Source organism: Cinclus cinclus, chromosome 17, assembly GCF_963662255.1.
Source record: "Cinclus cinclus chromosome 17, bCinCin1.1, whole genome shotgun sequence".
Taxonomy (NCBI): domain Eukaryota; kingdom Metazoa; phylum Chordata; class Aves; order Passeriformes; family Cinclidae; genus Cinclus; species Cinclus cinclus.
In genome coordinates, this window is record NC_085062.1 from 8158533 (window position 1) to 8302711 (window position 144179).

Consider the following 144179-nt stretch of genomic DNA (forward strand, 5'->3'; position numbering starts at 1 on the left):
AGATTTTTTTGTAACAAGTGGAACTTGTTTTGACTCCATTTAAACACAGAGAAAAGTAAATTACCAATAGTGAGATGTACTGAAAGAAAAGGCAGGGTTTTAGAAAACACAGGGAAAGTCGTCAGTGCAACTTATAATGTATAGGGAAAAGACAGAGGGGTTACAGAACAGTTCTCACATCCAACGCCCAAGATCAGGCTGCACACAAAGAGCACGTGAGCAGGGCTGCCTTTCTAACAGGGGTGTGAATACCTCTGACACCAGGGTGATGTTTGCAGACTCACTCAAGTTGCCTTTGGAAGCAGAGGCGCATCTCTAAAACTCCTTCTGAAGCTACCTGGGTTTGTGTGGTGAGAACATCAGAGCAAAGTAACCACCACCAGACACGGCATACATTGATGTGGTGATGTTTTTGAGTCTTCTACATGCATCAAGTGGTTTTAATTTTTTAAGTTCTTCAGTGTTACATATATGCAATTTAGTAGAAAGAATAACTGAAGATGAAACATGCACAACACAGAATTATCTTTGGTCTGCAAAGTCCTGGGTCAGAGTTCTACACAGGTTGCTGCCATCAGACCTACATTAATTTCATGCCAATAAACACGGCACAAAAGCAGCTCCTTGCCAGCCTTCCTGAGTACGAGAGCAGCACCTGCCCAGCACCTGAGGGTGCTCACTGGAAGCACCAGCCCCACCCTGACCCACATACCCGACAACTCAGCAGTGCCCACTAGAACTGAAGCTTACAGATGGAGAGCTTACAGCCAGTTCTGGTGAAACTTAGGATATCTGTGGGGTATTTCAAACTAATCCCACTGAAACAAGGATCACAACATTAAGTCCATCAGTTGCTTGTCAGAGCCTTCCTGGAGCCAAGCAGCTGTGTGGTTGTACCTTGAAGTCCCTCCCTGAAGTGCATGCTATGGTGAGCACACCTTCTGCCAGGGGAACAGCTACAGCCAAAAAATAAAGTAAGAACACACAGAAACACAGCAAAAATTAAATTTTGTATTATTCTTGGGGGAAAAAAAAAAATCTGTAGTCTGCAGTGAAAGCCAAGGAGGGGAATGAGATATGAATTTTTACAAGCCAATTCTTAGAGCTGTTACACACCTGTCAGTTATGGTTAAGCTTTCTTTACTTTCAGGTCACATTTTTTTGCCTTTTCATATTAATTGGAGAAGTTTTTAGCTGCCATTATCCAGCTACACCTTTTAAGAGTTCAGTTTGAAGAATTAAAAGTCCATGACAGTGATATGAACCTACTTGCACTGCTCCCAGAAATCCCACATTTCAAACCCCTGGTCAGAGAAGAACCTTTTTGTACTGAAATGGAAACATTTGGCCTCTAAGGATTACACAAGTAATAATTTTCAAGATTTTGTGGGGACAGTGCAATATGAAGATCCACATAAACAGTGCCCAAAAAGCCCATGAACCATCAGATACACTGCAATTGATTTGCATCACTCAGCAGTTCAAGATTTCATAATTTTCTCACACCAAAGATAAAACATTTCTGCCTGTCTATAAAGAAAGCTCATCCGTGATTTTTTTTTTGATGGCTTCCCTAATTTAATTCCAAGCTGGTACAGTTCCACAGGAGGACACACACCTTGAGCAGTTACAGCTCTTGCCTGCAGGCTGCTCCCCGTGCACTTCCAAGGAGGGGCAGTTTTGGATCAGCCAGTGGAGCAGCCCAGGACAAAGCAAAGTCCCAGTTGTTCTAGATATGCACGGAACTATGCTGGTTTGGTAATACAGGGACACGATTTAATGATTTTCTTTGCATTTGTTTTTACAAGATTCAGATGCCAAAAACAAAACAGAACATTAAGTTACCTGATTTAAAAAAGAAAATCACAAACGTTTACAACATCAAAAGAATAAGACGAAATATAAACCTTTGCTACTTACAGTTGATCTATACAGATTAACCAAATCACAAATCTGTCACAATATAAATGTTTAATTGTTACAATGAATAAGAACATACAGAAAATGATTTATTTATTTTTTATAAAATCTTCCTTTGCTTTTTTATTTTAAACTTACCATTAACTAAATTAGCTATGCAGGACTTGTGGGGTACATGACTAAGAAGGCACCAACAGTACAAAGCAAAGACAAAGCAGTTTGAGTATTTTAAGAGTGCTCTACACTGATACAACACGAGAAAAGGCAACAATAGTAAGTAAACCAGCTGCAATCTTTAGAAATTTGTTCTAGATTTACACATGTAGTCCAACTTTCACATTTCTGCTGATGTGTCACTTGGTTTGATCACAGCACATGCTACAAAAACCACTGTAAGCTTCACTTTACTAATGTGCACTTTTCACTAATTTAGTGTCTTGATTTCAATTGTTAACTAAACCATTTTGAACCACAAATGTATTTAAAACTTAGTAAAAGGATTGTTTGGACTTTTTTGCTTAAACCACTGCATTTACAAAAATATTTCCCCTAAAATCTGGGATTGCTTGAAGACATTGCTGTACAAATATAAAAGTACTATGCAAGGGACCAAATTTGTAAGTATATGGTGTGTATGTATAGACCTATATTTATACCATATCACTGTGCTGTAACAACACAATAAATTTATCAATAACCAAGGACTATATAAACTACACTAACATAAGCAAATATATATTAATAAAGTTTAAATCTATAGTACAGTTGCTCAGCAAACAACTTCGACATGGTATAAATATATCGTAGCATATTACAGTGGGCAGCAACAACAGGTTTTTCTTTCTCTCATTCTGCAAGGAAAGCCCTGCTCAGCTCCTCGGGTTTTGTTTGGCCAGCGCCGAGCTGCGTCCCCGCTGCCGCTGGCGGAAGCTCCCGGCGCACGCGGCCCAGCTCTGGTGCCACAGGGCTGAGGAAGAGTCTGGCCACGGGCACGACAGCAGAGTCAGATGCTTGTTTGCCAAAGCATCCGTGAGAATTCTGCGTTTGCATATTTTTCTTCAGCTGTAAGGTTGGAATGTTTTTGACAGTGAACTGTTTACATTCCTTATTCCCAAAGCATCTTTACCATGAAATATGCATGCTACTTCAATTAATAAGAGTTGCTGTTCTCCGCTCTAAAATATAAAAGCTGCATAAAGAAAATAACCCGATGTAAAATGGTGAAATAACTGACCTAACACAGTGTTGTTAGAGGCACCTTCTTTAAACTATTTTCAAAATCTGACAAAAAAAGAAAAATCGATCGTGCTTCAGCATTTGACGCATCAACAAATTTAACCCAACAATGTTTACTGAGTTCAGTTAAAGACTGATAAATGTGGTTATGGATCCTGATGGATGCCAAATGGATTCAGCAAAAGTAGCTAAGGAAGAAAGCCCAAAAGCACCAGACATTAGGTAAAGCAAACCCTCAGCTTCTCACTCAGAGAGACAGGATGCAAGGGTAAGTCTACACCTCCCCAAGCATCCTAAATTAAAGTAAGTATTAAAAAAAGAATTGGAAAAGAAAAGGGTGAAGTAAGCTGCCAAAGTTCTTCCTTAATAAATTAAAACTGAGGTGTTCCAAACTAATTTCAGTAACAGTCATCTTTCCAACCGTGCCAAAAATTATTCCTGTTGTAATGATGATCATGCAAGTAGCAGAGATTCTAGAAATATTTCAACTTTTCAAAACTGAGTGAGAAAAGCATTTTGGTAAAGATGTGTAGAAAGGTCGAGAGAAATTTCTACACTGGTATCAACAGTCAAGTGCATATTTCTTCTATAGAAATGTTTTTAGCATAGGTTCCATACCACGATCCCATGATCACTTGTGCAGCGTCCTGACAATGCTCCAAATTTGTTCCCCACAACAGAGATTTATGTACCACAGGAACTTCCTAATAGAAAATGCCCTTTAATGATGAACCCTTGCTTATTAAAAATTAGTTTTGGCAGACTAACACTTAAACTATAGGAAAAAGAAAATTTTGAAATGGAATCTTGTAAGCACCCTTATCTACTGGAATCTAAGTTAATGGCTTTCTATATTTCTCTGAAGAGCAGACTAAATGGTATGAGGAAGCCTGGAGTTATTAACCAGCCAGCATCCTTATGTACTACAGTAGCAATTGAACCTGATTTCCATTCAAAGACATTACCCAAGAGGAAACCAAAAACTAAATCTTAATGTTAATGTGAAGATATAAGATTTAAATTTATTTCCAGGAATTACAAGTGCATTTTGTTCATATTAGCAAGCAGTCTTTATACAATCCATTCTTCACTGCTGCCAAAATAAAATGAGAAAAAGACAGCAGAGATATGAAAAGCTAAAAATAGAACTATTTTTCCTAAGTTATTTGTTGAATAGCATTTCAGTTGAACACAACTCAGAGGTAACAATAGATTATTTTTTTTCTCAATCATAGGCATGTGGCACTTAGACAATCATCTTTGCACAGAAAGCTTTAACAGTCATGCGAGGGCACAGTAATTATTTTAAACAAGGCAAATTTCTCACCACAGAGAGCAGTGGGGAAAGAAAAGGAGGCACTGCACTGGAACATAACACCTAGTAAACTCCACATTATACAATTTCAGTAACAAATACTTGAAAAGATCATTAAAAGGTATACAATTTTAAACGGTATTTAGTGCTAGCTTTGTTTGGTTGTCCTAACTCAGCATTATCAGAAAAGTTTGATAGTACTTGACAACAGAACAGTACTTCATGTCACGAGCTCATGGAGGCTTGATTACAAATCACCATAGTGTAGGTTGCAAGAAATGAACTTGAGATGCTGACATGCTGTAGGAGCAAAAGTAAAATCAAACTTTCTCATTTGAAGATGCAGTGTTCCTCTCTGCAAGAATCTGAATGTCAGTGATTAGATTCAAATGTCAAAACTATCAATCCTCATTTGAAGCATTTCATTGCTATGCAGGATGTAGACTGAGTCAATTAACATCGTATTTTGGTTTCTTGCTTGCCACCAGATACGGCTGCCTTGCCCAGGAAAAGCACTGGCCGTGGGGTCATGGTGCCATCGTGGTCTGTGTTAACCCTTCCAGCACCCAGGAGCAAAGAGCAGCTGCAGCTGCCACCTTGCCTTTGCACAGGCCATACAAACACTACTGCATGGTAGGAACTTGGGGAGTACTATGCCTCCAACGTGGGTAAACTTTAAATGTTCTCTCTTAGAAAAAGCAGGGAGAAAAAGGTACAAATTTTGTCAATACATGGAAAAATGTTTCTTAGATGAATTCAGTTAAGTTGGGCTCCTATGTGGCTCTTACACTGGATAGAATACCTGTATGTACAGCACAGGACACCCAAACAAGTGCATAAGCAAGATTAACATAAACACAACTTATGCTGCAATCCATAGCATAATGGTACACTCTGCTGGATGCTAACCAACCATTTCTATTTAGAAAGGACGTGCAAAAAAAATCTGGGATGTCACTGACTTAAAGTGCCCTGAATAGTAGCTTTTCTAAAAAAAAAAAAAACAAAACAAAATATGCCAGCGACTTCAGTAAAGTCAGAAAACCATAGTTCATGGTGTAAACGTCTTACAGGTTAATGAATTATCTTCTTGGATATTGATCCAGGAGTGAAAGGAACCACTGCATCTTTCAAACCAGAAAGCAAGCAGTTAAAACACGGGCAGCAGTAGGTGCACGTACAGTACAGTACTGCAACAGGTCAACAATGGGCATTATGCTTAGGAGTGTCAATTACAATTCTTCAGGCTTAAGAGATTCATTGAAAGCATGAAAAGCCAAAACTACCAGGAACCGCCCTCCTGAATGGCTCAAAGGAGTTAGTGGATAAGCTGAGAGAGGCCACAAGACATGACCAACAATAAAGAACTGGGAAGAGGAACAGCAACGTTTGAGCATGCCCAGTCCTTTAAGTCCTTGTCCTACAAAAGAGAGCAGAGACATAATTCAGTGAAGGAAGTTTAACATCACCTTTTAAAACAAGCCCTTTCCTACTTCTGTGCTCTGTGCACACTGTGTTTATCATGAGCCAGAGCCAACAGGATCTACAGAAGTTTAAAAAGAATTTGGAGACGGGGTATCAGGGCATTCCATTTTAAACTATTAATTCTTCAAAAGATTAGGAAGATTAAACATAACTAATCAATGAAGTACATTGTTTGTCTGAACCAAAAATCTGTTATTTTCATATTGCTTTTCAATTCCAAAACCCACAGCCCAGGAGACACTTTGAATCTCAAGCAACAGCCCAGTGAGAAGAGCTGGCTGATAAACACAGGAGGAGCGTGCAGGGGAACAGGAATGCACAGCAGGACACTGCTACTGTGCATTTGAAGCCAGCTCCTGGGGACTGGCCCTCACTAGGCTGTCAAGCAGCCATGTTTAAACTGTTGTGCTGTGGCACTACTGGCAATCCTAAACCAATCCCAAAACCACAAATTACCAGCACATTATCAAGCTAAGTACAATAGTTAAATTTCAGTACTGTGCCAGCCAAATCAACTCTGCATAATAGCATTTGAAGGTAACATTTTTATCAAACCAGAAATTTCTGCTAGCAGTGGATCACTGATATCTTTGTCCTTAATCCTTTTATCCCTTAATCCCTAATACAACCTAGCTAAGTATGGGCTGGGAAGAGAGGCAAGCAACAAATCATGAACTATGATTTACCAGAGCAGTAACCACTCACTGTCCTTCCTCCAGACTACAGCCTATAGGAACAGGCTTCATCTTGCTCCTAAAAATCTATGTAACTTTCTTCCACCATGTGTACATGCACAGCTGTGCTCTCACACAGAAAACATGGGTGGGACATTAACACCAGTCAGTTACTGTGCCCCAGGTCTGCTCTATTAACAATGCCAACTAATTGAACCAAGTGTGTGAACCTTTTACTTATTACAACAGTTCCAATATCACCTAGCAATCTTAAATAAACAAAATGCAGTATTTGTAAAAATTGAAATTCATTCATTTGTGAGCTTCTACACGTCTAAATATTCAAGCCAGTGGCAAGAGCAGTTACCCTATTAAAGTAAAAACTGTCTTTTTAAACGTTCCCCCCACTTTTTTTCTTTTTCTTTCCTATTCATTCATCATTAAATGAAAACCTGGGTATATATGCAATGCAGAAACTGAAATCCCATTTTTAGTGCAGAAGAATTATTGCTTATAGCAAAGGCACAAAGCTCCCAGAGCCACGGATTCCTGGCAGCAAGGAAGGGCCCTGGCTCAAAACTTCACCTTCCTGCTGGAGCTGCCCACACAAAGCAGTGACTGCAGAATGCTGAGCCTGAGAGCACAAACCAGGCAAACCCAGGGCAGCCTGTTGCCTTTGGCTTGTTTCTCCTTTCCACTCATGAAACTTTGATACTTTCCCCTATTAGTATCACAGAAGTTTCACAGGTACTCCAGTCAAGTCAGTGTTTGACCAGTTTGATATAAAACTCTTGAGACTTGCAGGCCTTGTGGTACAGGAAGATCAGTTAAGTTCATTGATTAAAAAAAATAAAAATGTCAGTGAATATCAGTACATTTAATTTTAAATTAAATTTTTAGACCATCAAAATACTAGGAAATCAGTTATAAATAATTACATACACTATTTGTGAGCTATCTAAAACTAAAGATAATTCATACTAAAGTTTAATATCTGTTTTTTTTTTTTTCCTTTAAAATAATTTAAGAGATTTCTCCTCTGTACATTACATTTGGGAGGAGGTTTTTTAAAAGTGTTTGAAGCCATATGACAAAATTATGCGTCTGTAATACATGAAGAACATTGCCCCTTAAAATGTTTTTTTAACAAAATTTGCATTTTAAAGCATTACCATTGCTTTTATTCCAAGCAGCACTACTGAAATGCAATTCTTATTCCCTAAATATAACCTACAAACAAGGTAAACACCTCAGACAGTTGCCTGGATTCCACGTGGACACTTCAGCGCTGTGGGCCAACAGAAACTTTCTTCAAAAACAAGACAGGACTGAGGTCAGGTCCTTGGACAGGAAATTACTGGGCACTGGGAAAGGCAAGTCCTACATTTCACCAGCAGCACCAAAGTCCCAAACTTTCCCCCTGCCTGAGTATCCCCTATTGCTGTGACTTTACCTATTCACGATTTAAGATCGGTATCCTGGTTGGAATCTTGCAGTTTCCTCAAAAATCAATTCTTTCAGCTTCTCCTTTGGCAAGTCATCCAACTCCATATCAAACTTGAAGGGTGCTTCAGCTACAGGCTTAACAATGCAAAAAAAAATGATTATTTTAATGTCACTGTGCTGTTGCAGTCCTATGCGTGCTTTACATATTAATTTACCAGATTTTACACCAACCACAGTAAGTAGCTAATCAAATCCAAACCACAAGTTGAAATATTTATTCAAGGCTCATAACTCAGTATCTACTTGATGAAAATAATTATCTTGCACATTTTTATTTCTTGCAATAAACATATCTGGCCCTTAAGAAAAATGAGCTTATTTCCTCCTTCCCTATTTCTTCACAAAAAGGAGTCAGAAATCTCAGAACTGCACATAAACTACAGCCAGTTCTGATTCAGGGTTTTAAAAGCATAACCTGATGGCAAACTCAGTCATTTTCCTCCTTTACCTCAGACATTATGAAACCAGACCACACGAGCTGAAAATCTCCATTTTCTGGAGAGGGAGGGCACCTTAGTATCTGTTAATTGTGTGTCATCTCCTAAGTATTGTAATAAAATGAGGAATACAAATTTTGGTAAATTGATACAATTTTTTCTTCAATTCCTTTAGTGTAGTAGAAATATTACCCTTAAACTAAAGTAGAAAATAATCAGCTGGATCATTTTATCAATGTTTACATTTTAACAACGTCTTTACCTCATCACTTGGATCATAATACTGCTCCAGATATGGATGGGCTAAAGCTTGCTCCACTTCAATCCGCTTATGAGGATTAAAGGTCAACATTTTATCCAACAAATCAAGTGCTAAGAGGAAAAAAAGTGAGCAAGGGTTGAATACACACTCCACAAAAGTGTTACAAACCCTGACCTCACCCAGACAATACCCACTACCCAAAGCCTGTGCTAATGGCAGTGCAACCCTGGAGCTCCCCTGCTGTAGCTGGGACCTGTAATGGGCACAGAGGCTGTGCCTGCCCCTCCCTCAGCATTCCTGGGCTACAGCTGCCCTGGGCACCACCTGCTCCAGCAGAGGTGCTACCCTGCCAAAGCCCTTCAGCCCCAGAAGGGATGGCAAGGCAAGAAACACACGGAATCCTATGGTACAATCTGCTTTGAACTACAACAGAAATTAAAGAGATGAGACTTTCTTCTCTCAGAAAAATGCTTTGGATTTTTGTGCCAAAATACAAACTAAGATGGAGCTTTTCTGAAATAATTATGAGTATGTTCTTATTCTGAAAAGAAAACCTGGCTGTTTATGGATGAAAATATCATCCAGAAATCATTAGGAGTTCTAGATCACAGTGAAATATTCTGGCACCACCAGCAGCACAGAAGATCTCTCCAGAGAAGATGCAAATACATTTATATTCATGAGATTCAGGCAAAATCTGTTGAAGACGACTTAAAGAATCCATAAAGAACCTGAAGATCCAGTAGGACAGAGAGTGAGGTCTGATGAAACTCTGGATAGACATCAGAAATCAGTGCTACTGCAGTAGGTCTGCTACTTTGCCTGTAACATATTTCCTTTTTCCAAGATGGGAAAACACTGACTATAGGAGCAAAAAGCCCTAGGATATCTGCAGTATCCTAAATTCCATCCCATTTCATCTCCTCACCACATAATTTATGAACCAAAACTTTAACAGAGGCTTCTTGATGCAGTGCAGCAGCTGCAGCTTTGCCCCAGGCTGAGGAGCACACCTGTGACCTCAGGTCACAGCGCAGCCTGGGGAGGGAGGGTGCACCATCACCATCACCATCACCCCACCAGTGCAACGAGCTCCTCTGGGACCCTGCTGCACGCAGCACTGCACAGGAGACCCAGGTGCATTCGAGGGCAGCTCCAAAAGCCTCAGACCTGCCCCGGAGCCACAGCTGGGTTCTGCCGGCGCGGGGCACAGCGCTGCTCCCCAAAGCTGCCCTGGCACAGCTGCTCTGGGCTGCCACTGCCAAGGTGCTGCAGCAAACAGCACATTCCTCTCAGCTGAGGCACCAGCACTGCTGCCATCTGAGCTGTCAAAGCCCACGGGGAGGATTCTCACACTGATCAGCACTGGTATAAAAGCAGAATAAATCACTGCTGTTTTCTTCAATGAGAGGGATAATCAGCTCAGTTCCATCTGCAGAAATCAGCTTTTATATGGCAATTCAGTACCTGATCGTATCCACTACAAGTAAATTATCCTATCAGTTAAGAAGTAAGTGATTTACAAATTATGCTAGAGCAGGTAAAAGAGCACTGTACTGTGAACACCACCACCCTTAAACTGTGTGAACTTGAGTACAAAAGGTAAATTAATAGCTATCTAGCAAAACAAAATCATATTTACCCTTTACTAAAGCCTTTTTAAGAAAGGTTAACAATTATTATATTCGTTGCTTTTATAACTTTTGCTCCACATATCCTACCTGAATATTTTAACCCATGAAATTTTAAGCTCTCATGGTACCTAAGGAGCTCTCGTGGTACCTAAGGATCCCACTCACTGACAAGACCCTGCTTGATCTACAACTGATGCACAAACTCTACCTGGAGCAGCAGCAAGCAGCTGCCTCCTATCTGATGTTAGAAACAAAGTTCAAGACTTGTTTGCTGCCAGTGCTGAAATCCAGTGCTGATGTTCAGCACTTGAATAATGTACTGTGCTTCCAAGGACAGCGACAAGAGTTTGGATTTCACATGCAAGTTAAAGACTGAACTCCACAACAGGTAATCTTAGAGTTACTAAAAACTGCATTGAAAAGATAAACTAGTGTGAGGGCTTTGTGCTGGTTTATAATTTTATATTAAATTTACAGTGCTATTTTAAGGCACCTGCATGTTCTATAAAGATAAATTCTTAGGTTATAAAACCTCTCATCTTGCCATTACTTTGATACAATGTAATAGAGTATAAAATACCTTTGGGGTCAGCATTTGGAAACAGCCTGTTCCATGGTACCTTATTTTTGTGTGGTAGGGAAAGCAAGTAGTTTCTGGCCTTTAAATTTATTATACAATTCAAATCTTCTTGGGAAGGGGATCCAAGTATACCTAAAAAATATGAATACAAACAACAGTGCATTCTATGAAAAGCACATTAATACAGCTGTATCAAATCTCCTAAAATTCAATATTAAAACTGCTGGGAAGGAGATGTCAGACCATATGTTTTAAGGGTAACAAATACCTGAGGAGATTTTAGAAACTTTTAGTAAAAAACATTTTAAAAATAAATAAATGGATCTGAGTTTTCTAATGATCTGCAATCTCTTAAAAAGATCCCAGTAAGTGGTGTACCTATAGAAATTTTTAAAAATTTGGCCTGGATTTAATAATACATGACTTAATAATACATGGGCTTTAATTTTTTTTTAATTGTGTTTTAAAAATATATCTGCTGATGAAGTAAATAAATTGGTAAGTATTTTCTAGTTGTCCCCAAAACAATGATTACCTATAGCAATTGCTGCAAAAATAAGTAGAGGGGACAGCAGACACATCTGCAGATCCACACCTTAGACAGTGACCCACTGGGGAAAGACCAGCCCAGATGGCAGAAATGATGGAGAGACACAGATGGATGTGGAAATGCTGCTTTCCCATAAAGCTTACCGAGGATATGGTTAAGTTGGTCAAGGTAGTGTTTTCCTGGGAAGATGGGTCTGTTGGAGAGCATCTCTGCCAGAATGCAGCCCACTGACCAGATGTCAATAGACTTGGTGTAACCCTGCAAGTGAAGCAGAAACACGTTTTTGTGTAATAGCAGCAACATGGTACTTTACTAAACTATGGAAGTGCACACAAATATTTCTTTTTTTCAGATTAATCATGCTTGTTCATGCTGTTTGGTTTTTCTGTACAAATGAAATAATTAAGAACCATATATCAAAACACTACTTTGAAGGGGTAGCAAGAACTGAAGTCTCCAAGATATGATTTTCCAAAAGGATTCTTAAAGTTTAGCTAAATCTGTTACCAACTGCAAATTGTTGCGATATCCTAATTTTGTAACAAATTTAAACTAAAGCATTTTGGAAACCAGATATTTTGAATTGCACAGCCCCTGACAGAGTGCTGAAGGTGTGTGAAGGCAGCTGTCCTTCCTGAGGGGGTCTAAGCAGCACTCCAGGACGAGGCCTTCGACAAAGGGGGAAATGGCCAAATCAGTGGCTGCTGGTTGGCTGCTCTGTACAGCACGACAGGCAGGAAGAGGTAAAGATGCTGGGAGGAGGCCACAGCAGTCACTGGGATATAATGGGAATGGAACAAACAGTGGGAAATCCACATGTATGGATAACCTGTGCCATCCACAGGAAAAGACACAGCAGTGACAGAGCCCCACTGTGCCCAACTGCTGCTACTGCCCCTCCCTTGGGAAGGTTCTGTCCCCACAGCCCCTGGGCACCAGCTCTTCAGGATGTCATCCCTTCACCATTTGTGTTCAAGGTGCCAGAATTATAAAAGGAATCACGCATTAAGCCAGGAACTTTCAAGCTGACCACCTCTTATCAACACAAAATATTTTTTGTCAAAGTCTTTGATAAGTAGATGTGGATAGCCCAATGCTGTCAGTGAGAATTTAAAATAGAAGATGTGAGTTTAAAATACAAGAAATTGGGGGGGGGGGGGAAACGACGACCCCCCCCCCCCCCCCCCCAAATAGTCTGATGTCTATTTTCTTAAAGTGCCTTGGACATGCTATTGCCACAACAAAACAAACCCAGCAACTGGAAAAGCAGTAAATCCTACAGGAACAGCCATCCCAGAATATAAAACACAACTCTAGGGGTCACCCGGGTGTTTTATTAACAAGTGTCTGGCTGTGGGAGTGAACACAGGGGTTGTGAAGGACACCCACAACCCACACAGGGTCTGGATGCACCTTGAAACAGCCACAGAACACAACAGTAATTCCAAATTCAAAAACCAAAGGAATGATTTCATGAAGACTATGTGAATGCAATTAAGAATGACACATAAGAAAGATGACATGCCTTCATTCAGAATCAGATTCACCCTCATTATACATTCTAAACCTAAATTAAGATGTCAAGATAACATTAAGGCAGTATTTGCAGCCTTGATGGAGGCAGCAGTAGAATGTTCATTCCCACCACTCCGGTCCTGCTCAGTGGCACAGCAGGTGATGGAAGCAGTCTCATGACTGGCAAGGAACTGGAGGTGTGGGAAGTTAAGCACGTGATTACTCAGTTCTAGTACCCAGTATCTGACTCTGGAATCACAATTTATTGAAAGCCAGTAGCTCTATACTGGAAACCCATGCCCACTTCTCCCCAAGACTGTGTGTGCATTCTGATCCTAAAAACATAGGAGGGGGAAGCACAGCTGGAACTCACAAGGGAATGAGCAGCAACAGCAGCACCCCAGCACTCACTGTGGCCCTTACCTTAGAATTCAGCATGATTTCAGGAGCCCTGTACCAACGTGTGGCCACATACTCTGTCAGGAATCCTGTGTGATCATGATCAGGATCTGCAACGCGAGCCAATCCGAAGTCACAAATCTGGTTTTAGAGAAGTAAATAGGAAAAAAAGGCACATTAGACACACATTTCCAATACTGTAACATTACTAATTCACCATTCCCCAGTCAATGACTGTGGCTGTGGGTAACACCCGCAAATGCAGTGATGGCAATCTATGTTTTTAGAAACAAATAACTGCACAAAGGTGAAGAAAAATGTTTTAGATCAATTACAAAGAATATCCAACTGCCATTCAGAGGCCAGAAAGAATAAACAGTTCACAATTTATGTTCCCACTCTGGGCTTACTTACAGCACCTTTGTCAAACAGCGAAGATACATTGCTCCAACCTCTCAGAAACTCACCAGAAAACTCAAAGAAAAACAATTAAGACTTCCAGAAAACGTAATTAGCAACCAACACATTTGTAACCAAGTTCAACACCCTATTTTACAAAAGCTATCATCATAACTGCTTCTTTGCATGTGAAACAACCTATCCAATCATGAGATAATGGTAGACTGGAGAGATTATGAGCTGTTGAAGGAAGCATAAGCCTAAAAGACAAAAAAAAAATCCCCAAAAGCAAACACAAATAAGAAAATATTTCTCAACCCCTCATAAGGAAAATGGCTTTATATAAGTATGAAAAGAAAAACAAACACCGATTTGTACCAGTGAGTTCAGCAAAAAGAAAAAGGTGGTTTTAGGTATACTCTGGTAAGGAGGCTTCATGGCTTTCAGAGCTATTTAGTGTCTAGAGAGAAATAAGGAAAATTGAAAATGTGAAGACAGACTGCTGTAGAACAGAGCAGCTGCTCCTTTCTTACCATCCCAAAAGTCAATGGCAAAGCTGTTCAGTGGCACATTAAACATATTCACAAGCTTCTGCTGTCCCCCCAAAAATACCAGGTTATGATTGTCACACAAAGTGTACTTCCATGGAAGAATACATACTCTCAGGAAAAGCAGGCATCAAACACAGGAGTGCCAAACAGTAGGAGGTTCCTCTGCTACATCTGTTTTATAATATTTATTCTTAGACAGTCAATGGTGTACAGTGATTATATGGAAAATGTGAAGTGAAAATAGGCTGTAGTCAATAAAGTCAGTAATGGAAAATCCTACCAAAACCACAGAAACCTCACTTTGCCCTGGCAGATATTTCTTAATTTTCCTGTAGGGACTGGCTGTCAGTGAAATAACTGATAGATCAGCTAGGGAAGAAATACTTCAGCTGACTAAAAGCTACATCTGAAAGACAAGATTCAGCAGCTGACTGTTACACAGAGGGTCTGAAGAAAAGGCAATAATGAATGCCATAAGCCAAGCTGCATGCCATTACTTTAGCTACACATAAAAAGAATAAACCCAGCTCCCCAAATCCTTAGAAAACAACTCCAAAATGAACCTTTTTTAAGCATGGCAAGGTTTTCCCAGGCTACAGGAAGAGAGCAGCTGCCTTGTGTGCAATTAGCAGCTTCCACAGAGATTCAGTACAAATAATCAGAAGAGCCTCCTCTAAAGACAGAAACGAAGAAATTGTAGAGGACAGCTTAGAGACTTTAGAAAATAATTATGCAGCAGGCAAAATTGTTGTAATCTCTTCCTCCTAACCTTGGAAAAAGCTAGATAAGATTACAGGCAAGGAGACTTGAACAGAATTTCAGTATTACACGAAAGCTAAGAGCTAGGGTTTGTTACTATTAAAACAAAAGAAGAAAGATACTCTCTGGTCCACAGTGAAAAGCAAGAACTGAATTACAGAAGATGTCCCTGAATCTCTCAACTCAAGTAGAAAAATGCTCCTGGGATAGAAAGGAAGAGTAATGACAAAGAGAGCTCATTAAAATGACAAAAAGCCCCTGCTGACTGGAGCAGAAACAGGCTAAGCAGAAAAGCAGAAACAGCATTATTGAGAAAGACTTCAAGGTTGGAGCTGCAAGGAAGGGGTTTTGGCTGCAGAGCTGACAGGAGTGATAACACAGAGTGGAAGGGAGATCCAGGGCTCTGCGAGGGACGGGCACAGTTCTGGCTGTAGCTGGGGAGGGCAGACACTTCTCACCCTGTGCCAACAGGACACACTGACAGCAGCTGCCCTGCTGGAGGGGGCTGTGGGGCCACTGTGCCCCTACAAATGATGATGCACAACAGGCAAAGCACCAGGAGCTGGCTTTTAGGCTTCTCCACGTGAATGAAAACAACAACAACAAGAAATCATCTGAGAGCAATATAATAACAGGCAAACTTGCTTGGCATTTTTACTAAGTCATGGCAGAGAATAAAAAACTGCATAATGAAAGATCCAGGTATGTCAGTCAGTGCTTCATGATTTGGAGGGACAGAACAGATGCTACTGAGACAGAAGAAATTACTTCCCAGCTAAATAAATAAATAAATAAATAAATAAATAAATAAATAAATAAATAAATAACAGCATCCTATTTATATATTTAGCTTCCACTTCTTGAAAACAAATGTTCTTGCAATCAGTATCAGGCCTTTTTAAAACAGAGATGGCTTAAACTTGGATGAAGCTATAAAGCAGATGGGAAGATTTAGGAGGATCATGTACACACGACCGTTTACCAAGCAAATGAACTGACACCATCAGTACCACTAACATACTGAAATATTTGCAGCTGCACTGTTGAGCAGCCTGTGCCTCTGTGTATTTGTATAAAAGGAAACAGAGACATTAAGTTTGTTCCTGATAAGATGGTGGTTCAAATAGTTGCATCTCCAGAATAATTGGTAAAATCCTGAAACAAACACGAACTTGTAGTTTTCATTTAAAAAAATCCCTCCCTCATCACCTTCTTGTCATGCCTGTTGCAGTAGATAACACTTCTTCATTGTTTTAATAATTGTGAGCTTTCATTATGTAGACAGAACTGATCATGTAGCCAGTCTTTAGAAGGGACCAGTGGGACAGCAAGGAATTGTGTGACACTCCTGGAATTGTGACAAACCTGTACAGCCCACAGCTGGTTCACATTTTGTTTTGTGGTTTATTCATTGAGAAAGTTAGAGCTACACTAAAAAACAATGGGTAATTAGGAGCAACACAGCATTCAACACAGTTATACCACCTTAGATCAAGCACTGTAAACTCTGCAATTCCATTCTATCACTGGCCAGCAACAAATATATGATGTACAGTGTAAAAGGGAACATATTCCAACACCTCTCTCTCTCATCTTCAATGGATCTGCCACTGTGGGACTCTAAACCACAGGGAGCACTCAATAAGGGGTACTTTCTGCTGACATGCTTGGTGGTTTTTCAAAAACTGCAATATCTATAGTGCTCTGTGATACCAAATTCCACAGCTTAACAATGGTGCAAGCAAACTTCACCTGCTCCTTTCCTCCCCCCAGCCTTCTCCATAGGCAAGGACAGTGAGCACAGCTGCTCCCTATTCACCATCCTTATGCCACTGCCAATGTTATCAATGCTATCAAATTCTATTGGATTCCTCTGCTCCTCATGCAGTATCTTCCAGCAGAGGAGATGCAAGCTAAATAGCTCTTTGTGATATGGAGAGCAGTACTTTGAAATCCTGCTCTCCTCATATCACAGGGAGAAGTGTGATAACTATGATCACACTGAAGACTCAAAACCAACTGAAAGGTACAGAATGGCATGTTTTCTGTTTTATTCTCTATTTGTTCTAATTCTTCACACTTGGTTTGCTTTTCTGAATACCACTAAGCATTGAGCTGACATTTTCCAAAAATCGTAACATCTCTAAGCTCATCCTTCTGTAGTCTTAACAAGTACAGAGCCCATCACTGGAAATGCAAATTAGGAACATTCCTTCTGTAAGTAATTGCTGTGTAAGTAATCAGCACTGAATCTCACATGCTGCTTTAGCTGCCCACTAATACAAAGTCCTCTTGCAACAACAAAACATTAACAGTGTAAACAGAGAAACCAAAGCTTGAAACACACAGTTCTGAGTTTACTTTTGAGGCAAACATGATGCTGCTTCAGATCAGTATTTTCACCCAGCTTTCAAAGAAGCTGTTTCCAAGTCAGCCTCCAGATGGAAACAGTGATGCACTCATTACAGCAGCCTAACAGATTCTTAGTCACTCAAATCCTGATAATTATTTTATCAAATGAAATAACGTTTTGGCAATCTTTCCAGGACAAAAAATCACATTAACACTCAGTAAAAACCCCATATTCATGGTTACAGCAGTTCATTTGTGAAGACCATGGCACTAAAATCTGTAAGAAAAGTTCAACTCACCTTGAGATCACACGTGGTGTTAAGCAGCAGATTTGAAGGTTTGAGGTCACGGTGAAGCACGTTGGCTGAATGGATATATTTTAACCCTCTCAGAATCTGGTAAAGGAAGTAACAAATGTGGTCGTTGCTGAGGTGTTGAGTCTTTAAGAGCTTGTAAAGATCTGTCTCCATAAGATCTTGAACAATGTATCTGTGAGGCAATAGATGTAAGGCAGCAAAAAAAACTTCGTGTCATGGCAGACAGCAACATAGAGTACCCAAGGAAACTTCTATATTTTTTCTATCTTATTTGTCTTTTGATGACAATTATGAAACCACGTAGTTGATTCTGGCCTTAGAAGTTTGGAATCCAATCAATCCTGTTAAGTGATGCAGGCCTTTATAGAATAAAGAGGCACCAGCATGTGATCCTCTCAAATTAATCATCATAAACCTCTATTTCTTCATAGTAGAGCTTGACTTTTATTTCAATCTTAATTTCATCTGATTCCTATCCTGCTTGCCAAAAAACAAAGGGTGGTTTTTTGGTTAATGAGTAATAAGCTTCCAAGACACTTGTTTGCAGTTGCATAAAATCAGGAAAGTAGAAGACTCATCATTGCTGATCACTTCTCTCTACCATCTCTCTATTTAAAAAAATTCAGCTATTCTTCTCTACTACATATATTTATTATGCTATACTGAACACAACAGTCCTCTTATCACAATTAAATCCCAATATACTCAGATGATTTTTTTTTTTAAATAAGATTGCAATGGAAGTTAAAAGCAGGGATTTTTTTGTTTGTTTTGACAGGAATGAGTTCAGTAAAATTTTCTTCCCCTTTAATTAAAAAAAATCTGAGACAATTATAGAGTTTGGCCATTTTACTTTCTCCTCAAAGCAATCAGTTCTAACAGCAGCTTGGCTAAGAGCAAACATAGTTTTAGTGACTAAACCAAATCTTCTCTACAATGTTAAGTTATTTGCTCAGGAAGACAAAAATCAACATCTTTCTCTTTTCCTGGAAAAGGAAGAACAGAACTATTGCTCATCTACATCAAATCTATAAATTGATCAAATACTATTAACTTCCCTTTTGCTTTACAGTAATAGATGCCAATTTCTACTAATATTTAGGAAGGAAGAGCATGAAGGGAAAGAAACAATCAAAAGAGAGGAGGCAACCATTACTAATGATGCCAAATAACACTTTGAAAGGATACACATCTTTCATCTGTTCAATAGTTGGAGCTCTGATAATGTCATTTATTCCAATAATATTCTCATGCCTGAAGCGCAGTAGGATCTTGATCTCTCTCAGAGTTCTCTGGCAGTATGTCTGATGCTCAAAAGGACTGATTTTCTTTATAGCAACTCGAACTTTGTTGACGTTATCATAAGCAGAACTAGAAGAGAATAACACCAATTACAAGAAACATTAAATTCATTCAATTCACAACAAAAGAATGTGAATTCAATTAATGTAAGGGTGGTGCCTTTTGTACACATTTACTTTCATCAAACGGGGAGAGGTGACAGTGACATCTTTCAGCTTGGTGAACTGACAAAACACTGTTGTTCTTTCACCAGCCTGTTTGGGTCTCTACAAGCATTGGCTTTCCCAGCTGACTTGGAGTCTCTGATTCGTGGGTACTGCACAACGGGAAAGGGATTTGTCCTCTTTATCAGCCTGGGCAACAACCAAGTCTGACATTTTTTCTAAATGCCACAAACATCCGAAGTTTCAGACAGTTCATCTTGAGTTAACCCATTCACTCTGGGGTGCAGAAAAACCTCCAGAAATCATCTTTTAAGCAGCAGAATTCCACATCCTGCATCCAGCTCCAACGAGTAATACCAGTTACCAGTAATACAGTCTTTCATGCTTCCATCAGTCTACCTGTCAGCACCTCCATAACAGACATGGAAGAACAAAAGGGAGAATTTGTGACAACAACTTTCCAAATTCAATTGCAAACATAACAAGAGTTTGAGGAAAGAAAGCTGTATCCAGGTACACACGTGGAGAGGAAGAAGGCAGCAGCACCACAATAAGGATCACAGTGACTGTGACCCACAGTAAGGAACTCTCTGCCTCCTACATTTACACAACTCTTCCCAGGAGCTCAGAACTCCATTCCCAGCTACACCAGTAATCCAGCTCAAGAAACAGTGTTTCTGTTTAACCTGCCTACACATTCATGAAGAATAACACAGCCTGAGTCTAATTAAAAGTCTCAGTAAAACATACCTAATTTTCTAAAATCTGGACTATGAATCCTAACAAGTTTTAGTACGTTTTCTATGGTCTTGCTTATATGAATGACAAAGCATCTAATTATCATCATTTCTAATGTATTAGAAATATATTGTATTTTAATTAATTAGAATTCAGATGTGTTTATATTATTCTTGTCCCTACTCAAGCTCACTACTGCATTATTAGGAAATTAAAAAATAATCAAGCCTACATTTCATAAATTTCTGTTAGCCTCAATTATTTCATATAAAAATATAATCATACTAGCCAAGGAGGCTTTACATCCCACTAATTTTCTATAATTGAGTCCCAGATCTTTCTTTGATACTTTTTTAATTGGCCTTACTCTGTTGAGATGTCCAGGTACCTGGTGACCAGGTAAAGCAGAATAAAATGCAAAAACCCAGTTAGAAAAGGAGACCTCAGAGGAATTCAAATGCCTGACCACATCAAGACTCTTCTACAACTAAGCAGAGATAAGGTGCAACAAGATGTTTTTGAGATGGTACTGTCACCACTGGATGCAAAACTGTTTAAAATTTCTCACTTTCATCATTAAAATGGACATATAATTAAGCCAATTAGGGTCATCAGCAAGATCTTCATGCAGCATATGCATATGTAATGACATGCTTTTTGCAGTTTTCCCACACAATCCCTTTGACCTGCCTGCATCCCCAACCCTGGCCTGTACCCACAGACAGCACCATTTATCTGCCTCTAGAAACACTGAACTCAAATGCTCCACGGTGAGCTTTGAAATGCCACATGCTGAGCAAGTATTCATTACAACGACTACTGCATATGTATAGATAACACATTAGCAGTTCCTCGTCCCAAAATAGATAATAACTGAGTGCCTAAGTGGAACTTGGCATCGCCTCCAAGAGCACTTGGGCTCCAGTAGTTTTCTTAGCTCATCACCTGTGGTGTTTACAATAGACTGGTGAGGTCAGACAAGCAGAAAACAAAACCAGAAATAACTCTGAAGCATGAACAACCTGGATTTGGGAAAGAAATGAAAGAACCCCATGGGCCATTTCATTATTATAAACAAACCTCCTGGCTCCTCCTTTGGTACTGACCTGAGCATTTTTTTCTGCCACAATGCAGAATCTTACTTCCTTCCAAAAGACTGGACAGCAGCAGCTATGTATGCAGAGTACAAAAAGGCAAAATGCCAGTATTTACCCATTGTTGCTGCTTAAGTTAAAGCCCCCAGTCCCTTAAAATCTTTGATAAATCAGTTATTGCTTCTCAGGCAAAGGTTGCTTATTGACGGAAAATATGTTATCTTTCATTGTACAGATTAAATGAATTCATCAATTAAATACACCAAGATTTCCTCTCTTGTAGCTGTTTCACCTACAATCTGTCAAGCATTTTCTTAGCAAAAGGTTTATGCTGTTATTTAGAAAAGGATGGCTAATTTTGCTTTCTGATGGTTCAACTATAATACACATGGATTCGCTGAGGAGAAAAGCTGTATAAGTGAAATAAAGATGCAATCAGTTTTCTCCCCAGGGTACCTTCCCTACACAGTCATCTTTCTGTTTGTTTCAGATTTCCCCACACTAACACAGCTAGGCTTTCATTGACTCAGTTGAGGGGAGCAAAACTGAAATATTGCTTAGTTGAAACATTAAAAGGGACACTGGATTTATTTCTGATGCCCCACTTTTTGAAAGATGGGCCTTTCTGTAACATGATTAAACATCCAAGGTATTATCTCAGCTTTGATGAGCAAGAAGCTAATCATACAAGCAGTCAGGTACACTTGGTGGTGCATAATATTTTAAATGTCATGCATAATGCAGGTACATGGAGAATCTCTATTATCTAGTTAACAGCTTTTCACATTCTCAACCACAGCCCTTAAAGCACATATTACTTCAAGTAAACTCTGTGACCCTTTAAAAATGCTTCCTTGATTTGACACAGACTATAGACAAGTGTAAAAGCTACACATCAGACTGAACTTCAGTGGAACTGAAGAGTCAGGCTACAACCAGACCCCTCTCTGGCCTATGAAGCCCTATGGAAATAACAGACTGACTATGCAGGAAACACCATAAACTCACAAAACTGGGTCCTTTGTAAGGCACACTGAAGAACTTCCCAAGCTTTCCTCCTTTCCCTGCCACCAGCAGCAGATTCACACACTCCTCCCCAGAGCCCTGCTGAAGAAACGTTCTGCTCACAGTGTGCGTTCCAGTTTGCAAACAAAACCACTCTGAAGGTGTGAATGCAGGCACCCTGCAGCCCAGCACGTCCCTGCGGTTCCAGCCGCAGCTGCAATTACTGATCTCATTTTGCAACTCCTGATCACCCGTGCTCCCCCTGCAGTCCGACCAGGATCAGCTCCACAGCACATCCCATCCGCCTCCCAGCACATCCTAAATTTAGATTGCTTGAATTCTGGCAATGCTGTCCCGGTGTGCACAATGTAACCTATTTGTCTGCTGTCAGCGTCTATTAAACCTCACAACAACTGGTTATATTTGCAATCAAGCAGTTAACTGGGACATCTTCTGAATTCAGGAACATTCTATTATCTTGACTTTTTTCCAGAGAAGATAAAAATCTGTAAAGTGGGAATAACAGTTCCCACTTATTATTAAGACACTTTATTAACAACTCTTAGAGTGCCAGTTTATAGCTTTTGGTTTCTTATCGTTAAGTGCATATACTGATCATGACCCACAGAACTGTCCCATTACGATCAATCTAGTCATCAACATTTTAAATATTCAGAAGGAAGGATTTATTTCCACCCCAGTCGTGTGCAGCCTCACAAGCTGAAGCCACCATTCAGCTGTGAGTGCTATTTATCTGTAATGTGAAAAATTTAAATACAGATTTTGCAACTGCCCACCTGTTGCATCCACAACATTATTCTTCTTTCAAGCTGTGGTTACTAACCTGCGACAACTTGCAATAGCACCGTTATTTAGATACTTTTGCAACATTGTGTGGAAATCAATACAAGTCCCAGCAGTGGAGTTTATCATTCCCAATTTTAAGTATCTTGATAACAAAGTTTTGACTAAGTAAAATATCAGGTACAGCTGTAAAAAATAAACAGAGGAGCATTTATAACCCAAGAAGTTGCATCACATAACTTTTCGAGCCGGTTTTTATCCTTCTACTCTCTGGTACCCAGTTCCTTTTTAAGCAGAAGTCCAGGGCAGGGCAGGTTCCAAGAGCAGTGACCAGAAAGGCACCGCAGCTCGGAGCGCTGCCTGCCCAGGCAGCCTCGGGCACGAGCCCCTCTGCCACGAACTGCGCGGCGGCAGGGGAAGTTTTCACCGAGAGAAAGCTCAGCCCCTTCTGCCCACAGTGCCTGCTGCACGTTCTTCCACCCATCCCTGTTCCTCGCGTTGCTTCACTGGGGCAGAACTGGAACAAGTGAGAGCACGCTGCGGCTGGCGGCAGGAAGGGAGCCAGAGCCAGCTCCTGCAGTCCCTGCATCCCACAGAGGGCTGGCCCTTCACCCTGAAACACAACTTCCTGCAGGCTTCCCCCACCACGGGATGCTCTTCCAACATTTCGAGGATTATTCACCTCGTGGTTGTTTTACAGGCTGCTCTCAGCACACACGCAAAATACACGATGCTACCGGCAAACATCCTAATTACAGCTGGAAATAATAGACTGATTTGAAGTTTAAAAGGGGTATTTTTTTATCAGTAGTTTTGAGTTGCTGTGGAAACAGGTTTCCAAGGGCACATCCAAAGATAAGAATCTTTCTGAAATATCGGATAATTCTGCTTACACTCAGAATAGGAAAGGCAAAAAAAAAAAAAAATTCCAAGCAAGCAAGCTGATCTACGGAGATCTTTCATCTTTTCATTCAGTCTACATTTAGCTCAATCATGGACATTTTCACAACACACTGACATTTATCAAGTTACAATGCAAATAGCTTAAACTTATTTTTAAGACTGCTCTAAATAAAATAATGTAATAATATGACACAGTAACAACCACCCTAACAGACTGTTTGCTACAACTTTTGGGGGTGGGGGAAGGTGGTTGCAGAAGTGCAGATTTACAGAGGGTTTGGGGGTATTTTTTTAATAATCAGATATTAACTCTTCCAGATTCTTCAGAATAATTCATTTCTTCTTCTACATGATTAAACCACAGAGAGCAGCAACAGTATATGGCTTTTTTAATAAAGAGAAAAGACTGGAAAAAGGATAAAAATAGTCAAAGACTATTCGAGGACACTGAGTAATAGATCATTTTTACACTGATGAATGTATTTTTTGAGGCCAACTGTAAACACCTACGTTTACTAGAAAAATTTGTTACTTTCCTACATTTATTCATAATATTTTGAGGTGTATTATTCATTAAACTTTTTTATTAGCACTAATTTACAAAATCCACACCTGGTTTTAGAAGGAACAAGTGCCTACTCATATTGGGAGACATTTGCCATGTTTCAAGAAACCTCAGTTTATGAAATGACAACCCAAGTCACACTCGGTTTCATTTTGATTTCTCAGCTTTCTCTAGAAGAGGTTCTCAGTAACAAAGCATTTCTCAGGTTTGTCAACTGAGAATTCAGAAAACAAACTACAGAAACAGGGGCATCTTAATACACTTCTACTTTTCTCTGTTAGAGATTTAGTTTTACAGACTAACTCCTACCATGCAGGAAAGTCAGCAATCCATGAAAACGGGGAGTTACTTCACCATTAGGCTCTTTAAAAAATAACAAACAAAAAAACAACAAGGAAGAAAAGAAGCATAATTTCTAAATCAATGTCCTTTATTTTACCACAAGTCCATAGCAAGGTGCCCATGTGACCCCTGCAGACTCCACTGTGCTTTTAGTTAACCTCTGAGGTTTACTGGGTCAAACTGGAACAGCACTGCCTTCACCTCTACCACCTACTGTTTCAGTCATCTTCCTCTTAACAATCCAAATCAATCCTGATAGGAAAGCTTCCTGCTACAATTACACCAACTCCTTCCTCCCATGACAAAGGTGAATAATTACTGTGAAGTGATGTTACTCAGATCTGATCTACTACAGGTTATTGCCCTTCACACCACAAATTCTTAAGGCACTTTAAAAACTTCCTAAGGAGATTTGCTTTCATTTCACTTCATTGTATCTGCTCAAATAATTCTAATTAATTCTGGTGAGACACTGGCACAGACTCTGTGAGAGAGCAGCTCTGGATGCCTCATCCCTGGAGGTGTTCCAGACCAGGCTGGAGAGGGCTTGGAGCAACCTGGTCCAGTGAAAGGTGTCCCTGCAGGGGCTTGGCTCTACTTGATCCTTAAGGTCCCTTCCAACTCAAATCATTCTAGACTCTAATAGGTTACAAAGACACAATTTTATTTTTCACAATTTGAAAAGTAGTGTTTCATGGATGCTTGCAAAAAATTCAATTTGAAGCTAGTTACTATGCACATAATAATTACTTAATTGTATAATTCCTTAGATCACTCCTAGTATTTTGAAAACGAATAGCTAGTCATGCAAAATGGAGTCTGTTAAATTAATTACTTTTGCCAGAAGCTCAGTCAATTCATAATCCTGGGTGTGGCAGACCAGATGATTTGTGTTTTGTTAGCACCTACTAAACAGAACTATGAAGACCAGCAGTTTTAGAACTGCACCTTAATACTGGCATTAGAAAAATACTGGATATTTCACCCAAGGTTCTGTACGGTTTGGCAAAAGATGTTATTTAATTTTACGGTGCTTTGATTAATCTTAGTTCTTTGAAAAGGACTGAAAAAAAAACCCCAAACCAATTCTCTCAGTCTTTTCTGATATGTGTTTTTCTTTCCACACCTTTAGCTGTAGAACACTGACTTCAAACCACCATGTATGCCTACCCTGTTTTATGCCACTTCAAGTCAGTCTTTAGAAAATAGAAAACTCTTACGTCTCACTTTATCTACTTCTTCCCTTCCTACTTCCCTGCCCTATTTTAGAGGTTTACTGGTTCTCCACTGCCAGTATTTCCTTTGATAGCATTTATGCCAAATTTAACATACTTCACCATGTTTAAAGGCCCTTTGGCATCTGTGAAATAAATTCTTTCCAAAGGCATCCATCTCTTGATAAAATATTATGTTATTAAATATCACTGTATTTTTCCTCTGTATATAAATTCCTGTGGGAATGAATTTTGGGCTAAAATTTTAAGAGCTCAACAACATGAGACAACCTAAGGCCTCAGTGAGTTCAAAGGAGTGACTGTGGTTCACTCTCCCTTTTATGCCTCACATCCCTGCCCTTTCTCACTTTTTTGGTTGGAGCAGTGCCTTTTTTGTGTCAGTTCAGAGAACTACAGCAGCTCCAAGCTGAAGCAGGAACAATAAAGAAGCCTTTACCTGCTTAGTCCTATTCCTTTCCTGTGTCAGCACCGGCACTCACAGGGCTTTGAGTCCATCATTTCAACTTCTCACCTTTCAATTTTATTTTTTTATGCAGTCACTCTTCAGCTAAACCAGCCTTCCAGCACAGCAAATGTTCCAGCTGTGCAGGCCCCAGCACAAGAGAGGAGGAAGGAATGACAGAGCAGAGGTGTGGAGGGAAAAGTGCCCCTGGAGCAGCAGCATAGCCCGAGATCAGCACAGGTCAGCCTGCAAGGCTCAGCCCTGCAAAGCTCAGCTCAGGTGCCTGGGCCTCCCAGGACAGCTCAGCCTCCACACAGCCCATGAGGTGCCCCCCTCTTCCCCCTGTGCTTAAGGCTCCTCAAGGGGCAACAAAAAGCCACTAGGACAGCAAAGGACAGGTCAGTAACATCACCACTGTTACCCCAGAGCCTGGAAAACAACCACCACATCCCCAGGCAGCAAAGCAGGAATCACAGATGTGTGCAGGAAACATTTCCCCTTTCCTAGAGAGAAGGAAGAGCACTACCAGAGAGCTGTGAGCAGTGATGGGATTAACAAATCCTCCAGTGTGGTTTTAGTCTTTTGTCTGCTAGCATTCTAATTTGACTTATATCCCAGATACTCCTCCTAAAATCAGCTTCTTTAATTGATTCCACACCATATAAATAGCTTATTTAATTGATTCCACACCACATAAATCTTCAGAAGAGATAGTTCACAGTATTTCATTCCAACAGAAAATAAAACAAAATCATCCATGTACACTCGAAAGCAAAGATTTTCCTAATCCCGATGTAGAAACATCAGTGCAAAATGAAAACTATCCCAGAGCACTGATGAAAACAAGGTCATTGCTACTGTCCACTTTGCCATAGTTAGTTCAGTATTTCCCTTGCAAACCAAAACACAACAAAACAACCAAACCACTAGCACTGACTGTGCATCTCACCACTATCAGAAGTTATTTCCCTTTGTATCAGAATACAAGGCATTTTCCACATGTTTTTTCCACGTTTCTACCAAGACGTGCCAACAGTAAATCCTCAGCACATTCACAGCTTGGTGTTCTGTTCAGAGGAGGTATCAGCATTAAGACATGTTGGCTACAGTAGCTGAAAGGAAGCTATTTCATAATTATGAAACACTCAAAAAAAATCCAATATAAAAGTCAACTTGAATGTCATTTGGGATACTTTGCAACATCCAAATCCCAATAAAATTGAGCACATTCTGGACTGAAGCATTTTGGGGAGTATTGATTTGTCGTGCTCTAATGACCTGAAATTTTACTCAGGACACATCAGCAATATTTGGTGGAGCAATCTGCCTTCCTTACAAAGAAGCAAGAGGTAAGGTACTGCAGTGGCAGCTGCTAATTTTAAGAGAAACTGCAAAATGAAGTAATTGCACATTATAAACTGTAAGCCTAATTGTGAGCTGTTCATACTTAAAACATACCCACAATACAGACAAATTACTTTCCACCATGTAACAAAAACTCTCATTTGCATCCTAATCACCACAGAGTATTTCAGTATTTTATGAAAATTCTCTTAAAATACAAAAGAAGAACTTCCAAGAGAAAAGATTTCCTCTTAGGGGAACTTAGGCTGCTGTGATTTTGGGTACTGCAAACAGATGGACAGCAACAGCGTGTGCACAACTCTGCTAAAACTGGACTGTCGAGAAGATTCTGCCCAAATCTAACAGAAAAATATTTCTATTACAGCCTTTGTACAAGGCAATCCACAAACCAGTATTTAATCCACCAGTAAGAGGTCACTGGGCTGGAGGGGCACAGCACAAGCCCAGGCAGGGTGGAGACATTCAGGGCGCCAGGAAGGTGCAGAAGGGGCTGAGGGGGACCCGAGGCCGTCCCTGCGTGGCCGTCCCTGCGCTGGCTCTCCTCAGAGGAAATGGGTGGAGACAGGAATGCTTGTGAAACACAAAACAACTCCTGCACCCGATGGAGCACGGGAAACCCTGCCAAAGGACCTACCAATAGCTCATCAAGTAACCCCATCTGAATCAGGGACATTCACTATGAGCTGGATCTTACTGATCTACCTGCTCAAAGCTGACAATGAGCTGTGTGTGGCTTTTTGTGCACCTTGCAAAAGGATGAGTTTGAGAATAGCTTCTTCAACAAAAGATGCACTAAAGCAAAGGAAAACAAGCTCTCTTCTGAAAAGGAGATTCATCCACGAGCAAAGCAGCACCTTTAATAACTGTCCTGCCAATTAACAGAACATAGATTCCACAAGATAAATCACCTGAAATGAACTATACTGCTGAATTTCACATTATTACACTATTATTTTCATCTACCTTACAACACAATAATGTAAGTTATATTTTGAATACATTTATAGCTCCATACCCTTCAACTGAGTGATCTGGAAATCAAAATCAAATGCAATTGAAATCACTTAATAAAATGTTTCTGGGTTTGGGATTCTTTTCCAGATATTAAAGTTCCTAAAATACTTCACTTTAAGTGAAAGCCTTCTCCAAATTACCAGAACAACATCCAACTTCATCCAACAGCAGTGCCAGCTCCCAGCAATGAAGGCTGACCAAGGACTGGGCTGTGTTATGCACACAGCCAGCAGGTCAAGGGAACTGATTCCTGCTGGGAGGGCACATCTGGAATTCTGCATCCAGTTTTTCTCCCTCCCAGTACTGGACCAAATCCAGCAGGAAACTATTAGGATGCATAGGGAGCTAAAGGATGTGACATGAAAGAAATAAATTGAAGATACTGGGTTTGTATAGGCTAGGAGGGAAAAAAGGGGTGTTGGTGGAAAACATTCAACTGCTCTTTCAAGTTATATAAAGGGGAATCACTGAGAAAAGTGATCCAGATTATTCTCACAAACAAAGAGTACAAAGGACAAGAGGGGATGGTCCTGAGTGGCAGCAAGGCAAACTCTCATGTTTTTAAGGGGAAACATATCACTGGACAATTGGTTTAATACTAAAACCAGAAGCTGCCCATAGATGTTGTAGAATCTCCATCCCTGGAGATTTTGGAAATATTGAGTGGACACACTGAGCAACTTGGTCTAATTTTGACATCAGCCCTACTTTGAGTAGGAGGGTGGACTCCATGACCTCTGAAAGTCCCTTTCAACCTACATTATGCTGTGAAATATTCCATAGCAAGATGTTATTAAATATTTTCATTAAATACCAAATAAATCAGTTATTTTCATTTCTAGATCACAGCTGAAAACTAACAAAGCATCGACAGAAAAAGCATTAAAAAAACTATGTTGGTGAAGTACTAGTTTTCAACACAAGCTGAGCTCTACACCTACTCAGTTGGTAAAGCACCAACTCTTCTGTGGGCTGTAGATCCCCAGCCCTGAACAAGAAGCCGCTGAACTAACAGAGCCTGGTGTCCTACAAATACACATTTCTAGTCTCAGGAGTACCAATAAATCCATCTGTGAAACTGGGGCATGTCATGTCTCCTCGGGGAGTCTGATTGCTCACATGTGACCTGATACAATCTCTTCCCCAGTGGAGCAGCATACAAGATCTCTTTACTCAAGCAAAATATCTATTTTTGCAAAACCTGCAGAGTAACTCTCTGTCTTTAACTATCTCCAACTTTTACCATCTGTCAGATTTGATGGAAGGCAGGCAACAGGTACTAGAAACATACACAAGGGTATGGGAGATGGACTGATGCAGCCACCTACACAGGCTGTGAACATATAAGCCTTATTTCCTTAATGAAGCATGCTTCAAAGAAAACCCATACATTACCTCTCTCTGTTTCTATGGGACGGATCATGCTGTGCTACTAAACTATGTATTTATTTATAAAATCCAGGTGTCCACGAGCTGCACTCTTCAGCTAAGCCAGTACCCCATTGCTCTGGGCTGACAGCCGAAGCTGCTGCCTCTCATCCTCCTTAAACCTGGAAGACAGCTCTGACATGGAGAGAGTGGCTGCTGCCCCTCTGCTGCACAGCTTGTGAGGGGCCACCTGTCCATCATTGGGGAGAGCAGGAAAAGCAGCTCTAATTTCTCCTTTGGGTTCCCACGCCAGGTTAGGCAAGTGCTAGAAGCTTGAGTGACTGAATGGAAGTGCTTACATTTGCCTTCTCCCCAGAGGGAAGAAGCTGATAACTAGCCACCAATTACACTCCCTAATTCCCTCCTCTGATCCTTGCACTGGGGCGGGTTGGCCAAGCTGTATCAGCTCCCTGTTCTCCTTATCACACAGACAGAACATGTTAATTAGCAGCTATCACCCATACCCAACCTGTGCTCCCTAAAAGCACACGCAAACAAGGGCACGGATCCCTTCGCTGGCTCCATCATTAAAGGGCTCCCTGTCTCTCTGGATCAAGGCAAGAGTTAACAGAACAAACGTGACAGGCTCTTTCTGATCACTGCCGCTCAGCAGCCCACCCAGCCACCAGGCTGACCCCCACTGAGGATGCAAAAACCACCTTTTTATGTAACTCGAAAGGAACTATTATGCAACCATCAACTCCATTCAAGTTTTCATGTTTCAATATGAGTATCTATGCCTTGCAGATCATTCTATTCCTAATTTCTTTATCAATATGCTTCTCTCAATTTTAAATTACTGTTGCTCTAAAAGTGGGGCTGTTCCATGAGTCAGGAGAGAAAAGTATAACTTTAAAGAATCTACTGACAAAAGTTTTAAGCATTCTTTTTAGTATTACTCTAACATTTATCTATTGACTACATAAACTTCTACTCTTCCACAGCACACCCGTAACACAAAGCTCTCTTTGTAACATGGCAAATTCAGAGCAAGAAATCCAATATTTGAGCTTGCAGATTGTTTTCTTCCAACTGCACTCATCTGCATCCAACTGCTTATTTATAAGCAATTATTTGCAGCATTGATATTACTTCACATTCATATAAGTTTGATGACAAAAAAAAGCTTCCAAAACCTAGGATAAAAATGGGAACATCCCTATCACATTCAATTCACCATTTCTTTAAAAAATGATTATTTGTTTTTTACTGTCGAATTATCATCCTTACCAAATTACCACTGACCAATGGGACGAAGAACAAGTCACGCTGGAAATTTAAAGCTCAACTCTATCATGGTTTTATTGCTGTTCCAGTGTGTTTGAAGTGTGGCTTGTTAATAGGCTGCTTCAAAAAAAACCTGCTACTACTACTACTACTACAACAACCAAGGCCACATAAGGGGAGAAAGAAACAACCTCAACAACCTTTCCCAATTTGTTGTGTCTGAAAGGTATTTCTGAAACTCTCAGACCTGGTCTAAAAGTGGGTTCCATCTGACTCTGATGTTGATAACTCCCTATCACTAAATGAAAGGGAAAGCCACTTACAGAACTTTACACCAACGCCCCTCAAAACAACTGATAATTCTTGAGTGAAAGCAGAGGGAAAGAAGACAACACAACATTTACATATATTTGGATAAATTAAGTCAGAGTAACAAACATGACTGTATGACTAAGTAATTGCTCACAGAATGTCCTGCAGTCCTAGGAATTGTTGAGGATTTTGGCTCAAACTTTGCTCTGTGCTCAGCCCTTAGTTTCACATGCAGAATGACTGAAATAAAAACGGGCTGGAAAGGGGCTCTGACCTTAGCACACCACCACCTCAGCCTCTGCAACAAGAGTAATGCACAGCCTGCATCACAGGCTGAACGTTTCTGGCAGAGTTGAACTGGAGGACATTAGGATGGGGTTTGGCCTGATAACGTGCCTTTTCTGCTTACGAAGCTGAGAAAGTGCAACCACAACACAGCAGTAAATATACTGCTCTGCTGAGTTTATTTTTACTCAAAACCCGATTATGTAAAAAAATGACTGCACTAGGGAAAATAGTTAGATGCCTTTAAGGGTTTTCAAATCCAGATGAGAGAACATTCACGTACAGTCTCTTCAGCCAACATCTTCCTCTGTTTCCTGTACTGGTATTTTATGTTGTGATCAATTATTTCTCAAACATTATTCTCTCTGCTGCAAAATCAAAATGGAAGACTGACTGTAACAGCACTATCCTAAGAATACTTCATTTGCCCTTTTACTCTTATAATTGAAAGCATTTTATTGTTTTCAAATCCCTAATCCAATAATCTAGAAACAAAAGAATTAGGATAAAAATGAGAAAGAGAGTGAGGGATTTTAAGAGTCAAAAGACACTCGTTTGCCATGTAACAAGCCTTATGGCTTACACTTGTAAATAACCATCATCTCCGTGGTCCACATTAGCTGTGGGTCTAAAACAAAACCATTAGGGCCTGCTTTGCTTTCCTTTATTGAAGTGTACAAATTTAAATGGATTTTGCAGTTGCAGGAAACATCTCCATCTGCACACTCACAACTTGCCCTCTACCCCGCCCCCCGAGGGAGAAGCTTCTGCGGATCCTCACTGCATTAGAAACCAGAGCAAGCACGGAACAGAGAGCAGCGAACTGCACAACCTGCACGGCTGGCATTGATGGGTAATCGCATTTCATCGCAGCCACTACAGCACAGCACAGCTGCTATGGCATTAGCTACAAGTGTATCCAACACTCTCCCGACCAAGTACATGCTATAAACTAAGACTTTGTTCCCTGTCATTTCACACCCAAGGCACAAGAGCAATAATCAAGAGCACAAAATACATAACGTGGCATTTTACGTTAATAATTTTATATTAGAAAACACAGGAGCCAAGTGCATATTTCAATGGAACTGGAGATTTGGAATTTTTATAGTAATTTTGTACATCATTCACAGCAGACACAAAGTATCAGAGGAAGTTTTCAAATAAAAAATAACCTTTTGGATTTGGAGGGGAAACAGCTTCAGTGTAGAAGTTTACCACACACCATTTGGAGGGGTAGAAGTGGCCCCGTTTCCCCTGTATCTGATCACTGGCACAGAGATGCCAAAAAAGGGCATCAACTGCCATCCTGCTGCTTCTTGCAGTCCCTGAGCTGTGGTGAAATATTTCAGCTTTTCACTTTGTTTGTGAAACAGTTTTTAACACCCCACTGATGTGAACTAGACTGTCCCCAGCACATATTCCCTAGGACCTTCAAAAACCCGACTGAGTGCAAACCAGTGCAGCCACTACTGAGATTATCTGCACCCATTTCCTTGCCCTGTTCAGATGATAAAATAACCATAATAAAATACACCCTGTACCAGAAGCTACATCAACAAGTCTTGGACTGGATATACTGCTGCAATTTCTAACACTGAAACAATGACAAGGATATTTTTACACTGTAAACAAGAGAGAGGTTCATCTCCCAGCTAAACTCAGGCCTAGATGAAAGCTCCCTCCCTGAAACACACAATGACTTCATCCTGACAGGCCAGCACAGTTCAGAGACTATGTGCAAAAACATACAGCTATAAAAATCTGTAACACACAGCTGAAGGCTGTAAGGTGCCCTCGATGAGAAATGCATATGCTTTACAAAGGATTCCTCATCAGAGAAAGAAATTAATGCTGATAAAGCTTTCATAAAATCACAGCCCATAAGTTGCTTTTAGTACCTCTGGTGAAAAACCATACCGAAGAAATAGAGGCAACATTGCAAAAAAGTTGATAAAACAGCAACAAAAAAGAGTTTTTCATCTGCATCCCTTAAGTTACTTCATTACTTCAGGACTACGTTTTGGGTTGTTTTGTTTTTTTTTTTTTTTTTAACTAATGGAAAGGGTTTTACGAATGGAAGACAAAAAATGAAATCCTAAGTAAGGCTACTGAGCATGCCAGGTTAATAACCCAGTCATTAGATGCACAGATCACACAGCATCACCCCAGCTCATTGAAACTGCTAAAAAAAAAAAAATCCATCTCACACTCTTAATCCAGTTAGTTCACGTTTTTTGTAGTTCGCTCACCTCGCTCCTTAAGACCAATGTTACCCACAGGAAACATACACGACCACTTTTTAGTGAGACTCAGCCTAAGTCTTTATAATGCAATATAATTTAGAGCTAGGGTAGCTGAAGAGAACTTTCGCCTGCACACGTTAACGCAGGCACTAATCCGGCCGGCTGTGCAGCACAGACAGCACGTCCTGAGCAAAGCCAGGCACCGGCAGCAGCTCCCATGCTCAGATTCACCTTTTTTATCCCCCATGACCTCGGGCTGCTGCAGCCAGGTGAGCCCTCGCAGGGCAGTGGGAGGGACGCGGGGCTGGCCAGCAGGATTTACCACCTTCCCCCCTTCCTGAACGTCTGCAATCGCACTACGGAGACGGAGGAAATAACGAGAGCGACCAACTCCAGAGGCAGAAGACATTAAAGAAAATAAACGCAGGAGCGAAACAAAACGAGACGCTCGGCTGCACCCACCGACGGAGGGATGGGGGGTGCAGGGAGGGAGAGGAAAGAAGGGTGATGCCGGAGAGACAACCTCGGGAACACGGAGGGAGAGGCAGAGCTGAGGAGATCGAGGCAGAGCTGCTCCCCCTCCCCGAGGGCAAGGGCGGGCCGGGCCCGCGGCCGGGCAGGGCGGCGGGAGGGAGGGCGGGAGGGAGGAGGGAGTTGTCCGGGGCAAGGGCGCTGCCCCGGCGGCCGCACTCACCACACCATGCCGTAGGCCCCCTCGCCGATGTAGGAGAGGTTGGTGTAGCGCGGCCCCACGTCGAACACTTGTCCCCGCACCATCTCCGGGCCGCCGGCGCTGGCGGAGCCGCCCGCAGCCCCTGCCCCCGACACCGCCGCCATGTTGTCCGTGCCGGGAACCGCGGTGCCTGCGTGAGGGGGGGCGGAGGCGGGCGAGGAGGGGGGCGAGGAGGAGGATGCGGGAAGGAGGAGAGAGGAGGAGGAGGAGGAGAAGAAGGAGGAGGAAGGAAGAGGCGCCGCCCGCTCCGGCCGCTCCGCCGCTCCCGGCCCGTCGGCCCCGTCAGCGCCGAACCCGCCGCGGCCGCTCTGAGGAGGCGCCGCCGGCCGCGCGCGCGCACCGCCCGGCCCGGGAGCTGGAGGGGGGAGAGTCGGGGGGGGGGGGAGGGGGGGGGCGCGAGGGCGCGCGCGCAGGGAGCGGCGGGGGGCGGGGCCTCGCGCGACGAGGGGCGGGGAGGGGGGCGGGGCCTGGGACTGCGGTAACCGCAGCCGCTGGGGAGGGGGCGCGGCGGCCGCGGGTCACGTGGGGCGCGGGGCGGGTCACGTGGGCGCGCTGCCGCGAGGCGCCATTAGAGGCGTCAGGTGAGGGGCGGGAAATGGAGCCGGGTCCGGCCGGCCCCCGGTGCTCGGCCCGGCCCAGGAGCTCTGCCGCCGACTCCGGCGCGCAGCTTTGCAACCTCTTCTCAGCGTGTTGTTTTTGCATGTAGTTACTTTTTTCTTTTTGCTGCTTCCCATATAATTGTAAATAAACTTTGCAGGGAAGGTGAAATCTCAGTTGAAAGTTTGTCATGGTTTGATCGCTGCTTGCAACAGTGTCGTACCTTTTCTGTTTTTCTGCAAGGCAGTTTTCCTAGAATAGCTTTTCCTTGTTTGCAGGAGTTAATGTACAAGGATCTTAACTCGGCTTCTGCCTTTTTTTGTGCAATTCCCTAATGACCCTGACAGTACTAACCCCTGGTTACTGCTGACATTCTCACTACTGACACATCTCTGCTGCTTCTCATCTGTTCCTGACAATGTCCTGCTTCTCCCAAGTCCCCGAGGTCATTTCTGGCATCCCACCTTCTTCAGGCCCTTCCTGCTCCGAACCAGCTTCCTTCGCCATCGGCCACACGGCCTTTGTTTTCCCATCTCGGTTTTCCGTAGCTGTCCCAGCTGTGCCGTCCCCTGGTCCCCCGGCTCCCCTCCCCGGGGCTCCGGGCCAGCTTTGCCCAGGCCGGGAGGGCAGTCCTGGCTCTGGCCGCTCCCCCGGCCGTGCCCAAAGCCTCTCCCTTGTGCCACCCAGCCTAGGCTGATGGAGGGAAAGCTGGCAGGGGCGAGCACCAAAATCTGATAAACTCCTCTCCGTATTGAACAGGCATTCAGCTCTACGGCTCGTGTTTTTGTGTATTTGAGTGGGATAATGCTTATGATGTATTAATTTTTATGCGTGTATAATGCTTTTTGTTTCATGATGTTCTGCACTTCAGAAACACAGCGTTATTTTTCTCAGGAATTTTAGACAGCAGTAAATGCGAGTGTTTAAGTTTTCTGAAACCAAGTAAAATATTATTTTTAAGGCTCTCGTAACTCTAAAACTGAAAAATTGCTTACAGTTCTGATTACATACATAAATAAATCTGTCATCACCAAATGCAAAACAAATTATTATGGAGAATGCATCTTAAACACAGCCTGTCATACCAAATTTAATTAAAAACTGGTGTGTATCTAGATTATTTTCTACCTTCACTGGGATATGTCTGATCAAAAAGGAAACCAACCAGGCAGGCCAGGAAATCGTGGAAGGACTGTCAGCTCCTTCGAGTGCTGTGTTCAAATATATGTCTAATCCAATTAAGCCCGAGTAAGTGGTCAGAGGCTATGGCATGCTCTCCCAACAACTCCTCCCGTGACAGAACTCGGTGCAGTATTTCAGTGAAGCTCTGCAGCTGCTGAGATAGGCAGAGCAGATGGGAGTGGTGGCAGTAGGTTTTCAGCCTACTTAAATAAGCTGCCATTACCTGCACTTACTGTTGGGTCTTTTGCCTTAACAAGGTGACATTAAAGCCTCGATTTTGTTAAGCACATAAACATGTTTTAAGAAGATTATGAGTTCCATGATCAAAATAAAGGGCTGTGTTTGGGCAGAAGAGGTGTTACTTACTAAAAAATGATAGCAGATACTGAGAAGAAGGAGGAAAAAACCTTTTTATTTCAAACAAAAAATCAAAGCACTGCTGAGAAGAGTTTGTGTAAGCAGAAACAGGAATATTAAGAAAAATATAAGCCATAAGCTAAGTCTGTGTAAAAATGCCATGGTTTGGACTGTCTCCATCTTCAGCCAAGGTCAGGAGTCACATGAATGAATTCATCCTACAACCAGGATCTAGAAATTCCCTGCACTGTTACTCGTTTCTGCTTTAACTGTTAATTCTTGTTCTGTAAATAGGTCTCTTGAAAAGGGAACATTGTACCACAAGGGCCCCAAGCCTTGGGATCAGCAGTGCTGGGTCAGGCCAAGGACAAACACCATGGAGCTGCCCTACAGTGCCCCGCTGTAGTGGGGGTGGGAGGCATCTCAGATCTTTGTGCTAACTTAAAACTGAATCCCCATCTCCTAAAATCATCATAATTATACTGGTTGTGTGATTTACGTGGGACATTGCAGCCGTGGCTTTCTTGGCAGCATGCTGAGTATGTCAGCATGATCCTGAACCTCCCCATCATCCCAACAAAACACAGGCATTAAATACATACAATTTTACCAGAATTATTTAAAAAGACCTTGAGTCTTTGTGTGGGGGTGATGAGAGAGAGAAATAAGACACATTAAAATGTTTTATAAAGATATATTTTAACTTCTAAGACACTCAGGAACCATGGTGATAGTTCTTGAAATTCCTTAGATATGAGTTCTGATCCACAAGGGAACTATTCTAAGATTCAGAAAGAGCATCAGCTGCTAATAACTTCTAGTCAGTGCCTACCTGGGCTTGGCTGAACGGGTGACACAGCAGAAATCCCTTGAGACTGATCTTCATGTGAATGTCGACCACTGCTTTGGCAGCGTAAAGCGACCTCAAGAAAAATGAGGCTCTTGCTGTAACCTTGCACTGCTGGGGGGTTAAAAACAGCCTCTCATCCAAATTGCTGGGCACTTGGTGCCAGAACAAATTGGCTTTCCCCCCCAGTATTTCCTTTTTTCTGCATTCAGCATTCTGATGGACTTTGCATGGAGCTTACTGTGGCTTAGACACCATGGAGCTAAGATGAGTAAACAGATTGCTGTGGTTGTTCTGTGCATGCCAAGGGGAGCACAAAAGATTATTAATTGCAGAATGATTCTGTCAGTAACAGCCTTGATCCTGCACTGGGTATCATTCTGTCACTGTCAGAACCTGTCACCGTTATAGGAGATGTCTTGTATTATCCATCATGTTCTGGTTAGATTTGCTGTTCACAAATACGGCTTGAAAACACAGTTGCAATTTCAAGTCATTTTTATGTTCCTTAGTTTTGAACAAGGAGCTTATAAGCGTACTCTAACTATTTTTTAAGGGATCCATTTTACAGCAACCTTAAAAGCTCATCATACAAATCTAGCTATTTTAATTAATATACTGACATTTTGTTGCTCTCTATATAAAATTAAGTTGATTTTATTTTTCAGCTGCAGTAGTAGCAGTATCCAGGCAGTGTCCTGCAGTTCAGTAATGGAAATTTCCCAGCCTCAAAGCACACTCTGTCTCAGTCAGCTGCAATAAAACTCTGAGTGATTTCAATATTGTTGTGTGCCTTACTTGTCCTCAGTTATCTGGAGCTTGTATCTTTTGAAAACCAGCTACTCTTCATGAGCTTGCTTCATCTTGCCCAAGACTTAAAATTCAGTAAACAAGCTGGGGGTGATAACAGAATTGAATCACCAGATAAAAAGTTATTTTACAGGACTGACAAAACAAAACATATGTGTATTCAGTATTTACACAGCATATTACAGTGACTTGTGAGTTCACTGAGGTCCTGCTATATGACCCCTGTTTTCTGCTGCTGAAGCTTTATACACTGGAAGGCTATTAAGTTTTTACAATAAGATTTAGCTAGCACCTAATATCAGTCTATTGATCTCTGCATTTCTGGTATCATTATTTGCTTAGAAGAAAAAAAAAAAGATAAAATTATTACATAATCTCAGAAGTCTAATAATTTACAGATACTAGAACATGCAGTGTGTTTCCCCCACACTTATTCTTGGTTCAGCTGTAGGCAGGACAAGTGATGCTTCCAGCAAAGGCAGAAGTCAAAGCATGTAGAAACAGGATTATTAGGATTTTTTTGCTGTCCAAATATTGCATTTTAATGCTTTTTACTCACAGCTAAAAATGTAGAGAACTTTCGTAATGAAGAAGTTGGCTGATATGAGGACAGAAGAAGAAAGGTGTGATGCAAGAACAAATAAAAGAGAATATGGGGGGAAGAATGTAAATTAAAAGTAAAATGACCAGGTAGTGGGACTGAGCTGTGGGAATAGAAGGGTCCTCGTTGAAGGGGTGATATCCAGACCCCACTGCATCTGGCTGTGTGCAAGTGAAGCCCTTGGCAAACACACAAGTGTATTCATGGAGAACCAGTTTGGGGAATGATGCCAGGCCTTCTAAAAAGAGCTCACCAGGACTTGCTTTGCCTGACGTCGGCGTCTGCTGGGGTGACGTTCATCACAAATGCGTGTGGCTGATGACTGATGGCACAAGTACACGTCCTACTTGTCTGCTGTTATTAGATGTAATTTAAACCATGGGCAGTGGCTGAACAGAAACAAGTGATAGGGAACAGTACACTAATGGCATTCTGAGATTTTCATCAGGGTTGAACATTCAGCCAGCATTAGTGGCTGTACAGCCCATGACAAGTGCATGGCAGCCTTTAGGAGCAAGCTGGAGGATGTTAGCACAGCAATTCTGGATGAAGCTTCCACGTACAAACTGTTACACCGAGCTTTCCTGGGCACGTGACAAGGAAACAGGATTCCCTCTTCTCTGCTGGGCAGGTCCTGACCTTGCTGACGTGGAACTGCAGAAGAGGCAGCTCCAGGTTTATGACTGCAGGGAAATCTGCCTCTTTGCTGTGTGTACCTATGCTGCTGCAGGGAGGGCAGGTATCAGTCTCCTTTCCTTGCTCTTTGTTCAATCCACTGATCTGACAGCCCAAAGGGTCTTTTACTGCTTAGTTGTAGTAGATTCTCTAGGAGTTACAGACATCAGTGTCTACAGTCAAAAACTGATGATTCATCATTTTTAAAAACAAGTATTTCTTTTGCAGTTTTGCATATCTATAGGAGATAAAAGCTGTGAACAGAAGAGAGACTTCCTAAAGAAAGCGGTATCACTGTATTTTGAGAAAAAGAGCCAAGCTGTTGGAATCTGTGTTGCATTATAGGGTAATGCAATACCTCTGAGCACTTCCTGTTTATCATGAGAGATATAGTCTTCACCACACCATAAAACATGCAAGCATTTGTTAATAAACACTCCTAGAGAAAAAATAATATCCAAATATACAACCCCTGTGGCATTTGTCATAAACAAAAGAAGGTTTTTATTATATATACTGGAGGACAATCTGTGTGAAAGCAGCAGATTTTGAGGGTTCCATCCAGCTCTTGTTGAAGGCCGTGTTGCAGCTCTCATTAGGTCATTGCACACCAGCACATGATTCTTCTTATATGTAAACAGCAAGAAGTTTGAATGAGCAAGTGTAATTTTTACTATCATCATTCCTCATTTTTTTAAACAATGTGGGGATACAGAGAACAAACATCTGCAGAATTGCAGCAGAGTCTTGTATGAAAACAGCAAAAGAAAGATTTCCTTTTAACAACAATCTGCCACTGCTGAGGTACCTAATCAAATACACAAATTGTGCACATGTTCAGAGTGGTGCTGTCTTGCTGTGTGGCCTAACTTGTCAGCTTTGTTCCCTCAATTCATTCTTCTGGATAAATTATCCTAGCTGGGAAAGGAAGAGCTGGGGAGAAGAAGGGGGCAGATTTTTCAACACCAGAAACCTTGATGACACAATATGCACCCCCAGCAGATAAAATCTTTGGCAAGGAAATGCAAATTATTGTGACTGATTCAGGATGTTCTTGTGATCTGGCTGGGACTTGGTCTGCAGCTGACAGACACACGGGGTGGGGGGTGGGGAGGGAATTCAGGGTTTCTGCTAGTTCCATGGGGAATAAGCATTTTGAAAGGTAACTGTACAACCACAACACTGTACAGTCAGACACAAGACAGGCTGGTGCCTCATACAGCTTCACCACTGTTAAATTCACTAAGTTCAAAGCAAAGTACAGAGTTTATCTTTTTGTTCAAGATGGGAACATCTAAACTGCAGTTTCATGTGGTAAAATCCTACTGCATAGAAATGCAAGATGGGCAATTACTGTGTACAATTCTTACTTCTTTAAATGGCTATAGCATTTAAAACTCTGCCACACAGACTGTTATCAGTTAGACGAGAGGAAAGACTGAACTTCAGAAAGATGTTCCCTCCAGCTACCAGCACTAGATGTAGCAAAATTGAATTAATAATTAAGACATTTGTAGCTTTTTGGATTTTGAAAGTTTTAACAATGGGAAAATGATCTGGCTCACATTATCTTTGTCTTACCTGACATATGGTGGTTATTATTGCAGATATGAAGAGCCTCATGTTAAGAGATGCCTTCTATAAGTGCAATACATCCACTGTAATCAGGCACTACATTTATCTTACTGCATTACCAAGTCTCTGGGTTTTGTACAAGTGACAAAATTGTGGTGAGGATATATCAGTGTCCTGAATCTCAGCTAACTTTTCAATATGATGTCTCATTTCCAGCTGGCATTAACAGCCCACCTGAATCCCTGTCCTAGAAATCCTCAGAGAAAGACAATAAAGGCTGCTTAAAAAAAAAACCAAAACATAAAACAACAACAACAAAAACCAAGAAAGAACATGATTCTTTCAGAAAAATATGGCAAAATATCTGCAGGATGATGCCCTGCATCCAATTTTCCATGTACCATTAAAGGCGGCAGGATAAGGTTAAGTGATCACGCTCTGCCAAGCAGCACGTGTGGGGGAGCAGACAGCAGATGTGCAGCCACTTAGCCTATGCCTTGTGCACCAGACCGTGGTATGGAAATGCAGGTGGATATTTAATTGCTATTCAACTACAAGTTGCTTGGATTTACGAGTCTGGGAAGTGCAGATGCTGCAGTGAGGAATGAGTGTTTATTAGCACATTAGCTGTGCCGGCCTTTCCTGCAGAGAGGCAAAGTGTCCCCGTCTAGAGAAAATGGATTAAAAGGGGGCAGTGCACCACTCTCATGTCCTATTTACCTTTGTGCAGTGCAGCTGGAAAAATGCCAATATATGGAAACATTTCCATCATGAACTCTAAACAGATTTTACTGCTGCTTATCACAGATAATAAAAATGCAGCAGCTGTTCTCTTATCAAAACCCATTTTAGAGAAATGTATGGCTAAATAAGGGACGTAAGCACCTTCAGGGGCAGCTAGACAAACACACGAGAATAAACCCTTTAAGAGCTAGATTAGGGAGATGGGACCATTGCCCTATACCCAAGCATTTTTCCAGTGCTCGTTGCAGTAACCTCCTGTGGTTACTCTGTGTGTGTCCCCTTTCCTTCTTGGTTCCTTTTGCACTACACTCTTCTCCACACCAACATCCTGCTGGGCTGCTACAGTCCCATTCAGTCCTCTCTCTGCCCCAGGAGCTGGTGCTGCTGGGTGACCTTCCTTCACCTCTCCAGTCAGCCTCCCTGCTCAGGCACATTCATCCTGTGCCCTTTTGAGGGAAGCCCCACCTAGGAGGTGAAGTAGAAGGTTAAGCATCAACTAGGAGCAAGGCACCCCCCAAAACACCCCAAATGTGCAGCAAAATTCTGATGTTCATACTTCTCCCACTCATTGCAGTCTTCATTCTTACAGTGTCCAATTCTTCTCCTTTCCTGGGCTGGTATATTTTTTACAGAATTCATTTTCTTGCAGTTTACAGAGCTGCATGAGTTCATTAAAGAGTCAGGCAAGCACCAGACTCATACGAAGAAAACAGCAGGACTGGAAGCAGAAGCATCATTTTGATACCAGCAGTCCTTTAGATTTGGCTCAGCTGCCAGGTGATATCACTCCCAAAGACTAGTTTCAGCTGTAAAATCAGGAGGTTTGACTGCACTGCTGAGAAGCCTTCAGACACTTCTCTGTTTTTGAAAAATGCAGGAAAAAGCAATCATGAGGACAGGTTTTTTTATAATAACTTCCATAACCACCTCCTTTCTGCTCATCCTCTGCCTCTCCTGTTTCTGCCATTTACGCTTCCCGAAGTCTCCCTGCTGTAATTCTCTGTGCTTCTGGTAACATTGTCCTACCCTCTCACAAGCAGCCTGGATCAGGAGGGCCTTTCCACTAGAAATGCCCTCCTGATCCAGGATCTTTTCCCTTGCAAACTGCACAAGCAGGACAGACAAGCCCAGTCCTCCTTTCTCAGGACAAGTGTTCAAAAAAAGATATTACGCAATCCCCAAGACATGCACATTACTCACCAAAACAATGCTGGGGATACTATTTGTGCCTCCCCTTTCTCTCCAGTGGTACCAGTGCCCTGAAGGCAGGACCCAGTAGCAGGACTGTGGCTACATAAACCCAAAGCCTGCAATGGAGGGCACTGCTTTGTGCAGTGATCAGCAGTCCTACTGAGAAGGACAGAAGTATCTTGCTGTGTTTGTTTTGTGATGTGTTCTGCTAATTTATACTGTTGGATTAATAAAAATAACAAGAGAGAAGCTTTCCAAATGGAATCCATTGCTAACTGTCCTTCATAGCTCTATTCTTGATCCACACACATTAGGAAGTGTGCATTATCTGGTAAATCAAGACATTAGAAACAAATAAATGCCTTTATATTGTGAGAGGGGAAAAAGGGCCTTTCTAGAAATACTGCAGAAACAGTCACATCCTCTATTTCTGCCTTTTATAAAAGGCAGGCTGTGTCTTATTATCATCAAGGAAGAAGTAAACAAATGTAATTTAATCAGTTCTGTCTTTCGTAGATTTGCATCAGCAAGAATAAAAGACAAAGGCAGAATGGAAAACAGCAGCTTTGTGCTAAAAGTTTCAATGCACAAAATACTTCTTTCTCCAGCTGTCAAACATTAAAAAACGCTCTGCATAGCAGTAATAATAAAAGTGTCAAACAATTGACCACAATGGGAATCACAATGCTTCATTAAAAGCTCTAAAGCAGAGGAGAAAAGCTTCCAGACATTTGCTAAACAGAACTAAATGCTCAGATACTTTCAAAAAGTGTCAGAAGATGCTTTCATCTAGTCTAGTCATGCAGATAAATATCTCCTTGCTTATTCCAGCCCAGTCTCTGAGCTCCTGCTGTTTCAGCACTGACAGCTGCATGTGCCACTTGCTGTCCTGACGCCGACAGCTCTAGTGCACCACAAGAGGTTAATGTCCTCCAGTGATGAGGCTTCATTGCATGTGGCATTGCAGGGATTTAATCAGTAATTCTGTATTTACATACGTAATTATGTATTATTTGAAAACCTAACCTATTTGTTCAGCTGACAGGCGATGTTGTGATAAGGAATTTCAGCAGACAGGATATTTATAGATCCTTTATCTCTATGTACAATCAGAGCTAAAACATCAAACAATACCCCGAATGAAGGGTTATTCCAGTTCAACTTTTCCCCATTGTTGCTTTTCCTTTTTTTTTTTTTTCTTTTTTTCCCTCTCCCACTGTCTGGTTAGTGCCTAAAACTTGGCAGTGAAAGAAAAAAGGGAATGTGACTCACTGACAACTTCATTTGCTGTAAGAGACTTCAGTAATTGCTCTAACCCACTTACAGGAAAGCTACCCCTCCTCTCGTCTCCTTCTCCACCCATGGACAGATAGAGGCCACGCTTGTAACAGGAGCAGTGGGCTGTTCCCAGAGGTCAGGCTATCACTTATGGAGTAACCAGGCCTTCCTTCTCACTTTTCTTCTTCTGCATTTCAAGTTAACCCCTCACAAGAATTCAGAGCAGGTTCAGCTTAAGGGGCATCCTCCCGCCATGGCTTTTTCATGAACCTAATAATAAGCAGGGTTTGCAAAGGGCTCCCGGCTCAAACGCAGCAGGGGTGAGGTGGCTGCTCCCACTACATGCAGGGCTTGGCAGCCAGCACAGCAGCTCCAGGATAAAGCTGCCGAGGAGTCAAACAATTGTTGCCTTTTCCTTTCCTTGTGGAATGGGGGCAGGGAATGGTAAATAGAAACAGGAGAAGAATCAGCACAGTGCCATGCAGCACTCTACCAAAATATATTTTCATTTTTACTTACATAATCAGCATGAGAGCAGCATTCGTAGTGAGGTGGCAGAACAGATGGCAAAGACTTAGTTTTCATCAAGATGTTAATTAACAACAACTCGGGTTTCTGCTGGAGAAAAGGGTTTGTTCTGCTCTAGCAGGGTTGAGATGGGTGCTTACTACATAAAACAAAGCTCAGTTTCCCCACACAGAATTGTGATTTCTTTTTCTGTTACATCCCTGTTACTTTTCCAGGATACTCTCTAAAACACAGCAACATCCCAAATGCAAAGCCTTATAAAAAAACGTCACAAGTTTGGGTCCTACCAGTAGCTTGGGATTCTCCTTACAGATATTTTTGAATGCTCTGTGGACACATAAATACAAAGAGGAAAGAGAAAAGAGTCATGACTAAGAGAGTTGTGTGCAACTTACACTGAGGCTTGTGTTATGTGCAGCAGCTTTCACAGAGCTATGATTGCAGCTAAAGCTTTTTAGATGCTGTGTATGAAGCTCTTTCTCCTCTTTCCTCTGTTCCACACACTTGGACTTCATATATTCAGCACACTGATGCAGCTGAGTTGGAAAGAGCTGTCTCAAGGGAGACTGAAGCAGAAACTAGCTATGAAAGATATTTATTCAAACCACAGGCAGAGAATACATCACCCAGACACAATGAATAGGGAAATGGCACGTGAAGCTGAAAAGTCGGGCCTCTATTTTTCATCTGATAAGCTGTCTGGACATACAGGCACACTGAACAGCTCCCAAATATCCAGCTCTTCCCTCCCTGTGCTGCCAGGCGATGGGAGATTGCTTTTTCCTGCTTTGCATTCAGTATCAGTGGCTCTCCAGAGTCACACACCCAAGTGCTGCAGAGGCCTGTGGGCCACATTCCTCCGGGGATTACATCCATCCTTAGCAGGAGAGAGGGAAGAGAAGCAGGCCAAAAGGGATGGGCAAGCAGTGGGGAGGGAGGAGTTGAGGGGAGCAGGGAAGGAGGGAGCAATAGTAAACATCCAAATTAACCCAGGCAGGAGCTGGAGGGCAGAACTGCAGGAAAGGGAGAGGAAAAGCAGTCATACACTCTATTATATAAAATAGGGCAACAGGGCATCTGGATTGATCTGCTGTGGAACTTGGAAATGAACCTATTATTCCCACATCTCAGCACTCATCCCTGTGCTGCCAGCACATCTCTAACACCTGACAAGAAACATCTCTGCCCATTCTAGTGACATGTACATCTAGAATGGATGCTTTTCCATTACTCCCACTTTCTCCGTGCAAGCAGTAGATGGATGTGCTGCAAGTTGAAAATCACCCCCTACTTATTACCCAGAGGAAGTGAACAATATTTTTGCAGATTATTCTCTATTTTCTTCAATGTATGTATTAAAAACATAGCTGCGATGACTGAAAAACTACATTACAAGAACACTGCAGTCATCAAGTCTAACTAAAAATAAGTACGTGCTTGAACTAAGGGTGTCTGTTCCACCTTTCAGCAGCTATTTTAAAAATCAAAATTTCAGGTAGGCTCCTGTGCCTACTGCTCTCAACCACAAGAAAATACATCCTGACATTGTTATACCGAGCACGACCAACCTGCAGAATTGTACAAGACTTTGGCCTCCACCAAAGTTACGGTGTGTTAAACCAGAAATGGGCCACAGAGAATATCTTGCGTACATCAGATGGCAGAGATTCTTTGCAGGATGATTTTCAGGAGAAGTGCCAGATATCACTGAAACCGTGCTTAGGAGGTGCAAAGTAAAGGAAAGAAAAGAACACCAAAATTGTATACTGCTTCGCCTGTCCTCCTTTCACAGGGGTTAAGAGGGAGATGTAAGTACAAAAGCAGTTCTGATTCTCACAACTGCTTTTTTGGGAGGAAAAAAGTGATGAAAATGCTTTGGTGATATTACCTTTAAAAAATATTATCAGCATAACAGGAAGTTAACTCTTCAAGCAACACCAAAAAGAAGCGACCAACAGATGCACAGGCAAGCACTGACTTCAGTGGAGCTGCAAGGCTGAATTTGGCTCCAATTCTGTGAAGTACTTTGAAAGCAGGAACATACTGCATACAAATGAGCATTAAATAATTCGCATCATTAAGAGAGCTCTAAGCAGCTCATCTGGACTTTGAAAAAAGCTAAAGCAAATGTAGATTGTGGGAATACCATTAGGGACAGTCATTAACAAGCACTAAGGCATCTACAGTATTGACACAGTGACCCATCCTCCTTCCCAGGTTATTTTCTTTATTGATTTGTAGATTTTTTAACACATGAGCTTTAGAGTGTGACAGAGCTCAGCAATTAATGGAGGAACACCCCTTAAAGCACAATATGATTGCATCTTTTGTATACTGCATCTTGTAATTTTGGTTTTAGAGAAACATGGCCCTATCTGGTATAGGTATCATAGACAATTTCAACACCAACGTGTATCAAAGAAACAAAGGCAAATAGGTAAATGGATTTATCCAAGGTGACACAGAAGGAGCTGTGTAACAGAAACAGTCCAAAGGTTCTGGATGCCCAGTTCCCAGGTTGAAGCATTTCACTCAATCAGCTCTAAGCAGAGCTGCTGCAGCACTGGGATAAACTGTGGCCTCATACTGTATGTCAAATGCTGGGAAACATGTGGGACAGTGCAGAAGAGATCAGGTGAAGAACACAAGTTGTGCAAAGAACCAAAGGTACAGTGTAGTTGAAGGCACTAGGTGCCAGAGCTGCAGGAGCTGAGAAGTGATGGAATACTGAGAGCTAAATATGTGCAGCAAAGTGCAAAGGGGGAGGCAGGGGCAGGCACCAGCCTACAGGCAGTCGAAGGGGAGCTGGAAGGAATCTTTAATGAAGGCAGAAATCGTTCTGGGTGACTCAGAATATTGGTATTCACAAAGAGAATTGAGAACAGGCAAAAATAAATAAAGCTGAAAGCAAAACCCAAAGGCCAAGTCCCTCTCAATAGCCAGAATACTGATATAATCTGAGCAACCAAACAACAGGTCCTTGTGAAAACCTCTCTCCAGCTACTTCCTGCACACCAGCCTCTCTCCCGGGCTGGCAAGGGCTGCAGGCAGCTCCCACTGCCCAGCCAGGAGCTTTGCAGGCTGCTCTTGTGCTGACACCATTTTTCTGCAAAATGCAGCCCCGGTGGTCCTCCCTCCACACCCCCACCCCTTGGCTTTCCTGTGACATCTCAACTAGTGCATTGTGTAACCTCACAAATTTCCCTGAGCAGCTCCGTGTGGCTTTCATTAACTGCCAGCTTTTGTACATGACACAGGCACACACATCGGTCCCTGACAGACCCAAAGGCACAGTGGTTTTATTTATGGGTGGATTTAATGCTAGCCAGCTTCGAGATCCTGCTGCCATCTGCCAAAAATATATGCAGGCAGCATTTAACTAAAATCCCAAGTTCTACAAGTTTTTTTTTTTTTTCTTTTTGAACTTTTCACTTAAGAATAGTCAAAGAAGTTACAGTTACATATTTGTGAGCTGAGATTAGTAAGACTGAAGAACAGGAAAGACTTCCTGACAGTGAGATCTATTAGTCAATGGATCAGCCTCCCAAAGGAGGGGATGGGAGCACAAAAAGTGCTTTAGCAGAGCTAAAGCCAGTATTAAGTGCTCAGAGTGATGCAGCCAGCTCCAGAGGATTGCCATGAGGCAGCATGCCTGCCATTAGCCTGCTAATGCACATCCTGGCCTGGCAACTGCTAGTGGGAAGAGTTCACTGACTTTAAAGGTCATTAACCAGAAAATATTAGAAGACAATTTTCTAATTGCAGGGGCAGCCTCTGCAACGTCTCTTCCATTACAAATGGTGATTATTTGCAGGGGGAAGAAACAAACAGTTTTCATTAGTATTTGTATTACGGTTTATTCATTAGCTCTTCCTTAAACTACTTAAAAGTAAAAACCACTGAATTGCTCAGATCCCCTTCATGTCTAATTTGCCATGCAGAAAACAACCCTTACCAATCTCTTGCTAGCATTGCCAAGGAAATAAAGTACAAATCACCAATTACAAAGGCTTTAAACTGGGAACACAGATCTGTAATCTCTTTACCTTAGAAAGCAAACAAAACCAACACAAATTGAAATGCTACAATCAGAAAAAATCCAGCCTTATAAACTTTTCCATGGGGAAGAACATAATTGGTGAGGGGAGGAAGATTAAACTGTTTTCCAAAGGTTTTAGTGTCAGTACAAAATCTAGCACTTGAAATACTTTCCTTACAATTTTCTAGTATCACTGCACTGTGCAGCAGGAACATTCTCTCAGTAGATTAGCTGGTAACTTTCAAACCTTGTATTTAGACTTGAAATGTAACCTTAATACTGAATGTCTGGAATTTGATACTCGCTTCAGTGTCCTGATCCATCAGGACAGTAAAAATTGTACAGGCAACCAGCTCTAGATCTATAGTAAGAGGAAAGTCTGTTATGCATGATTTGATATTTCTATCACTCTGAAAAGACAGAAATCTTTTGGAGGAGGGACAGAGAGGAGAGGATTACTGCTCGGTTTTAAAAGCAGACTCACCAATACAACACCAAAGCCTGCCTGCACTGTTGAATTTGACCTTCATCTCAATGACATTTCCATTCTTCTGAAGGACATGGGGTAGAAAGAGGGAATTGGCAGAGTCATCTCAGTGGCTGATCCATTCTTTCAACTCCAGTCTGTCATGATAGGGGTTCAACAGGAGCAGGGCTAAAGCAGCTGTGCTCCAGGGAGCCTTCTGACAGCCAGCACTAAGGAGGACACAGTCCCTGTAAAAACCAATGACCTTGGGCCAGAAAGTCTGTCAGGGAAAACTCTTGACGTGCATCCACACTCACCCCATGCTGGTCATTCCAGCTGCTGGAACAGTTGTGAGGAATTAGCTGCATCAACAGAAAACAATTGGGTAAAGTATCTATTGTCACTGGCCCAACTCGTGTTACCTGTGCTTGTCTGTAACCCAACAATTAGATCCATCGTTAGCAGCTTGGCTTAATTATAACTTTGAACTTCTCCAAGCATAGACTTTGCTCAAGATTTTAAATGACTATAATTAATTACGCAGAAAGCCTGAAGTGTCTTCTCATCCATTGTTAAAATTATTTTTTCCTTTCCCCACACTGACATCAGAATGTGGTTTCACAAAGGACCCGGCCTGTCAAATGAAAGATGAAAAAAGAGAAAAATACAGAGAAACACCTGTTACATCCTATATAAAGAGAAAGAAGGGTTCAGAATTTTTTAATCTTGACTAAGAGATGCAAAAAGGAACATCATTCTAACCTACACTTTAGTCCCACTCCTTATAGGAAATATTTATTTATTGCCTCCATTTGAAAAGCTTTTTGCACCCTCCCCAAATTACTGCTGTTATCAGAGATCTGGTATTGGGCAGCTGGGCCCCAGTGTGAACCAACTGCTGGAATCCTAACCAATAAAAAGCAAACCACACAATTAATGCCAGAAAAATGTCAACTTAAAAGACACAGGGGAGGAAGGAAGGTGTTAGCATGCAAGGAAACATTCTCCACTCGGCTTTCCAGTGCCCACCCGCAAGATGAAGACAGTAAGGGAAGGACACCATACGCAGAGGGTTCTTTTGTGCACACTCTCTCAGGCTTTTTGGCTCCGGCCGAAGGAAGGCGGGAGCCCTCTAGGGGTGGCACAGGGAGCCCTGAAGGGACATGGGGCACCTGCCCAGCCCCTGCTGCTTTCCCTCGGCCCAGGAGCGCTGTCCGGGCACGTGCAAGGGCTCAGCAGCTGGAGGTCTACACAGAAAATCATGCTGGGTACAAGGAAGTCCCAGCCTCTTTCCTGGAAGCGCTTACTCTACAGCCCAGAATATGTGGGAAGTCTCTTTTTCGGTGGTTGGTTCAATCCTTTCAGAGAAAGCAGAACATCACTGAAGAGCAAACTGCAGCTCTGGAGCTAGCCTGGCTCACCACAGAATAGCTGGCATTTTTTCTTCTAGGCTATGCAAAAAGGACTTGGTTTTGCCTTACTATGAGCCTCAAGCATACTGTGAACTCTTGGATAAAATGAGCAGGTTTATCTTTGTCAAGTCTTGTTCAAAATAGTCCTTTCCAAGAGCTACTTCTATTTGAAGGCTAGGTAACAGCTGCAGCATTTAAACATTTAAATATTTTCTCATTCTAATGAGAACTTAAGATCCTTTCCAAACAGCTCAACATAACAACATGAGAATGTGGCAAACTCAAACTTCAAAACATTTTGACTGCAGTAAAAAAGAAAAAACAACCAAACAACACCCAAAACAAAACACAAGCATCGAAAAGCATCTAACAAGATATTGGTGGCACTACAGCAAATTCTTAATAACAGATTTTGTTAGAGATCCAAACCAGAAACGTGCAAGAACATCTTAACACTTCGAAAAAACCCACCAAGGTTATTCATTTGTAGGCATTTTTTGCTGCCATTTTTTTTTCATCTACAAGATATTTTGACCACAAAAGACCTGCACAGTTACATGAGCAAAACTGCAGTATCAGTTTGGTGAAACAGGTAAATACCCATTTCAGCCTCTACATATAATTTACAAACAACTTTCTGTATGACATAGTCAAGGTTATGCTTGATTTCTTAAAAATAAATTAGAGAGTGTAAGTAATCCACATTAGTGCTACTTGAATAGCACATTTGATCTAGACGCAGAAAATGCTTTATCTATCCCTTACTAAATGGCAGAGATGTGAACTCTGCATTACTAGGAGAGCCCATGTTCCTTAAACTTCTCCCAGTCTCTGAAGAAACACTTCTGCTCACTCCATTTCCCAGGTGAAGAGGACAGGCTGTTGGCAGAGCCCTGGTTTTGGCTGGGATAGAGTTAATTTTCTTCCCAGTAGCTGGTACAGTGCTGTAGTTTAGATTCAGTGTGAGAATAATGTTGATAACACACTGATGCTGTAGTTGTTGCTAAGCAGTGCTTACTCTTAATCAAGGACATCTCAGTCTCCCAGGCTCTGCTAATGAGGAGGTGCATAGGAAGCTGGGAGGGAGCATGGCTGGAACATCTGACCCAAAGTAGCCCAAGGGCTGTTCCTTTACATTCACTTCCATAGGCTTATTGATTGTTTCTTGCTCAAACCCTTCAGCAACAGAGCCTGAAATGACTGGAATCCTGGAGCAGAAGGTTGGCTCTGAGCCCCATGTTGAACACATGGGTGGTGGGGATCTGTTGGATGGGAAGGAAAACAGTCACGAGTACAACAGCACAGCCAAGAATCAGCAATGCCTGGATTTCATCTCCTACTATTCAAAAGGAGACAGCAAAGCCAATATTGGGCACCAGCAAGGAGAAACAACTCCCAGTCCTGTTCTCGGCTGCAGCTGGAATGGGCTCGGACCTAGAGGAAGGCAGTGCCCTTGGCTGGGAAGCACCAGGGATTCCCATGAGACACTGGAGTGACTTTGTTCAGCTCTGTGTTGTTGTTGGCAAAGATCATCTGTAGCTGCCTTTGGACTGTGGAGTTACCTGGCTGATGGATTCCCACAGCTGCTTTACAAAACCATGGAAGAACAGTGGCAGGCAGCTGCTGCTTGTGCTCCCCGGTGAGCCCAGTGAATCACAGGCTGGAAAACTGCTGCTAAACCTAGTCAATCAAATCCCCAGCCTACACTTTTCTGGGAATTTGCTGCTTTTTAAGAGATTATTACAAGTGAAGTGTCACCCCTGCAATTCTTACTGTTAAAAAAAGTAAAATAAAAACAAACCAAAAAAAGACATTTAGAACCGTGACATGGAAGATATTTTCAAGAGACTTGAGGTTTGAACTGAAGTAGGTTCAAGCATGCCTAACATCTTGACCAGAATACACCTGATGATTCATTATGATTATACTTATTTTTGTATTTCAAGAAATACTTTATCTGTTTTCCTGTGATGCAGCATTCTGGGTTTTTGTAGACATCTATTCTCTTCTCCAAGATAAATACAGAAGCATTTAAACAAACTTCCTGAAAGATGGCATTTCTCAGATCCCCTTGTTAAAGCTTGCCTTCTGTCAAGTCTCCTGTGTCTGTCCTGATCTCCTCATGTCTTCCTCTCCTGACAATATGAACACCTGCATTTCAGAAACAATCACACAGGTTAGTTTAGCTTCCAAGCCTTACTTGTATTTCAAGTTACCATTCCTCTTAGAACTTTCTCTATGTTCTGTAGTAAATTAGCCCTAACATACTCTGAGAATTCATTCTCCAGCCTTCTACTTCAGTGGTCAAAGAACGCTTCTTTACCAAGTATGCAAGTAAATAAATTGTCACCGTGTCTGGCTAAAACAGAGTCTTTCAGATAATTATCTTGTTACTGCAAGACACAGGCAGTACACCCCACTTAACCTGCATTGCCACTGTGGTCAGCTGGGAAAAAGAAGGAACAGATCAAGTCAATGAACTAGAGGTACACAGTCCTAAAATAGTTTTGGTGACATTCATCTCTTCAAGTAAGCACTCTGTAATCCCAAGAATTGCTTCCTTCTAGTACTTCCACTGATCTCTTTTCTCAGAAAAGCACTACGGAAGAAGGTAATGTGATGAGACAGGGTAACCACTCAAAGATGTGCAACATGACCTACACAAAAAAAGTTGCAACGTGATGTACTTGAAATATTAGAATGAAACAGATCTTTAAGAAAAGAAACCAACAGGGCTTTGAATTGCTTTATTAATACTTCAGAACCATCACATCCTACAGTGGCAAGTTCTTACCTGTTTCCAATCACTGTTTTGAAACAACTTCTTGCAATATGCAAATAGATAAATGAGGCACTGTGTGAATACAAAAGTGACAGTACAAAAAAATCCCAACAATTTAACCTCATGCAATACATACATATATAAAAAATGGTAATGTAGCATAATACACACAAGCACTATTAGAACAATCCATGTAAATGAGTGTACAATATGCATAGCATTTAATGATCAATGACAACAGGTTTTCGACCTGTGCATAAAACCAGTCAGCCTAAATAAGAGTTTCCAGAGACTAGATAACTGGTTAAGCCACATCTTATAAAACCTGCTGTACTGCAGCTTTTCTGCTCAGGGTCACAAGTGCAGATCAGCATATAAAATAAATAAGGACTATGATTCTACAAAACTTGGCTATCAACTCTCCTATTTCAAAGTCACTGGCCCTCTTACTTTCATTCAAGGTTCATCAGCCAACACAGTGGCAAGAAATGTGCCTGAAGCAACAGCTCTGCTCCTGCACTGTTTTAATACTGATAAGAAGATATATTTTTAAGTCAGCAGGAGTAGTTAGAGGCCTCACTTACCACTCCTCAAACACATGACTGGTGTTACAGTACAGGGCAGACCCTGAAGAATGGCACTGACTGAGAGGTCACTGAGCTTCGGGCTGTGCTGCTGCTCCCACCCTGACTGCTCAGCCAACTGGGGCAGGAGAGAGAGCTGGGGAGGGGAAGGAAGGCAGAAAGCTTTCCCCCCCACTCTCAACAGTGCAAATGTTTGAAAACACAAACAATCTGCAGGAATAAGAAAAGACAGACAAGAATGTTTCTGAAGTCCTGTAATCAGGGTGAGAGCTATTGTTACCTGAAATAAGCTTAAGTATTCCTATGGAGTAAGATACAAATCACAGGATTTTCTTCTTACATATCCAGTACTGGTCCATGACAAAGCAACAGTTATTGTAGTCTCTTCCTAGCTGACATGGTTCTTTTTACACTCTTGGTGTTGCAGACCTCCAAAGATTGGACCAAATTCACTATGGACACAGATGAAATGAAAATTATGAAGTGGCAACTAAACTGACTTATCAGCCAACAGATTTTACAGCCTAAAATGCAGCATTCTGGGAGGGAGAAGGTGACAGTATAAAAAGACAAAGAGAAAAAGAAAACTGGGAAGAAAATAGGGAGGACACAGCAGAACTGACTTTCAGAAGAGGAAGTTAAAAGTAATTAAAGTCATTAAGTTAAATGAGTTTAGAGTTTAAAACTTTATATTAGCTTTTTGTTGTCGATATGAAGTTTTGACCCCAAATAAACCAAATATCTTGCTATTATTAAACACACTGAAGGAAAACAAAAAGTGGGAAAAACAGATAAAGAAAGCAGCATTAATCATGCAATATTCAACTGAATGCCTTTTCAAAGTTAAAGGGCACCATTAAAAAAAAAAAGGTACTTCTATTGCCCTGAGAAGGTCCCCATAGGATCACTCTGGTTTCCTAGCTATTATCTCTTTATCCTTGGACATCCAGAAAGAATCATCATTACTTAGATAAAAGGATAAATAGTTCCTGGCAGGAATGATAGTCACACATTCCAGCTCCATTTGCCAAAGTAACAAGCCTTTTACCTGCATAATGTATTGCCTCAAAAGGGATAAATAACATCAAGGAGTGATCCACTAGATCAGGAAGGACCAATGACATTCCTGTGCATGGAAATCTAGAACCATGTAATCAGTAATAACTTCAGTATTTGATATATTAATATATATCAATATATGGAAATACATATAATACATGGAAATTAGTAATCAGGCTTAATAGTTGAGAGAAAATTCAATAATCAGAACCCAGCTAGTCACATAGCCCAGATATATTTAACTTTCTAAGGAACTGAATGTATCTTGTCTCTTCAACTAAAAAGCACATAATAAGACATAAAACTCTGACTGAGAGGTGTTTGTTATCAAAATAAAACCAACATTACAAAGCAGCCAAATTCATTTGCTTGAAACAGTGGTTTTCAGCTGACAGTACACTGCCAACTCTTCTAGGCTGCCTTTTTTTTATTCCATTGTTTGCATTCCAAGAAGCTTGAAAACATTTATTTTCCTATTGATTTTGTCCTCTTCTGTTTAACAAAAGCTGTATCTTGCTAAATTTTCTGTGGCCAACACAGCTGTCCCTTGTTTATTTTTATGTGCACCAGCAGCAGGGTGCACAGCTTGGAACACATATTGAACCAGAACAGCTTGGGAGTGTTCAGATCTGATGGGTAACACTAAAATAAAGGTTTAAGTCATTCTCTGGAAGATTTTGGTTTCCTGTTCCATGCAGAGATAAGGTTATCTGTCATTTTAAGGCATTATTTTAACAAGTGTCTATGACAGATACATGTTCAGAGGTGCAGTTACTCCTTCAAGTCTCCACTTGTTTACTTCTCAGCTGACATGACTTATATAAATAAAAACAGCTTTAAATTAAATAAAAACCAAGCAATATATTAAGCCCAACCAAAACACATACAGAAAGTGTCTGACTTAGCTCTTAAGAGCTGTCAATGCTGCAAAACAAATACTCCACAGGGCTGGCTGGTCGATGTAGTAACTGAAGAGAGGACCAGCCTCTTGGTTTTGCTGCTGTTCCAAAGGTTATGATGAGCTTGGCAGAAAGCCCGCTGGTTTCCAGCACTACTCAAATGCAATAAATCTGTGTTTAGGGAGACTACATAACTCCATGTAGATTGTGAAGTTGTGCATTCATCTGAAAGCTCATTTTTCTCCTTCTCCAATTCTTCCTGGGAGGCATTTTGTTCATCAGAAGGCTTTGCTCCTCAAAAAGGGGGAATGGACAATTTTTTTCCTAGTAGGAATCTGTCTGAAGGCACAGACCCAATTGCAAAAGGGACAGTAATAGAACTAAGCAAGGAAATTTAATTCAGGCTTAAGAAGAGCTAAATTATACATGAATCATCAGCAATCTGCTTTGTTGTGGCTAACATCCCCCCACCTTCTCCCTAAAGCATTTGCTTGATCCTTCAGTACTCTAAGACTAGAAACAGACAATGGCTGGTGCAGCACATTCAGTACCTGCATCCACAAGAATACAAATAATTTAACTGCAATAGTCAAACTTGCACTAAGAGTAGAGCTGGAATATTAACTTAAACTTTACTGACTATGCCCTTCATAGATTAAGGGTATTTGCTGGTTATCTTTTGTGCAATGCCATTTACAAACAGCATTTACAAAAGTTCTTAGGCACTTGTTTTGGAAACACCTTTTTTAGGTTAATTTTTATAGTCTTCAGGTTAGTCTTTAGGGTTTTTTGTTTGTTTGTTTTGTTTTTTTCTGCCTGGGAGGGTAGCTTCAACCCCAAAGAACTGATTTAAGGTATCAACTGAACACAGGTTTTCCAGTGCAGCCAGCCAACTTATCTCCAGAGTTTAGAAAGCAAAAGAAGCATTTTTCCCAACATGCAACAAAAGAAAGTGGAAATTTTAGTGACTCCTCATGACAGAAGGTCAATGGTACTGGAAATGCTTTTTAAAAGAGCAGTATCACATTTGACTTTGACTTAAGTGTCTATTAAATGCTATTAAAGACATCACTGTGATTAACACTACTCTGCTGCCACCATTGCTGTAACCACTCAGTGCCCAATTACTCATCCTGCAGGGCTCACCATCCCCTCCACTCAGTAACACACTCCACATTTACTCACAGCAGCACTTGCACAGTGACCAGCAACTGCAGAGCCTGGCTGCTCCCTCCTAGCACCACTTCATATGGGAGGATGCTTGGAAAAATCCATGTAGGAGCATTATGTTCCAAGGCAGCATTCAGGGGTCACAGTAAGTCACCTTGGACACTTTCAGTGCTGTTCCTTCTTTGGCTGTTTGAAGAGTTACCACAGCTGAGCTCTGCCTTTTTCATGGGTGTGTTTCTAATTCTTTCAAGCACTGGTATTTCACTCTAAAGAAATGACATTTGTAGCTCTATTTTTCCAACCCACTTCCTTTTTAAAATAGGCATTAATAATACTTAAATGCATTCCTGTCTCTCTCTCTCTCACTCCTCCATCACTCAGAGGGTGGATTTTACTTAATCTCCCTCTGTTCTAAAAATTTTCCTGTGTTTCTATCATATGTATGCTTAAAAAAAAAAAAAAAAAAAAAAAAAAAAAGCCAAAAAGAACACCCCCCCCAACAAGTGTTATTTGTAAAATTTTATCCTTGTCTCTGTCAGACCCAGAATATGCACTGTCTTAGGTGTGTGGCTTAGAAGGAGAGGATGGGGAAAAGAAGGGAAGGTAGAAGCATGATGAACAAAAGAGATGTTGGATATGCACTAAGCAGAACAACTGATGTCACGTTCCAGTCAAACAACAAAAGAATTTAACTGCACTCTGTTTTAAAAATTCAGGCTCCCTTAAAGAGCAATTTTTCTTCTGCTGAGTGCTAAAATGCAGCAGCAGACATTCATTTAGAGTCTAGTAAGACACAATAATTATTGAACATTTGTCTTGAATCCTTCATCTAATTTCTACAGCTTTTCCCCAAACTGTATTTGGGATTTTCCTGTAGATGACACATTAGAATTTACTTATTCTAGTGATGGGATACAAGCTGCCTTTTTTGACCCATTAAAATTTCTGTTGACCTGACCAGACTTTTTAAAGCTAGTAAAAGTCTCTGAAAATGACAGAAATACTTTTAATCCATGCTGTAATCTCTGAGTTCTCAAAGGCTGTTCCTATCAATTTACATCTCAAAGAAATGAAGCACTATGTCAGACAGAATGAATGCAAATGTAAGGGAACAGCTTCTAAGAATGCAGAATTTCTTCCCCAGAGCATTGCTTGAGAATTAGATTTTATGATTGCTACACACAGCTATCTAAAGGCCCACTTCACTTAGCACCCATAAAACAGAAATTATCAAATTTGAAACAAAAAAGGATATTTTCACATAGCTGCAAGCATCCATCAAAAGACTTAAGACTTTCCTTCCTCTGTAATGCAAATCTGCCCAGAAAAGGTTGAAAAAAAAGAATCATTACAAAGAGTTTGGCTTGTTCAGTCCCCTTCACCTTTGAGGAAGTTTGACAAATTTCAGAAACTAAACCATATCATGAATTTACCAACATTTCACACTTCCATTCATAAACAGAATAATCTTCCCCTCTCCTGATAACCTTCAGATGGCCATCAAGCAATTCGGCATGATTCTTGCTATATTAACAATAGAACCATTTTTAACACACCAAGAGGCACTAGTGGTCATCAGGATTTAGCATCTAGCTAGAAACCACAGTGAGAGGAGTTGATAAATCCAAGAGGATTACTGAACAAGTCTGTGGGCTTCCTTAACAGAAGAAGGTTCACTACAAACACTGATGCCCACCCCACCAGGCTGCCATAAGGGAAATCCTTCCCCATATATTTTAAGACACCAAAATGTAGGGTGGAAAACTGCCTACAACCTTCTCAGCAGAAAAGCTCCAGTGGCAAAACAAGGCAGTTGCTGTCTGTGCTGCTGTGTAGTGAGAGGAGGTCACTGAGGAGTTCCTACATTAAGAACTGCAGGAACATCCACAGTAATTCCAGCAAAAGCCTTAGGTCACTGCACCATCCCACACCAGTGAAGGATCCAGAGACTGTGGACACAGACAGTGTCCTGTTCTTCCTCTGAGCCATTCCAGCTCTTCTACCTAAACTTCCTCCCCAAGCAACATTAATGCTCACCATATTTTAACCAACAGGACTGACATATTGCAGTGACATGTGCTTCTAAATCACAGCATACAATCTTGCTGCCAGATGCAAAGCACTTTGTGTTTAGACACTGAAATTAATAACAAATTTACCATTGAGCCTTCAGATCTTGAGTCCTGCTAGCCAAGCAAGACAAAACACAAACACAGGCTCTAGCATGTCATGAACACAGCAGTTGTGCAACACCCTCACATAAACAGTACAATTCTCTCATCCTTCAAACTTCACAGTTCCTTAGAAAGTTATCCAGACCCAAAAGGTTCAAGAAGTGTGGCCAAATTAACCTTCCATTTCGAAAAATTGTTGTTACTAAACAGTTTTAATTTGTGTTACTAAATTTTCTGGTGAAGGCCAGAAGTTACTTATTTTTACATGAAATAATTACTCAGATTGTTACTTTATGATTAAATCTCCAGGCTTTCTGCAAAGGGCAGGGGAGTAAGTCACAGCGAAGGTTTTACTACAAACCACAAGATTTGGCAACAATTCGAGAGATGTTTTCTCGAAACCTAGTTACCACTAAAATAATTCACAAACTGAAACATTTAAGTGCATCAATGAAAACAAAAAGTCACATTTTAGAAATTAGGAACTGGCTCACCAGACTGTGATAGGCAGCCAGAAATCCTTGGGTGAAATATTTAAGGCACTTCATGGTAGTCAGTTTTTTTACACCAGAAAAAGACAGAGCCACTTTAAAATTCCAGTTTAAATAAAAACCACAACAAAATAAAGTAACACTGCAAAACATTCCTCCAAATGTAAAGTTCAAAAAACTAACAAATAAACACAATAAAAATAATTTTGTCTTTTGTTATAATACACAAAATAGTGGCAAGAAGAGCACATTTACCTGCTTAAGCACACCAACTGTGAAGATATCTCTCAAATACCACAAGAGGGGTCTTTCCTTTTCAGGTTACCAAATAGCCAATAAGCATGTTAGGGAAAAATAATCCAGTGCAGTTAAATATCAAATTCCAGTTTATAAACTAGAGCATCCCAGAAAGCAGTTGATTTTCTGTCATTTTCCCTGGGATATTTCTATCTATTTTTTCTGCTTTTCTGGAGCATCCAGTTTTATTTTCTCCTCTCCATACACACAAATGTTCAATGTGTCTGTTTGAATAAAGAGGCTGCATCATTCTTGTAGTATCTTGGGTACAAACCAAAAGCACCTTACACAGCACACTGGTGTCAGCCAGTCCCTGCACCCCAAGCCTGTTCCTACAGAACACACACTGGAAGCTTTGCTGCAGTGGGGACAGCTTTTCCCCTCCACCTTCCAAAGTAACATCACAGTTAAATACAACATCCAGTGCTCTTTTTAAGCACTAACTTAAATTTTCACTCAGAATTCATAAAATGCATATAGTCATTCATTAGCTTATACCTGCTATGGTTTCTTACCACTTCCAGGACAGAGGGACACGACCAACAGCCCTGGGACACACTTCAGTGTCTGCTCCCAGAGATGAAATAGTTGTACAAATCTCCATGTCTGCTCAGTGTTTTTTGAGGGGAGGGGTAAAAAGTGAGAAGGAAAAGACAAATGGGAACTCAGTAAAAGGCATCTTGCCTTTTTGTTCCATGTTCCTCCATTTGCCTTTTTTCCTGATACAATTTGCCCACTGTATTAGAGGCTTCTTCAGTGGAAAGCAGTTCCTTACATCAACTTACTTGAACATTCTGGACTAAACAGCTTCTGTCACTGTGTGGCTGCTGCCTCACAGCTGAGGAAGTTAAAGGGTGAGCTCTGAGCACCATCACCAGCCCTAGGGCTCTTAGAGTCTTCGAGACAGTCTGCCACAATGTCCTGAGGATCCCTCAAGAACACCACCAGAACAGTGATGTTGTCACTGGATCCGTTTTCCTTGGCAGCAGCCACCAGTCTCTCTGCTGCTTTGAACCCCACTCCTTTGGTCTGCATCAAATGATCCAGGACCAAGTCTACAACCTCATGGGGCTTGATGGCATCAAAGAATCCATCACAGGCAAGGAGCAGGTAATCTTCTGAGCCAGTGAGCTCGAAGGAATCTCCATCTGCCTCACCAGAGACGTAGGGCTTCTGGCAGATGTCACCTGAGACAAACAAGCAAAGCAAAGGCTTTATTACTTCAGATGCAAACATGTACTTCTTTACCCACCATTTGCTTTTGCCATCCTCAAGGACAGCCAGATCATGTTTCAGAGGTACCTGATGCAGGATGAGAGTAATCAAAAGCCATGGAATAAGCATGGAAGACTTTTGTTTCTTTGAAGATGCTTGGGACCTACCTAAATCCAGTGGGTTTCTAAGCAGTTACTTTAATTTATGCTCCCCTAATTTTGCAGGGAAAATAAGGAATTTACTCCGAAGTTTTTTCTCTCAGAAACATATTTGTGGAAGGAGATAGTCAGGCCTTCATTTTGCAGGTGTGCCTCCTGTACAGCCTGCAGAATACCATGAAAATTAAGATTTTTCTCAGCTACCCAAATATACATCACAATGCCCTAAGAATCTGGTCATTGTATTTAGGTTTTCAGTTTTGTATGGACATTCTTACCAAACATGGGTTGCTACTGATTCAAATAGAATAATACAAATTCCATACTAATCTGTTCTCACTCATACATTACATTTATCTACTATTTTGCCCAATTGGTAATTAGCAAAGTAAGCTTGTTTAATAAGATTGTGAGAATACTAAAATTAAAATGCCCTAAATTGCTGGATATTGAAGGAGAACGTAGTGATTTGACTTAAGCAGAAAGATCTGCAGTCAGGAGAAAGATGCATTCATCTTAAAATGGACACAACCCCCTCACAATTCAGACATTTGAGCAAATAAAAAAGGCTAGATAAACATTTATTACTTCCTCCACTTATACAAATTAAATGCTGCATATTTGCTAAACTACTGTAAAATATTACAGTATTTTAGGCATTTATAGGAAGCAAAATCTTAGTAGCAGAAAAAAGAATACAACTATCATGGCTGGTATGCAAAATAAACCAACATATTATGCTCATGGTAAAACCAGTAAGCTGACATAAGATGATGTAACCAATAAGCTGCAAGCCATGTAAGTCTTTCCCATAAGGCAAGGACTAAGTAGTTTATTATTTGTTTGATGCTGAACAAGCCACCATTTACAGTAAACACAGAGTCTCAGGTGGTGTGTTTCAATCAAATTTAATCAGAAGTTTACTGATTCTGATGGTTTATCTCACCAATTGCTCTGGAAACAGCCAAGGTACCATTAACCCGCCAGCAGTCCATGTAGGTTACACAGCCACCTAAAGTCTCAATCCTTGCTCTCTCATCCTGAAAAACAGTGGAATACATTTTGTTTGCTGCACCAGCCTCTGTATTTCTACAAGAATATAGCAAATACACATCTCAGAATCTAGCATAGAAACATGCACATACGATTACTCAAAACAAGCCACTACTTTTCATCCCTGCTATGGCTTGTCCACAAAAAAAGCAGAATTCTCAAGTTTTTGTATTGTCATATGCTTTCCTATATGGATGAATAAATTTTCCTTCCCATTCCATACAGAAATTGGGTGAATACATAAATGCCAGAAAGAAATACATGGTAACTAAGCTAAGTAACAACAGTCTTTGCATTGATACTCCTTTAACTCCTCAGTTAGTACAGGTGTTTATGCAGTGAAGGCAAAGGGTCATGAAATGCCTGCTAAACTTGTAAAGCCCCCATCCAATTTCATGGAATAAAATATCTGGCTATTTGAAATAGATAGGAAATGCAATACACTTTAAGCCACTTAGGACAATAGATTAGCATTAGCTTTTTAATGGCAGTGCTGCATATAATGAAAGTTTTGCATTATGCTAACATTTTAAATTGCTATTAATCTCAAATTACTAACATAATTTGTAACAGGCAGATTTAAATTCACACACAAAAACCCTGTAAAAGTCTTTAATTACTGCAAATGTTGAATAGTCTGAGCAGGAACTGAAATCAGGACTATTAGTACCATTCATTAGTACTGCCACCCAGGTAAGGTGTAGGCATCACCTTGTCAAGACACAGGAATGGATGCAAACCAAGAAAATATTAATTCCATGCATCCTAACATACAGTATGTATGTAATAATGTAAAGCACCAAAAACTTAAAGGCTTAAAGACTCCAAAAGGTTTCAAGAGAGAATCTGACATCACACACTTAAGAGGAAAAAAAACAAGTCCGACTTACTTCTCTTTCTGGTTTGTGAGGTTCCATTAAAGTCACAGCTTTCCCTTGCTGCACCAACATCACCTGAGAGTCCCCCAGCCACGCTATGTGCAGTTTGTTCCCTACAATCAGTGCAGACACACCTGTTGTGCCACTCCGCAGCTTCTACACAAGGAAAAAGGTGTGCCACATGAATATTCAACAAGCCCTACCAGGATATACAGCAATATTGAAAACTTGGTCTAATCATACTAAATGCAGTAGATTAAACCTGCTAATCCTAATTCAGGTACCTGAAAAAAGGTACAAGACAGTAAAGAGACTTGAAATAAATTATTTACAAACACAGTTTCTAATATGCAGATGATTAATACTGTCTTATGTTCTTCCTTCTCTTGCTATTAATTCCAAAACTGATCTACGAGACTAAGAGCTCTGTTATCTAAAACAAAGACATGCAAAAAAGCAAGAGGATCTGAATTTCAGTAGAATGGACATTTCACAGACACACCTCTCCAATACCTTTCACATTCTCCACTCTACCACTAGCAACTACAGGTGCCTTGCTCCACACAGATCTCCTAATCCCTGGGTATTGAAATGAGAATGTCAGCAAAGGAAAAACATCTAACTGTCTAGATTCCCTGTAAAGATTAGTGAGAGTCAGACCTTATGAAATGCTGGTCCCTCTTTTGTACCTCATTGACAGAAATGAGAATATTAACAATGAGTACTTCCACAGTACTGCTACAATACAATTTCTCAAATAGTGTAATATAAATTTGAAAAAAGAATGTTCATTGTACCAACTTAATTCAAAGTTTAATCAATAGATTTAATGAACTGAGGTGTCTGATTTAAATCACAGAACACTTTTTTCACTTACAATCACCAGTGACACTAATGGTGGGACAAGAGGAAGATAGTGACCATATTATCAGGAAGAAAGAAATCTTTTCCAGATAAGAGGTAGGACAACAGAATATCTAGAGGCTGCCTGGTTCAGACAAGGAGGCACCAGTATTCTCTCACATAATTGATATGTCAGAATCATTTAAATCACTTTAGCACTTCTTTTCAATTACTCATCTTGAACTCCCAAGCACTGGTTTCCCTCAAAATAAGAAATAATTTCATCAAAGAAAACCTTTATATATAGCGTAATTTCATAAATAAGCCAGTGATTCAAATAAACTGTACTGTCAGAATTTTCTGGATAATACCACATTGTCCAACAGTTCTCAGTGTTATTTAAATACAGTGGAATTAATCTCTACCCACTCACCTCTCTTTTGGCTTTGAAAAGAAACATTTCATCTGTCTTCTGGAAAGAGCATTTCAAGGCCTCAGCTGGATTTGTAACAATCTCTTCATGTAACCCAAGGTTTACGTGTAAGTGGGTTGCTGAGTAATTGGCAGCATCCACTCCACCGTGGCCATCGAACACCGCAAAGTAAGCGCGATCAACGTCATCCTTTTGCAGGGAGGGAGAGAGAGGGAGACATTCATGTTTGACACCAAAATAGCTCACAGACTGGTACCAACAAGCAAGGATTCCTTATTCTGGGCTTTCTTCCACACAAATGGCAATTTAAGTCCATCTACACATGTACAAAATGGATAAAATGTACTTTGCAGGCCAATTACTTCTCTTTGTTTGCTGTTAGTCACTTAATGTCCTTAAAAATAACCTGGCATTGAAGCAGCAGGTTATGTAGTCCTCTGGTAGTTTCATGAACTGGCACTTGTACAACTGCCATTCTCCATATCATAGAATGGTTTGGGTCAGAAGGGACCTTACAGTCCATCTAATTCCAGCCCCTCTACCATGGGAAGGGACACCTTCCACTAGACCAGGTTGCTCCAAGCCCCTCTCTTGTAGCCCCTTTAAACACTGAAAGTTGCTATAAGGTGTCCTCAGAGCCTTCTCTTCTCCAGGGCTGAACAGCCTCAGCTCTCAGCATGTCTTCACAGAAGAGGTGCTCCAGTCCTCTCATTATCTTTGTGGCCCCCTCTGGACTTGCTCCAGCAGCTTCATCTCTTTTATGCAGAGAGTCCCAGAGCTGGACACAGCTCTGCAGGTGGGGTGTCACCACAGCAGGACAGAGGGGCAGGCTCCCCTCCCTCACCCTGCTGCCCTCGCTGCTTTTGATTCAGCCCAGGACACGTTTGTCATTCTGGGCTGCAGGCAGACATCACTGGGTCACATTGAGCTTCTCATCATCAAACACCCTCAAGTCCTGCTCCTCAGGGCTGCTCTCAATCCATATATAAGTTGTGGCAATCACAAGAACACTTCAACTCCAGCAACATACACTAGATGAACTTCCCACCTTCCCATATCATAACTTATTACACGAATCCCAAAGTCACAAAATCCTCCCTGCATCACCTCATCAGGGCAGTGGTCGGCCCCCAGCAATGTGAGTCACCAAGCCCTTGCTCCAGCACAGACACGATAAGTAACTTGAGAAATAACTTATGGCAGCAAATTCAGGTATCATCCATCATCAGGGCCCCGTGCTTACAGCATCGTCGCAAAGCTGCCTAGCCAGCCTCCCCCGCCGTGCCCGGGCTTACCGGGAGACCGAAGAGCTGGTTGAACTCGGGCAGCAGGACGTGGCGATCCTCCATCTTGCGCCGCGCGTTGCGGATGGCGTGGATGGACACCAGCAGGAAACGGGCCGGGGGCCTCAGCGGCGGCAGCTGCTTCTGCCACTCGGAGCACACGTCCCGCAGCTTGTTGAAAAAGCAGCGCTGCAGCGACTCCGCATCCAGCACTGACAGCACAGAGACACAACAGTAACTGCTGGGTCCCACTTTCCTACACTACCCCATCTTTTGGCCCGTCTCTCCTCCAAGTTTCTTTCCCTACAGCTACATACACACGTCCAGCAACCTGCCTTTACAGGCTCTGCAAGAATTAAAATGAAGTCCTGAGAATAATCTGGAGAGAAAGTTGCAATGGAAAACAGTGTAACATTAAGGATAATAGGAACTTCTTTACTTGCTAGCTCTTTTTTTAAAATAGAGGTTTATCAAGCAGGTGATTACATCACAAGAATCATAACAAAGACCCCAAAAAAAATCAGTCTAGTATATTAGACGATATTATTATATAAGTAAAATTAGTAATATATAGTGGCAGGAGTTCGTACACAGTGAAAAATCACAGGGAATCATCAAGTGGGCAGAAAAACCATCATGATGAGATTGTTGTTGTCTTGGACACTCAGGCTGAAAGAGCAGTAGCCTGGCTCTGGGTCAGGTTATGTCCTGCTGAACCACTTCCACTGAAACAACAAGGAAGTCTGAAAATGTTTGCTGAGGTCAATAGCTCAACTCATAGTTGAGCTGGACAGATTAGAATTTTAAGCTGTTATCTTTATCTTTTTAAATACTCATGGTTGTAGGAGCTGCAGGGACAGAACACTTCCGCTACTCTCCAGCTTTGTCATTACAGAGCAGAACTGTAAACACCCATTGGGCATCGCATGAAAAGCTCCAGCCAGACACTCAAATCCCTTTCTGGACAGATCCCAAAGATCAATTAATCCAAAGTTGTTCATCAGACTGAATGGCTTGGTGCTTGGCATTGTGTCTAGCTTTGCAACACAGTATCCCCTCCAAACAGGTAACAATTGAAAGTTTTGTTATTTGAGTAAGAAACCTGCCTCAATGATAAATCAACTAACTTCAAAAGGCACTGAAAGGAACATTTATAGAGCAATTTGCTGGTCACTAGTATATATTCTAAAGAACTGCAGTGCATGAACTTTCTTTCCTGTATCTATTTTATCCTGACTCCTGCTAACATTAAAGCTTCATCAGAATTCCTTTTTATAACGCCTGGTTCTCAAGCTTTATTTTTTTTTTTCTTCCTCAGCAAGAGTGGCTGGCCAGCTTCAGATGCACCTCTAGAGAGATGCATCTGGAGAACTGAAAGCTTAAATTTAAACACATATCTTTGACTAGCAGCCACTACATACTAACCAAAATTACTTGTGATTTGCTTAATATGTAGGTGTTAATGGGCAAGCTATAAAAACCTTTAAATATTAAATCATCCCATACACAAAACAACTAAATAGGACAGTATCTCAGCCTTGCATACAGCTGTTAGTTTACATATTTGCAAATGTCTAGACTAATACTAATACTGACCAGAAGACACATATTGCTGTTTAAATATTAAGCTTGTGAAATCTGACAAAGAATTTAGTATTTTAAGAGCAGAAATACTTCTGCAGTTTATCACAAACAGTGGTATTCACACGTGCACCCCACCCCCTCCCCCCGTTGCTTTTATATAATCACTTCTCTTTCATTCCAAGAACACTTTTTTGGCAGATTTATTACTGCAGTTCAGGAAGAGAGTCCATACTGTGCTGAAGCATGAGGAACAGCTTTCCTTCTAGTTGTACAGTTAAAGTGATATAAGAGCAATTACAAGACAGGGAAAAACAAGTAGAGTCCAAGGGTGCAGAAAAATGAACACCTTTAAAGCAGCTGTTCCTTGTGAGATCAGGCAACACAAGTACCTGAACAACAAGCAGACTTCCATCCTGTTTGATAGGGGAATTAATAGTCAATAGAGATTTGATCTAAACAGCAATGGTGGCACAAGAATAAACAAAAAATAGACAGGAATATGTAGAATAGAAATTAAAGAAGGTTACAACCATCAGAAAAGGGAGGGCTCTGGGGCATTTGTCAACAAGGAATAGTGAGAGAGTGTGAACTAGTTCAACACAAAACTCATCCAAGGACTTTCCAACTTTGCCTGCACTATCTTAAAAGTAGATTCCAGTCCTATCTTTATGGCCTTCAGAGTAAAACAGCAGCCTGAATATTCCACAAATGTCCCCAATATACAGTAACTAGAGGCATCAGATGCTTGTGACCAAGAAAATGTCCATGACCTATCAAGTTCTTCATTACTTCTTGTTCCTAAACATTATTTCTTTATTATTCAGATAGGGTTCATTTTGGTTTGTGGGCCCAAGATTTACATAAAATACAGAATTACAGATTACAATCCTAGGCTCACAAGTGTATAGCAGCTCATGTCTTATAGTACTGCTATAGTTCAGCTCAAAGATAATTACATGTGAGTCAATGAAGAGTCCACAGCACAGTGACTGCAAGATGCTCTGATAAGAGTTTCCAACTCCTTTGTGTGTATGTAATTATCCTAGGAGAGCTACAACATGCTGCTTCTGACTTTCCTGTAGAGGCAGCAGTGACCTGGTCACACTGAACTCATATTTGCCAGCTCCCCCTCAAGGCAGAGTCCTGCCCCAGGCCAGGTTAGCTGCAGCAAGTGAAGGCCACAGGCATTAAGGTGAGGGATGACATAACCAGGGTACAGCATGACTTAATTAACTGAGTTCCCCCTCCTGCCGTTTCACACTTGGACATGAATGCTGAAAGAGGCTTCTGGGAAGTGTCACATCCTGCCCATTGCACTGCTCTGTTTGGGGCACATTGAACTGCCTTTCAAGTCATCCCAGGGAAATGGAAGGGTGAGTTTCCTCTTACAGAACAGACTGGTTTGCCAAGACATCTCTTCTTCATTTTTATCTTCTACTCTCCCCGTATCCTGCTCCATTTAAATTCTTGGCACTGGGACTGAAGGTTTGGTGAAGTCTAATGTTAAATACTTCAGCACATAAAGGCAGTAAGACCATCTGTTACACAAGACACAAACCCAGTACTCAGCCACCAAGGTTTGTTCTCTCTCCAGCTCACTCAGGAGAAAATGCAGGCATCAGGTAGAAGACACATGCAAGGCTCTTCTCCCCTCAGCATCCCACCTTCTTAGGGGAGAGTAGGAAGAAAAGAAATTTTCAATAAAGACCGAGACTATCGAGCAATTTTTCCAAGAGGAAGATGAGGAGTTTCAGGATGTTCAAGATGTGGAGGAGCCAGAATCTGGCTGCCAAGACAAAAGCAAGATAGTTTATATGGATGAATTGAAGATGTTGGTCTGGCTGTACAACAACTGTGGTGATGTCGATTCAAAACACAGGAATAATTAGCAGGGGTCACTCCACCAAAGGAAAAAGGGCACACTCCTCCCTTTCAGAAAGCCAATCCACAGGATCAGTCAGGGCTCCAGACACTGTGTTTGCATGTTGCCCACAAAACCAGCACAGCTTCCTTTCATCCCACAGATATACAGCAAAAGCAAATGAAGCTTCTTGCACTGCTGCTTGCCAGGCAGCCTAACCAAATAAATCTGGGAAACATTTCAAAACACTGAAGTCTTCTGAAAGACAGCCTCTGGGAAAACCACAGATGGAAGAAGTATACTTACAGGTGAACCTTTCCTCCTCTCCTCCCTCTGTTTCCACATTTTGCAGCTTAAATTCAGTCAAGTCTCTTTGGAGAACTTCATCAACTGCAGCATGGATCAATGATGCTGCAAGAAGTGGTGAAATATCTCTGCTGGTAAGAAAAGGAAGGGAAAGCAAAATAGACTGCATTAGTTTAAACTGAGCTACAACCTTCCAGTGTATGGCTAGTGACCTCAGACTTAGAAACCATTACACACAATAATACAAACTTCATTAGTAAACTAGAAGAGCAAACCATATGTTCAATATTTATTCACACAAATCTTTAGTAAGATCCTCAGTTAGACAACTGCTTTCTCAAGAATGTAAAGAGGAAGAAGTGTATGAATCATATTTTCAAACTGTTGCCTCACACTCCATCACAGATGGTACCTCTTTCTCTTGAGCTCTCAGATGGGAACTGATACCTTCAATTCCAGCCTCTAAACACACACATTTTGTTTCTACTCACTACACAGCATTTCTTGCTTGCAGTCAACAATCTTACCACAGACAGTATCAAGTTCTCAGCATTGTGGTAGATGCAAATCTCTAAAAAAGTTACTTGGAACTCTCCTTCCCTCTACAAGAAAAGTCACGCTTAATGCTAACCTACAGCCCTTATCATTCAGTTTATTCTGATTGGAAGTTTTCCAAAGAAACTACCCAGGTCAAAGGTGCAGAGAGTTGAGACTGGGGACTAGGATGACAAGAGATTCCAAGACTAGTGATTCAGATGAAGCTTTTAGGTAGGCATCTAGAAGACAGCAACGCTACATGATCTGCTCACCATCTCCTGCTCACTCAATGCTTTATTCAAACCACATGATTTATAAGAAGCACACACTTGCTATGATGTTTCTGAATCTGTAAACAAGTAAGTCCCATCCAATTCCAGTAAGAGGCTACAATAAAACAACTCCTATATTCACTATCATCTCATGGCAAGCACTAACAATTACAGTATACAACACATGTTCCAGCCGTTTTCTACGAGCACAATGAAGAATAAACATCAACATCCATAAAAAGCCACTTTATCCTTTGTTCATGGAGCATTTGATACCCACAAGATATTGAATTACACAACCAAAGCAAATACCACATTAAGGCACCTACAGCAAGTCAAGGACAAGACTTTGTTTTCCTAGGAAACATCTAGAAAGCTCTACATAAAGCTGGTTTGCTGGGGAGTACGAAATGGCGGAACACAACTGGTCTGCGATGTCGCTCAGCGATGAGTGGTTTGTGTGTACAGAAGGGCAGGGAGGAGAAGACCGCGGGGTTTTAGATCCCAGTGACAACAAGCTGAAATGCATTTTGCCATTGTGCTCCTGAAAGAGGGGCCTTGTCACATCCTCACAGCCGTGTATGAGTACCTCCCACAGCAGCAAACAGAGAGCATTGTGTCAGTCAGCAGGCTCCAACACAGGCCTGCTTTATGCTACACATTCTGTGGCAGTGACAGCCCAATTTAATGAGTTATTTCGGTACTTCAAATAGATGGCAATGTGTTTGCAGCCCTTTGAGTGCTAGCTGCAGTCATGTCACATCAAATGAAAACAGAATGTGGCTTTTTAGTTCTTTTTTAAGGCTGATATGTTTAGGGGAGTCAGTTCCTCTCCTAGCTCAGTTAAAGTAACAATGCCCGCTTATAATGACTCTGACACTGACAGACAACCTTTTAAAAGGTCAGGCTAGAAATACATCCAAAACAGATATGGCACCCCCTGCCTTCCAAAATCCTTCTTCCTGTTGTTGTTCACATAAGAGAAAAAGAAAGGAGTATGAAAATATAAGCCCCACAAACAATGTCAGATGTGTTGTTGACGCTGCTGAAAGTCAGAAGCTTTAGTCAAAGCACGTTTCAGCTCCAAGAACAAAGACAAGAAACATCAAGAGAACAGTGATGCATTTAGCTGCACAGTGAGAGCCACAGCTTCAGACATGTTCAGAGTTCCTCTGCTATGCTATGGAGGAAAAAAAATCAAATCTAGTCTGGGTTCCCAGGTCAACATCAGAGGAGGGCTTAATACTTTGATTTTAAACTTTGTACATTTCTACTTTCCAGAGTCCAGGATTGCTGAACTGCATCCATAAAAAGCAGCTTAAACAAAAAGAAATCTACTAAGTGCTATAATGCACAAGTCATATATAAACCTCTGCTTACAGGATGACTGTAACAAAGAAAAAAATTTACACATTATGTCACATCCTTGAACTTTTTCCAGTCGCCACCCAGTTCTTAAAACGGAAATTCAGTGATTCCTCAGTATTGATATACTTCATTCAGCTTTGCTTCCCATGTATTTCCTCCTGCTCCATAGCTCTGGAAATTTATAAGAAAGTGGTTGTTTTTTTGTTATGCAGACAGCAACAACACCAAACAATTGATTCTGACACACTGAAAAAAGATAAAAGTCTCAAAAATTACCCAACCTATTTAGTTCAAACTCAGTTCTGAACAGAACATATTTGTGATTACTTTATTAACTCTTTATCATAGCATTGCCATATTGGCAAGACTTGAGCTCGAGTAAATGGAGCTCCAAGGAATGGCATCTTTCATTCAGGTTCAACGTTTACTAGTTCTAAGTTCACCTTCTAAATCAGACATTTTAAGAGTTAACAAAACGTGCCATTAAGAAAGAGCAAGAACTCCTGCTTCAGTTGAGAGCTGCAAGGTCTCACTTGGCTGGAGAGTATCTGGAAACAGCCACAGTACCTATGGCAACCAGTGCAAAAGTAACCCACTGCAATTACCATTGCAGACTTCAAACCTTTCCTGTAAGCAAAGAAGAATGTCACTTATTGTTAAAATCTTCCTTTCAAAGAAGCCCAAGACACCTTGGTGATGAGCTGGACCAAGCATAATTTAATCTCCATGAATCAGAAGGAACACTGTAGCTGTTTCCTAAGTGAAAAACCAACTGTACTGGGAAGAGGAGGAAAGCTGGTGGGGTGTGTTACATGCACAGGATGCTACTTCAGGGGAACCTTAGATGAAACATGTCAGCTGTTCTCTGACATACAACACTGAACACTTAGCCTCAGCACACACAGGCTAGTAGTAAACAGACTTTGAATTTCTTAGCTGCAGGCTATTTCTTTGCTAACATAAAGGGTGTGTTTTGACCACAAAAAAAAATATTTTAAAAGAATTAAAGCATGTTGTAACAGTGCAGACGAGGCATCGTAGCTTCAGCAGCAGCTGAAATCAGCTCAACAGTGGCTGGAGCATGGAGCTCGTATCCTCCAGCCACTCACAGTAAAACACAAGACTCCTTTCAGAAACCTGAGTACAGATAAAAGAGGAAAATTAAAGAGTAAAGCAACACTTATGCTAATAAAGACGACACTTAAATTTATGCACCACCCTCCTCCTTGAAAGATTCTGGACTACTGGACACACAGTACTGGTAAAAGGAGCTATGGAAAGCTCCTGCTGATACACACACCTCTGGGCCAAAATAAAGTTACACATGGAAGTAGAATGCAATTATGGTATTTTGCATACTTTAGATTTAGCATAAATTACAGAACAGAACTTACTTCTCTTGTTCACCTTGTTTCTCTTTCACAATACAATTTAGTTATCTATTTTATTTCATTTTAAAAGACCAGTGGTCACACCACCACAGCCACAGTGTAATCACATATGTCAGGTCAATCACAAAACTGATCTTTTTAGCACCGTCTTCAGAAAGAAAAGACCCAAAATATATACATGTTCCTTTGGGAAGCAGAAACCCAATAAGGTGACTACTTACTTGTTTGTATTTGGGTCTTTAAATCCCCAGTACACTTGCAGCAAGTGTTGCAAACAAGTCACCAGTTCAAAGATGTTCCCACCTCTTCTTCCCCTCCAGTTTAAGAGGGCACATTCAGAAGTCCCTAGCAAACAGTTTTTTGGGCGAGGGGGAAGCATCCAGAGGATCAAAGGTCAGACCACCACACCTTGGGCAGAGCCTGAGCTACAATTACACTTTTTAAGAAGGCTTGAAAACAGCAGGCAGACCTCCTGCAGTGCTCCGTGCCCGGCTTAAGGCGGCTTTGAGGACTCAGAGTAGTGCAGCAGAGAGCAGACCCCAAAAAGCTGCTGCTCAGCACTGAGAGCACAGGAATGAGCTCTGTGTCACCTTGGAGGGTTGTACACAGCCTCTCTAGGACATGCCAAACACAAAGCCTTCTGCATTTTTCTTTACCTATTCAGCAAGCAAAAGAACTAATATTCCCCCCACACCAAATACACACATTCTCCTACAGTGCTCTCAGGAAAACTGTCATGGCCAATTATTGATCACTTATCTTTCAGATTAAAAAAGAAGTGACATGATTTTGTTTCTAGACATTATTACCAAAGTCATGGCAACAAGGCAGCAATGGTACTGCAGGCCAGAGCATCAGTGTATAATCCTCTCTTCCTTTCAGACTGTGCACACACACGTGTTGGGGAGAAATAAGTGCTGTATCTGAAAACTCAAGCTCTGGCACAAGTCAGCTGCAGCTGCCTTACATCTGAGGGAAGATGTGCCTTTTTCTGCTGCATGGGCTCTGCAGCAGCAGATCACACACTGCCACTGCAGGCTCGGGGTGTGTTTCTAGCACGTTACAGCTCTATCAGCAGTGGGTTTAGTGCAGATCTGCAAATGCCAGCAGTTCTCCAGCAAGTGAAAGATCCTCTCACACTGCCAAAACAATAGCAGGTCACAAGTTTCCTCATAAACAAAAGCTGCTTGTATTCAGTATTTTCTCCCCAACCTGCTACTTTTATTTCCCTTTCTCTTTTTATTCTTATAATCAACTGCATAATGTTTCCACTCAAGCAGCTTTAAGCATTAGCATTTAATAGAGCAGTACCCAGAGTTCCCAGGGTGATGGGGGCCAGAAAAGTACAAATATCTATATCCATTAAGGAGAGGACATCTGACATTCTACAATGCACAGGAAGTTGTTTCTTGTGCTAATGACATCAGGTCATTAAAGGAGATGAACAGGAGGGAAACAAAACAAATACATAAACAATGCCACACACAGAACTTCCATCTCTTATGGTTGCATGAAACAGTTTTTTCCCAGCTCTTCTTATGAAACTACCAGAAGCAGCAGCTTTAAAATCCAGAATCCATCTGTTCAGGCCCTTCAGTCATTACTGAACAGTTTTTATACAAAACATTCAATGAAGAGTCACCTCCTACTTCCATTTCATTCTCAGCAGGAAGAAAACCCCCACAGCAGAACAGGAGAGGCTTAATTCCACAAAAGCCACTTTTCAATTAAACCCTAAACATGTTTCAAAATGGAGCATTTATCCTGAAACAACAACAGAAAGGGTGTTTCACACAGGTTATGAGAGCAAAATATACAAACATATTCCCAAGCAAGGAGAAGTACCAGTGAATTATTCCTAATTTGAACAATTTGATGTAAGAGAATTTACTAAAAGCAGAGGTCACAGTAGAAAGTAGTTTTCACAGAGGAAGAAACTAAAGAGTATTGTAAGAAGAGATTGGGAACTCAGAAGCAAGATTTTCTTTTCCCCCTCTTCATACTTAAATCACATTAAAACATAAAAGTATCAGAATTGATGAATTAACTATTCTAAAAGAAGGGAATACTGGAAATAAAGATCCCAGGGCCACACCTTGGTGTGAGCACTAGAGTGTAAAGCACAAAGACCCAAAACAGGATGCTGAGGCAACATCAGATTGCCTGGCGGGGGGGCAAAACAGGAAGCCCAAGTCTCTCAACTGTTATTGTACTAAATCTCCTCCAACAGGAAGGCTGCAGGAATTTCACATTGTTCTTCGGATAGGTCACAGGATAGCCATACAAGCTGCAGCTCCTATCAAGGGGAAGATGAAATTTCTATATTTGGGGACCTGATTTCATCTCATCTTCTGCTGCAGTGAAATTCAGGAATATTTCAGGTTAATTTCTAAAGCTTGGGAAGTAACTAATGGCTGCTTCATTCACATTCCCCTATTTTCATAGACTCTCAGAACACTGCTATTACCCAAAAGTGTATGTTAATTAAAATTAACACAAGATTACTTAAGCCTGCTCTGATTCTTCAGAATGTGATGTATGTATTTAGCTGCAGTTAGCAGCAGGAAGTTCCATCAGTTTAAATGAACTATTCTAAGTAGAAATATCTGCAAAGCTTCACCACATTAGTGATTCAGGGGCAAGGCCTGCCAGAGAGCAAAACAGTTTGGTGTTTTAGCTGGTGTTTCCCTACGGTGCCTGTATTTGCAGAAATTTGTTAAAGTAATTCATTTTAGATTAAGTCATTCAGGGATTAGCCTGATGTATCCAGCTGTTTCCATGTAAAAAGATGCGTGCAGCCTTGGAGAAACAACAGCATTCAGAAACTCCTTGTTGGACCAACCAAAATTATTTCTTGGCTCATTCTCTTCTCAACAGAAATCCTGATCAGTAGTGAAGGAAACATTCCTCACTGCAAAGGCACAAAGGTTTATGCCTCCAAGCAACTGGAAGAACAAGCTAAACATCACCATATGTTGTCTCATGAGCCAAGGATATTGCTGGGCCTTTATTGGCTATGGACCTTGATTGGCTTGGGCCCTTCTGGGCATGACCCAAACATCTGTGCACGTGTGAATGAAGTACCTGACAACACAGAAATGAAAAGCAGAACTGAGAGTCAAACTTGATTCCCAATAACACTCTGATCTACAGCGAAATCCTCCCTCAGTACTAATCATACATCGTGATGCTGGAGCATTAGAGAACTCTCACACTCAGGAAATAGAGATTAAGCAACAATGCCAGAAGTCAGCAAGGTACATCCAATAACACCTTCATAGTGTTAACCCTGGGTAGAATAACAGTGATATTTGAGGGTGTTTTGCACCAAGCTGCTGCCCATGTGTTCGGGATGCTGCCATGACAGCCTGCAGATTGCTGGATCTCAGCTACAGTGACCTCCTGCACTGCCACTAACCTGGCACCCTTCTGCATCTTCAACTTTTATACAAACATTTAAACGTCTTCTAATGCTGGTCCTCACCCTTATTTTCCAATTTCTTAACATCTTCAACGTCCTTCTTTCTCTTATTTCTTTACTATTCCCTCATCTATTTTATTGAGGATTCACATCAATGGGAAAATGTATTTAGACTTCAAAGCTGCATTTTTAATTGATCCACAGTAACAAACATGAAGAAAAAATGTAATGTTGGCAACTTCCTACACAATCAGAGACTTCAGTTTTAGTTCCTAATTACAAGGATTATAAAAAGAAGGCCTGCAATTTCAAAACACAAGACTCCTGTCTTGGCCTTGGGCTGTATCAGTCCTTTTCTCCACATGCAAGAACTTAGCCTACCCAACAGGAAAATGCAGCCTTTTTGCAACTGCAAGATGAGGTTACTCTCTGTCACAGAAGTCCAAATCTGAGCTATAATTCTTCAGAGATCCCTACATTTGCCACTTCAGGTACACTACATTACACCCAAACACAGAGCTGCCTGCAGCCAGCCATGAGAATTCATAACAACACTTTTCTTATCCATTTCTGTTTTTCATCAACATTTTGTGAAAAGAATAATTAATAAGTAGATTGCTGCACTTCAATTCTGCTTTACTTTCTTTACCTCATCTTCCCTTTATTTTCTTCGTTTTTAATTGCCAGCTCAGGACTTGGGCAGCTCCACAAGAGAGGCTGTGGAGCCAAACTGGCTGCAGGGCAGGTATGTGAAAAATGAAGCTTCTGACACTGGCAGGCTCCTCTATGTGTAAACACCAGGAGTGACAGGTGAGGTGAAAGTATTGCAAAACCATCATTCCTCCTGTGTTTCCACTTGTCACTGTGCCAAATAGATAAGAACAGAATGTCAGCATATATGCAGCTCAGCAATACTGATTTTTAAAGCACTGCAGTTTGAGTAACGTGTGCCATAACACTACAGCTTCATGCTTTCCTCTCTAAATCGTTTGTAGAGAGCATCAGCCTGGCCCACGTGGCAGAGTGGGTGCCATGTGATAAGTATTTGTTCAAGACTGGCATTGCCCTATTCTTTAAAGCACTCACCCAGAACCACTCTTGCTCCCCAGAGTTCAAAGATTCAATGCACATGATGAATTTGCAATCTCACTGTGGAATGCTACAGCTCTGTTTTGTTCAAGAGCAATTCAGTCAAAGCACAACTAAATAATGCAATGATTATCTGGGCCTTTTTAAACTACAAACTAAGAAATTGTATTTTTTTGGTATGCATTTCTCATTTTCAGATTTAGGCACACAATTTAAGTGAGTGATATTATGTCCATAATCATCTATCATGTAGGAGTAACTTGACTTTTAAGGCAAATTTCCCAGACAATTTAAATATCTAAAAAACACCTATACACTTTCAACAACAAAACAAAATCCATTTGGTTTTCATAAACTCAGCAGATGGCAGTTAAAAAGGCAAGTACTTCTAACCATGTTTACTATCTATGGAATTCCTGTAGTAACCAGCTAATATTCAGCATATATCAAACCAGAACCAGTCTCCTCCACACCCCAGTACCACCACACAGTCTGATCACTACTCAATCTTTGAGACCATCCACAATCCCTGTTCTTGACTCTTAAAAGCAGGTTAGCGAAGCAGATTGTGGTAGGAACTTTGTAACAAGGGGAGGGCACAGGCCCTACTGCCAAAGTGCAGGAAGGGAGTGGAGTACCAGGAGACAAGAAATTGGTGGGCAGTAACGTGTTCTTGATGAAGCACTAACCTGCCAAAAGAAGTAAGTCACTTTCAAATTCTTAGTGGTATTAAAGACGAAGCCTAAACTGCTCAGGATGAAGGTTATAAGGATGCAGTCAGGGGATGACAGAAGCATCACAGATGAGCAGCTGCGTGCTCCAGAGGTGGTGCGACTACACTCCTGAAGTTTTACAAAAGCATCAGCTTGAGAAACCTACACAAGCCCGTCCTACTCGGGAGGGCTGGGGAGCTGAACAGCCCTGGAAGGCACCTCACGGACTCCCTCCCTCCCTCCCTTCCAAGCTGCCCCACGCAGGGGCCCTGAGGGACCTGAGTTCACGGCGCCGGCACTCCACCGCAGGAATCGCCTCTCCCGCTAATCGCAGGCTTGTAACTGAATCCGCTCCGAGACTGGGAGAGGAATGTCTTTGAAAAGCACACACAAACAGCACTATGAAGGCACGGGACCGAAGGCCTGTGGCCTGATTAGAAGCATGCTATTAACAGTCACCAAAAGCAACTTAGTATCGGGACTAATAATAAATAACTCTCCAAACCTAGAACTGCCCGGAGAGGCGGAGGGCGCTCCCCCGCCCCCGGAGGAAGCGCCTCCCGCGCCTGCACCTGCTGCGGCCGCGCTGCCGGGCCGGCCCCGCTCCCTCACGGCGGCGCCCCGCGGCAGCCCGGCCGGAGCCCGCGCCCGCCCCGCCGCCCCCTCACCTGCTGCCCAGGAGGCTCCTCGCTCGCTCGGCCAGCGCGCCCGGCACCTCGGCCCTGCTCAGGGCGCCGCTCCCCGCGGAGCTCCACGGCAGCGGCTCCCCCGGGCCCAGCGGCGCCGGGAAGTCCCTCAGGAAGGAGCTCAAGGGAGCCGCGGACGGCTCCAACTCCAGCGCCATGGCGGCGCTCCCCGGCCGGGAGGGGCGAGCGGGCGGGGCGGGGCCGCTGGCTGAGGGGAGCGGCGTCGGCCCCTTTAAGGGTGCACGGGGGCGGGCCCGGGAGGGGCGGAGCCTGCGGGAGGGGCGGGGCCGCAAACAATGCCTGGAATGCGGACTCGGGAATGCGGGCCCGGGAATGCGGGCCCGGAGCGCCAATTTCTGCCCAGTGCAGCGGCTGGGGTTCTCCTTCCACACACCCTCTGCCATCACAGAAGGGCTGGAAACAGCAGAAAGGAGCAGGGAGCTGTTTCCCAGGGATGCCTCTTCACTGAGCCCTCCCCCCGCGCTCAGCACTCACGGAATCCTAGAATAAACTCGGAAGGGACCATCAGGATCAACCCAAAAATTCCAGCATGTGCCTGACAGCATTGTCCACCCCTCCTGCGGCTTCCCCTCCAGACCCTCCCCCAACCTCGTGGCTCTCTTCTGCATACTTTTTAATAGCTTAATGTATTTTTTGGTGAGTACTAAACCCAGGTGAGTGGCTTTTCCATCCTAAAATACTCTGCATTAGATTATGAAGAATTACAGACCCTGACAAATCACACACGGAGATACATGCAAATGGGAAGAGTACAAAGAGATTTTACAAGCAAAAGTTTGTCTGCAAATGACCAAATTCAGCCATGCTTGGAGGAAGAGGAAAGCATTCACTCAGCTCAGAAGCCATGGAGAACGACCAGTGACAGGTTTCCCACACTTCCAGGACCATCTCCAAGCATCACAGCAATCCCAGCCAGCAGCAGCAGCCAGGTGGGCACACAGGTAATGTTCAGAGCAGTTCCTGCTGTACAAACCAGGCTACAGCTAGGAGAGGACTTGAACAACTGAATCAATACAATCACCCTGAAGCTGTTGTAGTTTATGCCAAGACCTAAGACTCCAAGGCATCACATCAACTTGATTTTTAAAACAATGTCGTCATTCTTCATGAAAAGAAGCTTTTTGCTCCAGCCTGCTTTTACCAGAAAGAACTAGAAAGAACTACACAAAAAAACCTTTCTACCTATGGCTGGATCTTCTAAGCAGTACTGTTAAAACATAATTCATGTTTGAGCTGTAACTCAATGTATAAACAAACATTTGACCAGAGGAACAGGCTTGGTGCTGTGGTATTTGGGCTGTGTTCTCTGGTTCAGTAAATGCACACATTGTGCCAACTAAAACAGCAGAGTTGTAAATTACCCTTGTAAGGACTTGTCTTTCCTCTCTGTTGCCAGTGCATCCCATGCCAGGTTACTCTCTGCATTCTGTGTTGAAATGTAGCAGCCTTTGTACCCCCCATCTGACCACAACTAGTGCTGAAACTGTTTTGGGGTTATAGATGAAACAAACTGTACCTGACCAGCTGACCAGACATGCTCAGCTATAAGCACATGGAAGGAAAGGAGTGGCATTTTGTACAAGCTTTTGCAATGTGGCACCCCGTGCTGCAGTGGTTAGATACAACTCCACACAAAAGCATGAGGACACCCTCCTTTTGACAGCAAAACTAACCAACACTGAAATGACAGTTCAGGGAACAGGCAGGACAAACTGTTCTGTCAGATATGATCTGCTGTGTGACCACAGAGGAATAAACCAGCATGGATACTTAATCTGTCTTCCAGCAGCAGGAGGAGGTCTCATTTAACTGGGCCCCATTGACTGTGAGATACTAACTTGTCTGCACAGGCCATAATTTGGGAATCACTGCTCAAGGCACATATTCCCCTTCACATTAACAACTTCCATTTTGTATGTCTGCTGGCATTATGCACTTATGCAGCAGAATGACAGACTTGAAGCAGTACTCTTGCTATTGCAGATGTAATTTAAAAATCTGACAGCTACTAATCATTTCTTATTTTTAAAGAGTCAAAGTCAGATGAAGCGAGTTTCATGCCACACTTAAAGACTATGGCAGCACAGCACTGATCTTAATCAGTTCTTATATTCCTGGCACTAGCATTGTTGACAAAGGCCCCAGAAATGTCAGAAGAGACAAATTCCCTTTCCTTTCTATTAGCCAGAGTTAACAGTCCAAGCAGACTTCTTGAGTCTTCCTACTGTCTGTAAGCTCTAATTGTGTCAATGAATCCCAATTAAAAGCTTAAAGGCTTACTCAGTTACTGATGGATCACCCAGAAGAGTTTGTTTTGGGAGCAACCTAAGGTGTTTAACTGTTGTAAGAACAGGAAAGAGGTGAAACATCAAAGATATTAAAAATGAACTCAAAGAAAAACATTTTTATAAGAAGTTTATTTTCCTGCTGCGTGGCCATTATACAAAGTAAGCAGCCAGAGCTGCCATTTTGTCCTTGGGTTTCTTTGGGTTGAGTCTTCCTCCAGGTCTCCGGCCTTTGCCCCTTCCCCGCCCTTGCCTCTTCCCTTGTCCCCCACGGTGCATGGGGTGCCTCATGGCCGCGTGTTTCAGCTCCACCAGATCCTGAAACACGGGGTCACAGAACACACAGCCTGAATGCTGGGTCTCATCCCCAGGTAAGGGGGATTTGGCTTTGTTAAAATCCACGTCCACGAGCGCCGCCTCGCACAGGTCGCAGGTCTCGGGCGACACCCGGACCTTGTGGGCGTTCTCGAAGAAGTGCACGATCACGTTGCATTTGTTGCAGGCCATCTTCCACTTGGGACCCGAGGTCGGGTCCAGCACCAGAACCCCGTTCTCACACTCCACGCACTGCCCAATTCCAAGCATGCTAAGGGAATGCTGGCACGTGGGGTGGGTGCACTCATTACAGCCCATGCCTGGGGAAGAAGAGTGAAACCATACCACCCTTTATCTCACTACTCACACTACCCAGTTTGAAGGAAGTGACACACAGAAGCCAGAAACACTTGAGTATTCTGCAGATTCTCTAAATCACTAAAGATGGAACTGCTCCCAGAATGGCAACTTGCCTCTTCACAGTTTCAGAATAATCCCCTACTGAAAAATTTTTCTATAATGGTTTTCAGAATTGCCATATACTGCTACTGTACAGTACAAGCAGTTTAGACAGATCGGTGATGAAAACTCATTAGGTTTTCAATTACATGTATAGCTCCTGCCTAACTGTCATTTTATACTTGAACTATTCACTATTAGTCCAACATATTTTTAATTAAAATATGGTAATAAAAAGATGCTGAAAAGCTTCAGTGCACTACTTTAAGTAAGTTTCAGTCCCACAATTAGTAAGCTAACTGCACTTCTATCTCTTATATCCTTCAACAGCTTTTGACACACCATTTATCTCTATCAAAACATTCCCAAGACCTGGTCTTTGTTTATACTCCTATACACAAGCCTATTCAAATTTGCAAGGCATCAGTATTTTGGTGTCTTTCACTGCATGCTGAGCGTTGAGAAGGTCACCTACAATGCATGCAGATTAATTATTTTCTTACTTCTACTGTGGAAAAAAAAAATCAAAAGTTTGTTAACTAATAAATTTTGGTCAGTAAGTTGAATGTGAATTTTAGGCATCTAGAGTCTAATTTGAACAGCACATTATACTAAGCAACACTGATTTTAAAACTCCTAAAAAGCCCATTGTATAGGCTGCACCTTATTTATTTCAAGTGAGGATGATACCTGCATGTTCTGAATGCAGAACTCCTACCTTTCTTCATGTCCCTGAAGGGAGGATGGTTGTAACAGTATGGACACAGTGGATAGCTCTTTCCTCTGGATCCAGATGACCACAGCACCAGCTCAAAGTCATCCAGGGGACAACGCAATTCCTTGTAGAGTTTAATGGTACCATTCTGGGGGAGACTGTAGGTGTCATCACAGTGAGAGCAGTGCAGGCGACTTGGCTTGGCCTGGAAACAGAACACAGATCTTCTCAGCACATACAGGGTCAACAGAGTTTAAAACCTCTGGTAAACTCAGCTGGTTTGTTCCCCAAAGCAAAACCCTATCAGCCTTTTTTGTTTTAGAAAGGCACTCATGATGACCACATTTGAACCCAAATTCAGAAGGAAGAACAGAAGGAAGTTTATACTCAATGCCCCCCAGCAAGTGAAATTCAAATTTCAAGTATGAGGTAAACTGACCTGAATATACTTCATGAAACGATGGCATTTACCACAGCGGGAAAGGGGTTTGCCTGTGGCAGCCAAGGGTGAAAAAGACACTTCCATCAGTTCATCCATACCTGCAAAACGAATAATCACACTTGGGTTAGAATTCCAGATCTTAAGAGGAATCTTGGCACAAAATCACCTACAGACCTGTGAAGAAGTGAGAACTAAAATATTTTACTCACAATGCTCTTCCTTGTCTACAAACACACAGCATGTTGCACTGAGCATGCACAAACACACTGGTTCAACTGATCTCAAATTTTCAAAAACTCACCACTATACAGGCACAAAATAAACCTGAAGTAGAGTTTTGGAGACATGATTCAGTCCATCTCCCTTTGGAGAGCAAATTAATTTGACTGGCAACTTCCAGTCCTGGCACAACTTTTCAGAAAGCCTAAGCCTCTGAAAGGAAGCTAATATATAAGTATTTTCTATGCAACAACTGGGTAATTGTAGGGAATTTCACATGTAGAAGGTTTTACCTGCAATAGAATCCACAAAATAGTGAAACTTCCTTTTGAAAATGTCAAGGGTGTGCTCCAGGACCTGATGATAATTTGCTTTACCCAGAGCTATTAAGTTGAGTTGCTTCTCTACAGCACTGCGGATTGTAGGAAGAACCAATTCTGCATCTAACAGGAAACAGAGACAGCAGCAATGAAAGGTCAAAAATGGAGGTAGGACACTATTCATACATAAACTGACATCAAAATAAGCAGTATTCGAGACAGAAATGTTACTCTCACATTGACATCAGTCTTTGATATAGTAAAGGGAAAGGAAGGTAAGAGGATGGAAAGGGAAGAGCATTTAACTGACCTATTTTGTAATAACCATGAACCAGAACAATGCCAAGGTTTGTAGGTTTAAGTCTTCGACCACTCTCCACTGTGACATAGTTGCGCTGGCAAATGTTGTTAATGTGGACTGGAATACTGGCATCAGTTCCTGCCACACAAAGGAAAACAATATATCCATCCTGAAGAAAACAGAGCTTTCATCAAATGACTCGCTTCTGGCTTCTCTGGTTTAATGTCAAATTACAGGGCTCCTAGGACTGCTTAAATTCAGACACCTTCTTATATCAGTTACCCGACTTCCAGTGCGTAACTTCTCTCTCTCTAGTAACTCTGATGCTCCTTTGCAATTCTGATAAGTCTGAAACATATGGTTTAACCTTAATCCTTTCATCTCTTCCAAGGAATTACTACTGGGAAGGCACCTATTCTCACAGTTATTTACTCTGGAAAAACACAGTAGAGTAAGAGACTGTGTTTGCTCTGACAGGGCAAATTCATGAAAATACATTAAAAGAAACAAGTCAGACTGATAAAGTAGAATTGTGATAAATTGTGTAAGATACAGAAGGATTATTGAAGAGAGCAAAGCTAAAGCAAGCTGTAAAGACAAGAAATCATTCCTAAGAATGGGGAGGTGCTTCCTTCCACACATCAGCTCTTCCTGACAGAGAAGTGACAGGGATGTGTTATGAAAGGATACTGCTTTGGCCAGAAGTGTTTGGCCAGAAACCAGAAACTACTAAAAATAAGGGTAAGAAAGGGAAAGGAACGTGGGAGAAGAAACAATCTACCATCTGCTGAAGGAAGCTATGGGCATGGTGGTTTGAAGGGGAAGAGATGATCACTGTACACATCCAAAGGAATACTGAGAGCTCATTACTGACAGAGCCAGTGCAGAGGAGTGACTCAGACTGCTTGCACTCTTGGTGGATGTACTGCAGAACAGTGTAAGTTAAGCAAGTTCCTACCAATGCCATGCTTTTCCATCAGAGTGATCAGTTCTGCTTCTGTCAGGTAATCAGGAGGGCTGGTTTGCTTTTCCAGCAACTTTATTTCACCAATTGGAAAAAGATCTTCTTTCTCACAGTGGGGAAGGCTCTCCTCTAATGGGATGCTGTGCCATGGCATAATTTCTGTGAACCCTGTAGGTAAAGAAACAAACAACTTAGCAGTTTACCATAGAAGTCTCAGTAGTGCTGCTACATTCCTTTTACAGAGGCTCAAGAAAAAACTTCTTGTATAATTTATCCCCCAAAAAGCATTTACTGTTTGTAAAAAGACTGGTCTTCACACCGGCAAATGTGGCATTAAATCTTTGAAACTACTACATGAGAAATAACACTTTTTCTATCATAACTGAAGTACAAAAGTTAGGACAAGATTAGGTCTCTGGTTTGAGAGCTCAAAAAAGTCTTCACAACTGCACTTGTCCCCAAAGCTACACTTCATATCCATTCCATGTATTAATGGGGGAAAAATTAATCTGCAGCTAATACTTACTCCCAGTATGTCTTACCTGGTGAAGTTACCACCTTCCCAACACAGGTAAATCTTTCAGGGCCAATACTGAAGGCAATGGTGGTTTGTAGGTACTTGCAGTCAGCACTGACAGTGGCAATGAAGTGCCGAGTTATGTACTCGTACAGTCGCCACCCATCTCCACCTGGGGAGAAACAATACCTCAGCCACAAAATATCATCAAATTTCAGTACTTGGAACCTCCTGTTCTGGGACAAATTTCTCCTAGAAATTTAGGCATTAAGTTGTTTTCTTTTTCTTGGCAGTACTATAGTCCCAAAGATCGACTGCTGAAGCAGTTCTGAAGTTCACTGTCACCAGAAGTTTCAGTGAGGATCAAGTTTGCTCTCTCTTCACTTCTTGCCGTTCAAATAATTTTATTTTCTGTTGCAACTCAGTGATTCTATATTTACATAATTTTATTTTCTGTTGCAACTCAGTGAAAAGGGCACCTTACACTTCAAGGGACTGATTTCCTCACACAGTGTCCCAACCCTACTGAATTTCCCTGTACCTAATTCTGCTTCTGTTGCAGCTCTCATTGGGGTGATGGGAGGATGGTCTCCTGCATCATGGCCTTTCCTTGGACGATTGATGCCTTCTGATAGCAATGATTTTACCTGGGTGAAGAAAGAAATGGCTTGCTCAGATCAAATTCATAACAATACAACAGAAACATGAGAAATAACAGATATTTAAAGTTTCTGAAGGCCTATAGGTCATAAAACACCAAGCAAGATCCAGTCTAAAACAAACTAGAGAATAATAGTACAGCTTTTGCTTCATGTACTCACAGTTTCTGCCCAGTAAGGATTATTGGCTTGTTGTCTCAAACATCCTTTCAGGTCAAAGTTTTCTGGATAATGAGTAGTTTCTGTTCGAGGGTAGCTGATATAACCTTGAGTATAAAGACGCTCTGCTATTTGCATGGCATGTTGGGGACCCATTCCTGAGAGGGGACAGGAGAAAACAAAAGTCACAGACACATCCCTGTGATTATAGTTTGCTGCATCTGGATGTATACCTTACACAAGCATTTAAATAAATTATGGTTTGTCCTTTCCCTAAGACTTCTGTCATCTTGATCTTGCCAAACATTTCGCTTTTGACGAGCAGCTTTCTAAACTTGATCCTTTGCTCAAAATTATGTATTATTTGTTTTATTTGAGAGGTCAAAATATTTTGCTTTAAAACACTGTGAAAATCTGAGCTTTTGTACCTACCTAAAGCAGCACTGGCTACTCGGAGCATTTCTACTGTGTTCAGAGCCAGAGGCCTCTGTTTCACCTTCTCTTTTTTACTCACAGATTCTACCTAGAAAACAGCATTTTCACAGTAAAAGTTCTGACATTTTGTAAATGCATAATTTAAATCATGTCTATAAATATGTATCATACCTACCATTGTCTATTTTTATCATATCTGCTTTGTTCTCTTACAACAGTAACCACCAATATATTTTTACTTCAGAAAATCTGACTGGAGATAATTTTATCAAGTTCTAAAATTAAAGTCTGAAAGTCCCTTTGTGCCAGGACTAGATCAGATCTATAACTAACTGGGAACACAGCAAGGCAGCTTATTGCTGTCTTTACTTCCCACTTACCTCAGCAGCACCATCTTACAGTGCTACAAGGATTTAGTGCTCATTCCAAACAACATTCCTAACTATAAGAACGCAGATTTTTAAAAGCTTCAAGCAGTCTTTGAACCTTGATGTCTATAAGCACTTAAATCCAACTGTCAAACAAGTATTGAACAGGGCAGTTTTAAGTCAATTGGCTATAAAGATATACACATGATTAAATATTTAACTGCAGGAATATTGCCCTACACATAATTAAATTCCAATTTATTCAATGTCTCATGGGAAATAAGAGGTCTGCTTGGAGACATCTGAACAGTATTTTCTAGCAGGTTTAGTAATGAAGAGTTCCTATCATGAGTGATGAGCATTTCCAAAGCCAGTGTTAAGAAAAGGCCTCTGCTAAGATGACCACACCAGCCACCACAATCTACAATAAAAAAAATCTCTTGCCTTTTATTCTCATTTGCACAAAGCTGAATGAAGTAAAAATCAAAATACAGATATTCTACTCTCTTTAACAAAAACAACCAAAAGCCTCAATAAGCAGCAAGTGATACATTAAATTGTATTTTCTTCATATGAAATATGGATCTACTGGCACTTGGTAAATGTTCTTACCTTTGCTTCTTTTGCCATCTTTGTTATATTCAGGAACATTTGAGCAACCTCACGATCAAACACCCTCACTCTATCCCAATCCAAAGTGAGAGAACTTTCTTTTTCAGGGTTCACCTATTGGACAAAAAAAAAATTAATTAATTCCCACCAACTCTACTCCCAGAAGTGTGAGAATTCCCTACAAGAGTCCAGCAAGCAAATCCTAGGACATAGAGGATTTGTTAGGACAAATTTAGGGCAAACCCACACCAGGACACCAGTACTCAAACATGCAGTTTTGCCTTTTTTGGGGGGGCTTTTGAGAAGGATGGAGAACTTGGAGTTCTGGGGTCTGGGGAATGACCAGAACTATTCCTGACTGCACTGAAATACTGTCCTTGTTTAGTGCTGGGAACAGAAAACACTGAAATAGACAGAAATTCAAAGCTTACAATTTTGATTTGGCATAATTTGTATTAAACTGTAACTAGGTCACATTTTCAGCCCCATGCACAAAAATTAGTGTGAAGTGACCAACACGAGAGAGCACAAACCCCTCTGTAAACAGCACCAAGTATTTCCTAGCATGACACACAAGACATGACAGCAGATTCCAGATTTCACCTTTTTTTTACTTTTAAAATACAACAATGGTAACTTTTCATCATTAATCTCTTATTTGCTTAAAATATCCTTGTGATCACAAGCCATAAAACCCTGTTGGTCTGCTCTCAGAGCTTGGACAGCAGTGAGGCTGTAAAACTACTCTAAGCTGCCAAAGTACTCTGAGGACTCAATTGCCAATTAACACAATGAGCATTTTATTTGCTTTAAAATTCCAATACTCAGCAATGCCAATGTTTGTTGGCAGGCTAATTAATTCCTGGGTTCAAATTAACAACAGTCAGTCCAAGGACCCCAGGGAACAAAAGAGAACCATTTAAGTAGTCTTTTTGGCAGAATCTAAGCTTAGACGATTAGCACTGAAGAATTCTTATAAGGAGCAGACAATAAGCACTTTAACACAAAACTGACATCCTGGAATCTGTTCTTGAGAGTGGTGACACACATGTGAACAGAATGAGAACACATGAGTAAACTACAGGCATTGTGAGTTCCTGTCAACAGCTATGAATTTATGAATGAACAAAATACAAATGCATTTCTTTTGTAAAATCAAGTACTGTGAAACTTACTTTAGCTTGCAACACCCAGTAAGTCTCAGGCTTAAATGACTGGATTTTGTCATGCCTCTCAACACAGAATCCAAGTGTTGGGGTCTGACATGGCCCAAAGGAGATGAGGGAGCTGTCTAAATTCCCGTATTTCCCCTGAAAATATTTAGTCTGGAACCTAAGAGAAGGACAGGGGGGGAAAAACAAATGAGGAATGTATACATTAATATCCTCATTCCCATGAAAAGCAGAGATTTTCATTATCATACATGCACAAAATATGAGTAATCTATAAAATCATTCAGGCATTAGGAAAAGAGCATTCTGAGAAACACTATCTCTTACAGTTAATTAAGACATAATCATTTTGCCTCACAAGAAGCTGGGAGGGGACACAGCCAGGACAGCTGATCCCAGCTGACCAAAGGGCTATTCCAGATCATGTGACATCATGCTCAGCATATAAAGCTGGGGAAATAAGGAGGAAGGGTGGAACACTTGGTGATGGTATTTGTTTTCCCAAGTAAATGTAATGGGTGATGGAGCCCAGCTTTCCTGGGGATGGCTGAACACCTGCCTGCCCCTGGGAAGTGGTGAATTAATTCCTTACTTTGCTTTGCTTGTGTGTGCAGCTTTTGTTTACCTATTAAACTGTCTTTATCTCAAGCTGTGAGTTTTCCCACTTCTACCCATCCAGCACTCTGCCCCACCCCAGGGGTGGAGAGGCAGTGAGTGGCTGTGTGGGGCTTGGCTGGGGTTAAACCACAAGGGCACAGAGCCATTCCTGAACCCTTCACAAAACCATCTGCAGTCTGTGCTGTCACCTTGTGAAGGCACAGCCAATCCTCAGATCCAGCTCCTGGCGGGCATCCACGGACAGAGCTTCGTTGCGATTGGGCTCTCCCAAGTGATTCATGGCATTGCAGATGTCTGTGTCGGTGATGGAACTGAATTTAGCTCTGTAAATCGTCCTCTCCGTGCCACGAGGTTTGTTCATGACAGGAAGAACAGCATCAAGAACCTAAGGAAAATCAGAAGGATAGTTAAAGAGGATTTGAAAGATAAAGGCTTTCTCTCTAAAGATAAAAAAAACACTCTCCACAAAATGCTTGTTTCTGTGTCACTGCTTTCTTAATTCAGCAAGATGTCATGCCAATACATTAAGTGATAAGCTGGAGCAGTATTTGTCCATGCACTCAAAAGCATATGAAGAATTAACAAAACTGAAGGATTTATTTACTATACAGTAACTGCTGAGAGCAAATCAGTATTTTTGGCTAAGAGCAAAGATATTCGCAGCACCTTTTGGTGAACATGTACCAGTGTCCATCTGGGTTTATTCTATTCATTGCTAAGGCACAAGTAATGATACAGGGATGTGCAAAGAACTTAAAACAATTATCTGATAAAACATGTTTCTTTAAACTAAAGAAAATGCCCAAACAAATACTCTTCATGTAGGCGTCTGGGAATAGGATGTTAAAAAAAAAAAATCTTAGCAAATTTGTAGTTCTATGCTTTTTATGTGCAGAGGCCAAATCTCTGCAGTTAGCCTACACTTGCAAACAGCTTCTGTGCTCTAAAGCATCTCCTTGCTTAATAAACAAAAGATAACAGAGATGAAGTTTTATAAGAACATAAAAATAACTACTCCAGCTGTGGAATACAGACCAATTCTTGAAGCATTGGAATGTTCTAACATTTAAGAGGCCTGATTGTTCATAGGAGATGAGCAACACCTCTGAAGTTTATTTATACTCTTTAACTGTTATCTTACAGAGTTCAAAGCATGTGAGTTTTTCCACCAAAGCCATCTATGCCTTTAAAACTTTATTCAACTATAGTTTGAATTTTACTGTATGCTCATAAAACAATACATTGATAGTCTTGTAAGACATGTATTATGGTATTATGTGTCTTAAAAATAGAAACCTTACTTCAAAACAGATGTTTTCTCCTTCCTTATCACAATCCAACCACAAGACAATACAATCACAGCCTCTTCCCTCCACCTGCGAGAAAAATTAGCACAGTTCTTCAGCAACTCAAAAAACCACCTCCCTCCTCCCTACCTATACATTTCTTTTTCTGGTATCAGCAGAGTGTTTGAAGTGTGAACAGTAACCAACAGAGACTTATTTTAAAGAAGACATTTATAAGCTGTGCCTCGCACTTGCTGTTAAAGCTAAACTTGCATCCAATGCTCCAATTCTGAGCAGCATGATATCAACCTTCAAAAAACTCAGAAAGCAATGACAAAAGTGAATTTAACAAAGATTTCAGACAGTGTAAGAACCAGCAAAAAATATTGTGCATACTGTGTTAATAGAATAGATCTAACTGTGACAAAAAGCTAGTCCCTGGGGGAATTCTTATTTAGGAACACAGAAAATGATCACTCTAAATAATGCTCATAAGAAAGAATACCTGTAGAAACTTCACCATGGTCAGTTTGGGATTAGCTTCTTTCTTTTCTGTGGGAGCTTTACTGAAAAGTTCTGCTGGATCCACTTTATCCCAGCTGTTATATTTTCCTGAAAAGCAAAAGTATATTAAGTGGAGCTCTGAAGAAATGTTTATAAAACAAACAGCTTTACTCTGCAAAACACTTGGCTTTTAAAATTTGTATGGAAAATTTTCCACCCCAACACATCTTGCTTTATTGTATACCAAGGGACCACTCAGCTTTTTCTGAAGGACCTGGCAGCCCTACAAGCTGTACTAGTTACAACATCTGATGAGCAGGCAAATACCTATGAAATCCAAAGTCATGACGTGACCACACACCGATGTCATCTTGAAGTGGGCAGTCTGTCCTATGAAGGAGCCGGTGTACTCGTGCACAGAGCATGCACCATTGAGCCCCTTGCGAGAGGACATGTTCCCTGTGAAAACAGGATCGTAAATATTAACGAGGTTTAAAAACCCCAGCTGTTGAAACAATTTATTTTATGTGAAATTACATCCCCCTTTCCTTAGATCTTGCAGCTAGGGTGTTCCTGATTGCAAAATTCTACTCGTTAATCAAACTTTTATTTCATTAAGTATCAATGACTTTCCTAAAGTATATTTCATCTCCAGATTAAATTATCCATTATCTCCATCAGCCTTTCCCTCCCACCACGAAACCTTACAAAAATACAGCTAGTTTTCTAGAGCACACAGTTATAATCAATTTATTTTATTTTCCAGATTTATAAAACTTTAACTTCAGAAATCTCAGAACAGCAACTCGCTACTTCATTGGTACTTCCCAGACACCGTACGCTCTAAGGCACGCTACAGCTACACAAAATACCGAAACCAGATTCCTTTATTATCGGATCGAACAGGCATCAGAACGAATCAGAACGTGATGGGACATCCCGTTCTTTTACGAGCCTGTCCGTTCCCAGGAGGCTCCCAAGACAACCAAGCCGCTGCCCGGGGTGTCTCACCCTCACCGCACCCACAGCATCCCCGGCAGCTCGCACACATCCCCGCGCTCCGGCCGCGCCCGCGGAGCGCTCCCGGCGCAGCGGCGGCACCGGCACCCGCCCCGCCCGCCCTACCTCTCGAGAGGATCTTGGCGATGGACTGCGCCAGGGACGGCTTCTCCGCCACCATGAGCACGGTCCTCATCTTCGGCCGCTGCGGCGCGGAGCCGCGGGGCCGGGCCGGCGGAGCTGGGGCGAGGCGGCTCCCGCGCCCGAGGGGACCGAGCGCGGCTCAGCCCGCCCGCTCCGGGGCACGGCGGCACCCGCGGCCCGGGGGCACGGCCGGGCCCGCTTCCACCCGAGCGCCAACCACACAGCGCGGCCGCCGGGAACCGCCGCCAGCCCCGCTCCGCCCCGCCCCGCTCCGCCCCGCCGGGCTCGGCCGCGCTCCGCGCCTCAGCGGGCGGCCATGGCAGCGTCACTGCCGGGTCACGGCGCCGGAAGGCGCGGGCGGCTCCGCAGGGCGGCGGCGGCGCGGGCGGGCGCGGGACACACGGCCACAGACACGGCCACAGACACGGCCACAGACACGGCCACAGACACGGCCACAGACACGGCCACAGACATACACACGGACACACACACGGACACACACACACACACGGCCACACACACGGCCACAGACATACACACGGACACACACACACACACGGACACACACACGGCTACAGACATACACACGGACACACACACACACACGGACACACACACGGCCACACACACGGCCACAGACATACACACGGACACACACACGCGGACAGATGTGCGGACACACAGACACACGCGGACACATGTGCGGACACACGGACACACACACATATACATACACTTAAACACACACACATGTATGTATATATATATATATATATATATATATAAAATATTTATATATACACTCACGCACTCTCAGACCCTGCCGGGCTTGGCGCCCCCTGGCGGCGCGGGGCGGCGCGACCCCGCTGTGCTCCCGGAGGAGGGGCCGGACACGGACACGGACACGGACACGGGCACGGACACGGACACGGACACGGGCACGGGCACGGACACGGACACGGACACGGGCACGGACACAGCTCGGGTCACACGCGCTGCCCGGCACAAGGACACGGGTAAAACGCACCGCCATCCCTTCCTGCCGAAGCCCGTGTGCAAACCGTGCCGCGGGAAGCGCTGGCACCGTGCCTTACAGTGCACAGATGCCGGTCCTTCATCCAGGTGCACAGAACATCACAGAACATCACCAAACTCCTCTAAGAGAACACGCGCACAAATTGTGTCTTCTCTGTTCGAGTGGCACGGATCTCTGTGCCTGTGCCCAGTCTGTCACTCCGGTCCCAGTTTCTATAGATCTGAAACACCACAATGTCAGACACTGACAGCATCTCCTTCAATGCGAATAAATTCACCTTAGAAGTCTTAGGAGCACCTGGTTCCCTTGCACCCTAAAGAGATAATGGAAGCAATATTGAATGATTCTTGAAAATATGCATTTTTTGCACATTAAATTTTAGTTGAACGTTGATGTCTTCCTTAGGCAGAAATACAAAGAAGAGAAAAGACTGTGGGAAGAGAAGGCTCGGGCCAGGCAGAAGCACACCCTTCCCTCATTCCACCTTTCCCTAGGGAGAAGGCAAGGGTTGCCCCAGGAGGTTTTGCCCCTGGGAGCTGCAGCTCCTTCCCCCAAATCGCAGAGGGGTTCTTTGCCCTCTCTGTTGCTTCCTGGGGATGCTGGACCGTGTTAAGGAGATTTGGACAGTGGACTGAAGCTGTTTCTAACCTTTCCTGAAGCTTTCAACTCTTCCACACATCCTGAAATCTGTCAAGAGAAGAGCTAAAGAGGGAAGCCCCAAGCTGATGGATTCTATAAGCACTTTGTGGAAGAACTCAGCTCTCTATTTGTACCCCTGTGGTTGTGCATCGATCATTGCCAATGTTTGTAGCACTTTTCCCAGAGCTGCTCAGTACCATACAAACCCAAGAGAAGAGATTGGGAAGCAGCCAGGATCAGGATGTATATCAACCTCATGCTGTCTGAAATAAAAAGGAACCAATTCACCTTCAATTTGATTAGTAGACAATTAACAGACAATGAAGTTACTAGTGAAAGGAAAAATCAAAACAAACCCAGGCCTTTTAATTCTTTGGCAATACTGAAGTTAGAGCACATTAAAATAAATGTGTTCTGCTGTTCCAATGCCTGGTTCCCTTTGACATCTGGGGAACATCTGGAACAATCAGGATGCAACTTAAAACCAAGTCTTCAGATATGTCAGATACATATTTTTTAATTTCCTCTGGTAAAAGCCCTCTACAAAATCCAACCTTCCTTTTCTCTTTGAATGCTCAATGAAACATGAAATTTCAACTTGCGTTCATCCGGGACAGCACAGTCGGGACTCTCCCCCACATGGCCGAGGCACTCCGGACGCTCGGAGTCCCCGTGTGCCCCTGGGCCGGCACAGACGCGTGTGTGGCTGGGTCCTGGGACCGCACAGAGCCTTCCCCGGCCTGAAGGCATCCCGCTGCCGGACACCCACGAGCCCTGCGGGGCCACCAGGTCACACAATCAGCCCCTTGAAGCGCTTTGAAAATGGTCCGGAAAGCCTCACCCCATTCCCAGCCCTCCGGCATGGAGCTACGTCAGTCCCAGAAGAGCGGAAGGGACCGGGACAGAGCGGGACAAGGACCGGGACAGAGCGGGACAAGGACCGGGAACGGGCCGGGCCGGCCGCTGGGGGGCGCTGCCGCCGCAGGAGCCGCCCGCGGGCCCCGGGGCGCGGCCGCGCTCGGCGGGGACGGGCGGGAACGGGCGCGGCCACCGCTGTCACCGCCCCAGCACTGCCACCACCCCACCGCTGTCACCACCCCACCACTGCCACCGCCCCACCGCTGTCACCGCCCCAGCACTGCCACCACCCCACCGCTGTCACCACCCCAGCACTGCCACCGCCCCACCGCTGTCACCGCCCCAGCACTGCCACCGCCCCACCGCTGCCACCGCCACCGCCCCACCGCTGCCACCGCCCCAGCACTGCCACCGCCCCAGCACTGCCACCGCCCCACCGCCCCACCGCCCCGCCGCTGCCACCGCCCCACCGCCGCCACCCGTCCCAACGGGCCCATCCCTCCCGCCGCTCCCCCGGCCCAGCGCCTGGTACACCCGCTTCTCTCCCAGCTGTAGCGTTTTCCCTGCGGATGGGCTCCCGCCCGCTGCGCCAGCCCGAGGAGTCCCGCTCACACCGCCGCCTCCTCGCAGAGGTTTCTTTCTCCCCGCTGTGCGCTACTGCCAGCTCAGGTTTGGCCACCCTGTCCTCAGAAATACTTCTCAGCGTACTGGTAAGGCTTCTAAAAGACCCCATCAACCCCATGGAAAACACCCTCATTTCCACAGGAGAAACTCCAGGGAGAACAGTCTATGTCTGCCAGCACAGCAGGGTCTACAGAGCTGGGGCAGGCTTCATCTAGGACTACTGACACCCCATCCTTCCCTTCATCCAGCTCTGGCTGCTGTTCCTTCACTTTTCCTTTGAAATTCTAAAGTCTCTCTAACTGTACCAGCAGGGCGGAACAATGAAACCCCAAAGTAAGCGGAGTCTCCCGTGGTTTTCTCAAAGAAAATGAAGTTCATTTCTAGGTTTAAATAATTAGCAAGATTTCGGTTTACATCAACTTGGTAAGTGTATCAAATCAAGAAAGCGATGGTTCTGGTTAAGCACTTTGCACAACGTGGACGCTTCAGCCTCACCAGTCCTGCTGCCTTTTTGACTCCCAAGTTCTTCAAAACCAAATACCCCCAGGTAATTCCAGTGCACTGTTATTTAAGCAGTCAAAGGCCTCACCCTGACATTCATGTTTCACTTGTCCATCAGAAGAGCTTGTGAAGGATTAAAGCTCTGGACCTCCTTGTTCTGCCACTGACTCACTGATTTGCTTCTGTAACTTGCCTTGGTTCCTCCTCTCACCTCCAGGACTCGAGTAGCAACTTCCCTCTTCAAGGATGCTTTACTGATCTATGCAGAGAGCTCACTTTAAGAGCAAGATGGAAAAAGCTACAGAAACATCATGCTCTCTATTGTAGTGGGCACGATCATTTCTGTTTCACCTCACTGGGCTCATTCTTGACCTTAGAGTAACTTTTCCCTGTTTGTTTCCAAACACACTTGAAAAGATTGTCATGAAATTAATAAGTATTGACAGGAGGGTCAGGCAGGCAAAACCACATCTGGATGGATACCACAGACATTAGAAATCATTAAAATGCAGGTCAGATTATTAAAATACGTTGGATTTGGTTTTTTTTTCCTTTGAAAAAAAACTAAATAAGAACTATGAGGCCACAAAAATGTGCCTGAAATCTTGACTACCAATCTGGGCTCCGGACAACTTCAGTGCTGGGACAGAGCAACACCAGCACTTGAAGTATGTCGTGCTGGAGTGAAAGTTATGTTTGTGCCTTTATAAGAATTTTTTTTTTTAAACCTTTGAATAATAGGAGGGACAGAAAAGGGTGAATGCTGATGAAACAGGATATTGCTGGGACATGCACACACATGATACACAACACATCATTGGATCTCAACTGTTGACAGTTGTCCTGTCAGAACCCAGCACTGCTCTGGCAGAACAGGCTCTCATGTGCTCTGGCCATGCTATACCTCCACTGGGAATTGACCATATTTGCAGTTTCAAAGTTCTTGTTCAAGTGACAGAAAAATCTAGATAACAAAATAGCATGCCATGAACAACCTCACTGCTAAGATCTAATACCTGGATGTGAGCAAATATATAATTTGTAATTCATAACCATACAGGGAGGTTTAGACATCACAGTGTTTACTGTCTATCCCACTGTTCATGTCTCTGCTTTCTAAATGTCCAACTTGTGTAAATTAGGGGCGATGTGAATCCTTGCCTGTCACTTTGCAGAAATAACTTCATTTTGAACAACAGTTTTTATTGTGTTTGGAATTTGGAATTTCTTCTTTGAATAACATTGAATCCTCAGTGCTAAGGGCCAGCTGAATCCAGCTGGAGCCAGCCAAAATCTCATCTTTGCCTAACTTTCACATCTCACTCATCACATATTTTCATATGTTCTCTCCTTCTTGTTGCAACCACATTTTCTTATGGTCTTTCTCTACCCCACATCTTTGAAGTTAAAACGATCAAAACTAATGTAGCTAAACTGCTCTTTCTTTGGAAAGGACCACCCCTCTCCCCTCAGGTCTAGGACCTTGCTGAGGTTGAAGTGTCTGTGCAAAAAGCTAAGGATCAGCTTTAAAAACCCAACCCAACAAACTCTAAGACCCCTCATTACAAGAAACCTCTCAGAATTCAGTTCACAATTACAATGAATTTTAAATTATACCTACATGAGAGGCTCATATGGCCTTTTCCTTCTACTGGCTGACTTTGCCATCTAGCCTAATCCCAAGATTTGTGAGCTGTGGGGTTGCTACTTCCCTGCTTGTGGCCCTGGCCTTTGAGCTGTGAGTTGATTTTACATTATACATTTTGAGCTGACACCCACGCTTGTGCTAAAGTCCAAATTTGCCTTGCATCTCTACTGTTTGGAGGTTGCTTTGAATCTGGATCCATGCCATAGCTCCCTCACTGCCATCTCCAAGCACACACACACAGAGTCCAGGGAAAAGAGCCCTTCTTGTCAACCAACCCCGTCGTTTGTTGTAAAACCTTTTACTTCACTCCTACAGGAAACGGCTCTGCCCTTGCTCTTTACAATTCGATGGAAAACCAAAAAGCAGCTGGGTAGAACTGTGGTAGAGAGGAAGAGGTCTGACATTTAGTGTTAGATACAGACTGTCCTGCTTTGCAGTTCTAGCCAGCACATTGGGGTGTATGTTGGTACAAACTGCCTTCAAAATCCTTCCAGGTACAGCCTGCAGATCTCAACGTCCTCTTCCTGAGGTGTTACCTGCAATCTACACTGAGAAATCTACACTGAGCAATAGACACTGAGAAAGAACCCCAGATACTGGTTCCTTCTGTAAGGCTCATGTCAGTGCCTGCCTAGCCCTGACCTCTCTGCACGCTTCTGCCCAGTTCCAAGGCACGTCCATCCTTCCTGGGTCCTTTCTCCCCACTTCACAACAACTTTGAACAACTGCAGCACAATGAAGCAACTAAATGGGGAGATCTGTCAAGCTGAAACTGTTGAGAGTTTGATTAACGGAACTGCTGCATTGTGGCTCTGGCTTGCAGCAGTGTTGGCACTTTTGGAAACACATCCTATCCATGTGTTTTACTATAACAATGAAAACCTCTTTACCTATTTTTTTTCTACAGCTGAAGCTACCTAACTCCACCTGGATAGTAAAGGCTGTACAACCTCCATTCAGACTGCCTTCAATGAGTTTGTTAGCCCATAAATAACATCAATCAGCAGTTGTTTTTGAGGTAGGGAAGTAACTTGACAGATTCTTTCAAAGGAGAATTAGATTCCTGATTATCTGTGACCTTGCGTGTTTCAGAATCATTACAACCATTACAGGACATCACTTGTCTTTACTTTGACTGTTCCTGCTTCCTTTGCATTCTCCAGCATTTTTCCCATTGATTTTCAAAGAAACTGATGGGGTCATGCAGTGGCTCTCAGCAGACACGAATGCTTAGTGCCTCCAGCAGCTCACAATCACCGTGTGGAATGAAAAGCCATATATTGCAGGACAGTTAAACTCTGCATCTCTGCCTGGGAGACTGAGGCAGAAGCAATGTCCATGGAAGGACCTTGCCAGTTAGGGCAATTACCTGGAAAATCGGCTAACACCCAGGGGAACTGCTGGGATAATTCAGCCTTCCTAGGACCCTCCTGACTGTGCTACAGTAAACCAATGCCCTGCGAAAGCAACGCTCAGGCACACAGCCCATATTTTCACAGATTTCCCAATTGCCTGCCACAGGCATTTGGCAGGAGTAAGAGCTGTAGCTCTTGCAACAAAACCTGAGCAGAGCAGAGAGCTCAGTATGGTGACAGGGTGGTGTGACTGGTCCTGAGTATTTTGAAAGCACTGTCGTGTTGGAATGCACAACCTGCTACCGTCATGGTATCACCTGGATTCGGGGGGAGAGAGGCTAGATGAGCCAGTGCAATGTGGGGTTTTACACATTTACTGACTCTGAGCTCAAACTGAAATCAAAGAGCAGCCAGCTGTGGTGAACACTTCCATGGGAGGTGCCTGAGGTAATTTTTCCATAGCTTTTAGAATAACTCAACATCTCTGCAGAACTGTCTGGAAAATGCTGTGAGACACTCTCTTCCCATTTTTAAGCCTCCATGCGTGCCGTGATGGAAGGGGTTAACTGGGCAAGAGGCACGGGAATTCTGGAGACTTTTTCAGATACCTGGGGTACCTTGGGCTCCGAAATGTTGACCTCTGACTCTCTAAGTTTATCAGCACCTTCACTAATCAGGGGTGTTTAATGGAACAGCCACATGGATTCCTGGCATTCTTGAAACGTTATGACCCTGTCAGTTGTATGAAGACTGAAAGTCTCTTGCTTTTGAACTCACTAGAGTTTGCACTGTCTTAGAAGCCTTTGATAAATACTTGCTGGATTTCTTACCTAGCTGCTCTAATCTGCCCAAGGTCATAATTCCAGAAAAAAAAGAGTTTTATTTTGTGGGCATTAATCACTTAAATTGATTGAATCAATGCTTTCTCTAATTCTGGATCGGTAAAGAATGTTGTGTGTCATGTTTTTTAAAAAACCAGCAGATAAAATGTTTATTTTCCTGTTATATGTGAGGGGATTTGTGTTCCCTCTCAGTCTCTAAAGACCAGTGAAAAACAAATGTAAAATGTTTTTCCATAAAAGAACTCTAACATTACTGAAATAGATCTCCCTCAAGTACCCAGAGGTTTTATCAACAGTGTCCATGTGCATGTTTTTCCTTCACAGTTCACACCAGAGAGTTTAAGCACAAAGGCCTGGATTCAGTTACAATCAGAGACCCAAGCCTGGAAGTATATGTGATCCAAGCCTTGCCCAGAATTTAAATGGACCCAAATTCAAATGGGCTGAATTCACCATGAATGAGGTATCCAAGTCACTTGTAAAAATTAAGCTGGAATTTAGCCGTCACTTTGAGCACATTTAAAATTTTCCCTCAAGTCCAAGATACAAACATAATAGCAAAGGCCAAGTAAAAAGGTTTGAATTTTGAGCAACAAATATGTTTTTTTCAATTTCTTGTGGATAAGCTCCATACAGAGCAAGCCTTTCTGGGTCACATAAGACTAGATAACTCTTCAGTGTAAGAAAGCCTTGTAATCAGGGTACTGGCAACAGCAAGGAAAAGAGGCTGGAAATATCAAGAGTTAACAGGTGACTTGATATGGATGGCAGTCTCTGTTATGAGGCTTTTAAAAGCAAACAGTTCACATAATTTATAAATGGTTTCATAGGAAGGCTCACATTTATCCAAGAGGCCATGCCTCAGCATAGCAGACCTCCCAGGAGACTTTTCAGGTGACTCTTCCTTTATCAACCTCATTTTATTACTCCTAGTTCTATTCTTCTGCTGTTTCTCATCATATCTCTCGGTATTTTTAAACTCATCACCTACTGGCCGTTTGTCATTAGGGTACATTGTTCAGCTGAGCTATACACCCTTATTTTGAAATGGGCAGCAGCAAGAGTCTGACCCTTCCCAGGGCAGGGGAAAAGCACATGAAAAGAGCTGAGGAGGTCAGATCCCGAGCACGGTGGGAGCTGAGGTGCTGCTGTTAAGCCAGCATTGAGTAAAAGTCCCTCACTTGCAGCCTGACAGAACCGTCACCCGTGGTTCCACACACACCATCCTCTGCCTGTTGGCTTTGACCTGATGCTGTGAGGAGCTGAGGAATGGGGACACACAGTGAACAGCTTTAGATCCCCTGAGCCTCACCCAGTACCCAGGCAGACTCCAGCTTACCCAGGCAGACTCCAGCACAGCTATCTTGTGTTTCCTGGTGAGCCTCCTTTTGTGGGCTCAAAACCTTGGAGGAATTTTGTAGCAGTCCTAGGGATGTCTTGTTCTCATTACCTCCCTGACCTAGCAAATGGGGGGCAGGATGGGAATGATCTTTGTATCTAGGTCAGATGCTAATCTTTTTTCCTTTACTGAGGAATCATTCCCTCCTTTTTCCTCTAGTTCAGAATTGCCTTTCAGCTCTGGTTGAGCCCTTGTCTGTCATTCTCTCCTGCCCTCTTCAGCCCAGGGCAGAATCATTTGTACTAACAGGATGGCACTTTTCTCAGTTTTCTGTCTCACACATTTCTTTTTCACCCCATCTATCATATCCTATATCTGACTGATTCAATACAACGAAATACTTAAAAACTACAGAAACTATGCAAACCAATTTTTTTTTTTTTTTGCTTCCCTAACGATGAAGGAAGGAAACTGACTGGGGACCCACTGATATAAAACTCACTTTGCCAGTAAGACTCACTTACCTGTCTCCAGCCTCATGTTCCTCTAGTCAGTGGAGCAGGTACAATCACTCTACTTTCTGTTCAGCAACAGCTTCACCCAGTACAGAAGCCTGATGCTGGGCATAACTCTGCTGCCTGACCCCTTGCCCTGCTCTGGTCTGTATTATTATGAACACAGCATTCACAGCTGCCCTTCCAAGTGACTTGGTCCTGTGTTTGCCCTCAGCTTCCTCTGCACTTTCCCCACATATTATATGTAAACCCCTGGGCAAGCCTCGGTTTTTCCTTGGGTAAGTATCAGTCCAAAGCACTGACTACTGCTGATAAAACCCTGGAACACACCACATGAAGCTTTGAACAAAATAAAATATAGTCATAGATTTAATGAGTATCAAAATAAAGCTCAAAAAAAAAATTACGACAGTACAGGAAATTGCAGAGCAATGGCAACTGCAGGAGGAAAGCAGGAGAATAATCACAAAGGCCCTGAAAGTCTGCAGGGGCCAGACAGACACATGGCTCTTCCTGACCCCTCTCTCCTGGCAGAAGGAAGGGGGGAAACTCCTCCTCCGCTCAGCCAGGGGCCCAGCCTGCTGTTAGTCACCCGTTTTGAACTACTACAAATACATTAATTTAGCCAACTAGAGAGAAATAAAGCTTTTGACAGAAGCAGCAAATAAATCAGAGAAGCCCCGTGTATAAAAACCAGGCAGCATGATGTGACACCTCTGCACAGGGCAGCTGTGACCTGTGTTAACCTGCCCAGGCTCTGGCACTTGAAAAACACCGGTGAGAAAACTTTAGAGACAGCAAACTCAGAGAGGAACCGCTGCTACAAACATCCTCCTCTATCTATCCCTCCTCAGGAAGGGGCTGGCAGGGCAACCCTAACTGCTTTTCTTCTCCTGCTGTGCTTGTGGACTCTGATCTACAACATGCAGCAGAGCCAGGCTGTGGGCACGCAGCCTTTCCCAGCTGCTGATGTTTCAGCTGAGAGATAGGTTTCCTGGTTTGCCCTCATTTCTCATCTCCACAGCCTCCTCCTGGCTTTGAGAGATTATTGCTATATAAGAGCTGAGCATCTCGTGTGGCATTCAAGAGCAGATGAGTTAGTTTCAAGCAGCAGAGCTTTGCTGAGCTGACCTGGCTCTTCTAAATCAGACTACACCATGAAGGGAGCAATCAACTCCAGCAAAGGGAAGGACAGCAAGCAGATTAGAGCAGGGGAAGGCTGGAAGAGGAATCAGACAGGAGATGAATATACAGACACAACAGCTAAGAGAGCCCTGGCTGCCCTAGACTCTTCAATCAACAGAGACAAGTAGGTCCCATATTTTGACCAGGTACTTATTTGCTTTTGCAGTTCCTTCAGTGTGTGTATGGGGAGGTGACAGTGCCAAGCAGCAACAGGATAGATGGTCAGCTTGGACCTCATCCCACAACTTTAGAAATGCATGGCAGAGTGGGAAACTTGTAGGGAAGACAGGGAGTCCCCATCTCATCCCTCTTTCAACCTGTCCTCCAAGAGTGACTTCTGCTCTCCTGGCTGTACACTGAACCTTCAGTAATACTGAAGAAGTACTGAGCTTCATTCCTTCATGCTTGTCCTTTCATTCCCTGCTCATTTTAGGGAAGGGGCAGGAAAGCAAACTGTAGGAAGTGTGTGAAACCTGCCAGTCCCTGAGATCAGCTTTCCACTCACACTACTGTTACTGATTTGACACTCTAAGGCAAACTGTTCATTTCTGGCAAAGCCAGTGACATGTTAATGTGGCTGTACCTCTGCTAAGGCTGTAGGGTACTTTGCCTACTGGTGGAACTTTGCTCATCCAAGCTTAAATGAACAATTCAGCCAAAGTGAACAATTAGTTTCATGCTTCACTTGCAGAAGTGCTCTGACTTCTGAGGCTCCCCTTTTGCTGCGGCTTGCTCCCCGCCTGTGCTGCTTGTGTCTGCTGCTCTGATTCTGGTGTGCACTGTTAAACTGGAGCAGTGAGAGACTTTAAAGTAGTCAAAATGATAGCTGGGAATTTCAGTTGCTGCCCAACAGTTGGCACTTGTGGAAAGCACCACAATCTCTGTGGCTCCCAGCAGAGAGGAAGCTCAGCCAGAGGATGGATGGCTCTGTCCAGCTGTGCACTTAAAGGCAGAGGCTGCTTGCACAGCTCCTCTGCTCCAGCACCTGCAGAGCTCTCCCTCTTTAGCTCTTTGGATAAGAAGTTATTTTTGGCTGTGTTTTGCTATATTAAATATTAGCTCTAGGCTTTCCCCTATGTACCGTGTAATCCTGTTCTGTGTGGGCTTTATATATTGTTCTTTTGACATTATCACTATTGCTTATTAATAAATTGAACTTTCAATTCGTGTTACTCTCTTGGGCCAATGTATATTGCTAGGGGGTGGAAAGAAGGGATTAAACTGGCTTACAGTGTTCTGCTCTTGTACCATGTTACAGCAGACACATAAGAAGGATCAAGGAGCTTTCTTGGCTCAGAATTGTTATATTAATAGCAGAATTGTGGGGTCATAATTTTTATTACACTCTTTTAATAAGCTATTGATGCAGACATATTTTACACCTATGGGAAAATATAATTATGCTGGAAGTGTAACATTGGAGGTTCTTAGCAGAATATCACACTGTATTAAGAGGAGAATGAGTCTTCAGTTGTGTTGAATGAAGTTTTAGCAAGCCTAGTGGGAAGTGAAGGTTCAGGATAGAGAAAGAGGAATAAAATCAGCCTGAATGTCTCTAAGTTTGGGGTTTAAGTTACTAATAAGCATAGACATTGGGGAGCTGGTGGCAGACTGAACTCTCCTGAACTCCTCAATAGGAGCATATGCAGCTGCATGATGCAATGCTGCACAGTCAACAAACCCCAAAAATAAGAATGCACTGAGAAAAGCCCCCTGTGGGTTACAGTTTATGCTGGGGCTTCAAGACATATGTTGCATCTCTGCTGTATAAAATGCAGTGTTGAGTAGTGGAAACAAGGCAGAAAATGAACCAATGCCAGATGCAAAAGCTCCACCAGCCAGCTCCAAAATAAGGGAAAACTTGAAGCTGACTAAAAGATTGTCCTTGAGATGGAATTTGATGAGGTAAAAGATATTAGATACTCTATGAAAGTTCAAATAAAAAGCAGAATGACAGGGTTGAAAGCCGCAGATGAGGAGAGGCAGGAAGCTCTGGGGTGGGCAGCTACTCTCTGTTAACTCTCACGCACCAGAGGAGCCAGTGCTCATCCAGATGTTCTGCAAACACAGCCTCTGTGCAGCCACCTCCATCTCCTCCATTAAAAAAAAAAGAACCAACAAAACGATGGAGCTGAAGCCACATACTAGAAATCCCACACCCTGTTAGGCTGTGGCAGGGTGTCTTCTGGAAAAGGTGACATATTTTGAACATATTTGATAGTTCCTACAGCCATTCTTGCTCCAGTTTGGTTTTGCTCAAGTAATAAACCCCACAAAAGCCCTGCATCTGAACTGTCAAATATATTCTGTCCATGGTTTAAAGACATTTCCATCAGAAGAATGGCAGTCATCATCATACAATGTCTAAAATATGTACAGTGTCATAAGTAGACAAATACAACTAATTTTTACTGTGACTGTTATTTTATATCCTGTAGCACTACAGGTCTGACAAGCTCTTTACAACCATTACAGGAAGTCAGTTCCTTGCTCTGAAAATCTCTCCAAGATTAACTCTTGGTCTTAATTCTTATTTTGTGGCTTAGCACTTGCCACCACACAACAGCTGAGATACAGCTTCATTCTGCAGACAACTTTACATTTATGTTCCAACCAGTGACTCCTGGGTTACGATTCCTGCTTGAAGTCCTGTCAAACGTATCTTCATTTGTTAACAGTTTTGCTCCACTAGACTGACACTGCTAAAAGGCTATAAAAAGTAATAGTCCATTTGTGAGTTTATTGCTATTAGCTACAAGTGTTAATTCATGTGCAAAAACCTCTACAGCTGAATACCTGCAGTCAGTAACAGAGGAGAGGGGGTTATAACTGGGTGAGGAAATTATTCCTGTTGTAGATTTGGTGAATATTCATCTGCAAACAGTCACCACTCCTGCCTCAAGAAAGGAGTGATAACTTCTTGGTTTTAATCACATGCTGCCAGTTCTAATTGCTTTACAAACAAAATCAAGGGGAGGGTAATTGGACCCTTCAGCTTCTCCATCATAACAGCATGACTACTCCGGAAAGGAAAACAAATCTTCACCCATTCCAAAAGCTAAAATAAAGCAAGTATTGGAAAGGGAGACTTCTAATTTCTGTGCAAGGTAACACCCATATGTTAATACTTAATTAGAAAAGTAAGAACAGGGGCGTCCCCAGCGAGCAACTTGCACAAACAAAACTATTGCCTTTGGAAAAACACAGCCTCAAACCTGCACCTGCTTTCACATCTTTGCAAGGAAAGACAAGCTCGTTGCCAGCTTTCACTGCCCTGCTTGACAATGCTTTTCCTTTTCCCAGGACATACAGAAAGGACAATGGAGTGTGGCAGGTGCTGGGCAGTAAATTTTCCTGTGGAAGTGCCCATTACTTCCCCAAGCATTGACACTGCAGCCACTGCTCTCCTGCCTCAGCACTACCAGCCAGCACTGGGCAGAGCCTGGGCAGGGTCACCATGGCACCTTTGCAGCAGGTCTGCAGCAGCAGCAGCAGCTCTTTCTGCAATACCCCTGGACAGGGTGACATCACCAAGCACTACTTCTCTCAAGCCGCTAAATTAATGCAAAATACCAGGGATAATTTTTTTTTTTTGCCAGCAAGAACAAAATCCAACAGAAGTTAAATCCATAAAGGATACCAATTGAACTAAGTATTCCATATCCTGTAGGGCAAAGAGCTATAATCTCCTAAAATAGTTCCTAATTCTAGTCCTTTTCTGGAGATCACAGGATGAGCAAAGCCAGACAACACAGTGTCCTGTTGCTTCAGCAAAATAATTGCTCAAATGCATTGCAAAACTGCATCAAGGAAAAGCCCCAAACCAGCAAAGAGCTGTGTGTGCACGCAGCTTCACTGGTATCTATAAACCATGTTTCTTGAGGATCATTTTCTGGCTTTCTGGGCACCCCTACATCAACACCATTAAACCAAGACATTTTGCCTGGCTTTACATAGGAAAAATAAATGTGGCTGTGAAGATAAGATAGAATAGGAAAACAAAAGAACTTATCAGAAATAAAACAAGAGTCAAGTGAGACCACATGGAATGAGACAACAGGGAAGCTGAACAAAGGAAAATATTAGAAAAATGCAGGTTGTATTTGATGGAACAAGATCTTGAAAATCTGAGGATGTTTGCAAAGCAGTGCTAGTTCCTGTGGATACCAAGTACTAAAAACCTGCCACAATTTGTTATTCTGAGTTTAGTTAAAAAAAAAGGGGGGGGAGGGAGAAACAATGATTTTAATTATTTGATTTTTAAAAAGTAGCAGCTTTCAGGACAAAGGTCTCCAGAAGAGAAAAACAGGTTGTGACTATGGGTGCCAAGAAAACATTAAAAAAGCAAAATGCATGCAAGAATCTCACACTACATCACACAGAGCAGAGTGCTCATAGGGAGTGTTACTTTGACAGTCCAAAATACAGAAGCAGGAGACACTGAACCCCATTTTAGCATACATCTGGAGAAATGTTTATAAGCCCTAGGAAAATTATTCTCACCTCACCCTACAAAAAGGGGGAAACCAGGACAAATTCTGTGACACAAGGTTTCAGTGGCACATAGACACCTTTTTTCTGTGCACTCAAGCCTTTTATATGGTCATATGCATTTAAACATTAGTGTCTTCTCCATGTTAAATCTGCCCTGTCTGAAACTGTCCTGAAAATACTTTGTTTAGTGCTTAGACCCTGAAAAACAATATTTGCTATGTCCAAACTTCCTGCTCATTCTTAAATTAATTTTAAGAGGGTAACATTTAGTGATGTTTTTGTTGAATTCAATCTTGTTTGTATTAAGTCACACAAAAATGCACTGCAGAAAGGTTCTTCATAATGCCAATATGCTGTTAGTGATAGTGGGGGAAATTGTGATGTTTAAGTATCAACAGAAATAGCTTCATTGGCTTTCAGAAGAGATGGGGAAGGAAAGAGAAAAAGGAACAATCAGCTGATATGTCAAACATCCATATACAAATGATGATTCAGAGAAGGGTTATGATGGCACTGAGGCTAATGAGACACTACAGATAATACAAGAGACACAAAATAGAGTTCACTTTATAATCTGAGTATATTATAGAGCTAATCAAGAGGAAAGAAGAAAACAAATCATTGCTTGTAGAAGTGGAGAGGAGGGGAAAATGCCAGCAGATGACTCAATGCTCCCGAGTCATTCCAGTTCCAGCTGTCCATCGACCTGCCTGGGGAAGTTTGAAGAACTCTTCTAAAAATGTTCTAAGTCTGTCCTATACTTGAAAAGGCCATACCAGGACAAAAGATAGGCTTCTAGATCTGCCATTTACAGCCAGGGAAAAAAAACAGAGGCAGTCTTGACGCTGGTGGAGCTGGCAGAGATGGCTTTGCCTGCTGGATTAAGTGCACCCTCACATCTGCCAATCTTGCTCTATCGATCAATATTTTTTTAGCTATATATATATATATATATATATATATATATATATATATATATATATAAAGGTATGTGTGTACTGGTTTTTGGGTTTTTTTTTTAATAAGATATTTGCTTTTAAATTTACACCTCTTTCATTACGTTGCTTTCCCTGGGAAGGAAATTTCAGTATTTTTACACTTTCTATGCACTCCCCCAGTAGCCAAACCTGGGACAACAGCAAGCACCCAGCACTCAGACAGCTGAAGGATTTGAAAACACCTTCCCAAGACTGAAAATGAAAACAAACCTGGCTCGGGGTACAGTCAGCTCCCCATAGCTCTTGGAACAGAACTCAGTACAGAGAAATCTGACGTTTTTGATTCCTGTCTGTGTCCTGAGTTTCCCTGAAAGCTTGTTACTAAGTGCTGAAGTCAGAAACTCCTTTTATGCTTTTCCTTTCAAATTTCATGGAAGCAAAGAAACACTTTTGCAACTTCTGTAACAAAGCATCTGATGTTTGGTTACATGGAGTACCCGCACTGGGTCGAGGTTCTTCCAGAAAAACAATCTGAGAGCTTCTGTAACTGGAACTGAGCTATCCTGTATCAAGCCAAAGGGAAATTCACTAATACATAGTAGCCTTGTGTAGACAATGCATTATATTAGCCTGTGTGTCTTGTCATAATATATTCCAAGTGATGTGTGGTGATGGCAAATCTGTTATCCATTAAAAAGGTGCTGAAGACCAGCCTGTCGGAAGACATTTTCCCCCCCAATTTTACTCCTCATTAGTTTTTGAAGCCTGGAAGTTACAGAACAAAGTTCATGCTAAAGGCTACCACTAATATTATCATGCCACTTTAATGCTGGAGTAATCAAATACATGAAAACTATATTCCCAATTCCTAACACCACATTTTTATTTTAAACATTAGAAAAGCACACACATCCTGAAGAGAAAAATGTTTGCAGCTGACTGATATTTATCCAAAAAGTGTGATTTCCTCAGAAGCAGCTTGGTGCAGTTTCCTGCCTGCACGGTGCACACTGCTGGGGCTCTGGTTCAAGACTTGCACACGCTGCAAGTGGACACTAAGGGGTGTAAATTCATCAACTTCTGCTGAACTTTATATTCACACACTGCTGTGAAGTGAGGTCACAATAAGACTGCACACTTCATATAGAAGTGCAATTCTATTTTCATGTGTTTAGAAGGGTTGTAGGGTGGGGTTTTTTTGTTTGGGTTTTTGTTTAGTTTAGTGGGTTGTTCTGTGTGTGTGGGAGAGTGGGTGGTTGTGGTTTTTTAAATAAAAATGCAAGGAAACAGAATTAGGTTTCTGCTTTAAAAAAGTAATGGATGTAACCTTTTTTGTTTTTTTGGTTTTTTTTTGTTTTTTTGTTTTTTTTTAGGAATTGATTTCTATTAAGATATCAGATATCTTCCTTTGACTTAACTGAGTCAGGTTCCTCCCACTCCAACCTTCACATGCCAAATTTTTAGAGCTAAGTTTTTAGAGCTTTTTCTTTATATCACCTAGTAAGACATTTTGGCCATCTTTCTCTGGGGTTTCAAGATTCATAACAAAAGATTTTGCACATCCATCATCTGGAAGAAATGCCTCCATGCCTAAGTTTTCCAGCCATCTTCGCATGTTGCTTCTATGCCTTAATACATCCGATGAAAAGTATATTATATACTTTCATGGGATCTTCTTGGAGAGATAGCTCAGTGCCATAGATCAGAATTTGTGATGATTTTGAACTATTTTCTAAATCAAATTAAGATTGACAAAGAAATTAGTGTATCTCAATGCAATCTTGTTCTGAATTATGGTATTAGGAAGTGTCAGACTGGAGACCAGCAGAAGCAGAAACTTGTGGAATTCAGAGTTCCCTGGCAAAGCTACAGTCCCTGGCTGCACTGAGGGCAGGATGAAGATAACACATCTGATAGAGAAGGTCTCTGCAAAGGACTTGGGCACTAAATTGCTTATGGTATGCACACAATTTACAGACTTTGCTTGGTACAGATAACTTTTCTCCCAAAATATTGTATTTCAGAATGACTGTTTTTAGGCACTCAATAATCAGCTTTATTCAGAGCTGTCCCCACCTGAGACTGCCTGCCATGCAGACATGCAGCTGTGCACAGCTACAACAGGAGTGACCTCTGTCATGGTAACAGCGAAGTGACTCTTGGGCCTTTCTCTGCTCCCATAAGAAGAGCAAGCCTTGGGAGAGACCCTCAGAAAGCTTTCCTGCTCAGACACACCTATTCTTCTTTCCTGAACAGCAGCTATTCTAAAACATCTCATTGTAAGGACAACCCTGGAGAGCACATGGCAGCCTTCCAGTACCAACATGCTCTACTAAAGGTAAAATAACTTTATCAAGTAGTTGGGGCTTTTCTGATCTATTAAATGATTGCTTGCAAATCCCCCCTATTTTCATAGGGGTTTTTCAAGAGAGGTTTTTCAAAGAGGGAAACGCAACAGCAGAAGACCTCTCTGTAGCAGGGCTCCTAGAAAAAAAGATTTTACACTTCTATTCTCCAGTAGTCCAGTTCAGCCTTGCTCTTGCCTAGAAGGTGCTGGAGACCTTTGCTCACATCTCTGAGCACAAGGAAGTTCCAGCACCATCGTAAAGGGTGGAAGCTGACAGCAGGCACCACCTCCAGATAGGACTGTTTATGCTGAGGCAGGATAAATGGATGGAGATCTCCATTAATTGTACCCAGTGGAGTAAAGCTGGAAGTGTTTCCTTGCACAGAGATAGCAGCGCAGGCAGGGAGCACGGTGGGAGCTGTGCTGTAGCTGCGGTCGGCTCCTTGCAGGGAAGGCTCCTGCTATTAATACCACAGCTATCACAGCAGATAACACAGTAAAAGGCAGCAGCCTGCAGGAAGGCTTAGGTTAGAGTAAACTGAGGAATACTCTTTGGATTACAGGGTGGGGTAAAGTCCACAGGGTGTTCTCCTGTCTCTGCAGGCCAAACAGCCGCAGTGCAGTGGGACCATCCTGCTGCTGGTGCTGCCCTGCCCTGCCCTGCCCCGCGTGTAAAACAGCAAGACCCAGGCCGCACTTGCCTCGAAGCACAGGGCCAAGATAAAGGTCAGAAAATGGGGAAAAAAACATGTTTGTTGATCACAGTGTGCTGAGAGAGATCCTGATCCCTCCAGGGAAGGCAGGTGTCCTGTGACCTACCGTGAAAGGCAGATGAGCTCCCCCTAGGACAGTGATGGTGACCGGGACCAGTTCCACCCATCCCCAGAGCTCATGGTGGCAGAGGGATGTTGTTTGTCTCAACCAAGCTTTGAACCCTTGGGAGAAGTGCAACTCTTAATGCACCAGTCTTTCCTGATCTACTTTTCAGTTCCTTCCTGCAAAGCTGCCCCGTGCAGCAGGCAAGTCAAGGATGGAGAACTTCCTCCACTGCTTGAGCCCTTTGGAAATGGCTAATTTACTGCAACTGGGGAGAGAAAGGAAGAAGGATAGTGAAACACAGCCCAGCCTGGGCCTCGAGGCCATCTCATGTTCAGGGGGAAAGGAAAGGACAAAGAGCTCAGAGACCCCCCAGCCTGGGCTTTTGCAGGACCTCAACATATCAAATTGAAATGGGCCTCTTTTTGCCCCTGGCTGTTCCTACAGTTTAAATGCTTTAACCTTTAAAGGTAGCATTCAGGATCCATGGTACTTATGTGTTAAAGCTAACTTGGAGGGTATTTTTGCAGAGGGGAAGGAGTTTTACAGGGGCTTTTACCTACCAGACCTTCATTTCAGTGCAGGTCATGTGCAGTGCTGGCTCCATATATAACCTACCCAAGGTCCCTCATTTCACCAATTTCCTCAGACTTGTACCAAGGAGATCAACAGATTAAGAGCAGAGAAGATTTGAGGCTTCTTTCCCAGTGGTGGTGAATGCCTGCTGCTCCTCATATTCTTGATAGGAAGGGTGCTCAGCAGCAATTCATCTCTATCTGTGTAGCTCTTTACCCTGGTCTTAAAGATTACTTGAGACACTGGACAAGAAATGAAAAAAGCCTTTCCCTATGAAAACCCATCAGAACTCTTCTCAATTTTGTTGGTCCCAGTATCTCTAACCACAGACCCTGTTCATTCTCAGAGCAGGCCCTGCACAGCCTTTCTTCCTCTTAAACTTTTTTCTTGTTCTACTATTAAGAAAGCCTACATCAGATATGTCACTTTCTCTTTGCTGATGTAGTTGCTCATCCAGTCCTCTAATTCCCATTTTTGATCTCCGTGTACTTCTCTCTCATCTCTGCTATTATTTTCTGTTTCCTTTGTTTGCTTCTGCATGTACAGACCTCAGAAAAGGCTCTCTTGACATAATCAGCCTGCTGCCTCTTCCTTCCTGTTGTTTTCTAAACTTTGCTATTTTTCTACATTGAATTGCTTTTCCATTCCTCCATGTGGCTTGAAATGTCTCCTTTCCACAACCACTATCAGAGGTAGCAGTGGCCTTCACAGCCAAGCTAAAAGGGGGCCTTTTTCTTCTTACACTTGGAAATCATATCCTCCCAAACGCAGGTCAGTGTTCCTTTTTCCCAGACCTCCTCAGCTACTCATTTCCCTGTCTGATGCTCAGGCTTCAGTAATTTATCTTCTGTCCTGTCAGTATTCTGGCAGTATCCATGGAATTCTGTCCATCTGCCAAGCTCTATTATGCAATTTTTTTCTGCATATTTTACTTACCATCATCTACCTCTCTAGATGACATCCCAATCATCCAGTAGCAAGGAAGGAGCTTGTTTTCTGGACAATTCACCTGTCAGAGTCTGTTTGTTGAGCCCATTGAAAGGACACATTTTCTGGTAAGGACACCTCTACATTGAAAACAACAATCAATGAGTTTGTTTCATGCTCTGATTGTCATTACAGTTCTTAGATTTGGGGTTTCCAAGTCATGACCTGCATTCCTTAAAGAACACAGATACAGCAGAATTTCAGCAGCAATCTCCTCAGACAGTGTAGTCACCAGAAAATAGCCTGCCTTGCATGTGAGGGAAGGCTGTGGAGGTGAACATCTCTGTGTGACATTACAAACCAGTTTTCCTGTATGGCACAGCAGCCAACAGCTCCCCCCTGTTTCCATGACTGTGTATCACGAAACGCGTAGCTGAGCACACGCACTGCACAACCTCACACACCCATTTTCAGGAAAGCCTCCAAGAGCAAATATGCTTCAGGTTCTTAGCTAATTCTTGTCCAGTGCTGGGAAAAAACATGTGATATATCCACTTAACTAGGAACAGCAAGTTAAACATACTGCCACCAAGACTTCAGCAAAGTGTCTCCTACTCCTCTCATACCCCCATGATTTTACTATTTATGACTTCTCAGGGCAGAGGAAGCCAAAGCAAGCGATTTACTACATTAGAAACTAAAGCAGGAATTATTAGGAGGGGCTTAATGGAATATGGACACAGACTGCAATCAGGTTCCAAAAACCCACAAGACATTCCCCCATTAGTAAGGTGGTGGAGCAGAGGCCACACATTTGGCTCTTCCTCCAACCAAGAAATGCAGCCAGGACTCACAAGCACATACAGGAGTTAAGACATATGCAAACTGTTTCTGGAATAAAAAACAAAGATGCACAAACAGACTTAGAGCAGCCTTAGTGCCAGCTGAGTCCCAGGTTAACCAAACCCCAGCACTCTCCAGATGCCTCTGGACAGCCTTGGAGTCACCAGGCTCTCAGCAAAGAGCAGATGCTGCCTGAACTTGGCACCCCTGGATGCTCCAGTGCTTGAGACACAAGCAAGCTCCACAGCCTTGACATGACAAGAAGACACAGCAGCTGCCCAGAAAGGAGAAAAACCTTAAAAATGCATTAACTGCCTTTAGAGTTGCACTAGATCACTGCTAACAAACCTAAAGAGGTTTGCAAATCAAAGGTGGCAGATCGCATTTTGCCCTGGTTTTCCTCTTCCTCTCTCTTTTTAATTTTTTTAGTGGGTTTTTACAAAATAATCTTCATCTTTCCTAAATTCTTGTTTCCCCTCTTTTCCTCTTATTGGTTAAATCTGGGCCGAGGTTGATTGCTGCAGGACAGAGGTATGTTAGGAAATTTGATGCAAAGGACAAGAAAACAAAAATCAGAGGTATTTGGTCTGAAAAGAGGCTTTGTCCAAGGCATAATTCTTGTGTGTTTAAGGACAGAGTAATAGATTTGGAAGGATAAGTCATATATCTTAGGATTTTCTTCCCTGCCCCCTTTGATTGATTCATTCCAGTCTCTTCAGATCTTTGCCTGTTCCCACAAACCTGGAATCTCAGGATTGTTTGATTAAGTCATGGTTACCATGACAATAAAAGTGCCTCTGGCCAGTTTGACCTTTGACTGGATTCAATTCACTGAGAGAAATGGACAGAGACTATAGAAAAAGCTTCAGCTTCATGTCCACTACTGCATAAAACGGGCTCTCCCGCACTTTGAGAGTGTGAGCTGGCTGCCCTTTTAAAAACATAAATTGGGCAGGAATGCTTTGGAAAGCATTTCTAAGGTTTTGGTAACCAAATTCTTGGTGAACATCATTTCAGTTATTAAACACACACAGTGGTATGGTTGGAGACTTATTTTAAAATATGCCATTTAGCACAACAAAAGCAAAACTGAAATCAGACTTTGCATGTCCTATACCCACAGAATTTAAAAATCACGTCACATCCATATCCATAAAATATTTTATAGTTATTTGCAAATACCTGGCTCTTTGTAAGTACGTATACACGTATAAAAGCAGATTTCAGAGCTCATTTCCTCTGATCATAGCCCACCCCGTCGCTGCAGGCATTGTGCTGCTGTTGCTCATATAGATAATTATTCCTTTTCAAATACTTTCGCTGTAAATCCATTTCAGCAAAAATAAGGAGGCGAGGGGGGGGAGAAGAGAGAGATTTCAAAATTAAAGCTGTTATGCGATTTGTAAATGGGCCTGACAGAATGACAGCCGAGTGGCCATTGCAAGGCAATTCATGCATGCAAGCTTGCCAGGTCCCTGGTGGGAGAGCACGCGGTGCCCGCGCCCGTGTGGGGCTCTGCTGGCACTGCTCTCTACCTCCCTGTGCTGGGCAGCCCCCTTGTTTTACTGCTTCCTCTTTGCAAAGGACACAAATATATTCTTTGGTCATTAAAGCCAGCTAAAAGAGGGGCTTTCTTCTAGAGCCGCTGGCTCCCCAAAATGCAGGTGGAAGGAGGAATCAACAGCTCGAGCCATTTGGGAAGAGTGGGCTTCACTGGGCACACCATGGAGAGAGCAGTGAGCAGCCCTTCCCTGGAATATGCAGCCAAGGTGAATGTTAGCCAATGAAATGGCACAGAGCCAAGTAGAGGGAAGTAAAATAAACCCAAGCACTGTGAAAATGAAGGAAAAAGGGTGTCTGGGCTGGGGCAATAGTTGTATTGACCTTACTTGGGTAACACACAATGCTCGTTTAAAAGACAAGTGGGCAAGCAGGAACTTAGAAATTATTTTTCCCTCTTTTTCTTTTTTTTTTTCCTGTTTGAGTTGTTGCTCATTTACTGTCATCAAGTTCTTCCTTCTTCTCACCTAGTTACCTTGAACTCTGAAGCCATGGGAAATAACTGAAGGGAATTATTTAAGCCCTCCCACACAGGCTCGGGGATGCAGAATCCTCCTGTTTCCATGCTGGCCATCAGGACCATATCCTGTCAAGTGGCACAGTTTCAACAGTTTCAGGAGAGAGCTGCCATTGTTACAGGATTTTGGTTCCCAGACCAAGAATTGGATGAGAGATTTGTGTGGGAGGGAATAGGGAATGAAGGATTTTGTTCACCACTTTTTCCCCCTGTCTCTTTTTTGGTGAAAGACAACAGGGAAAAGTCAAGAAATGTATACAGGAAGACGATCCATCTGAAGAAATCTGTCCCTACCAGAAAAAAACATTTTTGCTACCAAGAGAAGTTGAAGCAAAATTCTGAAAGGCACTTACCTTACTTTCCAGGAATACAAACTCCTAGAGATCTTCTGGCTTTGGAAAAAACATGTCTGAAGCTTCCATAACTCATAAATGAAACTCTCTGATTTGAATGAGGATGATTTCCCCTCAGAAGAAATAGCAGGCACCCACCCCACTGGCTTGTTCACTATCCCTTGCTATGAGATGGGAGAACATTAATAAGCGTAGAATATGCCTGATCCATCTTGGTCTTTCCCTCTCCTCATTCTTTTTGATGCTGAGTGCTTCCAGTTGTGCCAGTCTGTAAACTCTCAGCAGTATTTTGTATTTTCCTTCAGTCTCTCTCTCCCTCTCTGTAAGATTTCACCAGCCTATTAGTGTTAGAATGTGAGTGTTTATTAAATCCAGATATCTATTTATCTATTGCTCTATCTTTATGCAATTCATATACATGTACATCTGCTGAGACATGGTCCTGGGTATAATGTTCCATTAGAGTGAAATGTTTACATAAAGGAAACTGAGGAGTTTAGCTATTATAAACCTGGACACTGTCAGTTTACTTACAAGAATGTCACATGCAGCCCATGGCCAACCTTAAATTGAGACCCTATCACATCTCTCCTTTCATATCTGTGCCTTTATGTCTTCCATTGTGACCCATCACAGACATATTGTGGATTAGTTCAGATGCAACAAGAATCTTAATATCAGTGAGTAGCACCATTATTGGAAATACACTGTGTCTGTGCACAGTGAATATCAGACCATTCCTATTTTTCTGAGAGGATACCTATTCCCATAAACTCAGAAAATTATCATGCAGTCTGTTGCATCTGCTTCTCCCTCAGAACTAACTTTACATACAAGAACTATTTTTTTTTTCCCTTATTGAATAAAAAGCTACATGGCAAGGCCCCGGTCCTCATCCATGGAAGGTAAGCAAGGATTTGAGAAGGATTAGAGGAGTAGCAAGGGTTGTTAGATGAACCAGAGGTACCTACCACATGGAAAGCAACTTGGAAATGCCTGCCTTTTCCTACAAGCTGGATTCTCTGCTCTGGGAAAACACAGTTTATTTTTAGATCCAGTAAATAACAAGATGTTGGGTGACCACCAAAGACAGGCACTGCTCTGTTTCAAACCCTGCCAGCTAGCCATACTAATTTCCAGAGTAACTCCTGGCACAATCACAAGCTGGTGTGATTTTAAACACAAGAGCCTGGCTGTGGCCAGCAATGCCTTCAGCTGAGGAGAGGGAAATCCAGCCTCTTTCCCCGGGTCCGCGCTGCCGGAGCCTGCCGATCGCACGGTGGCTCCCGCTCCCGGCAGCGATGCTCCTGCCTGCCCACTCCGCAGCCCAGCTCCCTCCTACCTCACCTCCCGAAAAGCAGCAGAGCTCTAATGACCTCCCATGCACTTACATCTAACAGATACGTTTTTGAAAACAGAATCGGACCTCACACATCTATGGCCACTTTAAAAGGCTTCTCACTGCACCTTCTGCTCTCTGTTCTCTACACTCAAGTGGAAGAACGGCATAAAGCCCCCCCCCCCCCCCCCCCCATCCTTTTCACCCAGTTCCTCCCGACAGCAAGAAAATCTTAGAAGAGTCAAAGGAAAGCTAAAGAAACAACTCCGGGTCCTGTCTGCTCAGGGAACAATTTCCACATCTGGCTTTTGCTGCTGCTAGAGGGCTGGGTGCAGCATTACTATGAATTCTCTCCCTCTGTATCCTTTGCTTTCCATGGATCCATGCAGATTTTCTTTGTTGAGTGAAGCCAGTCCATGGGAGAATCTTTCCATCATCAATTCCCAAAGACTATCCTTCTTTCTATTTGATGCTCACCCACTCACAAAAAGGAGAAACAAACAAACAAACAAAAAAAGTCACAGAATCAGTCTTGGTTTGCTTCTTCTTTCTTTGTTACTCCCACCCAAGATAGTTTTATGGACTATCTTTTATTGAGCAGTGAGGGCTGAGTCATGTAAGGACAAATTTGCAGGGATGCGTTAGACACACCATGTATCACTGTGCATGATCAGAGGCTGAAGACAAATGTGCATTGCTGCTGGCACTTTACTGGGACTGTTCACAGCTGCACTGGTTAATGTGCATAGCCAAAATTAGGCAAGAGCATAAAGGCTCTTCACACTAAAATAAACAAAAGCTCTGTGGTAATGAGCCGTGATATCCCACCTTAGCTGGCACACTCTTGTACCATCTCTGTGACAGAGAACTGAGATGATGTGCTATACCTCTGGACACAGAAAGCAAAGCCAAAAGGGCTACTCCATCCTTAGATAAGTCAGTAATAAAGAGGGAAACTAGTTAGGAGGTTTTAATCATTGATTCAGAAAAGCCGTAATCCAGTAAAAATCGCTGCTTGGATATAAATAAAATCTATGAATTCTTAATTGATAACAGTTTGCTAGGGCAGTGCTCATGTGGAGATGTTTTACACCAGATCAAGTATCACCTGTCTGTGCCTTTTCCTTGGTGCCATGCCAGGTGTGCAAAGCCAGCAAAATGTCTGCTGGGTGCTCTGTGGAATTCAGGATCACAGCCACGTGGCCATGCCCAGAGTGCCTGATGACACCTGAGTTACTGTCCTTTACTTACTTTAATTGTGACTTCTTCAAATAAATAATTCAATAAGTTATTTTGTGAAAGTAGACCAAAAAGGCAGCTACAATCCATTTACACTCAGCTAGGGAAGCACAACACACCTTTCTCCATGAGCTCCTCTGCTTTGTTACAATCCCCTCCTTCCTAGCAGTCATGTCCAGGGCCATCTCAGTCCAGCACCACCAGGACCCAAATGGGTTCTTGGGAAATGGTTTCCCTTCCCCAGATGAAGACCTGAGGTACCAGCTGCTTCTTACAAACCTCATTTCTTCCACTAATTATTGCCCTCGATTTTGCCTGCCTGTTGCTCCTTTGTAGTCATCTCTTCCTTAATACCTCTTTGGTGACTAGAAGAGAACAGAAGCAGAGGAGATGATTCATACAAATTAAATTGGAGGGTGAACTTTGTTCAGTTCTGCAATTTTTTTCTGAAACAGAGCAGGGGAAAGAGCCAGCAGAGCCTCCTCAACCAGTCCATTCCCTCACTGCCACCCCAATGCTACCCCCATTTTTCTGTAAGCCATAAGAGCCATTGTAAAGAAGGTGGTGATTTTTCTGTCATTCTGAGCCCAAAGAAAGTCTCTGGCTTGGCTGCATGCAAGGTGGCAAATTTAATTCTCTTCTCTTAACTGCTTCTTCACCAAATCTACGCTGCCTGCTAATCTCCTGCATCCCTGTAGAAAAGTCACGACTGAAGACTCAAGTTGTCAAAACATCACTTGTCTTTTCCACCAACGCTGGTGGAAGCATGGCTGTGCTGAGCTAGAGTGGAGTTGAGCGGGCTTTGAGAAAGTCCCTGTTTCCAATTTAGCACAGCTCCCAGGAGGTATTACATTTCCTGGTGCAGAGCAGAAAACGCTTTGAGATCCTCAAGCACAAAGCCTTGTTGTTTTATTCATTTGTGCTGAGCAAATTCTCTTTTCGAGGCTTCCAGTGGGGAAATTTCCTCCAGTTTCTCCATAGCAGAGTCCAGATTAAAGCTACCTTTACCCTTTTAAGGTCTAGAAAGCATGATTTCTTCAAAGACAGCCTTTATATCCTGTACTCCTGGAAGATCTTTTTAATTGCAAGAAATACTCTCTTCCTAGCTACAAAAGCATTTGAGCTCATCCTCTATTCAGTTGTGCTGGCAGAGCCTCAAGAAGAGTTGTCCAACCTGAAACATCCAAGGAATCTGTTAGGAAACCCATCACAGCTTCCAGATAACATGCTGCCAGCTTTATTAAAAGAGCAATGCTCGACAGGCTTGCACTCGCATTGCAGTCATTCTTGGCACTCCTGCAGCCTCCTCCATCCAAGAATTCTGCACCGCTCATTCCACTGGCTGCCTCTTCCTACCATCCCCACAACGAATGTACCAAGCACCTCCCAGGATCACCTGGAGCACGTGATTTTTACAGCACCTCACGAACTGCATCTTCACCAGGACCCTCTGATGTCCTGCCCCCTCCTCCCCAGGGAGGAGCAGCAGCAGATGTTTAAGACATCTCTGTCCCCAAGCACTGGGCTAGAGTAAACCAACCAGATCCAAAGGTTTTTCTTGAAGGTTTTTCCCCAGATTACAACCAGGGCAAGCTTGCTGCTGCTTCAAAACAATGTTTCTCTGATTACAACCTAGGCTGACAATTATAGTGATTTAAACCCTAACTAATTGTGAAGTACTTTGATCATGCTTAGCACAACTTGTGGTTTGTAGGCTGCAAATAGTTGAAAGGAACTCTTGGGTTCACAATTTCCTTGAATATAAATTTTATTTTGATATATAAGGTATGATTTAAATATTAAAATAATGCTGGTGTTTGTTTTTTCCCTCATCCCGTTTCTTCTTTGAATATTATTGCTGGTATAATTTTCTCTCCCCGAGCTTAATATTTACCACACAATTTGTTTTAGCTTAAACCTACTTTCCTTTTTAATTTGTTTTGTTAAGAATAATTTTATAAAGGTGTTGTGGTTTTGTTTTGGGGGTTTTGTTTTGTTGGTTGGGGTTTTTTTAGCTGTGAAACTTTCTTTCAAGCTCTTTTTTTTTTTTTTTTTTTTTTTTTTCTGTGCTGTTGCTCAGAGAACATGGGTTAGCAGCACAAATGGCTTTCTGTGGGGCAGAGAGAAGCAGCATTTGACTGACTCCAGACCGGGTTACTGAGAGGATCTCTGCAGACTTTGCAAAAGTCCCAGCCACAACTTGCACTGCACCAATTCAGACCATACAGTTTTTGTTAAGATAGTATATGGGCATATTTCTCTCTCCTTTCTTAGCATTTTTAAGAGTTTAGGGTTTTACAACAGCAACAAGCTGCATCTGTTGGTTGCAGCCAAAGCTCCTCTAAATGCTCCTTGCAAGGATCAGCACATGGATGTAGATGCACTGCAGGTCTCGTTTGCCTGCAGTATTCCTCGAGTACAACTCAGGAGTGGTGCAGATGCTGATCCCCTTCAGGGAAATTTTATCTTTCCCTCCTTTATGTTCAGCTGCTTCTGCCCATTGCTGGCATGAGCCTCCATCCAGGGCAGCCCTGGACCTTTCCCATCTCCAGTCCGGTGCATGCTTGCTTTCAATGGGGTTGCAGGTATGAGTGCCTGGTTCAAAGGGAGGTGCACATGTTGGCCCCATCCCCGAACTGGCGCCTCTCTGCCTGGGAAACCTGAGAGTTTCTGTCCTTGCTTATGAACCGTGACATCTGCACATTCCTCGGGCGCTGACCCCCGGGGGCCAGAGGTCAGCCCAAGGTCAAGCAGTTTCCTCTTTCACCACCAATAGAGACCTTGACTAGAGGTAAATTATGTTGCAGTTTAAGGAAATAATTTGAAACACTCTTGTAATTATAATAAATTTTGCTGTTTACATTTTAATCTTCAACCCCTTCACCCTCTGGTTCTCTTGTTTAAGGAAAAAAAAAAGTGGGGAATTACATATTTAACAGAAAAATTCCTGCCATGGTGGACAGTTGAATAAATAGATGAAGTTCCAATAGCACAACAGCTCCAAGGTCTTTGTCTGCCTTCAGTATGAGCATGCACTTTTTAAAGCACAAAATCTACTCGCTCTTCAGATAAGTACGTTCATGCAGCAAGAATGGAAACATAATATTGTGTCAGGAATGTCACGTGATTCCCAATTCTCCATGTTGAGTAACTGTAAAGTTACTTGAAGAAAAATCTCGAGCACCTTACTCAGGCAAAATTCCAGTTGACGCCAATGAAATTTTACAGTAAAACCTATTTTGACTCATTGCTATAGCAAGAACAGCTGTTTTCCTGAGCATATGTTGTCATCTGATCATTTTCTCTTGCAGCTCACAAGCACTGATGGGCTTGGAAAACCTCTTTTTCAAAGGAAAATGATCAAGTAATCACAATGAAGTCCTGTTACTTTTCAGCTGGGTACCGTTATTCCATCTGATATTTTAAAACAAGACCCTGGACATGTACCATTCCTCATTTACCCAGTACACACTGTCATCTATAAACTAAATTTAGAGCAATACAAGGAAGCAGAGCAATTACTGCAGGAAGGTCTATGGTGGTGCTGAGAGAATGAACACTTGAGGAAAACAGAGAAAACAACAGAACTACCTGGCACAAACAAACACACAGGGCTTTCCTTACATGGATATCTGAACTTTGTGCCAATCACTAGGAGAACGTACTCAAGTTCCATCTGTAGATGTGAGGGCGTTTGCAATCCTGCCTCACTCCAAGGACCCTGTTTGTGTGCTCCCGTAGCATAAGCACAACACAACAAGGAAAAGTGAAGGAAGCAAACAGAGCGAGTGAAGTTGAGATCCACACTCCATAATCTGTGTTCTTTCCCAGAGGTGTCTGTCTGAGGGCAGGCAATTTTGCTTCTCTGCAGAAGAAGCAACACTTGCACAGGAGATGCAACAATCACCTTCATAAAATGCCTTGAGATTTACAATTGCAAGCTGCTACTCTGAGCAACATTGTGTCTGTGTCTATTATTGCAGTGTCCATGTGTTTTGAGAACTTTGGGTAACAACAGCTCATGAAGCGATAAACATTCGGGGGAAAAAAAACCACAGAGAAATAACACAGGCTAAAGGTACTCACTCACCAGCAAGCAGAGAGGAACCTTCAGCAAGGAACAGTCAGAATTAAGAGAAGTGGTCTGGACCTGCCAAAATTAAAACCTAACCCGCAGTGCAGTGGGGCTTTCTGGAAGGAGTTCCTATAATGGGAGGCTCCATGCAGCTGGGTAAGTGCTAAGGGGCTTTGCCTGCTGTAATGAATAGCTCACTAACACCAGGTGATCCTAAAGCATAGGCAAGATAAGGCACAACACAGCTTACTGGAAAGAGAAAAGGGAACATAAGGAATCCCTGACCAATCAATTTTTTTGATCTTCACGTACTTGCTCCTGGCCTGTGTGAATGCACGCTCTCTGCCACAGGAAGCTCTGCCTGTCAGTGCAGCTCTCTGCAGGGGCAGGGCCAGGGGCCGCTCCAGTCCCCTCCCCAGACACAGCCCCGGCTGCCCCCCTGCCGCTCCCTCCCCACACCCAATTCTGTGAGCTGTGCGAGTGATGGACACGCGAGGAGTTGTCTCTCTGTCCTCAAATTGATTAACTTCTGGCCTGAAGGGGTAACGGTGGCAGAGAGCAAGAGTGGACCTCTTCCTCTGCAGGAGGATGAGAGTAAGGTGTCTCTGCTTGAGAGCACCGGGAAGAGCAAGACACTGCTCTGAAACGCGGCACGATTCTGTAGCCAGTGAGTGCCGACTTTGTGTTGGCAAGACATGACCTAAGTCTCTCTCTCCTTTCATTTTCATCCTGGGCTGCCCTTCTCTGGACACCTGGAACAGGGTACCAATGTCTTGGTCTCTTGTCTTGCCGGAAAAAAAGAAGCATCTTGTAGCAAGCACTGAGAATGGTTTTGAAAAGATACTCTCCTTTGAGACACACAGGCAGCCTCCTCAACGACAACAGTTTTGTCCAAAAGTGCAGTTCCAATCCTCACACTGATCCACATCAATGATTTCTACAGGAGACACTGCTGGCTGGGTAGGAGCTGGAAGCTCTCCAGACCTCTGTTCTGGACTTTGGCGGAAAATCTGTCTCTTTAGCACTCTGGTGTACTTTTTGTGCTGCACTGACACAGCCTGACAGCGTAATTCTACCTGCATTCAAAATCAGCAGCTAAAGTCTCACTGCTTTCAGATGGAAACCGTTCCAAACTCTTAATCTTAATTAAGTGTCCAAATCAGAAATTAATCAGCCTTCCATGTTCAAAGAGTTGGAAACAGTGATACTCTGTGTCTTCTTAAAACATGACAAATGAACCGTTTCTAAACACGGTGTATAAAACAAACCTGTAGAGAAAAGCATTGAGCTGGTACATAGGCAGTAAAATAGAACATTGGACAGTACTGCTAAATCTGGTCAGTTCCCAGATCTAGCATTACCGACAGTCCGTGCGGAGTATGGGAAGTGAAACTTGGCTTCTGTAATCCTCACTTTCCATTCATAATGTCTATTTGTTGCTGAAAGATTTCTGAAAAGTGTACTCCATCTCTCAATGCAGAGGATGTCCCAGTAATAGCTGAAATATGACTACAGGGACTGGGAGACATTTCCCCATCCTCGGTTTCTCTGAGTACATTAAAATAAAACAGCCTCTTGATTTGGGACAAACCTTATAATAGATTAGTCTTTCGGTATACTGTGGTCATGCCTAAGTTCCTCTGATGATAGGATATCACAGAAATCATGCAGGAGTTCCCAAGGATCCTCCCAAGGAGTAGCAAATATCTTTCATTCCTATCAGTAGTACTCAGAAAACTCAGCAGAAGTGCTGATCCTGAGTCCCACTGCACAGATGTACATCAGTGGAAATAGTATCAGACTCTTCATAAAAAATGAAATGTTTTATTGTTTAACTCCTGTGAGGTTTTGGGAAACAATGTCAAGGAAGAAAAGGCAAGTGAAAACCTGTCAATAGACTGGACCATATTTTTGTCCAGCCTTGGGCTGAACTCAGAATCCCACAGTTACTTTCCCCAAAGGAGATGGTGTCTCAAATTCTAGAGACATGTTTCTCTGTGAATTCAGCCACAGAGCTCCTGTCCTGCATTAGCTGCAAACATGAGACAAAAGGATATAACTGAAATCCAAGAAGCCTGGACTATGGACACGCCAGATTAGGAAAGCATCAGGGTACTGTGATCATTGGCAATCTCAGTGTCAAGTGCCAAGAACATGTATTTAAGCAGATCCGTGTCCTGAGCATCCTCTCATTTATTTTTCCGTTGACCAAGACAGTTTACAAGATTCACAATCAAAACTTCAGCTCCCTTTCCCATCTTCTCTCCAGAGTGGGGAGCTGTATGCCCCTCACACAGCAAACCAGCTGGCATGGATATGACAAGTAATGACCAAGATGTTTGCTTTTCCCAGGAACCTATAGGTACAGGGTAAGACTGCGTCTGTGGTTTTATCCAAGAAGGAAGCAAATGTCCCAGTGACAGACTCACAGGAACCCAGTATTACTCAGAGCAGTTTCTCTTTATACATCTAAACATACATGATCATGCACAACCAAGTTGTAGTCATGTCACAATAGGGATGTTCCCCCACGGGGAGATGGATGGAGGGGCAGAAGGACAGATGTGGAAACATTCCCCTCAGGACCTTTCTACCCAGCTGAGCAAGATCTTAAGTGCCAGTGATGGCTGTACAGCCCAGGAAGAAGCAAATTGAGCTTCTCTCCAAGAAGTACCCAAGTTCTTCCCCTTTCCTAACGGAATGCTTGTAGAAACCTGCTCCTTCCCTATCTGGAGTCATCTGAAGTCTTTATTTTCCATGTCATTGTGTTAAAGTTTTTAGGTTGGTCTGGAGAATGCTTCCATCCCTCCTTTCTGATCATTTGTTCTCTTACCTCCCCTAGTTTTAGTTCCGTTCTTACAATCGATCCCTCTATCTTCAGCTTTCCTTTTAGTTTAGTGATTAGAGGTCTAACAGAGAGGGTTTTGCATCACGGAGTCAAAGGCTCAATTTCATTCATTCTAACTGCTTTTTCTTTCTTGAAAAAGCAAAGTTAGCTATTGAAGTAATTTGGTGGATATTCAAACAAAACTCAACTGGAGCTTAGGTATTCCTGTGGACCACAGCAGAGCATGATGAGGAAGGGAATGGAGAGAGCACTTGATTCATCCTTCTAACCCCCACATTTCTGTCAGTGTCTGGTACTCAGATGGGAAGCTAAATATCCTGCCTTCTTACAATGTGTTGTAGTGGTCACCTGCAAAGCAAAAACTGGTCGTGTTTGGAATAATTCTTTGCCTGAGCTTTAAAGAAGTCACAGGAGCAGGAATAGTCGGTCACATCCAACACTCATAGGAAAACCAGAGCACAGAGAGACCGCTCTGGCACAGAGCAGCTGGGCTGCCGTGTTCAGCTGAGCTGATACTTCATGTTTGCTTCTGCCTGACTCCAAATGGACACTCAGATGTTCAGCCAAGGCTGCCTGCAGCTGTAAAAGGGCTCGAGCCCCTGTGATGCTCGTACAGGATAAACTTTGCCCACTCTCTGCTTTATTGAAACAGCTATTCCTCTCCCAAATGAGTGCAAGCTGCTCAGGCTCTGACATTTCTCTCACTTATCCTTCCTGCAAGACACACGGTTCAGGAGCCCACTTCTGCTTCTGTTCAGGCAGTGCAGATTATTCATTAACCTTTTTCAGCTCCTGCATCCCCATCAAATGCAGAACTTTTGTTCTGTTGTGCATGACAGTGCTGTTGGGACCGGCATGTCCTGATGCACTTGACATCTAAAGGAGAGAACTGCAAATTTTCACAGGAACTGAAAAAACCACAGTAGAGAAAAGAAGGATTTCAGTCACATCTCATATACAAGGATTGCCTTACAGTGGGCATGTAGAGCACCGGGCACCTGGAGCCCCCACCCCATCTGCTGTGTGAGGCACGGTGGCAATGTGGGAACAGTGGAAATCTCACCAGGACAGATATTTATGCGAGTGACCTGTTCAGCCAGTGAAATAATTTTGAACAACAAGACAGCTTTTTTCAGTCTGAAGAAATCAGTACGTTCACCCCAGCCATTATTTATTTTATAAGTGTCTTGCATGTAATGAAAGGAACAATCTTTCTTACCATCTGCCTTGCTGAAAGGCACATTTTGTGTGTCGAACAGTTTCAGAGAGCTAATGGCAAAGTGCACATTACGAGGCCAGCAGTGAAAGCATTTGTAAACATCATCATCATCAAAGAGGCCTAGAGCTGCAAAGGCTGTTTTTTGCCTTGTGAGTTTATGTCTGTAAATGACTAATTGGTAAAGTTTTATCTGCAGAAGGTGGTTGGTGGTGGAAGATATTTACAAGAAAGGAAAGCAGGAAATAATTCATCTTGAGAAGCTGAATCTAATCTGGGATGTTCAAGAATTAAAACAAGCTTTTTAAAATGGGTCTATTTTCTTTTTTAAAAAGATATAAAATAACAATTTTGCTTTCCATTCAATGAGAAATAGGAATGGACAGTCAGGTGCAAGAAACTGGAAAACAGGTGAGAGTGAGACTATATATCTCTGTCATTTAGATCATGCAGGAAACACCACACAGGAGTGTTTTGGGATGGAGGAGCTGAGCACTTGCACCCACTTGCTGCACTTGCCATTAATTTATTGAAGCCAAAGAAGATACCACACCTTGAGGGAAAAAACAGCTTCACTATGGAAATAACCACTTAGATTTTGTTGCATTATTTAGTACAGCCTCCAAATACTCTTTTTCTTTGAAACAAAACCAAAAAGGAAGAAAAAGGTATTGCAGGCTGGAGAGCAGTACTTTCCTTTAGTTGTTAAAGTCATTTCAGATGAGCCTGGGGTTTAGTCTCCACTGCAGGCTGTACTGCTCTACCTGTCTGAAATAGTTCTTATCAGGAAAATAATGCTCACTACCTCTGCTGAAAAATCAAGGGGTGACTCTTTAAAACAGTTACATGACCTCTAAAAAGTACCCAAAATGAAGGAAGAACAAGGATGCTAGAATCCCTGTTAGCTAAAGGATTTCCTAGGCTTTCATTTGGTTATGGATGTGTTTAACTAATAGAAAACATTGCCCAGTCTGATTCCTGTCCTAGAAGCAAAATAGGAATAATTTAGTATCAGGAGTGATTAATGTCATTTACTTACTCATTTTGTTATAGCTGTTACTGAATTTAAAATGCTACTCACAAATTAAATATTTTACAACCATTTTGCTCCTAATTAGTTGCAGATCACAGATTTCCTTTAAACATAATGGCTGTTTAGGTGGTGGGGTTTGCAGTGCACATTGTTTTTTTACAATCACTTCTGACATTTTGAGAATTTGTTTAATTTTGATTAATTTCAGTTAAATGAGATGAGAGTATACAATCTCTCTGGAATGGTCTGTTGTTTCAAAGTGTGGTTTAAGTGCACAGCATCCTTTAGCTATTAATTTGCACACTTTGCCATATACATAGTGGACTTTAAGAGTCTGAATTAATGTAGCTTAAAGAGATGTTATCTTGATTGTTATTTGGATCAGGATAGTTTAACATACCCTGAATCAAAACAAATATCCTGTCACATAATGACCCTAAATTTCTTAGGGATTTCTTTTGATGATATCTTTAAATAAAAAGTTTAATTTGAATGAGAAATTGTGAAGTAGAGCGTTTACCTTCTCTACATGAGCAGCAGAGAAAAGCTGGTGAGTTTTTCCAGCTGCTAATGAATAGCAATTTTAGGATGCCAGGGACTTCTGAAGGTTGTGCTGAAGCCAAGGTAGGTCTGCCAAGAGACAGGTAAAAGTAGTAACCAAACTTGATACTTCATTTGAGTCTTCCCCTGTTAGAACAAAGGTTATGTGGATACTTGGAACAAATCTTAACAGTTTGTTTAAAATGTTATCTAGGTGTTCTTACTGTGTGGTGGTTTGCTTTGTTTTGGTTTTGTCTTCTTTTATTTTGTTTTGGATTAAATCACAGTTTTTCTACACTGTTTTAAACTCTGAAGAGTTTACATGGCAAAGAGAAAAACTGTCTGAGCTGGAATATAATGATGACTGAAGTTTCCACTGTCGGGTCTTAGCAGATAAAATTTTCTGTTAAATTCTGGACTTTTAAAAGGATTTTGGTGGCGATCACAGCACCAAAGTAGTTTTCTTCTAAGCTTCAGTTAAAAAAAAAAAAAAAGCTCTATCTCTGGTTTCTGCCACAAAGTCACCTCTTCATTTGTGGTATTAAATCAAGTGTTTGGAAGAATTGCTGAACTGATTCTGCCCTGAGAATCTCTAGTTCCTTGTTAATATTGTCCACACAAAAATCAAAGCTTCCTTGAAGGTAGTGCTAATTCCTCCCAGTTTTAATCTGCCTGGTGGAATTGCCCAGTCATGAAATCCTTCAAACCTCCTCTGACCATTTCAGTAGCTGCTGTCCCTTCCTCCCCTTCCTACAGCAGCTCTGCCATGTGACAACCTTTGCCCACCTCAAATTGTGTGTGATGTGCTACAGCAACCATGCACAGGCTACATCTGCCCCTTCCCTCCCAAATTCAAACATTTGCTCCCTGATCATCCAAATATTGATTTAAACAGTCTTTGATGTCATTTGGGGAAAAGCATTTGAATGTTTTAAATGTGGGCTCAGCCCACTACAAGGAATATTCAGAGGATTGAGACAAACAGGGACCCTTTGCACTCTGTTAGCTAATGTCATATTCCCTGCAGCATTTGCAAAAATCATTTGGTCACAAAGATAACAGTGTGGATAAGGAATATTTTTAAATGTTTTTAAAAGACACTGTTATCTATTTGATCTTAACAGATTACTTCTACAATCTGAATTCCATCTCCACGAAAGAAAAAGCTCCTATTCTGTAAGAGAGTGTTTATAAAGCACCACATGTATCTGGATTTGTCCTGGGTTTGGTCACAGGCTCTTGACCACTCTGAGCTCTGATTGAAAAATTAGTTCTTCTTGTGGGTTGTTACTTTCCAGATACAGATTTCAATTAGCACCAAGAAGCTCTCATTCTCACATAAATGTTCCCAGCTCCAGATTGGTATATTTAACCAGGACTTCCCCGCTCCTAGGTGTATAAACACCAAAATTTCATTGCTATTTTTTCCCCATTGACATGAAAGGCAAACACAGACATGTTCAAGAGCTAGCAGTGTTGACTGAAATATTTCTAAAGGGTCTTTTACACCTAAAGCACCCTCCACTTTCCTGTGGTTAAATGCACAATGTGTGTGAGGTATGAAACAAAGAATTTCTGTCATTACAAAGATAATTTCTCAGAGCTTGTTAATGAATTTATTTTCATTTTCCCTCTTGTGCCAATAAAGTCTTGCTTAACTAATTCAGCATCTTTCATTACAAGTGATGAGGAATACTAAATTATAACGAAAGGTAGGTGCTCTCCTTGGTTAACCAGAGGTGCCTGGAAACTGGGTGTGAATTTATAAGTGATATTTTAAATAAAATTGAACAATTAATCCTTGATGTACTTGAATAATTGGCACACAACTTGAGAAAAAATAATTTAGCAAAATGCCAGTAATTACTGTTTTGTATTTGTGAGAAGAGCAAACCACACAATTTGTAAGGGAAGGGGAAATTTATCTTGAAACAAAGTTTTTAATAAACACTGCTTAAAATTAAGCTTCACTGGTGCTAATGAGAAATACAAAGATTAAATTAAACTTTGGAAGCATTCACAAAATCTGCAAGCTTAAAACAAAGTTATATTGGTTAACAGCTAAAAGCAATGGAAATGAGTTTTCAATTCAGTTCTAGACTACAATTCAGTAACAAGCCAAGCAAAGCTGTGAACACTTCTATCTGCAGTTTTCTACTTCATTTTGAAAGGACAGTTTATGAGACAGTCCAACTAAAATCACAGCCACGTGTTCACCCCTCTAAAACACCCAAATTTAAGCTGAAGCTTCATGAGCCCTTTAAATTAAACTGCTTGATAAGCAAACCATAATTCCATAATTCCATTTGTATAGATCAGCTCCTTTCAAATATACCAAGTGAATGTGCACAAGTGTTTACTGGTGGGGTTTTAGAGTTAGAAAAGGGGAGGCTGATTTCAAAATTTAGCAGAGAAACAAAAAGCTCTGCTAACTCTGCCCAGCGACTGCTCTGACACCTCAACAAACACAGAAGTATCTTCATGTTTAGCACCTATTTTACAGCTACCAAAAGAAAGAGAAAACCCTTAAAATTATTTCTTTTCATATTAAATACTTTAGTCAGAAGTGAGATGTGACCCTTAGATAAATCTCCCACAATACCTCACTGATTCCTCCCATTTGGTCAGGACTAACAGAATCATATTAATTGGCAATTCTGCTTGGGGGTGGGAAAGAGGTGGGTTTTTCTTCAGTTACTTTTCTTGAATGTCAAACAGATTACTGCACTAAAATGCCTGGGAGATAAATATGCTGCAGTTTTCAAACAAATAGAATTTCAAAATAGTTTGTTAAGGTGAATTCAGTGAATGAAGGAAGTAACTTTTTTTTTTTTTTCCATGCTCTCTGAACTGCAAATCGTTTGTTTTATTTTATTTTAGGTTGGTGTTGAGGGGTTTTTAACTGTTTGGGAAGAAAAAAAAGCAACAGCTAAGAAACAGATTTGGAAAGAAGGAAAGAGCTGAATCCTATGTTCTGATTAAGTTTTGTGGATTGTCTTAATTTGAAAAAATAAATTAAATAATCTGAATGTTCTTCTTGACACTAAAACAAAGAGTCCTCTCCTGAAACACTGGGAGTGTAGGTTTTGTAGCTGTAGTGCTCTCCTAAAACAATGCCTCAAATCCGTCACAGCCCAGCTCCCTCCTCTCCCCGCCTGTCTGAAAGCACATTTTAATTGTTTGGTAAAGCAAAATTACATTTTAAATTTTGTTCCAAAAAGAGCTTAAAACAGAAACCCACACAATTTTGGAGAAGAGCATGTCCTCGGGATTTTAGAAAGATATTTTATATTGTAAATATTTTGTTTTAAAATGCACATACAAAAGCTTGTAGAATGTTGAAAGGATGAACTTCCTGAAATTATCTAATAATGAAAAAAGTTCCTTCTGTTTAAAATCTTGTTTGTTACTAAGAAACATGGGGATTCCTAAAAAGAAATAATCCTGGAAAATTTTCTACTGCATACTCTGGATAAGATAGAAATAAGTGTTGCACATTAGTATGAATTCATACAAAATGTTTGGGCAGTTTACTGTAATCAAATCATTAAATAAAATTAGTAAGCATTTGAACTAGGATTTAAGAACTTTGAACTAGGTTTTTTACACTAAACTGTGTATTAAAACATGCTCTTTAAATCTGATAGCGAGTATTAGATTTTAAAATAATTTTAAATATTCTTCATGGGGTTTTTTCTCCATGTACAGCTCCACTTAAATTATCTCATTCAAAGTAGTGCACTTTTGAACCACTAAACCATTCTTAGTTAGTGTTACACTGATAAACTAATTCCAAACAAATGTTACTCAGTGCCAACACACAATTTCAACAAGAAGAAGAATTACAACAAATACCAAACAAACTATTTGACTGCTTGAGCCCCTGTGAAATCTGAGAAAGGTGGATTTCTCAAACAATTATTATAGGAACTTCGGGTTGTTTGTTCGTTTGGAGATTTTTTTTTTTTCTGTTTGATGCAGACCTTTTAGTGATGAAATACTTTCAAGTTAGGCTTTGGTTTTAAATTCTAGATTAAAATGAAGCTTCAAGGCACAGCTATGAATTTTCTTTTAAATGATGACTCAAAATTACTTGCTTTCTAAGGAGAGAACATAACTATTTGCTTTTATACCCATGCCAAACCTCTGCAGTTTTTCTTTGAGCTAACCTTTATCCCCTTCCTGGACTTGTATTGGTCTCTGCTAGAAAGCAAGTCAGCTGTAATTACTTACAGGTGAGTTATTCCATCCTAATGAAATAGCTCTATGAAAACGATGTTATTGAATTGAAATGTAGATGGCAGAAACACATTGATTTATTTTGCATGGCTTTTTAAACGCTTAACAATTGTTCCCTCTCCCCTCAGTGCTAAAGAAATTAAGACCCAGCAAAGAGAGAAGTGAATGTGAAGTTCACTTGTAACTTAGACAGGAATCATTTTTTTGCACAATTTAGGGACAGAATGAAAAATAAATTTGGCTTAATAGTTTCCTAATAGAATGTCTCATTTATTTTTTTTTCTAAAAAGCCCAGTGCTGGTCACAGTGAGGCACAACACATTTTCACTCTTACCTTCATCCTGACATTAACTGAAAGATGAATTTGTTTACTTTGTTGAATTAAAAAAAAAATGTGGATAACTCCACCCATAACCCTACAACTTCCCACTCACACAGTCCTTTTTAACCTTTTAAGCACTGCTTCTGACCCTCCATCCTCCCTGCCACTGAAGCAGGCATTTTGAAGACACATCCGTTTTTATTGACAAGAACCACACTGAAATCTTCAGCTCCCAACTGCAGCCCCCTCTGAAAGTGTCCCCAACAGCTGTAAAAATAGGGGCTCTTTCCACACCACCCTGACACTGCCTGTGCCCTGGTTTGGCAAAAGGAGCCAACTGCCCCCTGCATTTGTTTGCAGGGAGAGGTGGCTCTTGTGGGGCTCTTTTTCCCCTCTCTCCCCCTATATAGGTATGTGTGTGTGCACATATATGTATATGTATATATATATATTATTATGATTTTTTTTTGTGTGAGGGAGGGACAGGATTTTGTTTTGTTTTTACAGCAGCCATCCAGAGCCCTGGGTATTGATTTTCGGGCACATGAAAGGGATTTTTTACAGGCCTTCCCTGTGGAAGGGAGCAGCAGTAAAAGGTGATACCACCCACTCCGAAGGAATGCTGTGCATGCAATTAGGAGCAAGCTCCCAGCCAGGGGGTTAGAATTCAAAGCAAGGGAAAAGCTCCCCACCTCCCACAAACAACAAATCCATTAAAACTACCAAAACCATCAATACTAATCAATGCATCCAGGGACCATTAACTATTTCGGTGCTCGGGGTTTTTCCCCCTCGCTCCTTCACACTCCTCCTTCCACGGCTCCGTAGTCCCGGGGGCTGCACCCCTGTGCTGAACCCCCCCCCCCCCCCCCCCCCGGCTTTTGGCTCGCAGGGGGATGGTTTGACCACTTTTCCCCGCTCCCGGAGCCGTCCGAGCAGTGCCGGCGCTGCAGCAGCCTCATTAAATACCATTAAGCGCCGCTGACTTCAAAGGGCCGGTCAGGAGCGGCGGGAGCGCGGGGCCGGCTCCGGGCGCTGGGGCAGCGGCCCCGGGGCAGCCCCGGCCCGGCCCGGCCCGGCCCGGCCCGGCCCGGCCCGGAGCCAGGCAGCGCCCGGGGGAGCAGCGAAGTGGTTAATCAATACCAGGGCTGCAGGCAGGGGAGGGGCGGGGTGGAAGGGGGATAAAAAATGCAGAAAGGAAGGAAATGGAGGGAGTGAGAATTAGACTCACTATAAAACCTCCTCATTCTGATTTACAAAAGAGGGAGGGGGGAGAGATGGGGGACGAGTAAAGAGGGGGGAGAAGAAAATGTGAGCCGAGGAACACAATGCCCCTCTTTCCTGCAGCGGGGATATGCGCCGGGTTTTGGGCTGGAGATGGGTTTAACTGCGGCTCTGCAGCCGCGGTGGGATCCGGGGGCAAAAGCACATCAATGTAAAACCGACGGAATTAAACTGATTTTTGCATTAGCTGCGCCCCCCACCCCCTCCGCCTTTTTTTTTTTTTTTTTTTTTTTTTTTTTTTCTTCCTCCCATCCAATCCCTCATTCATAACTCGCATTTAGTGACTGGTTTTCTCATTGCCGCTCCCCTCCCTCTCGGACACTGTCAAGTCGAGCACAAGAGCCTGCTTTGTAGAGGTTTGATCAGGAGAGAGCTGAGCTCTTTGGGCTGGCTGCGTTTCGGTAACATTCAATCACTTTTGAAGCTATCGATTGGATATGTTTATGGAAACATGTAAGGTATTTTTGGCTATCTGCTAGCTAAGAAATTATTAAGATTATTTATTTTTAGTGAAAGGTATGAGATTTCTCTGCCTTTCTTGTTTTCAATCCTGCAGATAGGAAAATGTCCTGAAGAAAATATTGTATTTTTATCACATTAAAACGATTGTTCGATCTAAATAAAGATGTGGTTGTCAGGAGTGAGTTTGGCTGCATTTAAAACGTTTAGAAATCGTTTCTGACAGCTTTTATATTATTAAAATGTTTCAGGGATGCCTTTTTGTTGTGAATAATGTTTTTGGTTTTGCTTTTTTTTTTCCACTGAAAAAGTCTTTAACAAGTTGCATTTGTTGAAAAACTATAAGAGTCTGGGGAAAAACAAATAAACGATTTGAATTTCAGTGATATATAGACACATATCTGGAAAGGGATATGCATACATATAATAATTTTAAAATGCTTTATTCTCATGTGTGAATGAAAGCTCATTCAAAGAAAACTTTCCTTTTGTAAACTATTTGGGTAGAATTATGGGAATAGTAAAATCTCACATATTTAAAGGACAAGTTTGAGGATCATTCAAATCAGTGTTTAAATAAAGGGTCTACTTAATTTTTCTTGTTAGTGTGTTCAACCAGAAAAGTCAAGGTAGCTGTTCTAAATGAGAAGAGAATTATGATTTTAGCTGATCTCAGAATGGACTTTGATTTCCAGCCCCTCTGAAGGAGTGGTACTTATTTTTTGAAGTTGAAGCAAACCAAAAGTCCAATCTGTTTAAATTTAAACATAAATAGTCAAAGCTGCCCTGTGAACACTTTGTGAATCTATTGGTTCCTGCCTTTCATGGAGTTTTATCAAGTAGTTTTGAATCCAACCTTATAGTTGCATCCACAGAACCAAATGTTTGCAGCTAAGGCAGCTGGGAATAAAAGACAAAACACAAACCCCAAATCTATCCTTCCTATATGTAGCAATCTTCCACAAGGATGAAGTTTTAAGTTAATTTATAACTGCTTCTGTAAATATCTTTGGAAACTTCTGTGAAATTTTCCTTGCCCTCCTCTATTCTCTTTGTTTCTGCCTGTCACCCACACCCACAAAGCATATGCATGTTCAAGACCTAATTAAGAGGGGTTTATGTGAGTTTGTACATGTGTTTTCACACAGACGGTAACGGTGGAGAGTGTTACTGTGCTGCTCGTGTGGGACTGCATTAACCTTGCAGATGGGGAGAGTATTATGAAAGAAATCGTAATTAATAGCATTAAGAAGCTGATTAAAATAAAAAACGCGTTATTGCAGCGGGGGTCTCATTAAGGAATAGTCATGCCTGTCTGCCACAGATTTAAGAACTTTTAGCCACAAGGCCTTGAACTGAGGCAGCTCCAGTTTAAGCAAACGCAGCAGAGACTCCACCCCCAGTGACATCAGATTGAGTTACACTGCAAAAACACCCCAAGATCTGGAGAAAAAAGATCAGCTTTTCTCCCTCCCCTCCCTGATGTTTAAAAATTATAAAAACGCCATTCTTCTCCAGCATTGGACAGTTGCAAGGAGCCCTTCTTGAAAGCAAACTAACAGCAGAACAAATGTCTTTCCTCAGCCTTCCTTTCCAAAGGGAGGGGAGCGCACAACTGCACGTTTGCAGTAAAACACCACACACACACAAAAAAATAAATCCAAAGAATCCCCCAGGGTTCCCCAGCCCTGAAACACAAAAATTAAATCAATTAATCCAGCATTACCACAGAGCAATCCTCCTTTCACAGAGCAGGAAGGAGCCCGTGGAAAGGGGCTATGGTGCACAGTGACAGATCTGGGGCTGGGGACTGAGGGTGGGCCATGGAGACCTTTCATTAATTTTATTTGCTGTTTGTTCAAAATTAAACTGACAAACCCGTTTGGAGTTTGCTGTAAAGTTACACATTTTTCACGTAAACATCCAAGGCAGTTGCCTTTCTCTAGGATGTGTCATTTCCTGTGTAGCTATAATAATATATTAAGTAAAGGGATAGCAATGAATTTACATATTTACATATGTATAGACGCTATACATACGAAAGATAGCAGCACGTTGTTTAGATACATCAGCAAAAATCGGCAGAAAGTATTTTATTAAAAAGTTTGGGAAATGACCACACTGAAATAAGAAACAGGCTTCAAATATTCTTGGCATTCAAGACAAGGCTGGCAAGGAAAGATTTACAGAGAAGTGTGTGGGACGGGAAAGGCTCAGTGTTTAAAGGTTCGGGGAGGTGGATGTCATGCTCAGGACACAGGTCACCAAAAACAGCTACAAAACCAACTTAGTTCTTACCTGCTCCCCACGGGCTTTATTTTACTCTGAATCGTGCAATGCTAAGAGTGTGGCAAGGCACAAGGAGACTCTCTGGCGACTGGTGGCGAGCTGAAGGATATAGGGGCTCACCTTTGCTCCAGGAAGGACATCTTTCTTTTTTCTATTTTTTTCCTTATTCCCCCCCCCCCCCTTTTTTTTTTTCCAAGAAGTAAAGTGTCAAACTCACAAAGGAAGCGATATAATTAGTGCTGGTACCTACTACAAACTCAGATCTCTGAAGACAGACCAGTGCAGCTTTTCAAATGTCTACCATTTTGAAATCAGAAAAACATTTTCTAACAGACAGAAGAATCCCTCTTGAATCCCCCCTGGCCCTTTTGAATTCACGCCCTGCCTTACATCAAACGCTTTTTTGCTGATTAACTGCACAATCAGGTCCCTGCAGATCAGGGGAAGAATGGAGAAGAGAAAAGCAACCTCTTTTCCAGAGAACAATACCATTATTTCAGCTCCATTGGACAGGAATGTGTGATTTCACAGCCCACTGCCCTTCTCTCCCATCTCCAAAAACACTGCCAGAGATCCACTGCTCCAAGTCCCCACCCATTAGTACCCAGATCCAGCATTTCCAACTTGGGTTCAGTGTTTGTGCCTGGGGGGCTACCCACACATATATGCATACATATATGGAGAAAATATCCAAATCAGAACCAACTCCCAAGCCCAAGAATAGATACAAAGGAAGTTTAGTTTATTTTTAAAAATAGCTAATGTCTTTCTTCTTGTATAATGTAAAATTTTAGTTCATACGGACACAACTTATATTTTTGGGCTGGATTAGGTATGAAGGTACTGAACAAATGAAAGGAAATTATATTTTAAAATTATAATAATATAACAATTTAGACATAAATACACTGTTTTGCTTTGTTTTAAAAGACAGGTAACTTAATAAAATGCCAGTAAAAGCAGTTGAAATTTTTAAAAAGCCTTCCTGCCCACAAAAGTGTACGAAAGTTTAGTGCTTTCTCACTCAGTTTGCTGATAAATTGTTATCACTGATGTATGGAAACATTTCCATTTTACAAACATCTGTTGAAATCAATTGCTGAAGAACTGAGGAACTATGCATTTGGAAGGGAAAGCAACTGCACGGTCGTGAGTTTATTAGTTAACAATATGGCAGAAACCTTCCCAAAAAAGAGACTCACCAAGACCTTTCCCTGTGAGAGGGACTCTCACAGTCAATGACTCAGTCTTTTTTGATTAATGTTTCAACGATTCCTGCGTTTTACAATTTGCAGGGCAAGAGAAATGCTAGAGATCTTCCCTCCCTAGCCCTTAAACTTTGATATCTCCCGATTTCAGCTCAACTGCGCGTACAAAAGGAAAAGCTCTCGTCATGAAAGTGCACTGAAGTGACCTGGTGCGTTTCAGTCGGTCACAATTAAATCCCCTGCTTGGCTCAGCCCGCGGCTGCGGGAGGGGAGCGCGGCCGTGCAGGGCGCTGCCCGCTGCTCCGGGAGGGAGCGGAGCAGCCTCCCCCGCGGGCACGCACCCACCGAGCCCCCCCCGCAAGCGCTCCCCACCCACAGCAATAATTACTATTCTAAATTTGACTAATTTAGCGGTTTGTTTTGCCCGGGCAGAGGTTGCATTTCTAATTGCGGGAAAGAGGTCCAGCTTTGAAACCGAAATAGACACAAAATAGTTGCAACCTCTTGGGCAGAGCAGCCCCCACCCCCACACCCCCGACCACACCTCTCCGATCCGGGACGGCTGGGGATCAGTTTTGTTCCCCCAACACCAGCACTGCCGAACAAAAGAGAGAAAGAGAGAGAAAATAATATTTGCTCAGGTCCCCCCTCTGCTCGCCTTTGATTTATCTGTTTACAACCGGGACCCCCTCAGTTGAAACAAAAAATCAATGAAAATGTAGTTGGAGAAAAGGCGGGCAAACTACTGAAAAAAAAAAAAAAATTTGTGAATGGAAGAATGTGTTTGTGCATTCATTGTTAAATAAAGAGCGTGCCGTGACGTGGCCACCCGGGCGCCAATGGGCGGCGGGGTAATATTTTTAAACATCCTCCCCGGGAGCCAATGGCGGAGGCGGTGGCAAAGACTAGCGCAGGGCCGGGCCAATGGCCGGGGAGGTATGCTAATGAGGAGTTGGTCAGGCAGGAGCTGAATGTCAACTAGTCAAAGATGGAGGCTGGAGCGGGGAGGCCATGAGGTTGGTACCGGAGGATTTGCCCACGTTCGGATCGATCAGGGACCCGCGCCGAGGCGCGCCCGGGGCGGCGGCGGCGGGAGGCGGGCGGGGGGGTGCTGCGGAGCCGCGCCGCTCTCGCCGCCTCTTTTGCGCCTCTTTCGGCAACTTTCCCCCCCGCGGCGCGGGGACCCGTCCGTGTCCCTCCCGCCGCCAGGTACCGAGCGGGGCCCGGGGCCCGCCGGCCCTGCCGCCGCCCGCCGCCGCATCCGCCCGCCCGGGCGGAAATGGCGGGAGCGCGGGCCCGGGGGGGCGCGGGGTGCCGGGGGGCGCGGCGCTGACAATGGCCCGCGGGGCGAGCGGCGGCGGGACGGGGACCGAGCGGCGCCCCCCGCCCTGGGCGGCGAGGGCGCGGGGCGGAGGAACCGGCGGGGAGCGCGGGGCCGGGCGGGGGAGGGGGAGCGGCTTGACGGTGGCGCCCCTCGCCCACCTCCCGTGCGGGGTCTCCCCGGCGGGGCCGTGCGATTCCCGGAGAGGTTTCCCCGCCGAGCGGGCAGTGCGGGAGCTCCTTCCCTCCCGCACTGTAAAAGTGTGGCGATTCCCCGAGTGAAGTTTGGCCGGTCGGTTTGCGCTCTGGCGTGCGATCGATACGAGGTGTTGAAAGCAGCGGGCGGCCGGAGCCGCCGAGGGCGGCAGCAGGGCCGGGGATAAAACTTGGGAGCGGCAGGAGTGGGGAATGGGCGGCTGTGCCCGCCGGGAGCGGAGCGGGGACGGCACGGAGCGCATCGCCCGTGCGCCGAGCAGCGCCGGGAGAGAGACGAGTGCCGGCGGGCTGGGCTGGAAATCTCTTGATAGTGGTGAGCTTTTTCCCCCCACCCCCTTTCCTCCTCTCAAACCTTGTACCTATGCAAACAGTCCTGAGAAACTGAGTGGGATCCCACGAATGAAATTCCTGTCGCCGGAGCCGAGCGCTCCCTCCCCACCCCCAGCTCGCGCGAGGGCTGTTTCACGGGAGGGTTCGCGGCTGCTGCCCGCTCTCATTGTGCCACAGCGCTCCTCCCGCAAAATACTATTCACATTTTTAAACGTAGCAGAACTCCTCTCTATCTAGATATCACGGAGGTAGAATTGTTTTGCTGAAAGATGCTGTTTTAGAAGCTCCCCCCCGTTTTCCCGTTTTTCTTTTTTTTTTTTTTTTTTTTTTTTTTGCTAAAACCCCCAAAGAGCGAAGCAATAAGTCACATGCTATCTCCAGCCAGTATTTATATTGGCTTAATATTTAAATCTCGTAAAAGTAATGCTTTGCTTAAATAGTCCGGAGTTTTTGCAATAAACCAGGGTGCACAGCCCAAAGTGTTTCTTTGGCATTCTTGCACTTTGCCCCAATTCCACTCTGTTTCCCTCCAGTGTGTGGTCTTGGAGTTGTGTAAGGAAAGCTCGTACCCTCAAACACAGACCTGGGGCTCTGGAATAAAAAAAACAAAAAAACAACTTCCTAAGGTTTCATGCAAATTCTTTTAGTTTTCTTTTTTTTTTCTTCCTTCTCTCTCTTTACCTTAAAAAAAATCTCCAAAACAGCCTAGGATTAGGGGTAAATTATTGTTTTAAAAAAGCAAGAAAAATTAAAATGAAGAAAGAAAACAAGATTGATACAATTTAAGATTCTAATTGGGTTGGGACTCTTCCAAATCAATTTGCTTTGTATTAATACTACTACTATGATAAAGTGACAACTAGGATTCATGTAGTTCATTTTCTCACTCAGCCCAAACTCCTCCAGAACCGAATTACTTTAATTAATTTTAGCATTTGGTACGATTCTTACTTTTCTATACAGTTCATGGAAAGTTGTTTTCAAGTTTGGATTTCTTTGCATAGGATTTCTTCACATTGTTTGAAATAAAATAATTTTGTAATTTCTCAAGTGATTCTTATTTAACAAATAGTTACATTTTCCAGCTTTAAGTTTGAAATTGTCTAGAGAAACAAATGGTGAACAGTTTGAGCCTAAAGACTAGGCTGACTTTTAAATGTTACTTATTGCTAAAATTATTTGGAATGTCTGATTTGTAATGATTAACTGATGTTTTCTCCTTACTATCTATATATTCTTTTTGAAAAAGGAAAAATCACAATAGTAAAGTTTTCATGATGCAAGTAGGTGATTTTTAAAGGTCTCTCCCTGCTGGATAGCAGTTGTTTAGAAAGCTTGTTTAGATGCCTCTAAAATAGCAAGACTTCTCTAGCAATTAGAAGTGAATAATTTAAGGCACTAGAAGCATGTATGTAATAAATACCAATTATTTTAACAGCTGATTCAGATGAAAGCAAGAGAAAGGATATTAACTTATCCTCCATTGTGTCTTTTAGTTCATTACACCTACTTTTGTCAAATACTGGGGTGCTAAATTGCAAGCAGGACAATTCCAGTTCTGGTATTTGCTTTCACACGCTCTAATGCAGTACATTTACTATTGATAAGGAAAAAAAAGTCCCTAAAGCAAGCTTATCTAAATTCTTGCTGAAGTTAATCGAAGAAGCAGTTGTGAAATATTAAAAACTAATTTTAAAGAATGACATTGAATCAATGTGGTTGTTGAAGAAACTCCTTTTTTTTTTAATGTAACCAATCTATTTTAGACTAAAACATGCACAGAAGCCATCACTTGGAGAAGTTTCTAACTGATTTATCATTTATTTTGGAAAGTCTCTGATGTATGCTGTTGTCCAGAGCCCTTTTTCTGTTGTACTACTGGCAATTATGATGAGCAGTGCAATATTAAAAGGGCATTGGCTGGCAGAAACATGACCCCCTTTAGCAGCCCACCCTCTTCAGAGTGGGCAAACAACCCTAAAATAGATGCCTCCTCCAGTGTATTTATGCACGTGTGTGAAATGAGGTTTTATACATGTGGGAGTGGTTTTAAATAAGGAGAGAGATTCTGGGTTATACATTTTTATGTGTCTGTCTGTAGAAATGTGCTGGAAGAATTTAAACATCCTATTTCAGACATAAGCTCCAAACATTTCTGAGAGCTTACAAGGCATCCCATTACCTGTTTTGTTTACCAATAGCTTGTGAGTAATTAGCTACTAATTTCTACACTCTTCCATACAATATCTACACTGAAATTTTTCATGATATCCTTATAGTTTTTCCCCTTAGAGAAACTTTCTCCTATATGTTTAAGGTGGTCCCTGTCAATGTTTACAGGGATTTAATGCTCTCGATTTGTTTCTATGAATCTGTGGTGTTTATGCTGTAATTTTTGAGTGGTCACACACACAGATATGTGGGAGACTAAAGCCCAGGCACTAGATATTTTTGTACTTAAGTCTCATCATTTCTGTAACATTTTCCATAGCAAATCAAAGCACTGTGTATTTATACCATTCTATATATACACCACACCCCCTAGGCTTTTTCATCTGTACTGGTCAACCATGATAAAATCACAGCACAATTAAGAAAACTTCTGAAGGCACAGGAAAGGGTTGTCACTTTCTGTGATTTATTTAAATTGTCTAGTTCAAATTCATTGACTGACCAATTTAGATTTTAAGGAAGCACATACATTTGGGGATACTGAATTATGTTAATTCTGGTTTTATTCTCCGTTATGGTAGAAAAATATTTTGTTGTGTAAAACCTTTATAATGTACAGTGCCTAGATATACTGGGCATGTAGCAGAAGACTTGAATGGTTTGTTTAACAAGCCCCATA

The 144179-nt window shown here is 42.3% G+C and overlaps 3 protein-coding genes across 3 annotated transcripts; all 3 read right to left on the reverse strand.

Moving 5' to 3' along the window:
- Nucleotides 1-997: 997 nt before the first annotated feature.
- On the reverse strand, nt 998-35389 carry MAPK1 (mitogen-activated protein kinase 1). The gene is made up of 9 exons (XM_062504078.1): nt 35057-35389; nt 19080-19262; nt 17874-18063; nt 13538-13654; nt 11743-11857; nt 11050-11181; nt 8836-8945; nt 8084-8211; nt 998-5891 (listed from the first exon to the last, which is right to left on the reverse strand). The coding sequence occupies exons 1-8, from the start codon at nt 35197-35199 to the stop codon at nt 8095-8097; spliced, it is 1107 nt and encodes a 368-aa protein (XP_062360062.1). The 5' UTR covers nt 35200-35389; the 3' UTR covers nt 998-5891; nt 8084-8094.
- Nucleotides 35390-59870: 24481 nt separating this feature from the next.
- On the reverse strand, nt 59871-80102 carry PPM1F (protein phosphatase, Mg2+/Mn2+ dependent 1F). Its single transcript, XM_062504310.1, has 7 exons — nt 79927-80102; nt 70468-70598; nt 66729-66928; nt 65434-65622; nt 64170-64313; nt 63173-63266; nt 59871-62040 (listed from the first exon to the last, which is right to left on the reverse strand). Exons 1-7 carry the CDS (start codon nt 80100-80102, stop codon nt 61667-61669), a joined length of 1308 nt encoding a protein of 435 aa, XP_062360294.1. The 3' UTR covers nt 59871-61666.
- A 2301-nt stretch (nt 80103-82403) lies between these two features.
- Nucleotides 82404-93510, reverse strand: TOP3B (DNA topoisomerase III beta). Its single transcript, XM_062504490.1, has 17 exons — nt 93441-93510; nt 92643-92774; nt 92317-92423; nt 91827-91901; nt 90714-90910; nt 89911-90067; nt 88736-88849; nt 87753-87843; nt 87324-87478; nt 87044-87149; nt 86528-86674; nt 85980-86153; nt 85031-85159; nt 84694-84843; nt 84179-84279; nt 83743-83944; nt 82404-82885 (listed from the first exon to the last, which is right to left on the reverse strand). The coding sequence occupies exons 1-17, from the start codon at nt 93508-93510 to the stop codon at nt 82404-82406; spliced, it is 2589 nt and encodes an 862-aa protein (XP_062360474.1).
- Between the last annotated feature and the right edge of the window lie 50669 nt (nt 93511-144179).

Coding starts and splice junctions, on each gene's coding strand:
- PPM1F (XM_062504310.1), bottom strand. CDS start 80,102: ATGGCGCTGGAGTTGGAGCCGTCCGCGGCTCCCTTGAGCTCCTTCCTG. Junction 65,623..66,728: donor ACCAGCTCTTCGGTCTCCCG/GTAAGCCCGGGC, acceptor TCCCTGCAAAAG/GATGACGTTGATCGCGCTTA. Junction 64,314..65,433: donor TTTTCAAAGCCAAAAGAGAG/GTGAGTGGGTAG, acceptor TTCCTTGTGTAG/AAGCTGCGGAGTGGCACAAC.
- MAPK1 (XM_062504078.1), bottom strand. CDS start 35,199: ATGGCGGCGGTGTCGGGGGCAGGGGCTGCGGGCGGCTCCGCCAGCGCC. Junction 18,064..19,079: donor ATTGAACAGATGAAAGATGT/GTATCCTTTCAA, acceptor ATTGCCTCACAG/ATACATTGTTCAAGATCTTA. Junction 11,858..13,537: donor AAATCATGCTGAATTCTAAG/GTAAGGGCCACA, acceptor CTTCACTTGCAG/GGTTACACCAAGTCTATTGA.
- TOP3B (XM_062504490.1), bottom strand. CDS start 93,510: ATGAGGACCGTGCTCATGGTGGCGGAGAAGCCGTCCCTGGCGCAGTCC. Junction 90,911..91,826: donor GAGAAAACATCTGTTTTGAA/GTAAGGTTTCTA, acceptor GATTTTCCTTAG/GTTCTTGATGCTGTTCTTCC. Junction 87,150..87,323: donor ATCCTTACTGGGCAGAAACT/GTGAGTACATGA, acceptor TTCTTCACCCAG/GTAAAATCATTGCTATCAGA.